Source organism: Rhamphochromis sp. 'chilingali' (assembly GCF_963969265.1).
Source record: "Rhamphochromis sp. 'chilingali' genome assembly, chromosome: 9".
In the NCBI taxonomy this organism is placed as follows: Eukaryota; Metazoa; Chordata; class Actinopteri; order Cichliformes; family Cichlidae; genus Rhamphochromis; species Rhamphochromis sp. 'chilingali'.
In genome coordinates this window covers 34,062,904-34,206,382 of record NC_137936.1, presented here as the reverse complement: position 1 = coordinate 34,206,382, position 143,479 = coordinate 34,062,904, and the positions used below count along the sequence as shown (strand labels likewise).

At 38.3% G+C, this 143,479-nt stretch overlaps 10 protein-coding genes across 12 annotated transcripts in view; 4 read left to right on the top strand and 6 right to left on the bottom strand.

Annotated features, from left to right (window-relative positions):
- The window catches only part of rtf2 (replication termination factor 2), a 23,194-nt gene extending 21,182 nt beyond the window's left edge, over positions 1-2,012 (bottom strand). Inside the window, exons 1-4 of the mRNA XM_080892415.1 lie at positions 1,865-2,012; positions 1,466-1,560; positions 1,171-1,264; positions 841-980 (exon numbers count right to left, since the gene is read on the bottom strand). Coding sequence (XP_080748541.1) covers positions 841-980; positions 1,171-1,264; positions 1,466-1,560; positions 1,865-1,933 — 398 coding nt within the window. The 5' untranslated portion in view covers positions 1,934-2,012. The remainder of the gene's footprint in view (positions 1-840; positions 981-1,170; positions 1,265-1,465; positions 1,561-1,864) is intronic.
- Positions 2,013-31,495: 29,483 nt separating this feature from the next.
- Positions 31,496-55,862, top strand: eya2 (EYA transcriptional coactivator and phosphatase 2). Of its 2 annotated transcripts, XM_080891534.1 has the most exons (16): positions 31,497-31,768; positions 40,603-40,683; positions 40,887-40,927; positions 41,803-41,915; positions 42,746-42,862; positions 46,338-46,414; positions 46,568-46,751; positions 47,011-47,147; positions 47,272-47,355; positions 49,930-50,019; positions 52,127-52,185; positions 52,934-53,094; positions 53,844-53,958; positions 54,114-54,235; positions 54,340-54,440; positions 54,781-55,862. In XM_080891534.1, exons 4-16 carry the CDS (start codon positions 41,813-41,815, stop codon positions 54,859-54,861), a joined length of 1,431 nt encoding a protein of 476 aa, XP_080747660.1. In that variant the 5' UTR covers positions 31,497-31,768; positions 40,603-40,683; positions 40,887-40,927; positions 41,803-41,812; the 3' UTR covers positions 54,862-55,862. The 2 variants fall into 2 exon arrangements, with proteins under 2 accessions (XP_080747661.1, XP_080747660.1); XM_080891535.1 differs by lacking the exon at positions 42,746-42,862 and having other exon boundaries at positions 31,496-31,768.
- Positions 55,667-61,171, bottom strand: tgm5l (transglutaminase 5, like). The gene is made up of 13 exons (XM_080891533.1): positions 60,588-61,171; positions 60,249-60,482; positions 59,827-59,945; positions 59,342-59,470; positions 58,807-58,984; positions 58,470-58,605; positions 58,266-58,369; positions 57,933-58,172; positions 57,730-57,792; positions 57,426-57,638; positions 57,135-57,292; positions 56,586-56,722; positions 55,667-56,431 (listed from the first exon to the last, which is right to left on the bottom strand). Exons 1-13 carry the CDS (start codon positions 60,811-60,813, stop codon positions 56,278-56,280), a joined length of 2,091 nt encoding a protein of 696 aa, XP_080747659.1. The 5' UTR covers positions 60,814-61,171; the 3' UTR covers positions 55,667-56,277.
- Positions 61,172-65,655: 4,484 nt separating this feature from the next.
- Positions 65,656-67,126, bottom strand: pxmp4 (peroxisomal membrane protein 4). The gene is made up of 4 exons (XM_080892342.1): positions 66,966-67,126; positions 66,672-66,734; positions 66,354-66,552; positions 65,656-66,258 (listed from the first exon to the last, which is right to left on the bottom strand). The coding sequence occupies exons 1-4, from the start codon at positions 67,076-67,078 to the stop codon at positions 65,989-65,991; spliced, it is 645 nt and encodes a 214-aa protein (XP_080748468.1). The 5' UTR covers positions 67,079-67,126; the 3' UTR covers positions 65,656-65,988.
- A 2,354-nt stretch (positions 67,127-69,480) lies between these two features.
- Positions 69,481-82,844, bottom strand: itcha (itchy E3 ubiquitin protein ligase a). The gene is made up of 24 exons (XM_080890471.1): positions 82,718-82,844; positions 81,707-81,753; positions 81,292-81,433; positions 80,884-81,008; positions 80,277-80,408; positions 79,839-79,887; positions 79,521-79,699; positions 79,055-79,277; positions 78,868-78,963; positions 78,484-78,658; positions 77,779-77,848; positions 77,606-77,690; positions 76,861-76,989; positions 76,162-76,234; positions 75,929-76,000; positions 75,741-75,829; positions 75,441-75,600; positions 74,426-74,559; positions 73,879-74,019; positions 73,533-73,653; positions 73,258-73,362; positions 72,958-73,054; positions 72,781-72,853; positions 69,481-72,375 (listed from the first exon to the last, which is right to left on the bottom strand). Exons 2-24 carry the CDS (start codon positions 81,729-81,731, stop codon positions 72,276-72,278), a joined length of 2,595 nt encoding a protein of 864 aa, XP_080746597.1. The 5' UTR covers positions 81,732-81,753; positions 82,718-82,844; the 3' UTR covers positions 69,481-72,275.
- Positions 82,845-83,286: 442 nt separating this feature from the next.
- Positions 83,287-88,332, top strand: bloc1s1 (biogenesis of lysosomal organelles complex-1, subunit 1). The gene is made up of 4 exons (XM_080890449.1): positions 83,287-83,527; positions 83,675-83,747; positions 85,577-85,709; positions 87,304-88,332. The coding sequence occupies exons 1-4, from the start codon at positions 83,467-83,469 to the stop codon at positions 87,412-87,414; spliced, it is 378 nt and encodes a 125-aa protein (XP_080746575.1). The 5' UTR covers positions 83,287-83,466; the 3' UTR covers positions 87,415-88,332.
- Positions 88,333-89,288: 956 nt separating this feature from the next.
- rdh5 (retinol dehydrogenase 5 (11-cis/9-cis)) lies at positions 89,289-93,445 on the top strand. 2 transcript variants are annotated; one of them, XM_080892329.1, is made up of 6 exons: positions 89,289-89,425; positions 90,638-90,723; positions 90,859-91,181; positions 91,306-91,564; positions 92,393-92,556; positions 92,914-93,445. In XM_080892329.1, the coding sequence occupies exons 2-6, from the start codon at positions 90,692-90,694 to the stop codon at positions 93,132-93,134; spliced, it is 999 nt and encodes a 332-aa protein (XP_080748455.1). In that variant the 5' UTR covers positions 89,289-89,425; positions 90,638-90,691; the 3' UTR covers positions 93,135-93,445. The 2 variants fall into 2 exon arrangements, with proteins under 2 accessions (XP_080748455.1, XP_080748456.1); XM_080892330.1 differs by having other exon boundaries at positions 89,376-89,425; positions 90,641-90,723.
- Positions 93,446-95,959: 2,514 nt separating this feature from the next.
- gls2b (glutaminase 2b (liver, mitochondrial)) lies at positions 95,960-111,996 on the top strand. The gene is made up of 19 exons (XM_080891824.1): positions 95,960-96,096; positions 96,219-96,393; positions 96,742-96,841; positions 96,961-97,082; positions 99,723-99,852; positions 100,077-100,156; positions 100,688-100,851; positions 102,342-102,400; positions 102,891-102,923; positions 103,037-103,095; positions 103,554-103,620; positions 104,252-104,302; positions 104,393-104,569; positions 104,685-104,816; positions 105,302-105,394; positions 105,483-105,544; positions 107,619-107,695; positions 108,594-108,657; positions 108,865-111,996. Exons 1-19 carry the CDS (start codon positions 96,060-96,062, stop codon positions 109,019-109,021), a joined length of 1,839 nt encoding a protein of 612 aa, XP_080747950.1. The 5' UTR covers positions 95,960-96,059; the 3' UTR covers positions 109,022-111,996.
- Positions 111,997-117,887: 5,891 nt separating this feature from the next.
- LOC308402125 (elastase-1-like) lies at positions 117,888-120,624 on the bottom strand. The gene is made up of 8 exons (XM_080890747.1): positions 120,525-120,624; positions 120,315-120,412; positions 120,116-120,216; positions 119,796-119,921; positions 119,462-119,598; positions 119,140-119,282; positions 118,255-118,404; positions 117,888-118,035 (listed from the first exon to the last, which is right to left on the bottom strand). The coding sequence occupies exons 1-8, from the start codon at positions 120,607-120,609 to the stop codon at positions 118,024-118,026; spliced, it is 852 nt and encodes a 283-aa protein (XP_080746873.1). The 5' UTR covers positions 120,610-120,624; the 3' UTR covers positions 117,888-118,023.
- Positions 120,625-132,044: 11,420 nt separating this feature from the next.
- LOC308402775 (elastase-1-like) lies at positions 132,045-134,740 on the bottom strand (the record flags this gene model as incomplete). Its single annotated transcript, XM_080891871.1, has 7 exons — positions 132,045-132,233; positions 132,335-132,477; positions 132,571-132,707; positions 132,958-133,083; positions 134,152-134,252; positions 134,395-134,480; positions 134,701-134,740. 7 exons carry the CDS (start codon positions 134,738-134,740, stop codon positions 132,045-132,047), a joined length of 822 nt encoding a protein of 273 aa, XP_080747997.1.
- Positions 134,741-143,479: the final 8,739 nt, after the last annotated feature.

The window sequence follows — 143,479 nt, the reverse complement described above, 5'->3', positions numbered from 1 at the left end:
CTGTTTTCTTCACTTGCATCAACATTTCTACCAAATGCATTTTGTTAAACTCCAGAATCAAAGATACAAATCTGTACTTCCATTACATTTTGATTATTTAACTTACGCTGTGTTCCAGACACCTCAGAAGTCAGAACTCAGGAGTGACATCACTCCTGAGTTGAGTATGATTCAGTCAGAGAAGACAGTAAAAACAGGATGTCTTATACCTTGCTTCTTAGTAAGATAGAACTATTCATCCATCATTAACAAAACAGAGCAATACTTGTTTTTCTTTGACTTAAAAACACTGCTGCAGCATGGTCATGGATCGAACCTTGTAAGTGCTGTGTGAATGGATTATTTAACAAATCACAAATACGAAACAATACCAGCACAGGTTAAAAGTTTTACACTTTTAATAACGTTTACGTTCAGTCCTGCCATCTTACAATTGTTAACTTGTGGTTGGCATGTCTACTTTGAATTTCTGAGTTGGAAATTTGAGTTGAGAGGGCGTTCCAGGTGAAAATTTCCACTGGGAACTTGAAAATTCTGATTTCCAACTTAATCGCAAATGCGGTATTAAAGTACGATGTGGTTATGTACAGAGGTAAAATAAAATAAAATAAAAAATAGAGAATTTTAAGAAATACAGAACTGTCCAGAAATTCACAAGTATATCAGAAGCAAGATAGACGAATGCCATCATATGTTTTGCAGTGAATTTCAAACATGTATTTAGTATATTAAAATTAACTTAGATACAGTGGCTTGCTCCTTAAAACAAAGAGAGAACATGAATCGTCAGTCTCATTTTTTCATTCTTAGGTTTAGTACCTCTTCACTCAGGTTGCTTACCGGTGTTTGCCATTCATCTCCAACCCAACTACAGGGCAAATAAACATGCCACAATGAATGTCTTCATATCTGTCTCCCTTTGTATTTCTTCTTTCTCCTTCCCATTCAGGGTTATCAGTCAAGTTCAGCTCCTTTATATCCTTCAGAGAAAGCAAATAGATAGATTTCCTGTTTGAAACCACGAATAAACACACAATCATGTGTCCAGAAACACATGGGCTAAAGACCTCCAACTGTGTAAATGGATAATGTAGCTCTGTATTTTATTAATTACAAAAACAAACAAATAAAAAAAACAAGTTAGATGTTCACACTTCGGTGTTAATATACCTTGATCCCACGGATGTGTGCTACAGCCTCAGCATTAGGTCTCTCAGCCGACTTATCCAGGAGATACTCAATGATAGCATCTTTGTTGTACAGTCTGAAAAATAACATGTGCCAGACCACCAGAACATAATGTGGTGTAATGAAAAGATGAAAAACTGTACTGTCTTAATTCATGTCTGATTTTTGTTATTTGTGAAACGGTGTTTATATCTTCGCGCTGTCACATCATCGAGCGATACCGTGTCCAAACATCAAATAATGCCCGAGTACAAAACAAGACAAAAAAATAACTCACCTTCCCAGTTCACAGGAGACGATGGGTCGTCTAAGTTTCTCTTGACTCAATGCACAGTACTTCCATTTGGCAGCCAATTCTGCATTTTTATCAACCTGTTCATGTAAGAAGACCGTGAGGAAAGAATACGCCATGTAGCTTCGTCTATAACACATCAAGATAATGTTAACTAGCGTTAAATTCTGAAAACTCACAGCAACTACATAACGTACATTAGAAACCACATTTAAAATACCGTAATATGTCTTTTTTATTCTCATGATGAAACCCCGAAACTTAACAATACTTAGTTTAGCCCATTAGCATTAGCAACTTGTTAGCGTTCGAAAAATATCGCCAACAGGGATATTTTCTATTTAAAAACGGAAGGGAAACTGAAGCCAAATAAAGCTAACACACCTTCTCGATTTTCTTGGGCCCTTTCACCAACTCGTGTCTTTTGGGAATCGTGCCACCATCACAACCCATCTTGAAAGCTCACTTCTAACTAGTTAGCTCAAACAGTCACTGTCACACACAAAAAAACCAAAATGCTACTCTCATCAGACAGGAAGTTCTCGGGTTGTAAACAAACAACGAGATCTCACTAAAGCTCGCGGGATGTGCGATGAATTCAAAGTCGCCCTCTAGTGGCTGAATGACTAGAAGTTCAAACGCTGCATGTGTATCTAATAGCTTCGGCCATGGTGTGGCAGCATCGTTCTAAATGTGAGTATATTTATCTAACTTGAAGCTAGAGGAATAGAAAGAAACTACATATATATTTTTATATTGACTTTTTTTTATATTTTGTTAAATGTTTTTGTTTATTTTTTTCACAGCTAGTTTATAATGACTTAATTTAGATCAACTTAAATCACATATTTATACTGTCTAGCATGTAAATACAGAATAAGAAGGTGATATCAGAATAAGCAAATTGTCACAAAACATATACTATGCAAAAATGCACATAACAAAATAATCAAAAACAATCCAAATGTATTTAGCAGTAACATTGATTTAACAACAAAAAGGTTGTATGGTTCCATGGCTTTTGCTAAACTATAGCGCTTTATGACCCCACAGTCAAGCACACAAACATAAAACAACTTCACACAGATACCTCCACTCTTTCATTGTCCATCCATCCATCCACATTTTCAGTCAGCCATTAAACCCAGAACTAGTAAGTGACATTAGTCTGGCTTTCAGGCCTCTTGTCAGAGTGGTCTAAAGATGAAAGTTTCCTTGGAAGATAGTTCAGTGAGTGCTAATGAGATCTGTTTCCTGTGCCTTGCAGGCTTCAGATTAGTTTACTATCGATAGTGCTGTCCAAGAGCGACCATTAGTTTGGGGAATACCTCAGTGGAGACATCTCTGGCGGCATGACTGATAATCATTGTGGAAAAGAAGAAGGAATAAAAACCCAGCACTAGACTTCATTTTGGCCCAGAAAATAGATTTCAACCTCTTTATGCTCACCACACACTGGAAGCCACATACAAAATACAATACATTGCCCAAAATAAGCAAAATTAACAAATACAAACATAAAAACATTTTTCCATTTTCCCTGTTGGTTCGATTGGTTCTTCCTGTAATTTATAAATTGTGTTATGTGTCTTATTGAATTTCCTCCCTTTCTCACACAGAGCTAAATGTTTAGTATGGATTTTCATTAGAGGCAATGGAGTGAAAGCTCTGTTAGCAAACTATCTTTGAGAGAGTACAGTGCCCTGGGCTGAAGCAAATCAACACCTCAATGCACAATGGCCAAAGGACAAAAGGAACCCTGTGTGATCTTCTATCACTTCTATCACAAAAAAGAGGTTGTATGTGTGTGTGTGTGTGTGTGTGTGTATGTGTGTGTGTGTGTGTGTTTGTGTGTGTGTGTGTGTGTGTGTGTGTGTGTGTGTGTGTGTGTGTGTGTGTGTGTGTGTGTGTGTGTGCGTGTGTGTGTGTGTGTGATGTACGTAACTAACCTCACCTCATCAGTGGATACATTGTTGTATTTTGCACCTTTCATTTATATCTTTTTTTACCATATCTTTTATTTATTTCTTCATTTTTTTAAATTATTTTGCATGTTTTTTGCATGCTAACAGAAACTCAAAATACACACATGTAGGAGGATAAGTCACCAGACACTGTAGCTTTAATCTAATTAAAAAGAATGTGAAATTATCACGTATAAAAAGTAAGAATAGGGATAGTGCAAGTCTGAATGTCCATATGTTTTCTAAATCTTAAGAAGTGACTGGATATTGCAGGCGCAAGGTCTATTTTTAATTACTGATTGCTAACTGATAAAATAATGGCATTGCAGTGGCCTAATTGCAAAATAATCAGTCTTTTTACATCTGGTCTGAAAAAGTGCATACAGATCCTCACTGTAATAATCACAGCTTCTGTGCTTTCTAAGAGTTGAATCTGATTAGTTTCCACAGCTGAAATGCCGCTTCCTCTTTTACAAATATCTCCCTCTGATTGACCTCCCTCCCACGCATATCTTGGTGGTGCTACCCAGCACGGCTGACCCAAAGAAAACCCCAACCACTAAGCGCCCATCCAGCCTCATGTTTATACTTCCATGATGAGTCCAACCTGCATAATCAGACTTCCAGTGACTGGCCTTGAACTGAAACTGTATACATCTTAACCATCCCAGTCATCCAAAGCAGCCAGTGGAGACTAAGACTGCATTAATTGCATAGACCAGCCCTGGTATTGCACCGAGTCCAATGCATTTAGCGTTTCTAATTGGGGAGGAATTGCTGTGTTTACATTGGCGCTAGTTGATAGAGCTGGACCCTTAGCCCTGCAGCCAACCAAGCTAACGCTCTCTGAAGGAGAAAAACCAAACTGCCTAGTCCCTGAAATCTCTCTGGACAGAGCTGGAAGGAAATTATTTGGAACAGAGCAGAGGGCTATTTTCTCAGATTTATCATGGGGGATGGTGAGAAGGTAAATCTTTCTTTCTTTTTTTCCTCTGGCAGATTTCATCTTAAAAAAATGTGCAGAGGCAAGAATGTGATTATTTGTAGTAACTAACGAAATGCCATCCTGCAATGGGAATAGCTGCCACAGTTGATTAATATCTGTTTTATGCATTTATAAATAATGACATGACTATTTTCCAAAGCCCAACTCTTTGAAAAAAAGCATGCCAAAAATAAAAGATGTTAAAGTTATAGATTTATGAATGAAAGACAATCTTGTTGTATCTCAGAGACTGCTGGATAAGCAGGAGATTTGCCAGCATTATTCAGTTTTCAGTGAAATATTTATTGTTAATGATTAATTGTAATACATTTTACATTTCAAAACTAATCATGCCTTGACAGCACGCATCCTTTTAATTTCCTGAATCCCATCAATTTTTTTTATTTGTCTGCTGCCCATACAGGAATAATATAATTTAAAGGCTGTTTTGACATCATTTCACACTTTTCTGGAACGACTCCAGTGGACAGTGACGCCCCACCGTGTGCATGAACTTTCAGATTTCAACTGCAAATCTACCTTTACCATAAAATTCTCCCTCAATAAAAATCCTGGCAAATGAAAAAATATTTTGTGAGTTTAGGTTGAGTAGGGAATGCTGCTGTACTCAGTCAACTCTAACAGCACGTATCCAGCCATATACAAGTTCATGTACCTAACATATAATGAGAAATCCAAAACCCTGGAAAAAGAACACCACATCCAACATGAAGACTGAAACCAACGGGTTACCACACACCAGTCGACCACAATTATTTTCTCATTCCTTTTTCTGTTTATGTTGAAACTCACATAGCTAAAATTATGTCAGTTGGAAACACTGGCCATAACTAATTTTTCTATCCTCTTGGTCTGAGCCATGCTAGTGTTATTAACCCTATTGAGTTTTTGCCATATATTGATACAGACTCTTGATAGCTTGTACGGTAAATTATCTCATGTAATTTGGCATCAAGTCCTAACCACACAATTGTCATTGTTTAAATGATCAAAGATCAAATTAGGTTTTGCTTATATTGCTCAACTTTGTGCAGAAATGATAAAGAAAAACATGCCTAATGTTGTCGTAATTCCTCCTGCAGATGATTGCGGGACATTTTTCCCTGTCGCAGCAGCCAGCTGTGTGATAGTTTTGATCGACTGGCTGCACTGAAGTGTACAGCTCAACAATTTATTTACCACAAATTTCATGAAGAACTGGGACCTTTGTGAGCCCAGCCAAGCTGACACACAGACCCATGCAGCAGCACACAAGCGCAGTCCACCTGGATGCATTTTTACCATCACCCAGCCAGTTTATGATTATCTTTTCCACTGTGGCAAACCAGACTGAACACCCACCAACAGATAAATGGATACATGCACGCCCACATGCAAGCACACACGCATTCGCAGTCTCTAAAAGCAGACGTGCTTATGATACAGACACACACACGTTCCAGGGTTCCTCCTTGATGGCTGTGACCTGGTAAGGAAAGTCTCCATACATCAATAGAAGGTATATGAATGGAACAACTCCTTGTGTGCTGGCAGCAAAGACTCAGTCACAACTCGTTAGCCTGACAGGCTAGCAGAAAGGTTCTGACAGCATCCTGGCTGTGATCGGTGTGGCCTGGGGTGATGGGGACATACCTGTGGCTGCTTTGTGTACTCTGTGGGCACGTGGTGAAGACTGAGCACACGTAGCAGCTGAAGCCTGGCAGCAACAGTAGCTAAGGGTCTAGGTGTCCACGCCAGCCGCCGCCTCACCATACACGTCTTCAGCAATAACAAAGTTCACTCTCACTTTTTTCAGTATTTTCTACACCCAATTTCACCTTCTCATGCCCTCTCTCACTTTCTCCTGCCTTCACACACTCACACAGACACACACAGATTATAGCCATAAGGGGAAACAGTGAATCTAAGCACTGCTGTGGTACAGTGAGCTCAGTGCTAAGTTTGGACACTGAGCAAAAATCCATTTGGAGAGCAGTTATTATTTCAGTTGATTAACCAGATTTTGTGGTTTTAAATATATAGATTTGTTGGTCTTTAAAGAAGTAGTTTGACAGTTTGGTTACTTTCTTTCAAAGAGTTAGATGGTAGGAATTGTAGACTAGTCCCCTTGTGCAGTTAGTAGGCCAAATAAATATGGCTACACCTAGAAACCAGTTAGCTTAGATTATTAAGATGATGTAAAAGAAGCCGTTGGCCAGGAAACATACACATTTAATGCTTAAATATATGGATAATCGTCATGATAAAGCATATATTTTGTTAATTCATGCTTAAGAGGATCTTGCAAGTGTGTTTTGTTTCTTTGTAAAGAGCTCATTCCTCTGTTTGTCTTACACTTACTTTGAACTTTTGCATTTTTAAGGTACTTATTATTTATGTATTTTTTTTTTTAAATATTCATGAGTCTTATTTCAGACATTTCCTTCAACAATGTGCTGAAAACGAGATGAGCGAGCCCTCTGCAGAGATTTTATTCAGCCCTTTTCTAGATGTCTCTCTGAGGGGTCTTTGGAAGAACACGTGTTTTTAATAAGGGTCTTTGCGTCTGGCCTTGCATAAATGTTTTGCAGTGTTCCTTCTGTGAGCTGGGGCCTGTCTTTATAGTGGAGGCTAATCAGCTGTAAATTCTGTTTTAAAAAGGAAAAGAGGGGCACGGAAGGAGTTAATCTCCAAGGCCCATTCTGTCTCACCTAATTGTCTCTCTCGCTTTCCCTCTCTCTCTCTCATATGTAGACCTTTATAGGTGATACACACTCCTTAAAGAAAGAGTCAAGAGAAGATGATGACAAAAAAGAAATGTGTGTGGGAGGGGAGAGAAAGGTTCAAGGCTCTGACAAATGATCTAATAAACGAGTTGGAAGATTACAGGCTAGGTGCCCACAGGGAGAGGAAGTGGAGCAGTAAATATTTTTTAAAAGCTGTCAATAAATTTGCAGTGTTGAGTTGAGAGAAGTATCCACAGCGAGAGCCTAAGAGATGGGGCTCCTGTGCTGGGTAGGTGCTTCACTGTCAGGACCCTGGGTAAGGCTAAAAGTAATTTAAGTGCTGAAATGTTGTTTTAAAGGAGCGCTAATATAGAGATTTCTTACATTAGCACCAGAAAGAGCACCTTGTTTGATTAATATGCTACAACGAGCTGTCGAATTAAACTGTATTCTTTCACACTTTTTTAAAGGTTAATATGGATACAGCTGTATAATAGTAGTCAGTAAGCCTTTATAGCAGTACGTCGAGGATTTCTTTTACTCTGCACAAGACAAGGATCACAGTTTACTGATATTTTGTTTTGTGGTTCTTTTCATAAAGGCATAAACAGCTCATTCTGTCGGTGGTCTATAAAGTTCACAGGCACCAGCCTCACTTTCCCACACCTTTCAAACATGCATTTTACTTAGCAGCCTAATTAAAGTTGATTCAAGGGTTCACCTGCATGCCTATTGGCAAATGTTCCCCACAGGGCAGTGCTTCTGTCTGAGTGATGGTTTGATGAGGTAATGTCAGGAGCACACAGGTCTCACCTGCAGATGTCTTTTGGTAGAACTCCAGTACAGGTTGTCTGATTATGTGAATAAGTCACATCATTCAAAAATGATTAAAACTATCTGACAGAAACAGCAAAGGAAGCAGCTGTGATTAAAATGTTAGGTGGCTTCATTTCAAGTTGTACTAACAGACGTTTTGTTACACAAACATTAATTACACATTGACTCATACTGTTATAATTACCTGTATTTACCCTTGATAGGCCCTGTGTGCCTCTACTAGGGTACTGAAAGTTAGGTTGTCATTTTAGATCCAGCAAACTCCATCTTTATTCACCTCAACCGGGTGGAGTAGTTGGATTCCAAGGTGCAATAGTGGAACCTACGCCACCTCATAACTACCATAGGAAATTGAAATTTTTAGACCTCCCAGTCATCAGACATAACAACACTGATTTCATTCTTCTGTACTTCCTCTCCAACCAGCTTGGGTAAACATCAAAATTAGTGGTCAGACAGTAAAAATAAAAACTAGCTCACTTTTTTGCTGGTTATAGTGAGCAGTGTGAAATGTTCAATTAGGGCCAAGAAAGATTTAAAAAAATATCTTTTTGACAGAAACATGGTTTACGGTTGGTGATCTTACTGACATATGTGTGCTTTCTCTATAACACAATAACACAAATATTCATTCCTGTGTGGCCATACAAACCGTAAACACAACAAAGCCCTGAAGACATGGGAAAAGCATCAGGACACTGATACCTTCTATGACACCTTCCTCCTCACTCCTGGAACAAATCCTCTTGAGTTTCTGTTTGGTAAGCAGGGAGAACATCCTCCCATCGCTGCTGTTCTCCACTTCCCAGCTGGTTTCCCCTGCTTTGGATAATGTTTCACTGATCCTTGCATCACACCGCTGCTGCTAAGGTGTGGTGGACAGAGGTTCAAGACCTCCAAGCCAAATAAACACAATACAGAGGAGGCTTGGTGAGGTGTTAAGGTTGCAATAAGAGGGTGTAAATTACAAATAGTAAGTTATAATAATGATCATACTTTTTAAAATAACATGATTCATTTAATCCTAATAGTTAGTGTCAAATAGAAACACATAAACACACAAATATGTCATTTAAAAAGTGCACAGGAATGTGCTCATTTTTGTCATATACAGTAAAAGGAAAAACTTAAAAATAGGTACCTCTGATTTAAAACACCATCACACTCTCATATTTAATGAATTAGCTCTTTTCTACATTATTTGAGACATTCAATACAAAAGATGTAAAGTAGCAATTATTTGGCGCATATGGTCGTAATTATTTATATTTTCATAATATAACCCTGTAAAAAGTGCCACACTAGTACACTAAGTTTTGAACCTTCTCATATTCATTCCCAGTCTTTGCAGTGAATTTGAGATACTGACACTTAGTGACACGCAGAATTTGAAGGTGTTTTTTTCTCCACACAAATTTTGCAATAGGACCCGTTCAGAAGGAAGGCTTACATTGTTGTCCTTAGGATGGCACTGGCTAATAAATGTTACCCCTAATCACTTTCATTTCTGATTCCTTCACACACCTCTTGGTTGTACTTTGTCTAACCGTGCCAAGGTCCAACTGCCTCTGACTTTTATACAGCTATCCTTGAAGCAGAAGCAGCAACTACCAAACAGACATCACTTCCAATCATTGTCACGACCCCAAAGCCCTCTGAAAACAAGCAGCCTACTCCAGGTCTCCAGTTTCTCTTCAAAATCCCACTAGACTCACTAGTATTCTCTTGGATTCATTCTGGCCTGCAGTGTCTTTTTTTTGCAGGCAATGCATGTCATCTTAACAATCACTAAAAATCAGAGGCAAAAGAAAAAATTCTTTAAGCCATTATCTTTCTTTTGATGGGCAATTGACTTCAGGAACGGGAGTTTTTAGGGAGGGAGGGAGCGGGGCTGTGGAGCTCGGTTGTGCTTGCCAGTAAGAGCTCCAGGGCCTCCTGTTCTGTTCTGCTGTGATGCCTGCGCGCTGAGTTTGGCTTGGCTTGAGTCTCTGCACTTGATGGTTTATTCATATTCAGTGGTGCAGGACGCTGTGCCATGAGGTTCCTCTCACACTCAATATGTCTGCAAAAAAGTGACAGCGAAGAATTCTGAATCCCACTTTTGCTGCATAGGTGTTTAAAATGTTTTGTTCTCATCTTAAGATTGAAGCAATCATCGCGCACTGATGCAGCCAATACCACACATCTTTACCGTCTCTCTCCACAAAAGCCGACGTTTTACAACAACATCTTGTCACATGTGTTCTAATCCTGTCTTTTCAAATTTGGCTTTTGTTTTTTCATGTGTTTATTTTATTCTCCTTTTTTAAATTGCTAGTCTTCTGTTGTGACATCTATTTCAGCATCAAAACCATGAATTCCTTCAGTTTTTTGTGCCTCAAACAGACTGGGAAAAGAAGCTTTAGCAAATATATCTCATGCACATCAAAGCATGAAACAGGCAACACTGGAGAAAAGTTTGGCATTCCTGGGGAAATTTATTTTCTGTATATATTACAACCTCCCACACAGCCATACTATTCCCACAAATTCGTACTATACTTGTACATGCAAACTTCACATAAATACACAAATAGGTAAACACCCTAACTTCAATAATGTCTAATCTCGCCCGGGTGATTGTCTCCATGGCTTGTACTCATCAATTAACAAGCCACTTGCTATTCAAAAACAAACAACATCAACTTCCCCTGAAAAGCCCAGTCAAAACAAGCAGCAAAGCCTGGCTTGTCCACACTGCCCCTCTTAATCAAAGCCAGATGTCTCCTCAAAAACTATTTCTCTCTTTTCCTCGCAGCACCCCTTTCTCCAATCTCTCATTCCCCTTCTCTTCCCTCCGCATTCCCTTTCCTGTCAGAGATTGTGTAGACCTCTTTTCCTCAGCAGTCATGATTTGGCACTCTTAGGCTATCTGTCTTTTTCTCTCTCTGTCTCAAGTTTTCCTCCTACTTCCCTCCATTTCCCTTTTTCTGTCCTGAGAATCAGCATCTTGTCAAGCAAGCACAGACCTACAGTGAACCTCCACAGCATTCACAATCACTCAAGGCGAAAAATTAGACCCACATGGAAGATGTCGCCAAAGAATTGCCTCTTGCCGAATACCTTCCAGTAGATCTGCTGGGGCATTTAATGTCATGGCGATTTTGAAATACATGCCACAGCCTGCCTGTCTAAGTAAGAGTTCCAGATTTCTTTCTATTTACTTAAGCGTGAGCCATGTCCCTTAAGTTTCAGCTCTTTGAAGAGAGCAATCTCGTGGCTGTCAACACACCATTCTCAGTTAGTCGGGGCGGGAGCCAAGCCCAGAATGAACGCTAATTTACTTTTCCACCTCAGTGCTGAGAGAAAACACCCTTCCCCAAAGATGCTAAACAGAATCGGCAGTTCTGTTCTGCTAACTGCTCTTTAGGGGGAAACCTCCAGAGCATGTCTTCCTACTACCACTGCTTTCAGCTCTCTTGCAAACTCACCCTCTTTAATCTGAGAGGCAAATAGCCCCCAGTGTTGTTCTTAAAGCTCAGGCACAGCTCTGGACAGCTCAATGGGCCCTTGGAGAGATGCAACAAAAGCACAAGTCTCTGTGTTTGAAGTCTGCCATGTGATTGGCACTAATTTAGTGGCTCTTTAGCCTCTTTCTGCTTTTGCATCGCATTGTGTTGTACTGCCTCATATAATTAGCTGTGATTTCGTGTATTCTGGTAAGGAACTGTTGCTCAGAAACTGCTCTGTCAAATGTTGCCAAATGTTCTGGTCTTAGATAAACTCCTCCAAGTCATTCATTATGCAAATCACAGATGGAATCCAACAAAATCTGAAATTACCTCAGTTGGTCCTTTGCTTTAAGGATGACAACCAAACAGATGTTTGCCAAAACAACTTTTTACAAACAGCTTTTTAAAAATTATTATTAAGTAAAAATGTATGTTGCACATATATTTTGATTGACAGAGGCCATTCAATTTACAATCAAATGGCTTCCTCAACTTAAGTCTCTGTATTCTCCAGATTTCTTAATCCTTGCAAAACACAACATCCAAAACCGTTAAAAAAACAAGAACAAAACCTTTTCTGTAAAGCTTTGTTTTTAAAGTTTAATTTTAATTATTATAATCCTCACGCCTGCATAAACATATTGGTAAACCACTACTTGATTTATTTTTAATATGGAAGAAGAAGAAAAAACAACTCCTTCACACCATCCTGTCCTGGGTCTTATCAGCACGGACTTCATGCCTGACTTGCTGGCTTCATTGCTTCAATGGGTTTGAGAGGATGGAGGAAGGGGCAGCAGATTCTTGAAGGGGACACTTGTGGGAAGGAAAAGGGTCTCATTGCAAGAGATCAGCTTGTGTAAACATTCAGGTTAATGAAGCTCAGTGGGTCTAATCCTCAGTCCTCTTTCTCACTCTCCCTCACCCTGGCCTCAAACTCCCATCACCCCTCCCCAGGACCCACACCCCTATTTTCGACTATAATCCCTTGCAGGAGCAGGCACTGTCAATCAAAAGAACCTAAGAAAAGAAAGACAAGGGGTGTCGTGTGCATGTGCTCGTGTGTGTATATACGCATTTACTTTGCATACAGTACATCTGAATGTGTTCATATGTCAGAGAGGATATCCGCTTGTATACACGAACCACAAACGCCATGTTTGTCAATGTACGGTTACGCCGGGTGCTTTAAGGTAGGGGTTGGATGGGGGATTTCCATAGTTCTTTAAACCATATGAATCGAAACAGTGGAAGCTCTGGGCTGAGACCTGGACTCGGGGGTAATCAGCAACACATGAACAATGCGTGTGTAAGAAGAAAAGGAGATGAAGGAGGAGGAAAAGAACGGAAAGTAAGGTTTCTAGTCTAAGTTCTCCAAACATTGTCACACGTTGTGGTCAGACTATCAGGCAAGCACAGGAGGAAATATTTTTTCTACCCTAAAACAACGTCACATTATCACAGCACATTGGGCTCGCTGAGAAATAAGTGTTACATGCCATGCTGCTCCTCGTTCATGGGAAAAATTCTTGGTTAAAGATTTTGATATACAACAAATGCTGGAAAGGATTTCTGTAGTTAAGACACATATTATTTATTAAATCACACAAAGTTTACTGTTTAACAGAAACTTCCCAGAGCAGGTCTTTGAAGCTTTGATCCAGTGCAAAATGGGTGTGCGTGAGGCTGTAGTAAACACAGTGCTTTGGATGTGAAGCATTTGAAAGCAGGTGGTTTGTTCTGAGTTTATTTTTAGCTGGTTCAAATTCAAAGTTGTCGCATTCCTTAGCACGTCTAAATAAGTTACTTACTAACTAATTACTGAAGTAGTCATGGTTTTAATTCCAAAGAATATGTTACTAACTTCATTTTAGGTTGCTCAGTGGGTAATAAGCACCTGTTCACACCAGAAAGCCTGAGGCTTGGTTAGTTTTGGTTACAGATTGTAGTTACACAAGTGCCCTTAAGAGTATATAGTACCTATATCCTCTTATCATCATATGTTGGATGCAACTCCCTTTACTTTATACCACTGATTTGTAGCCGGTATTTGTCTGACATGTTTTCCATTTAGTGGGTAGATCTCTACTGTCATTTCAATTCATGGAAACAAATGAATGAAAAAAAGGATTTATATTGCTGCTATTTTACACACTTGTACTCTCATCCTTTGAGGGTTTTTTCCCCTTTGTGAAACTGTAGAAACATATTTCAGTAAATTTATGACAGCCTGAATTTTCCCCTTTAAATGGCGAGTGACACAATTTGGAATTAATGCTTAAATAGCTAGCAAGTAACCATGTAGATCGTAGAGCGGGGTCATGTCAGCAGTCCATTATAATTTGCCCCTACCAAGGTCTTCAAGGTCAACTTAATGATTTAGTGTTGGAAAATTGACAAAAAATATGCATAACTTAGAAACTGTGATACTTAAAAGTGTGGTTTCTATTGTCAACATATAGAAATTACCATATAAGGATTTAAAATATCACGTTACATTTTACCTTTGACCTATCTTTCTAGATCAATAGATTGATCAGAAGGTCAAAGGGATAATGCCCATATAGAGTTTTTTACTGCCATTTTTTAAATAGACAACATATAGGTGAATAGGAAATATATATATATATATATATATATATATATATATATATATATATATATATATATATATATATATATATATATATATATATATATATAGTCATTACTTTTTTATACACATTACAGTAACATGTCTTGATGCATGCCGTATCATCCAGGTAAGCAAATCCCAAAAAGTTGATTCTGTCCATCTGGATGTAACATTTTCAGTGGAAGAAACATTTCATGAATCATCCAAATGACTTCCTCAGTCTCAGCTGATTGCAGGTTTCCCCAACCTTAAAAACATTAATTATATTTAATAACATTAACCAGCTCTGGTTACTGTCTCCACAGCAGCTCACATCCCAAAGAAATAGTTTGAGCTAGCACAAGTCCACTGTTGTGACATTGGCTTCAGAGCTTGACCCATCTTATCATGTTACTCTACTTCTGACACTGTTGGGAGCTAACATTCATTCAGATTTTTTTTTAAAGAAAAAAAAAACTAAACAGAAACAAAAAACATTATAGAGCTCTCATAGATAAGAGGCATGGAGGGCACGTGGGTTAATTTGAAAGACTATGGAGGGCATGACTAATCAAAGGAGTATTCGCTTACTGGTCATACTTGGTCTTTGGTCCTTACAATTTTTCTCACAGTGCTCATTTTTCTACCATCTTTACAGATTTCCCTTCCTCTACCAAAGGTTGGTTGCTGTTTTATGATAGCAAAGTTATTTGTGAGGATGAAGATTTATGCTTTAATATGCTTGTCCCATTTCTTTCTGCTCCCTGGGTTCCCATAAATCAGTACTTATATGGAGCCCAGCATTGCTTCTCATGGGACATGCAAGGACTAAAAACAAGGGGGCATGAAAGATAAACAGAGGTGTGGACTCGAGTCACATGACTTGGACTCGAGTCAGACTCGAGTCATTAATTTTATGACTTTAGACTTGACTTGAAAAAATGTTCTAAGACTTGTGACTTGACTTGGACTTTTACACCAATGACTTGGGACTTGAATTGGACTTGAACCGGTTTACTTGAAAAGACTTGATATTTTACCCCAAATGTAAAATTTAACATGCATATTATATAGAGATTGAAAATGTGACGTCATTCAGGGGTAAAACCGCAAAGGATTCTGGGAACTCGTGGCAAGAGGTACTAGCGCACACAGCCTTTCAATTGAAATCAGTCACACAGCGATAAAAAGAAACACAAAAATGTCAAGAAGCTGTTGTATTATTAACTGCAATAGCCGGTCGCATGACAGCCACGGGAAGCCGACGGGTAAAGAGATCGGTTGTTATCGGATTACGTCGTTGAAGAGAAATTGTTCAAGCCATGTTTCCGAAGTAACAAAGACGCGACGGATGGCCTGGATTGCAGCCATTCAAAGACCAAATATAACGTCCCAGAACACTCCAGCTCACAGGTTAGTCTGCTCCAAGCATTTACACAAAGGCAAGTCTTCTGTTGTAGTTAATGCGTCATTTCCATAACATAATTGGTGATATAGGTTACAAGCAAGTCTGGCGCTGAACAGAAATTGTCGCGCTATGCTCCTTTGTTTATTGTGCATAAATAGTGAATTGTCCTGACACAATATTGCGTTTCGCTTCTGTTATTATGGTACATTGACAAAAACATATACTTTTATTCACAGGGTAAAACAGTTGTTTTGTATCACTAATTGTCCAGTGCGATTACAACATACAATATTATTGTCACTGCTGCATTTCTGTGATGCTACCAGAAATTATTTCCACTGCTAATTAATTACCGTTGAGCTCAAAGGTTATATTAATAAACGGTTAACGAATGTGTATTTATGACGACGATTTGTGAGACTGGTAAACTTATGATACGTACGATGGTCTTTCGTTCTACACGGTGCATTTCAAGGTCCTGTACCCATCCGTCGGTAAACTGTACCTGGGCTTGTTGCAGTGACCTGAAGTTACTAAACTTCATGAGTGTATGCACTCACTCCAAGAAGCGTATAATTATAAATATGCATATAAATATGCTACGATGAGATAGCTGACTTCATCTAACTAGCAAATGTTGTCCAGGCTACGTTGGTGATGCAGTTTTTTTTAATGTGTATGATATTTTTGTCATGCGATTTTAAAGCTGGTCCTACAACCGCATCCAAGAATGACATGCAGCTTATCTCAGAACTGTCGGTGAAAATTATTCTTGGAGCTAGGTTTAATTGAGCTGCATTTTAAAGAGGTGCAATTTCACAATTTGTGTATATTTTCTAAGTTCACTATTTTGTCATGTGTTGAGAAAAACACAGATTTAAAAATTACATGGTCTAATATTTACATTTAGCATATAACTGCAACATGCTTTTTTTCGTTTTTTTTTTTAAAGACTCGAAAGGACTTGAAATTCAAAATTTCAGACTTGTGACTTGACTCGGACTTTTACACCAGTGACTTGAGACTCGACTCTGACTTGCCTGACATTACTTGAGACTTGACTTGAGACTTGAGGATAAAGACTTGAGACTTACTTGAGACTTGCAAAACAATGACTTGGTCCCACCTCTGAAGATAAATCAAAGAATTCCTGAATATTATCACCATCCTATTATTTCCTGAACATTTAGTTCATAGTTCAGTGTGAAGTGTCTGTATAATATCAGTTCTTTTGTCCTCTTCTCTTAAAAATTTTTTAATGAAGAAGCAATTGTAAATGATTTATTGTCTACCTCTGATTTACTGGCGAAGCTGTCGGTGAAGTTTTTGCAGTAAGATTTGGTGAAATAAAATGAGCCCCATTAATGCCACCCAGACCATTATGACTGAGCTGTCTGAGCACTTCTGTCAGAGGTCTGTTCACCGAGGCCAGATGGCAGAAAGAGCGAAGGAGGAGAAAGAGACAGATGACAGAAAAGAGTGAGGTAAGAGAAGGACAAGATGAAAAACTGGGTGGTTTGGGCTTTCCCTAGCATTCCACATTAAGCTCTGAACCCAAACCACACATACAGGCACAAATACAGTATATCCACACATAAACACTGGAGTATTCACTCCAGACTCTGAACCCAACCAGTGGCTCTGATCCAACATTAACATGGTACCGTCCATAGCCACGTGTGGCACCATGGAGCAAGACTGGATTGTTCTGCCAATTTCTCTGTGGCAAAGCTGGTGTATGGAACCAAACGATGAAGCCAACAACATCCCATTGTCACTGCCAAACCCCTTCTTTCTTTTTCTGTGGTGGTAAGACTGGTCTCTTGTAGTGACAAGGGCAACCTGAGATACGTGGAGTGCCCCTCATTTGACTGTATTGTCTCATCTCGGGCCTTTTATTAAGAACTCAGCAGGCTTATTATTTTTATTATGAACTGCCTGTGTTTTTGTCCTCAGGATGCCAGGCTTCAGTGCACACAGCTGTTTCTCCTCAACTCCCATGTTTTCTTAACTTAAGAGGTGCTTTTGCAAAATGCCGTTCAGATATTTTTCTTCAGCATCCCCCCAGACTATGCCTATCTATTCACTAGTCTGGCTTCTCTTTTTTTCTCCCTTTCCCCTATCCAGGATTAAGCCAAGCTGAACTGCCATGTCTTGAGGCTGAAGTGACAGACTAGCCATATTATGTCGAGTACAACAAGCCAGATAATCATTAAAGCATGAAATAATAAATCCAAATTTGCCTGGTTTGTCTGAAGCAGGGCACTCCAGTGTGTTTGAACATTCAAGGTGACAATAAGAAAACAAAAATGATCTCAGGAATGTAAACCCTATGTAGACTTTGAAATTATAATAATAAAAAAGCACCACAGGAAAGAATTAGCGGTAATGAACAATATTCAAAATAGACATACTTCCTCTATATCCAGCTGATGAAATTCTACTGGGAAGATTTATGGGATATATTTTTATCTATCATTAATCACACCCCCACTTCTTTTAAGAGAGGGTCATAAAGTGAATGTGGAGACATCAGGCTTCTAGCTAACAACATGGAAGTCTGATCAATAGCACAGATCAGGTTTCCCAGCTACATCGCAGAGAGAAAGTAAAGCAGCAGCTGTTTAGAGTTTCAATTTGGATATTAGGTGCCAAGCTTAGAAAGAGCAGAGAGGCATTCCTTAGTGCAGTTCAACATATGGACAGTTCGTCTGTGTAAAAGATGGCTCAAAGGACAGCTTTCTATTTTTGGTGTTTAGACTTAAATTGGACACAGGGACAAGTTCAACTTGGGTTGCAAACAGACTCTTCATTGCAGTTCATGTTTGGGTTTTTTTGTTTTTTTTAATTTATGGAACTTCTTTTGAAATATGTTCTCCAATGTCTTGGCAATCAGAAGGTAAAAGATAATCAATCAAGATAATCTTGTTTATCCTTTTCTTTCCAAAAGTCCTTTTAATATTCTCTAAAACATGATTGGGGTTAGACACACTGAAACAGAACTTGTTAATGTACCAAAAGCTGTCATTCTTTCTACATACACCATTTGTTTTGGTTTTGCTTAAAGAATTTAAATAATTGATTATGCATTTCACCTGGTGATCACATGCTGGTGTCACTACTATAATGAAATCGTATTTGTTTGTCGCAGATACAAAGGCTAAAGACTAAACCAAAATAGTTCTATTCGATTGCCAGCTGTCACAAAATCAATAAAAACAATGTATGATACAATGTTTGTCTGTAAAATCTAAAGACTATGATGAAGAAAAAGACAAGCAAAAAAAAAAATTCTCACAAATTTAACACATACAGAGGACCTCAAGCTGCGCCCAGAAGCAGAAAACATGATTCACGCTTTGAGACATGCAGAAACTCCTGCAGCCGTCAGTTTTTATGGATCCCCAAAGTCCTATTATCACAACCCTCTAGCATGAAACAAGCACATATTCGCCAATGCTTTGTAAGTGGGCCCAGCAAGTCATTGTTAATGTCAGCTGATTCACTGCGCTTACATTGCTCTAAAAACTGTTCAGACTTGACATAATCTCTATGCAATTTCACCAGAATCTCAGTCTAGAATGATGTAGCGATTAGTATTCACTGTGACCAGCGGTATATCAACATAGTGAAAACAGAGGAGGAAACTCTGCTCTGGATAAGAGAAACAACAAAGGTTAACTTGAAGCAGCACGACTCAGTGACAGTTTTGATGCAAAGTGAGTTTGCTTATGTGTTTGAGATTTATTATAAAGTAAAGTTCAGCAGTCAGCTAACAAAAATGAAACGTATACCGCTTAATTTAGATTTAAAAAAACAACAAGTTACAAACCCTTTCCCAAAACTGTGAGTATTTGTCTTTTTATGGCAAGGATGTGTTGCTGTTAAACCTTACTACTGAGTCATGCTTTTCTTCTCCATCACCACAGTCTAATGGCAGTAAGACTAGACTTGGTAAAGCCAGAAAAGGGGGATGGTAGAATGGATGATCTGTCACCATGTTAAGAAAAACACTCAGCATCCATCAATTATACTCCCAGGACAGTTGACTTTCTTTCTGTCCTGGTGGTTTATCAATAAAGTGATTACCGTAATAGAGAGAAATCTGTCCTTTAAAAGCCTCATTAGTTGGGATATACCGTAATTAAACCAGCAGCGAATTCGTTAAGATGGTCAGATGTGTGAATTATTGATAAGTTAGTTGAGATTTTAGAGGATCTCTGGGGATGATTAATAATTGATACCTTCCATTTAGATTAGTACATGATCATGAAAACAGTCATTGTGTTAACATAAGAGAATTTGAACTGTTCATACATGTATCCATCATGCTGATTCCTTCATGTTCTTGGGCCTCAACTAGTCCAGCAGCAGCAATGAGAAGCAAAGTCCAGCAATCATGTGTGTAAATACTTGCCTGCCTTGGTGGCTGCTTGAAAATTTCCCTCAATTGTCTGCAGAGTTATTAAAATCAGGCCCTGTGTCCTTCTGTACCCAGTCTGAGTAATAACAGGGTAATGCAGTAAGTCAAACAGTCTTGTTCTAATTAGGTGTGGTTGTGTGCAGCGTTCCAGTGCCTGTCGACTGCTCACAGACACGACCATAAACACGTTGGCCTCAGGAGTCATTGGATTCACAGCATAGACTATAGGGCATAGATGGATCCAATAAAGCATTTTCTGTCAATGATCAATGAGAAAAAGAATAATAATCACATGGGAATGCTGTTAAAAAGTAAAAATAGCTGAAGGCAATGGAAAGGGGAGAGAAGCAGTAGGTTGCAGCAGTTTGACATCCACTGGGGAATGTTTGCTGATTTGTTTTGTGCAAGAATTTCCTAGAATAAAATTATTCAAACAATTTTACCAAAAAACAAAAAACCAAACAAAGCAAAATGAAAAAAAAAAAACTATAGAAGAAAATTCCTCAATTTTCCTAACCTCATAGTGGATAGACATTCAAGAAAATACAAAGACTTTTTGCAACTGAAGCTAAATTATGGCTGGTGTCCTTGTACGCTGAATTATCTTACCAAGTAGTGCGGTTTTGTTTTTCATGTGGTTGCAAAATGACAAAATGACACAGTGGACTAGAGCTTTGAAGTGACATGATGACAAACTGCCGCTTTACCAGTGTTTGGTTCATAGCTATAAAACATTTGTTACATCCTCATATTTAAGTGTTTACAGAATGTATCGGGTTTTATAAAACAAAGACATCTCAGTTATGTCTATTGTCATCACAACCATGAGAGCAATTTATAAATTAATAGTCAAAAAGCAAATGTTTATTAGACCAAATGATTTAGGGGTTAAATTGTTTAATGTGAACCTGAAGATCACTCATCAAACAGACCATGAATAACATCTGCACAGACTTTGGACTGGAAAGGAGGTTGTTAATGGCATGTGGTCCACGTGAAGATACAAGATGGCAGATTAAATGCTGAGCAGTAGTTAAGACCAGCTGTGAAGTTAATTGTTAATAAATTGTCAAATTAATGGTTGAATTACATGTTCTATTCATATTTAATGTGTTTACGCAATTTAATTAAAAGAAGTTCACTGAATCACTAAATAATAAAAATAGATTGCAGGAGACAGGCATATACAAACAACACACACACATCCATGCTGCATATACATATACTATCATGATATTCAGAGTATACACAGATAAAAATATACAATTCATTTGAGTATAGCCATGAGCATATCTTTAAAAAGTTGCTTTTAAGTGATTAAAATATTTACAAAGCAAGTCTTCACTGTATCAGTTCAGCTGGTTTTGAAACATTGACCATATTAATTTTTGTTAGAATGTGTTTTATCCTGGAATTCCTCTCTTCTTTTACGTTTTCTGTATATGGATCTTTATAAAAGCTCTTTTTTTTAATCTTTCATAAACTAATCACACAGTTCTTTCCTATTATGCATGATGACTTATCTCTCTACAACCTGAAGTAACTGGATAGCAGTTGGTCCTTGTATGTTCTTTACTTATTTATTGGTCGCCGAGCAGGATTTTGTTTGCCTTACAGTGTGTTAACTTAGACTTCCTTGCTCTCTTTCCCTCGGCCTTCAGCTCGTTGTGGGCGGAGTTTTCACACACTTTGCAGTGACAAGACAATGTGCAACAAGGTGAGGTGAAAATCCACTGCCTGGAGCCACCAAGCAGAGACGAAAGGAAATGAAAACATCACTCCTTTTTTCACACCTTTACCTTTCCCCCAGCCGATCCCCACCTCTCTTCTCCTTCACTCCCTCTCCTCCTTTCTCTCTCATTCACCCCAGGCATTGAGTTGATAATCCAAAAAGGTCACCTGTGGCCTCCTTCTCTCACCCCTCCTTTCTATTTCTCTTCTACAAAGAGACGAGGGAAGAAAAAAAAAAAACGAGCCTGAGGGAGTTTCAATCCTGAAGTAAAACAAGTATCTCTTCTTCTCATTGCAATTTTCTCCCACATAATTTCTTCGTTCAGTGAGAACCCTTCATTTATTCATGAGGGTGAAAAGGTCAAACAGGTATAAAATGCAAGTCACTTCAGGGTTGAAGAGCCTGTTTCATCAAGATTTGGTAAGAAAACAATAATACATGTATGTAGAAATGCATGACACATAACATTGTAAATATGTGTTGGGTTTTTTGTTGATTTGATTGTTTTGCTTGAATGTTTGTTTTTAGGAACGCGGATTAGTGCAAAATGTTATTCAAAATGAAAAAAAAAGATTGATTTTGTCCTGTAAACCAAAAAGAAAACTAGTGCAGCTTTAAACACACCAATAAGCTCTTAAAATCTCTGTATCTATCCATTAGCTGTGTGTCTAGCTATCACTTTTCAAATTATTGATTTGCAGTGATCAATTATATGGCTTTGTGTACATTTTTGGTGGAAGGAATGAAAGGTCAAAGGCCGCGGGTAGGTCCCCCTTCCCACATTCATTTGTAATAAATCAATATTTACACTTTTCAAGCAGACGGGTAAACTGGTGGAGCAATTTGTACCATTTCCATGTTATATCAATAATCACTTTAAAGACAGTGTTACTCATGAGTATCCCACCGCTTTGGGACAAATGAAATCAAGAGGTTATAAAAGTAAACCTCAATTCTGTACAATATCTCTCGTTTTTATATAGTTTTCAAACAGATATACTGTTATACTTATTAAGTCAAAGGAAGGTGAAAGCAAATTAATTTCACAGAATTTTAGAGGTGGGCAAGAAAATGTATCAACCTCCACCTCAAGAATTCGCTATAGTTATATGGGTGTTTTTAAAACATAAGTGTGGTGGTTTATAGGTGCCTAAAACCTTTCTGCTTTCGCCATGCATAACCCATGCATAGTAATGCTGTTCTATATCCACAGTCCTAATAATTTTCAACATGTTTACTTGGTATTCTCATGGTTTGTCATGGTTTTTAATCATGTTCTCTTTTTGTTTGCACCTCACTGTTGTGAATTTTTAATATATTTTATTTTTCTTTAGTTCTTTCTTGGAGGACGTAATATGTCTCAAAATTTATTGTCCATGTGGAGAAATGTCTTTATTCCAGCGTTCACTCCTTAACTCTTTATTTTGCACTTTGCCCCAACATCATTATTCTTTATCCCTCATAACCCACTTTGTTTTTGCTGACAGTGATAAAACATTTTGCTCACTGAAGCCGAAATCACGCAGACATGCGCACACAGGTCATGTAATGAAGACTTCCTTCCCTTAGCCTTCCAGCCATGGGAATTCAGCCCAACACTGACGCAATGACATCATTCAGTCCAATGCAGGTCATGTATAATCACTTATTGAATTAACATAACCAAACAAACAAAAATGTTTGTTTTAGTTCTGTGGACAATTGATCATGAACTTCAAAAAGACCACTTACTTTTAGGAGCAACAAAAATAAATGGAAGACATAATTCATACTTTTTAACGTCGGATGGTTATTTCTATTATAAGTAAATACCGATGCTCTGTTCATGTGTTGTTTGTCATGAGAGCTGTATTATTGGCTGACTGTTAAGCAGGGAAATCCCCTCTGCTGATTGCTTTGTTCTGTTGTGTTACCACAACAGCAGTGAACGGAAAGCAGTGGGTACTGTTTGAAACAGTGGCCAAAGCATTTTTAAAGCAAATACTATGCAATTGTATTTGGCAATATTTTATCTTCGCTTACGATTTAATAATGAGCAAGATGAGCTCAGATTACAAAGTCATCCTGTGTTATGCTCAGATGCCACAGGGTAAACGTATTTAGACGCAATTTTGAGAAGAATAGAAAAGGAAACTGAATATGTGTGAGATCAATCTTTCAGGATATTAACATGCAAGGACTTTGCAGGATGCACTGAAATTCCTGAATATTTACTCACATAACAATGTCAGTGAAGTTTGTTTGTTTTTTACCTTATCCTTCCTCTGGATAACTGGTGCCAGAGTACCACATGCTTCAGTCTAGCTCTGATATGTGTCTTGAAATGCCCAAAAAATTAAACAATTTATACAATGTTCCAATGGTCCCTGTAGGGACAGTGAGTGAAATGTCCCCACAACCATTCTTGATTCTTTATATTTGGCTATGTTATGTTCCTATCAGAATTAACAATAATTGCTTCAGTGCTGTCCATTCAAAACTTTATTTGGATTTGTTCTTAGATATAAGCTCATCTACAAGTTAAGTTCCTGACCTGCATCTATAAGTTACATTTGTCTCATCTCTGAGGCTAGATAGATGTGGAGGCTATCCCAGCTGCCACGGGGCTAACAGAGAGACATATAGCCATTCTCATTCACATTCACACTTGTGGGCAGTTTAGAAGCACCAATTAAGCTAACCCCACTAACTTCATGTCTTTGGATTGCAGTAGGAAGCTGAGGAAGCTAGAGAGACTCCAGGAAGAGATGGGGGGGGGGGGACTTGTCTCTAACGCTGAAATGAAAGCCCCATGTCAGCAAACAGAACAGGAGCTTCAAACAAATCGGGATTTTGCTCAGTGAGTCCAACGTGGATGGTAAGCACATTTGTAATGTCTCCACAAAGGTCAAGTCAGAGTCATGGAGGTGAATACTTTCCTTGTATCACTGTTGTTGATACCAAACATGGCTGTATAGTAACCTTTTGACTTCAGTGATGTCTGTATAGTTGAGACATGGTTCTTCCTTTTTCCTGCTTCAGAAAATGATTACCTGAAAGAAATCCATTCAGCTGCGAATCCCTATCACTCAGGAATGTGAGTTCTTTGTCATCACCAACTACTCAAAAAATCTGAAAAAGGAACTGTACATAACTGTTGATAAGACAATGGGTTGTGTTGTTGCGAAACTATTTCTTTCCTCAAGTCACCTGAACAGAAGAGAAATGCAATATTCTTAACACACCTAGTCCCTATCAAAGGAAGGAGAAAAGGAGAAGGAAAAAAATCGGTCCTGGATCTTAAAGACTGGTGTTTTTCAGAGTTGTGGGAACTTGTGACTCTATGTGAGAACATATCCGTTCTCAAATCTGTGCGTGTGCACAGGAAATGGAGAGGTTGAAAACTTTTTTTTTTTTTTTATGTTTGGGGTGCAGGTAGAGGCCTCAGAAGTGTAGTGTTGAGGAATTCCTTTAGGATATCATCCATCATAGGAGAGTTGGACACTGGCTGAGGTTTTTCTTTATTTGCATCCATAGGGGAATTATAAATCACCAGAAGTGAGAACAAGCGTCAATTGTGTGAGGTGTTATTTGAACACCAGCTGTGTTTTAGGGACATTTGTAGTTTGGGTTTCTTGAGTTTCTTGTTTTAAGGCAGTTGCACTCTTTTTATTTAGGTGTTTTCTGTTAGTAAAGGCTATTAAGACGGAAGTCATGCCTTGTCACGCCCTGTGTTGACTCACAGGCTATGTAATACATAAAGCAAAAACGTAAGCCATTTTCACACAGATTGACACAGCAGCAGTTGTGTTCATACACATGGGAAAACATAGAGCAATCAAGAATTGAATACCTGCCCTGAGGTTGTTGAATTTGACATATCCGCTGAAGACATTCCTTTAAGTTTAATGCTGTGTACTACAGTACTTGGGTTTGGTGAGAAAAGCTTTAGCAAACCAAACAGTTTTCCCACGGTTCAGTTGTTAAACTAAAAGTTGGCAGAGGATGAGTCTTAGTGTACCTGCTGTGTAAATCAACAGAAAATGTTAATGCTCTGAGGACTGAATAACAGTTAGTGTAGAAAGACTGATTCGTCTTTCCTGCTTCTGCAGCTGAAGATCAACTGCCAACAATGCAGAAATATAATAATTATAATCATCATCATCATAACCATAATAATAATTTAATTATTTTTAAAATGGCTCATTTTAAATCTATTAAAGAATTGATTATCATGCCAAAACTTGCACAATTCAAACTCAAAATAGGTATAAATTTAAAATAAACATTATTTTTGAGATTCCGTTAAAAAGAAAATTGTGATTTCTTCTCTGACTCTGAGTTTTAACCCTTTATTTCTCCCTTTGCCTTCATTCAGGAGATGAAACAAAGGATCTACATCTACAAAATCTACAAATTTACAACACAATATGATGAATTTTTTATTTAGTTTTTCCTTTTTGTAACACAAAGGTCATAAAAAGGTCACTATGTGGTATTTGTACAAGCTGAGACACAATGACACAAATACCTTGCAGTATACTATAATACAGTCAAACATTGCAATGTGTCAAGTACTGACACATGATTTGTAATCTCCCAGGCAGGAAGGTCGTATTTATTGCAGGGTTGTTTAAATGGAATGCATTGTTCCCATACATGCTATTTACGTTACAGTCAACTCCCTGCAACTTAATTAAAAATATAAAGTGTTCTCTCTTATGACACCTTAATACTTCTATATTTCTTTATCTAAATAAAAATACAGAGGAAACTTTTCTGAGCTATTAAAAAAGCTGAACTCTAAAGCTGTATTGCTCGCTCAGTGTTGTTACAAGTGCATTTCTAATGTTATTTCTCATGCTGTATAAACATTAGTCATTTAGTACAGTGTATCAGACGAGTGGGCAGCCCCTTTAGGCATGGGGTTTCATCCCGCTGTGGAACCAACTATGTCTGAGGCTTATAGCTCGAAACATCTGTTGTAATTTCTGTCAAATTGAACTTTTATTACCTGGTCATTAAAGCCCCAGCAATGGCAAAACCAGATGGGTTCTTGCTGACCTACAACTGCTTCTTTTTTATGGTGTTGGTGAAAATTGAACCAAAGGAAGCCGTGCGCTTTATAAAATTAAGGCAATCATTCCCACATTCCTGAGACATAGGGGGCATTGAAGAGGGCGAAGAGGGGCTCAGAACAACAAGGCTGTGAGTACGCGCGTGTGTGTGTGTATATGTGTGTGTACGTTGGCGGGAGCTCGAATGCATATATGGTAATGATATAAAGTAAATAATTAAATGTAATCCAGATCACTTTACATAAAACTGTAAAGTAGATCACTGACCTCAGGAGAAAACCACACTCCTCCAGTGCTTTTTCTATTTTTTAACCAATACATTTAGATGATTAAATATTAACATTTTATTTTTCTCTCCAGTCAAAACCCAACAACAACATTCCTTTGCCCTGCACATGCGTGTGTTCCCAAGGGCCTGTGGTTAGAGGCCAGGGTCAGTTAAATAATACGCACATCACATAGCTAGCCTGGGTGAAACTTGTCTCATTGGGAGGGAGGACTGCTCCATCACTGGTCCCAGTGGGGAGGAATGGAGGGATACTGGGTCTGTTCATTAGAGACAGAGAGAAGAGAAAAATGCTTCCAAAAAAGTAGCGAGGAGGTTTTCAGTATTTTTACTCAGTTTTTTCGACCTTGTTTTTGTGATTGATTGGTCTACATTTACTATATTTTTGATTAAATGTGTGATATTTTTCTCAAATAGATAAGTGGAAGAAAAAGGATGGATTCCAATCATTTAATGAATATTATAACTTAACTGAAGAAAGTTAGAAACTGAGCGTTTTGGTGAATATGACAGGGTTAAGAATCATGTGTATAATTTTACACTACTTCTGATTAAGAGAAATATGGACAATGTATCAAACAGCACTTCCTTCATTTCCTACTAAAAAACTAAAGCAAAAATCGAGGCAATATCTTTTCAAAGAATTCTCCCTGTAAGCTTTCTAGACATGGCCCATCAGAGCTGCGTGCGAAAACACAAATGACTGACTCAGTCGTTACCCTCCCCACCCCTACTGCAAAATCTGTGCTCACCAACTGAGCTCATGTGAGAAAAGAATGGCAATTGTCTGATAAATTCACAGGGAGAAGTGGACGTCATGTGTCCCACCTCCTGCATGCCCTACCCAGGTAGCACCCGTACCGAAACCAAACGCTGTGTTTCCTGCAGAGAAAGCACGTCTGAAGTGGACTATTTCCTGCTGTGTGCTACATGTGAGAAGGTACAAATGCGGACAACCTCCTAACTCTTCTGAGATTGCCCGCAGTTTTGTGCGAAAACACCCAAAGAAAACAACTAGCTGACAAAGACAGTAAGGTGCAGGGTGATTTTATGTAATGTATTCAAGAACACTTGACGACGATTTGAGCAGGAAGTGGTATATCATTGTGAAGTTGAACGTAATCCGATGGGGTAGATGTCAGTTTTCAGTCTAGAGTTGACGCTTTGGTGGCTGTATGTGGGGCATTTAAACACAGATGTAGCGGTTATAGGGCTTTTCTTCCTTTCACATGGCATTAAGCCCTGCAAAGTATAAGGTTACATTCATTTTTCCTAATGTTTATATTCTCCCTCTTTCCCTTTTCTGAGTTTTCTCAGTGTCCCTCAGCATGGGAATGATAACGCTTATGTGACATTTGCATGAATATTTCACACAACAAAATGTTTAACTTCACATGAGACTCTTCTTTGACAGGCTCACATTTCAACGCAGGTTTTTTATTATTATTATTATTGCTCAATGATACAGCTTGGACTTCCAGAAAATTCATAAGAAGCCTTCCACTAACTTTGTGGCAGGAATGCCGATGACACACTGTGACAGTAAGTGTATGTCAGCAGATCGAAAGACAGCTGGCTGAGGAATCACAGGAAGACAGAGACAATGGCAGCTTTTATTTCTTCACCACACACTGGAGTTGAAGAAAGCAGTTGGCCTGCCTGCCTCTTGCTTGAACAATTGGCAGACTAGGTCGTCATGTCTGCATCACAGTACTTTCCAGAGCTATTGTCGTTTTGTACCTCTGCTTTGTAATATCACAATGTAGATCTAGGTATTTTTCCTTGACTCCATGGCACTGAAATGATACCATCATAAAGGATTACAAGGAGAACAGTGTCAGCTTCAAGGTGTTTCTAGGGGCCATTAACACAGCACTTAAAACATAGATGTTCACGAGTATTGAAATTTAAAGCGACAAATTAAAAAGTTGCTAATAGTTAAAGATTTCTGTTTTTCTTTGTACAGATGTGATGTTTAAAATGAATTCTGGTACACATCAACATTTCAGAAATGTTTAATATTTTTTTATTTAATTCTGACAATAATTTTACCTAAATGTGTCAAAGCATATGATTTATCATTTCACACAGAAAGTAGAATGCTTTTGAGATCTACAAAGCTCTTTTAAATGTGCATATCCAAAGTTTGTGAAACAAACACTGTGCAGTAGACTGACGCTTTAACATATGGAATGTTTAGCTAACACAAGGGACTTCCTCCTACTAAATACATTCTTGTGCGACTCTAACACACTTTGGGGATAACACGTGTCGGTCCCAGACACGGAAACAAGGGAATAGCCTCCCTGACTTTCTGTACTGCTACATCTCAAATCTTGTTAGTACTGAACATTGTCATAAAATATAAATATTTCAAAAAACAAGATTTAAGTAGTTACTGTGACATTTTCTATAGTCTTTTACTAGCAAAAACCAAGCATTTCCCTATAGACTCATTACTGTCATCACTCATCAGACAAGGCGGAGATACCAGTTTCTCCAGTGACAGAAGCCTCAGTAGGCCAGTATGCGCTGTGAGTGCTTCAAGTCTTGCAGTATGTTTTGCAAAGTTCATAAATCATCTTCACAGCCAATATGTTTTCCTTTATTATTGCTTTCACTATCACTCCTATTCTATAACTGCCAAGTGCAACAGGTTCAGACTCATGCTTTATTTAACGACCCAGAAAAAAACAGCCTGACTGAGGAAATAAAGTACAGATAATATTAAAACAGAAAAACGACACAGTGAGGATGAAAATCCCCTTTTAATTTTGGAAAATAATACATTGGTCTTCAGTTTTTGGTTTTTTTTTTTGTTCTCCATTATTTTACATTGTGTCAGAAAAAATATTTTAAACCAGGCCAGTTTTTTTAATGAAACGTGTATATATGTGGCAAGCTGAATGACCTTTGAGGTTTACATATAAAACTGCACGTTTCTATGAATGTGTTTGGTTAAGCAAAAAGTCAGGATAAAAAACGTGTCTCTGTTACTTTTGAACCACTTCTTCTAAATGTCTTCTGCTTTCTTGCCATTCTCTCCCCTCTATTTTAACAAAAAGTATTACCCTAAAGGTTGTTCCATTCTTTTATTTGGAAAGGTCAGTGATGTCAGTATTAGCCCAGATGTAAAGTAGTACAAATCTCCCCCCAGGAGTCCTTACGTATCCATGTCTGCGGGTTTGGAGATGGTGTCAGTGAGCGCATCCTGTTGTCCATGCTCAGGAGAACCTGTTTCCTCCTGAGTCATGGCTCCCAGCTCCGACCCAGAAGTCCTCATGTTACAGAATATACACAGAGACAATGGCTCACAAGGTGGACACACATAACGTGGGCACAAACACAAATATTCTCATCATATTAAACAAAAGACAAGCTGAGGATGAAACAACTGCACTGTGCTTCCTCAGATTCACGGGAACTCACTGGAAGTGAGGGCTGCAATCAGACCGACAAGACATGTTAGATTCATTTCATTCAGCAGGTGTTGTTAGAACTGCACATCCACATGACCTGTTTGGATAACCTTGAATGATCTTTGACTTTTCAGATACATGACTAGACCCAATACAGTGTGAGCAGTCTAAATGGCTGCATGCAAATGTTAGGGTTATGACTTTTCTTTTTCTTTGATTGTTTATTTTTAAGTGAATGATTGTTTGAGGTTTAAAAAACGGATAGATTACACACATAATAAATGTGTGACAAATGAAGGAGTTATTTGAAAGACATTTTTATTTTCTTGTATCATGTATGATATAATTCATTAATGGAAAGTACAGCTGGCAAAGGTCTGTACTTTTCTTAGGCATTTAGAGGTTGGGGAGAATTTATTCTAATACTGGTATTCTCCGAGTAATGCACATTAAAATTTTGGATTTCAAGTTTCTTTAATGATGTTTTATGTACTTTATCCAGTGTGCACATATAATGAATAATAAAAAGACCCCCGCTTATAAAAGCTGAGTAATATCAAATTAAACCAAAGTAAAAAATCATTTCATCTCAGCTCTATGTTATCTTTAAAGTAAGCTACACACACACACACACACACACACACACACACACACACACACACACACACACACACACACACACACACACACACACACACTAAAGATAACTACTGCTTGATAAGTTTGTCAATGCCCAGGAGTTATTTACCACAAGCTAAGGAAACTCTTCATATCTGGAGTGCAGACGTTGAGTCCTCAGCATCAGCGTGTCTCCCTCAGTAGTTTCAGCGTCGTTGTGTAAACACAGGCGGTGAAGAGCCTTTGACTAAACAAAGATTTAAAGATAGGCGAGAAGTGAGGCACTTCTGCTGAGGGCATAAACGAGGAGTGGCTGAGACATGGGGGGCGCGCACGCACACACACAAACACACGCGTTCAGGCTGTGTGCAGCGCGCACGCACTTCTTCGGTAGTAGTAGGAGGAGGAGGAGGAACCAGGAATCTTCGCTCATTTACTTAACACCGCTTCCCCACCGCCGGGAAAGCAAACACGCTCCTGAAGCTGCAGAGTGCGAGAAGAGAGATCGATGCGAGTCAGTGTCTACAGAAAGCTGTCACCTAGAGACCCTCGATTTAAAGCGTCCGCTTTTTCTTCCTCCGTATCTCAGGAGCTCCGAGTCAACAGGAGCGTGTTGTCACTGATTTCCTGGGACACTTGGGGGAAAGACCTGCGGGCTCTCTCCTGGGCATGGAGAGGCTCTGATCGGTAATCGGATTTTTCCTGCATATGCCTTATTCTGAATTATGGTAAGTTTGATATACCTTGTTTACTGTCTTTTATTTATTTATTTATTTATTTATTTATACAATAAGGCATCATATCATTACATATATCACTTCATGGATTTACTGATTTAAACCAAACAATCCGCAGAGTTTGATGCTCATCTGTTTCGCTGCGAATTTTTATGTATTTCCTGATACTTCCAAGTCTGACTGAGAGCTTTTGAGATAAATATTACAGAAAGCATAATTTGTCCCGTTAAGAGAGTTTTTCTTCCCCCCCCCCCCCCCCCCCCCTTTTTTTTTTTCAAACCGTATCAGTGAAAAGTGTATACTAAAGTAAATTTACGGCATAATATTTCAGCTACACTATTATATTTTTTTTCCTCGTTTGGCTATTTTAAAATTATAATAATTATTATTATGATTACACAATTAGGGTAATATAATGACGGTATTATTGGTATTGTTAAAATGTTTGTTTTTATATATTGTTTTATAATTTGATTTTTAAAAATAAGACAGCCCAAATGTAATGTATAATTATAGGAATCTTCAAAGCCGTGATACAAACAGTACTTGGCACCATTCCTATTTGTGTAGGGACAAATGTTTTCTAAAGCGGAAAAATTCCGCGCCATATACAAGTAAAACTGGTTAGTTTTGTTTTTGTTTGTTTGTTTGTTTCAGGGTATTTTAAAAATCCTATGGGCTGAGAATAGTACATTCTGATTAAGCATTTAACTATAATTCTTAAAAATAATTCCCAGCAGTAGAAAATCACCATCAGCAAAACGGTTATTTTGTGTCTTGTCAAGCCATTAAAAAAACTGGGGCAGAAGTGTGTGAGGTGCCTTCTCTTTAGATTGAGCTCCTTTTGTTTTTCTTGGTGGGCTTTGAGTCCGTGGACTAATTTTTGCTCGGGCCTATAAGTACAGAAGATTACACCCAAATCACTGCCACCCGTGTAGCAGCCACGCAATGACCCTCAATGAGTAAATTAGGGGAGCCTCCCCGTTAGCGTTTTTCAAAGACTGGTATTCATATTTGTCAAGGACTCCTTCATTGCTCCAGACTAGAAAACTCGCTCTACTGTTTTGCCAGTCATTCAAATTACTTTTAAACATTTCTATCGGTTACAGGGTTGGAAGAGTAATGAGTAATGGGGTCCTCTGGTTTTAGCATTTACATAGTAAATGTATTGACATGAAAAAATTCTGACATTGCATTGTCTTGGATTTCTAGTAGACTTTTGCCATGATATATAGATAAAACATATATATATATTAATTAGGAAATATTTTTAAAAATGTACATTTAAACTTTAATAAGTTAAACAATTACATGTTTGTTTGCAGAGATCTTTTTTTAATATAAGTGGGACATGAAAATATGTTCCTTATATACCAGCACTCTGAATTTTATAAAGCCCTAGTTGGCATATCTCTCGCCTGCCACTTACTCTCAGTTGTCTCTGTTCCAAAGCGGGAGTCTTACTTTAGATAGTTGGTGTGTGAAATTCAGATCCCCAACCGTCCATATGTTAGAATCTCCTGCTACCTCTATTTCAATCTCCATAAATATCCAGGGGTCTGATGGAGGCGACAGGGATGCTGGCTCAAACCACCTTCACAACGTTTGTGCTCGAGCATGTTTGATTTAACACTGTGGTGTGTCTCCTAATAACATTAGAATAGAATAGAATAGAATAGAATTCAACTTTATTGTCATTGCACATGCACAGGTACAGGGCAACGAAATGGATTTCTTCTCTATAGCTGACCCGAGCCCCTCACAGTCTTTCTCCCTCTGCCTCTTTCTCTTCTCCCTGTTTCCTCAGACTTCATGGTTCTTATTACTAGCTCTAATAAATTGTGAATAAGCAGGAACCCGAAAAGTCCCGAGTTGTAGAGAATTCCCCATCCTGAACTGAAGGCACCCCCTCTTAAGAAAACACAAATTAATTCCAAACCCCTCTGTAGCCAAACGTTTCTGGAATGATAAATATTTTCATAGGAAGCTCTGCTCTTCCTGACTTTATCGGCACCGATTTTATGATATTTCTTCACAGCTGTGCAGCTCTTGATGTCTTATGGCTTCTGTTTGTCCCTTTCTCCTCAGCCTCTCTCTTCTCTCTCTCACTCTCACTGGGAGTCAAGCAGCTTTAATGACATGAATTTAAGGCTACAGCAGTGTTAGAACCAGACTTCTCTGTGTCATTGCAAAGCTTTCTAATTTGCTGCACTAAAATGAGTGCGTTTGTATTTGGTGCAGAACCAAATATTTTTTTTAGCCGTTTAGTCAGCTTATTATCAAACTCTTAGACACACAACTTGACATCTTCTCGTTGTGCTTCATTAAGTGTGGCGTACAGACCAAATTTGTCCACATAGTGGCATGTTGTCTTTGTCTAAATTCTCTAATATTGCACTTGGTGTTTGTCAAGGTCACAAGTATTTCCTAGGCAGTAGTTTATCCTGTCTTTTTAACAGTCACAGGGACACAATAGTCAAGTGATACAGCCAGTTTAATCCTGACTTACAAACAAGCACACAAGGTCAAAGTCATAACGGCTGCATTTATATGACCAGTGTACGTCAGTGTGATTGCTTGTTTTTGCTCTGTCTTTTTATTTTAAATATACTGTTTTTTTTTTTTTTTTTTAAATGTAGTTTATATTCTTTGCTCATAACCCGAGAAGCCTGCAACCAATCAGGTAAAATGTTAAGGAAATAAGGAAAAGTTTAAATGTCCCAAAACAACTCAACAGCAAGTTTTTTGTTGTTGTTTTTTTGGGGGGAGGGGGATTAATGTTTAGATTTTATATTAGATTTTTTTTACTAGACTTCTTTATTTATAGTCTCACAACATAAAAGCTGACAGTCGAACATCATTTAGATAATAATTTTAAATTATTAAAAACTGCACATTACTGTCAATGTGTTTGGTTTAGCAAAAAGTCAGGGCAGAAAACGTGTTTCTGTTACTTCTTGAACCACTCCAAAGTTATGAGGCCTCCTTCTTAATGCCTCCTGCTTTCCTGCCATTCTCTCCCCCATATTTAATTCCCTTAAGGCCCAGAAAGCTCCCGGCGAGTCCTTGTGGTGATGTGTGTGTAGGTCTGGGTATGTGTAATAAACTCTGGGCTGTCAGCAGACAACAGCTGTCTTTCTGGCTATCTCCTTATCTCATCTTGAATAGTGAAGCCACACACATTGCAACAAAACCTACTGTGACCATTTTTTTCTTGGGGCGGGGGGTTAATGTGTGAGCACTTTCCAAAAGAGAATTTAATATTTCTTGGTTTTCAGTAGAATATTTTTTTTTAGGTGTAGGAATTTCTTTTTTTTTTTCAGCATTACTTTTTCCTCATATAATATAATGTTTTGGGGGTTTGCTTGTTTTTTTTGTTTGTTTGGTTTTTTTTTTTACAATTTTTCCATCTGTTAGTCTAAGTCACCCATCCATCCACCTATTTTCTTCCACTTATTCAATTCAGGCTCGCAAGGGACTGGAGCCTATCCCAGCTGCCACAGTATGAGGTTGCCAGTCTGTCACTGAGTTTGAATTCATATTTGATAATGTCTTATTTTTTCTGGCATTCTTATCTCCATTTTTGTTTCTTGCTTTCTTCGTCTCTCTCAGACACACACTTGCACAGTAAATTTACCAGTAAAGAAGTAATTGGACCTCGGTCTGTCCGTAGCACCTTTGAGATTCAGCTACTGCTGAGTTCTGTCTGGCCAGCTGTTAGCGGCTAAGGCAGCCACTTGCCATCATGTGCTAAGGAGACGATCGAGGGTAAACCTAATGACTAATAAAGCAGCAAGTCTGAGAGTGTGTGTACTTTAGTGTGTGTCTATGAGTTCATTAGAGAAGGCAGGAGCACTCATGCAGTCAGGCGTGTGTCACTTTTAAATTCATGAGCGCATGCACAGCCGCCCTCCCATCACCAGACCAGATGTTTTTTTACCTGGGAGCCAGACCACCATCTGACTGGGGTCAGCCCAGTTCTCCAACCCACACCCACTCCTCTAGGCTGCTGGGAGGTCTGCCAGCTGTCCCCCTCTCTGACCCCTGTCCCGGGGCACTTGTTTTGGCGTAGGTGGTCCTTCTTGGGTTTGGCAATATTACAGGGGGAAATTTTAAGGGATATTATAAGTGTTGTCCCTTGAACACAGGGAGGGAATCGAGTTTGCAAAGAAACAAATGCAAGCTGAAATGAGCAGAAATGTAGAACGGAGGAAAGAGCGCGTGTTTGAGAAATCGGGATAAAGGTGGCAGTAGTGTCGAATAAAAAAGCTTTGATTACCAAGAGACGGAGTGGGCTGCTGACATTCAAGCAGTGCTGTTGTTGGAGTTAGTCAAGTGAAAAAGACAGAACACCAAGTCTTGAAGGTAAAGTTACAGAGTGTACACAGAGTTGACAACAGGTTCACTGCTGCCAGAGGTTAATTGAAGCCGCTTGCAGAATCACTTCTGTTTCCTTCAAAGGAGTTCCCTGTCTATATCAGTTTTAAATGAACATACTTGAATAGCGTCACCATTCAGTTGTATTCGTTTGTGTCTGTTTTGTTATCTCAAGAAAAAAAGGAGACAGAAAAAAGCTGAGCTAATCAATAGAGTCTTTATTTTAATCATTTGTGTTTGTAAGATGAGATAAAACTTTATGTCTTAAAGTGGTTACGGAAGTTAAGGTTTTTTTGTTGATATTGTAAATATTGTAGATAAGTTGGGGTAAGAAGGGAGGGATTGGGGAGTGACAGGACCATTTCTACTGCAACACGTGGAACTATCTTGCGCACGTGTCTTTGTTTTTTGTAGTGTTAGCAAATATCAAACTTTGTATGGAGTCAACAAAAACATTTCTGTATGGTTTTTCCAAGTGTTACAATTAAACCGTTGCTGATGGAGTGTTTTTTGTGAGTAGCCATTGCTTTAATCATGTAGTTATAGCAATAACAGTCAGCGGTAGCAAATCACATATAGAAAATGAGCATAAAAATGGGGTGCTAAAGTAATTTACTAATATTTTAATATCCATGTTTTCTTCCAATGAAACAATAACACTATGTTACAGCTTATCTCTTTTGAAAATTGGAAACTTGGACAAAAAAAACATATGTAAATGTAAATTATGAGACAAAGCAAGCAATTCAAAGATGTGCATATTTTAGAACATTTAGTGCACATGTTTACTTAGGAAAATAATCAGCGGACATAATTGATAAAGAAAATAAGTGCCAGACCAGGCTCAGTCCCTGGATGGAAAGTTGCAGATTTGCATGAAGTTTGCGCTCTGTTTACTGAAAGATTTTCCAGCATTACTGGACAGAGTTTGCAGGCTCTGAAAGGGCTTTTTATCATCATAATACCAAAAGAAAAAAAACATCATGAAAATGTCAGGAAAAACAACAATGTTTTCCCACATGTGTACTAAATCATCTTGTGTTCATTTAGATTTGGAACTGTTGGCTTTGTTTTTACTTGTGGATGGATGTAGGGTTTTTTTTTTTATTATTAAATATACAAAAAAAGTTCTGAACATAAATATCCATATATTTTCCTGTTTTCTGTAGTCTGTTGAACTCTGAGTTGTGTGCCGAAAATGTTTAAACGGGGCAGTGGTTGGCAGATGGCATCAAGTTCCTCCCCAAAACATTGACATAAATCCAAATAGTGGGACCTTGTTCAATGTCTTTTATCAGCAGCTGAGAGAGAGGTTTGTGTGCAACAGCGAAACAGCCCCCCAAATTCCCCCAGGCACTTATGTGGACTGTACAAATTGAGGGCTCCAGGTGGGGTTCCATATGGCATGACCAGAGACCACCAAATTACCTTTTCAAACTTATGATTGAAAACCAATAATAAAGGTCAGACCATCCGTGGGTCACCTCAGGCTGTAACCAGACTCTTACTATAAAGTCATATCAAGACTCAGAGAGCCAGACATATGCAAACATATTTACACTGTCAACACCAGGCAGACACTGGTTACCTAAATGTCTGACAAATGTAAATAAGATAGGGAACACACCCTGCATTGGAAATTGCCACCAGCTACAGCATCTGGTGAGGTCACCTAGTTAAAATACCAAACTTTACTAGTAGGTTTTTTTTTTTTTGCTTGTTTGTTTTTTGTTGATTTTTGTCCAGATGTGATAACATGTCATAGAAACCAGTTTCTTGAACATGACAACACCTTAATAACCGAACCTAGTTTATTATGTACAGGTATAAGTTGGCTTAGTGTGAGTCAAATCTGTGGCTTTACTTAATAAAAGGTAAATCTGCATAAACAGATGTTTTCCTTTTATTTTCCCAAATGACATTCCAACCTAAAGCACAATACACTCCACAAAGGCTAGAATTTGATACCCGTGAAATAAGCCGAGGTCTAGCAGAACTCTGAGACCCAGGTGAAGCTGGTGAGACAGACCTTGTGGCCTCGCAGCCCCCTGTAGCATTGCTGGGTTTGTTTTAGCTTCGGTTTCAGTTCTTGGCCTTCCACATCTCTGTTGAGCGCCGCTCATCTTCCCTCCGGTGTCCTGTGGTTCCCATGGCCTTGGCCGCCCTCATCCCAGGCCTCAACCTGAACCAGGAAGTGCCTTGGCTTTCATACAGTTTTTGTGTTTGCGTGTACATGCATGTGTGTGTCTGTGTGGGTGTATGTATACAGGACTGTTACAACTAAAGTCAAGAGGACTCTGAACAGACGTTGCTTTTTGTTTTACTCCCTGGAAAGTACTAGGAAATGCAAAGCACAACAGAACTTCCCTTATTTTTCTTCTGCACTGCAGTATCAGTGTCATCATACTGAGCTTCACAGTCTGCCTGTGATAAGGGTCAGATTAGGCTGCAAGGACTTAAACAAAGGTTACTGGTTACATCTAAACTGCAAAGCCTGATTTTTAGATTTCAAATTGAGATGAAAATAATTCAGATACAATTTTATGCTTTTAAGCTGTGGTTGTAACATATTTACTTGGAAAAAAAAAGTTTGTAATAGAAGGAAAAGAAATAACCTGCATTCGCATGTATGTATGTTTAAGGTAAGGTCAATACTATAGACCTACAAATGGATCTAGTAAGTCCTTGTGGCTGAGAGTGCGCTATTTGTAAGTAATGCATTTTGCCTGTGATTTTGTGAAGCCACTAACGGTAAATCTTTAACTTCTGCCACTTCAGTCTTCTTTCTCGGTCATATCTCTGCTGCTCTGAAACCTAGTTTCTCTTATAATTCATCACTGTCATCTGTCTCTGTCAATGTGTTGTCAGTGAGGTTGGAGGTCAGGCAGTTAGCTACAGCTTTGCCAGATTGCAATGGCCTAAGGCAAAAAGAGAGAGGGGGAGACAAAAAGAGCATATCATATTAATAAAATGTTCAGGTTATTGCAAATGTAGTCATATATTTACAAAGGAACAAGATTGTGCGGAACAAAGACAGGCAACCATAGCATTTAGTCACGCTTTTCTTCACTGCTCTGACATCTACTTGGCTACTGGGACAATACGCACACATACATCAACATTTTAGCAGAGTTCATTCTTCAGAAATTGTTTTCAGCAACATTTGGGAACATGGCTGCAGGATTTTTTTCCTGTTTGTCCTGATGTCAGGCGATAAGACTTGGCAGGCAGTTTGTCTTTTACTTCTTTACAAAGAAGTAGGATGCACTGTAACTGTACTTCCACAGCAAACTTGTAAAGACATTTCTTAGTGCATCCTCTCAAAACTATTACCACAGAATCAGTATCATTGCACGCTCCAAAATCAAGATTTCCCTTCATTTTGATCTGATATGTGTAACACAGATAGCATTTTGACATTTTCCCAGCATTGTAGTAGGAGTTCTGTTGGGCAGACTGACCTCATTCAACTTCCTCCTTTGACTTATTTATATGTGCAGATTTTGTCTAACCATCAGCCCACTTTACAGAATCCTTTTTTCTTATTTTTATTGCTTTTGTCAATTAGGTAGGACCTATCAATTGTACATCTTCTAATCAACTCTCATATCACATTACTCTGATATATCCAATTATCTGTAAATTGACAGGAAAATCAAAAAGGCCATATCGATCTGGTTGTGGTTAATTGAGTGATTTCAGAATGATTTCACTATCCAATAAAGCAATATGTTATCGTATTTCTCATATTAATTTGCAGCATTCAATTCAGTTTTATTTATACAGCTCCAAATCACAACAACAATCGCCTCAAGGTGCTTTATATTGTGAGGTAGACCCTAAAAAAACCTTCAATTTACTCAAGAGAAGCAAGTAAATTAAAGAGCTACTGTAGCTCAAGGGAAAAATATCTTGCAAAATTTTTCCTCTCCTCATGTCATTATTTTGTCATGCCATCGTGTTTACTCACATCAGCTCTATTGTCCCACCATGTCAGCCAACAGACATGAGAAATTCTGTTTAACAGCTTTCTGTTGAAAACCCTATCCACCCCCACTGGTTTGTGAACTATTCCCTATGTAGCAACACACAATTTGCATGGCACAGGTGTCAGGCAGGAGAGTAAGTCTGAAAGGTTAAAGCAAGCTACTTTGCAAAAAAACCACAACCTTAGAAACAGTTGTACCTGGTTTCTGTAACTCCTCATTTGATTTTCAGATCCCTTATTTGACTGTCTGAAGTCACTGTGACAATGGCTTCACATCAATGCTACATTTAGCTTAATCTCTCTCCCTGAGTCTTTGTTTTCTTTAAACCTGTTCACCTTTTCAACTGTTTGCATGAATAAAATATTTTTTTCTGCTTGTTTTGCTTCAACAGGGCTTGAAGCATGTCAGTAACCTGCATGACTATGTCCTGATGGTATGTATTCACTATTGTTTCCACAGGATAGTTGACGACTGAAAGAAACCTGACAAACACTAGTGTGAGAGGATAAAGAGGTTTAAGCTCTCTCTCTACAGGAGCAGGTAAGAGAGCCAGACTACAAAGGCATGCAGTCTGCCTGAGAAATTACTGAGAGGTTTGTTACATAGTGAATAAACATCTTATCATAACTATTTATATGTTTATAACCATTTCTTTGAGTGACATTGTCTTTTTCTTGGTTGATCTCATGTTTTTTTTTTCTAACTTTTTTCTAAATTGTGTCCACTCTTGCTTCATTTCACAGGGCTTCTTATTATCTAATCCAAGGACATTACACATCCTCAGGTATTCTTTTAATGACATTTGCCACTAAAATTAAAAGTGAACTAAGATTAGAACTTTTTGATAAAGCTTGTAGTTAGGACTGGATCAGGTGACTCTGAACTTTCCCATAGTTATGTTGCATAGGAGTATTTCTCCTTCTCTCCTCTTTTCATTCTACTTGTTTATTCACCACTTTGTAAATAATCATTAGTTATTATTAAACTCTCTTTGAGCCTGGTTCTGGCTGAAGTTTTGTCCTGATAGAATGGAGTTTTTCCTTCACACTGTTACCAAGTGCTTGCTCATGAAGGATCATCCGATTGTTGTGGTTTTCTCTTTCTATTTTTGTGATGTCTTTACCTTATTATATAAAGCGTGCGTATGATCAAATGAACTGTAGACATGGGTTTCAGACTCTTCAAAATACCAGTTCACACAGCTCCGGCTGTGAGCACAGAAGATCAAGCCATCTTATGTTTGCAAGAGGCAGCCAATCAAAAGAAAGCTTGTTTAAAGGGGCCTACACTAAAAGGAAATCGGAGCAAAAATAGCTTGTTTTAGCCCCGTGGATAAACTGAGGATCTGAACTGTTTAAGACAAATAAGGATTATTTTTGTCTATGGGTTAAGCTAAGCTATGCTGGTAAAGTACAAAAATTTAAATTTGCGATTCCGGAAATTGCTATAGCTCACCTTTCCTTTCATTTAACTTTTTTATTTTGATTTGTTTAAGTTTTTAAGCTTTTAATAACAGACGAAGCAAAGAGACCAAAACAAAAAAAACAATGCGTATCTTTCAATTTTATCAAAGATTCCTGGCATCCACCCATTCTTCCCCTTTCTAACATGACAAAAACAGAGAAGTCAAACTCTCTAACAAAAGCTTCCTCTTTCCAGGATCATTGTCATGGCAGCATATGGACAGACTCAGTACAGCCCTGCGCTCCAACCTGCAGGACCATACGCATCGTACACGCACCACACACAGGGCTACAGCATGCCATCTTACAGTAAGTACAAACAAACATGGTTTTATGAATATACAAGGCAATGACATTCTAAAACAGTGACTTGAGGTGGACACTAGGGGAACAAACATTTTGTAATGTACACAACAAACCAGGGCATTGTGCTACGAAGATAAATTGCCATTTTACTTACACCAATAAGCCACAGCATTAAAACAATATTTTGTGGGTCTTTCTCATTCAAGTCAAAACAGCTGCGATTAGTCAGGGCATATACACTAGCTCTCTGGCTGCGTCTTGTGATGTTTGGGGCTGAGTGGAACAGTTTGTTCTAGGCATCCCGCAGATTGGTTGATTTGACTAGGATTTGGAAGGATCAGGGGCCAAATGATTCGTCCGTAGAGCTGTTTCTGTGGAGTTTTTGCAGGTCGTGAGGTGCATTGTTCTAGCCTGCTGCCTTTGAAGGGGTGAACATGTGTCGAAGTGGGTGGCATGTAGCAAACTAACATCCAGGAAGGCCAGAACCACAGGCTTACCAGCAGAACACTGCGTTATAACAAGCTGATCACGTCACTTGTCACTTGTTTTAGCATTATGGTTAATCTAGGCTCTGTTCAGGAAAATGGATTTCAAGAGATGGACCAATCTAGACACTCAAATGTCAAACCTTGATAGTCAACCTCATTGTGTTCTGTAGGTTTAATTATCTCAACTGATTACCATGAATTAGACCAAACCGTTTTCTGATTTCAACATCGAAACTCTAGTAATAGCGTGTTTGGTATAATTGATAATGAAAATAACTTCCAGCATTGTTGGTTAGTCTTGCCCTGAATGCAACATTAATTTTCTGTTTTTTAATGTTATTTTAGATATTAAAACTGAGGATGGCCTAAGTCACTCACCAGGACAGACAGGACTACTGGGCTACTCCAACTTCAGCAGTACTCCATCAAGTCAAAGTCTCTACAGCTACTCTCATACACATGGTTAGTCTGAAACACTGTATGTACTGAAACTAAGGACACGCTACCGCACACAACAAAGCACAGACCTTTTATAAGGCATCTCTGATATTGCGTTACTGGATGGAGCATCCATACTCGCCGTCATCCCTAGCTCCTCTCCTCTCTCTGCCACACCTGTTCTCCATTAGCTGCGGTCTGGACTCCTGGCGTCAAAAGTCTCCCCACCCCTCCTCTTTTTCATGGGGTCAGGCCCCTTTTCTCCACTCAGACCAACAACACAGCATGCAAACGCTTGTGTCAGTTTCTCTGGAGAGGGAGTCAAAAAAACATGTAGATGATAGGAAGAGAAAATGAGAGGATAGAGGAAAAATATGAATTGTAGAGATAACAAAAACTAGGCAGAGGGTCTTGTTGGCAGTCAAATGATTTGACTAAGATGTAGAACTCGTGAGTCTGTTCAGCGCTATGCCCGTGCAGGTCTGTGTGTGTTTGTGCTTGAGTGTGTGTGTCTGTGCTGTACACATTCCTCAGTCGTCCGGCGCCCAAAGCATGACTTGCTCAGTGCGACTTTATGGCTTTGAAACCAGCGTGAAATTGACCTTGTGTGTGAGAGGGGAGAGGTTAAGGGGCATTTTACGGAGGGTTGAATGGGTTTAATATTGCAGACAGAGCATGAGCTTTTTCCACTGAATGAAAGCGACAAGGAGAAGATGAAACAATTTCGGGCAATAAACCGATGAGTGGACGTGCTTTTAAAATGCTGTTATTTTGCATTGAATATTTTTCAGAATAACAACCCAGTACTTTCTGAATCTTACTGCCTTTCTTCTTCTTGTGTCTGTAAGGTTGGATACCAAATGACTACTCACTAGCAAGGATAATTACCTTGTGTTATTCTCACTTCAACAAAATCAGACACCACACAGACTTTGTACAAGGTTAAAAGCCATCTAATGTTGGGAACTTGCATTGTCACAAGCATTTCTAAGTTCATGGCTGCAGTTAAAATGAGCACTAAACTGTCATGTTGTGAATAAGCAGAGTTCATTGTTTGTGAATAACTATAGTTTACTCTATTGCCAAAATAGTCATGGTGATAGATCCTTTTCCTTTCAGTTAGTTAACGGACTAACTCAGCGGTCCCCAACCCCCGGGCCTCGGACCGGTACCGGTCCGTGAGTCGTTTGGTATCGGGCCGCGAGAGTTGAGGCTCAGGTGTGAAATGTATGGTTTTCAGGGTTTTTATCGGTTTTCAGCGTTATTTTGTTATTGTTTTTATCGTTAACTCGGTTTTCCTGGGTCTTTTCACGTGTGTTATGAATAAATCTTCTTTTTTTTCGGTACCGGTACTAGTTTTATTTTGTTGTATTTATCCGCGACACCTTAAAGGCCGGTCCGTGAAAATATTGTCGGGCATAAACCGGTCCGTGGCGCAAAAAAGGTTGGGGACCGCTGGACTAACTGACTGATGACTGAGTAGTTGTTTCCACAGCTTTTTAATTTACCCTAATCTTCCTCTTCGAAGAAGAATCGCTAGTCTTTTACACGGTTAAGTTTGTGCTCTGCTTAAAATCCAATGTTATCCAATATGAATGTCATGCTTTATCTTTCTCCACTCACCCACTGACTCCAGATCAATTGCTTGTCAGCTCTTTACAGACAAGTTAAATCTTTTTTTCCATATAACTTTCTTTTAGGAGAATATTCAGATGTGAGGCATTACACAGGAATGTAAATATTCTTGTAAACACACTTTTGATGAAGCCTCTCAGAAACTGCAAAGCCTTTAGTGACTGTGCTTTGTTAGATCACCCTTGAACCAACAAACAGTTTTTAACATAGTGTACTTAAAGCTTGAAGGACACTGTTTCCAAACAAAATACAGTTGTTTGAATATTTGTATGCATAAATCATTAACTGAAAACTTCAAACGGTAATAAACTGCCACAACAACCAAATGTTTGTAGGATTTCAGAATGTTTCCATGTCATCCATTATACTGCACACAATACGCAAGCTACACACACACACACGCGCGCGCACACACACACACACACACACACACACACACACACACACACACACACACACACACACACACACACACACACACACACACACACCACAAAGAGCCTTCAGAAAAACTTACTGTACACTGTGTGTACAACTCAAACCAAATGGGGGCTATGGGAGCTTTTTGTGTTTACTCCAGAGACGTCCTATATTTTTCCTTTAGTCACTCTAAAGGCTGTTGTGTTATTTGAGACCATTTCATTGTGATTCTTCCACTGAGTCATTATTCTACTGTTTGTCATGCACTGTGTCATGGTGAAGAAGGAGCAATGATCTTATGAAACAATGAAGGGTAAACATAAGGTAATTACATATAGGAAGCTAGGAAGCTAGCAGTGTCTGTTAATTAACTTCCAAACTATCCCATGGAATTACTTATTGCTTAAAACCACCCATTCAATAAACAGTACAGGTGGAAATAAAACAAATAGTAGGCATGTCATTTGATCTGTTTTTCATATGAATGCAGATGGCAATAGACACAATCATCTATAACAAGCTGCATAACAAGAAACGGCTTTTAGTTTCTCTAAAACGGGAACATTAAAAGGTCGAACTGCTTTTAAAAATGTTCTTTCTTTTACTTTACAGTTACTACAACTGTCCTGTAACTCAGCTGGTTTAGCAAAGACTGCAAAATTTGTCAACTGTCATCTTCTTCGGTTCATAACATGCATAACTGTCTGTTTGTAAATTCTGAAAATGTAACTGTTTTACATGAAGTTGTTAGGAAATAGTATCCCCATTTTAAGGAACCACACACAACATACTTTTTTTTTTTCACAGTTAGTAGAAGTTCATTTGATCCTCTTTGGCTAATAGCCAGCATTATTGCATTTTTTTATTGTTTTATTTTTTTTTTTGGGGGGGGGGGGGTTAATTTAATTTGCTTTTTTTTAAAGCTACATCAAGATAATGGTTAAACTAAAGGGATGGAATGAAAATTAGAAATATATCCAGTTCTGTGGGTGAAGGTGATAGAATTACAGGAGAAGTAGTTAATCAGACAAACAAACAGTATGCACATACCTGACAGGAAGATGCGAGGTGAGACGGCATTAATGTGGGGCAAAATCGCTCGGAGGGAGACATTCTTGCCTTGGCTTGATTAGATTAGAAGATTCCCAGAGCAGCAGGAGCAGCAGACTTTCCCACCTGTATTGTCATGTCCATAATAAATCACACTCTAACCTTCTACAGCACTTAGCTGTCAAAGAGGAGTCAAAGTTTACTGCTCAGTACTTCCTCTACTCAGATCACAGATCAGATTGGATCTTGCGAAATTATATATGAAGCGGATTCAACAATACTAGATGGAGCAAAGTCAAATATCCCTCCAGTTTGAAATTGTATCTTTTTTTTTTAATCCTTTATGAGTGATTTATACCTTAAAGCTAACCCTTGTCTGTGCATCATTCCTTAGGTAGTGGAATCTCCTCTGGAATTTTTCAAGGCACCCATGCAATATCAAGTTCAACCCCTTTCAACCCTGCACAACAAGTGAGTATCTAAGTTCTTACTAGCAACACGTGAACAAAATGTTTCTTTGTATATAGTTATTTGCAGAAATAAAAGGGGAACTCTAAAAGTCCTGTAATCGGTTATCAACTGATGTTTGACGTCACTGACTAATATTCTTGTCTGTGTTGGCAGGAGTTTTCAGCGTATTCAAGCTACAGTCAGAGTCAATACTCGCCGTATTATAACTCACATCACTACAACAGCCCCTACCTAACCAGTAGCAACATTAGCCCTGCTGCGATCACTGCTCCATTAGCCTATCAGCACCCAGAACACCCAATTATGTTGCCCAATCACAGCCCAGAGTCACATACAGGTAAAAACTGTATTTTGTTTTATTTCTAAGCTTTTTTTAAGAATATATGAGTCATTTAATCACTTTAATTATACTATGTGTCATTTTTTTAAATCATTGTGACATTAAGAAAAAGAATACAAAAACTGAAATCTTTAAAATTTTACTTGCCTGATGATTCTGAAAACCATGTGGTTGCCCCTTTGAACATACAAATTGTTGTTTGTGACCAGTTTAAAAAAAAAAAAAAAAGTAAGAAAAAAATATTTCTGTCTTTTAGGAGAGTACCACCCACCACCCAGCCCCCCCACACCAGGTAAAGAGGAGGGGGTCCCAACACGAAGGGGTTCAGATGGCAAGTTAAGAGGAAGAAAAAGAGCCAGTGACCCCGCTCCACCTTTGGACTCTGATATTGAGGTAAACCCATGGTCACACATTGTTGGAAATTATCAGCATTTCTCTCCAATATTTATCTTTCTCTCTCACACACACTCACAAACTGTCATGTGGTTAACATTACATATCTGTTATTTCACTGCAGCGAGTGTTTATCTGGGATCTGGATGAAACCATCATTATTTTCCATTCGCTCCTCACGGGAACTTTCTCCACACGATTTGGCAAGGTATGGCGATATGACCATTCTTGTTGTCATTTACCGTAAGGAGTATGTACTGAAGCTATATTCACACCCAATTCCAGCGATAAGGCTGGTGGACACATGATCCTAACAACAAACCCGTAACCCTGTTTTCTCTCAGCAATCAAGTGCTTATTTAACTTAGTGGTCAACAGTTTGGCTGCCTGAGACAAGTGACCTTTGGGTCTCATCCCTGAGCATTTTCACACGCTGGCTGTTTTTCCTTTCTGCCCTCCTGTTTCTTTTCATAATGCAGCAGGGCTGTTTAGCTACCCCGACAACCTGCCGCGTGATTGACAGCCAGCGGGACCTTTACATAACAGACAGGCAGCTGACGAGGGGCGGACAGTGGTGCATTTCTTGTTTTTGGCCGGGGATCTGTGTTTTGAATTCTCACGGTCCCCCTGTGGGTTGACACAAGGCTGATGGGAGTTTGAGAGCAGCGTTTCTGATGGGCCAGGGATCTGTTGTTTCTTTTTCTTTCTCTTCTGCCACGGTGAGGGGGTGAAGAGAGAAAGAGCAGAAGGGCCAAGAAAAGAGAAGGAGCAAGTTAGACTGTGTGGATGTGTTGAAATGTGACTCATGTGCCAGAAATTCCTGATTCCTCCCACCACCCAAACACCCCACTGTTGGATCTAGGGAAACTCGGGACAGATTCTGACATCAAAACTAAGACAAGCAGTAAAGGAACTGAATGAATGACAGTGGAAAAACAAATGAATAGACTAATATTGAGATGGCTCAGAAGCTAGAAATATTTTGTTGTTGTTGTTCCTACTATGGGAGAAATAATATAATCATTTCTGGAGTTAATTAACTCTGTTTGCATCCTGCTTCTCACCATAAGCCTCTTCCAACTGGATCAATGTAATTTGCTCTTATTATTAACAAATGCTTGGGCATTTATAAAGTAAAGGTAAGTCTGGGCCCACTCTGAGGAAGACTAATGGGTCTGTTGAAAGAAACCTGTTTTCACTAGCTTGGTGAGCCAGAGGTGAATAGATGTCCACATGAGGAGCTGACCCTTACTCCCAAAACCTTGCTTCCATTATCTCATTTATCATGCAGCACCTCACTCTATTCTCCAGAGTGTGAATTCTCTTCCCAAACCCTGTCTTTTATATCACAAACAAAAGTCCCCTGCAAAGGTGCAAATTTGGGGACCAATTTTTCTTGCATGTTCTTTCCTTTTCTACCAGTTTTCATCTTCATTCCTCTGCTTTGGGGTTAAAAGAAAGAGGCTTTTATTAGATTTTCTGTGTAGTAGTAACCACAGTCTTCAGAGAAGGGTGATTACAGACAATTATTTCAATTATTGGACAAACAAACCTTTCTCAAGCCTTTAACTCCACCCACTTCACCCTTTCTATTCACCTCTTCCTTAGTCCTCGCCCACTGCATTTTCTCCCAGTCACCTGTGTCCTCCCCGTCGCTCCTATTGAACTTATTTTGGCCTTTGTCCTTAATCACCTTTTTTTTAAGCCCTTTTGTGGAGGGAGGTATTTTGTAATTGCTGTGATTTACCCTACTTGTGTCATCAAGTCCATTTTACCAACCTGAGTGAGAACACAGCCCTGCTTGTCATTTCAAATGAACTAATTAAATGATCACCTTTGGCTGACTTTTCCTGGCTTTGCGTGTCTTGCTGCCAAAGAGGAGTTATCAAAACAATGCACCACTCATATGTACACACCTTTTCTTTTTTTCTTTTTTAAAAAAAAAAAGTTGAACAACATGGATGATTTGTCAGCCAGACTGCTGGCACATTATGATTTATATTTTCTGAATGTGGTAATTCAGAAAATGCTTATTAAAAACTGAATTGAAGTTATTGTAATGCAAAACCTGGTTTTTACTTTGCTTTCTATATGATTGAAAATAACAGAAAATAAAAGGTTTGAGGGAAAAGGTGAAAGACTGACTACATTTCAGCTATTATATCCATTGCATTTAAGGTGCCAGTAGTTAAACGAGTCTACATGTATACGACTGAAAATAAGGGTTTTAATAGTTGCTGACTTCGATTAGTTTGCATTTCTGACCAAAAGCAGCAGCAGAGAACAGTTGGGGAAGCTTGTTGACTGAATTTATGAACGCCAAAACAAATAGCTCAGAATGAAGATGGCAGAGATAACGATAAGCAATAAAGTTTGATTGACAGATAAATATTCACGCCTACCTTCTTCTGGAACCTGTTTATGTAAATCCTTTTACTTAGAGCAGAACAAAGCTTCTATTATGTGTGCATTGACATAATGAAAAGAGCAGTAATGTTAAATAGCTTTAAATGAACAATTTATTCTCTAAATACCAAAGCTTCTAGTCTGAACATAAGCCCAGAATTTTATTTCTATGAACATGCTAACAAAGAGCATAGCCTTTGTTCACATTCACATTCTATTCATGGTGCCAAATCTGTTTATAGTTTTAGTTAAGGATGCCAAAAAGAAAAAATTCTGTTACTGTCCACACTAACTTTTAACAGTTTTCTTCTCTCCATCTTGTGCGAGAATGGCATATACAACATGTGTCAATTTTTCCTGCCTCTGTGTGTATCAGGACTCTTCAAAGGCAGTGTCTCTGGGTTTGTGGATGGAGGAAATGATCTTCAACTTGGCTGACTCAAGGCTTTTCTTCAATGACCTGGAGGTGAGGTTTGAAATTTGTGTGATGAACCGTAACTGTTGAAAAAAGAAACACAATGAAAATTCCAAGACTCAGTGTTGATTAATTAGCGGTGTGCTTTGCTGCACAAAGAAAATTGTGCCAGTGTACTATTTTCATATTTGGCTTACAGTGCACTGGATCTCAATATATTCTAATAATTGTGTGACTTTTTCCAGTAAGCTGGAAAACTGTAGCACTGAAAATTATCCAGCAATGTAAGCTGGCATACAGTTAACCAGAAAACCTTGCCTGCAAGAGCTTAGCGAGCGGTTTGACATTTTGCTGCTTTTTCTTCTTACATAAAGCACGGTGGCACTCATTGAAGAAATCCCTTCACACAATATCTATCTCGTATTTATTCTTTCTGCTGCATTTACAGCATTACCCAAACAATTTACTTTCATGGGGAATTGACAGGACATCAAAAAAAACTCCCAAAGTTAATACACAACGTCTTAAAATGATGACTCCTTAAAAAAAGAAATAAAAGCCTCTGTTGGTCATTAAAATGCATTTTAGTACCTGCTAGTGACTGAACAACGCATGTGTTTTTCATCCTAAATTCCTTAACCTTGTTCTGACAAAGAAGAAAACCTGAAGAGCTGCATAGAAAAAGAGAACAAGTACACTTTGTGCTATAATTATAGGTCTGTGTCTGAGTATCCAAGGGGGAAATTAGTCAAATGGGAGGAGGAACAGTCAAGAAGAGGGAAAGGAGCCAACAAAGCCATTTGCAAACCCAGTTTTTATCCCTCCTTTTGTTGTCAGGACTCAGTAAAGCTCTAAAGCAGTGCCCCATATCAGGCTGACAAAGCCTGTTAAGTCTTAAGGTGCAATTATCTTGTCCTTATCATGTCTGTGGCAACACCAGTGGCTACAACTGCTGCTGTCATGACTCACGTATTGTAAATAGTCGGTGTTACTGTCTGACTAATCAAGTCCATCATTGCCAGTTGAAATTTTAATGGTTTAAAAAAAAAAAAAAGATTTCAGTGTGTTCTAGTTTTCTTTATCTCAATTTAACGATACAACTATTGCAGTCTAATCAAAATCAGACTAACTCAGACTTTTGCTTTTTGAGACTTTTAGCATATGTGCAATTTTTTTTATTTTATTCTGCACTTACATTGACATTTTAGGACTTGCAGAGCTGACAGATGAAGGATCCAGTTTGCTTTTGTCCGTATTAAATAATCAAATGTTTGAAATTAAATTATACAAAGGTAATCCGCATTGTACGGTCAGCAGTTACATTTCAGCATGGGTGGATGTCACCTGAGTGGGAGTGGGTTGCAGCCCCTGGGAATATAGTTATGCAGCAATGTAAGGGAGATGAGGTAGCGTCTCCGTCTGGGAAAGGTGATAGGAGAGCCGGTCTGTACTGGGCCGTTGCGTTACAGTTTGGAGTCATACTAGGACTCCATTTTTAAGCATGTGCGTGCTTAAAAACAGAGTATATCACTGAGTGTGCAGAAACCAGAGTGCAAGTTTTTGCTTGATACCTTTGCATGGTGTGTTTTCACTTAGTCTGTGATGACTGACTTGTCCTACTTTTTTTTTTTTTTTTTTTTTTTTTTTTTTTTTTTTTAAATTTAACATATCAAATCATAATAGCTGTTTTCAAATTTCTTGTTTTACTGCATATTGCTGAAGGTGTTTTGGCTGCAGACACTTGGTTAAGCTACAGTGTGGTTTTGTTCCCTGCAGTCTGGTTGGCTGCATTAACGTCCAACAGAGACAAATATGCAAACCATTGTGCTTGTCGGACAATGAGTGATTCTTAAGAGAATTTCTTTCTTTTTTTAACCAGTGGTTAAATTGTTAGGTGTATTTAAAAAAAAGTGCAGATTTACTTTACTTCACTATGTGGTTGCGCTAGAATTGCACCACTATGTTGACGACTTTTTTTCCGTGGCGCCTTACTGGCCCATTTCCTGACACCTTATTTCCTCCTTCCTTGTATTTTATTTTAACCCTTTTTTTTTCATATCCATTGTGCTATCATTTCTATAGAGCAGAGACCTGCCTGTAAATGGCTTTACTCTGAAAAGGATCTCGTCATATATCTGCTCTCCTTTTCATTTCCCAGGAATGTGACCAAGTCCATATTGATGACGTGGCATCAGATGACAATGGACAGGACCTGAGGTAAAGTTTCTGCTGTGTTACTGTACTCAAAGCTTAGCTGGGAAACTGACAGTTCTGCTATGGCTTGTGAACCAGACTTGCCCTCTGGGTTTTAGTGGGCAGGAAGAGAAAAGCATGAAGATGAGATGGGGGCTGTGTGCATCTGTGTGTGCTCATGCATGCAAGCATGTGCATGTCTTTTATTTTCCCTACTTCCACAGTCATATAATATGTCAGAGGATTATCCAGTGCTTTCATTTCTCATCAAACTATCTCTTTCATTCCCTCTGTCTCCCTCAGTGCTGGCGTTTTATTGCATAAACTTGTTGAAACACTTTAAGATGCTTTTAGGAATGATTTGAGCGAACCAGTCTGTATTAAAGTACATTTTTGACATATTTATTTTATTGAACTTGGACCTTTTCATTTGAGTATGTTTTTATATTTATTCTAGTCACACTACATGTATATAATATTTTTAGTGACAAATGCTCATTCAATTTTACAGGATTTCTTGGCCCGGACAGTTTCATTTGCACTGGCACATTTCCCTACATTTGATGAAAAGCTCGAGCAATGCTTTCTTTTTCAATGGTTGAATTGCTTTAATAAATTCCTGCAACCCTAAAATATATTAGTGAATATAGCCACTGATTCTTGGAGTACCAATGTCAACAATGATGAACTATTACAATAAGATCTTCAGAAGAATTCAGCTCACGCCTTTATGATTTATATCCTGGCTGTTTTCTTTATTGTGACTCTGCAGCACTTATAACTTTGGGTCGGATGGCTTCCAGAGCCCAGCAGGAGCAGGATCTCTGTGCCTGGGGTCAGGGGTCCACGGAGGGGTGGACTGGATGAGGAAACTAGCTTTCCGATACCGCAGAGTCAAGGAGATCTACAACACATACAAAAATAATGTCGGGGGTAAGTTCTAGTCTCATTTTATACAACATTGCTGTCTATGTGTGACGTGAAAGTTTAGAAATTCTTCCTTCCTTCTTTTATGTGGGGTTTTCGTGCACTTATTAAACACCTAACACTTACAGGAAGTTAGATGATGAGATTATTCTACACAAATGCAAATATTTATCAACTGTAGGACTTTCACCAGTGCCCTTAAAGGCAAAAGAGAAACTAACTGTAAGTGTTACACCTAGTCAGGCTTCAGTGGGTAAAGAGTTAAAGAACTAAATCTTAACATCTAAGAATCAAAAGATGATTGATTTGAAGTCATAAAGTAGGACCTTTTCATTTGAGTTCATTCAAATTCAAATTTTATTTGTCACACACACAACCATACACAGTATGACATGGGGGTGAAATGCTTGTAGCTGTACAATGCCCGACTATTAAATGACAGAAAAAAAGTTTTACAATATTTACAATTTACAGGTTACTAGAAAATTTACAAATTAACTTAGGAATTTACAGTAAAGAACGTGCAAATAGCAGAAGAGATTATAAAGATTATGAATATTATTATATTATTATAAATCCTATAATTTATAATTATAGGATTATAGGAAATGTGTGGTGGTGCGTGTGATGATGTGATGTGTTTCATTAGGTTCCTATTTTCTTTCTAGGCATAAACATGCAGTTTGGATATGAAGAAGAGTAAAATACTTGTTTCCAAGATTATCTGTCAAGCTTTTGTTCTTCTTGATGGTCAGGTTTACTGGGCAGCCCCAAGAGAGAAGAGTGGTTACAGTTAAGGAGAGAGATGGAAGTCCTCACTGACCTGTGGCTGACTCAAGCACTCAAAGCTCTGGCTCTCATCAACTCAAGGTCAGTTTATGCTTCCATAGTTTTATTACCACTTAGAGGTGAATTAAATGTTAGCTTTGTTTAATTTGACATTTTCATTTTTTTTCTCAGTTTGTGACAAAATATATTTGTTTGTCATATTTACTGACTTTAGTGCCTGTCTTGCCCTCTTTCAGGCCTAATTGTGTGAATGTGTTGGTGACCACTACTCAGCTCATTCCAGCCCTGTCCAAGGTGTTACTCTATGGTTTAGGTTCAGCCTTCCCCATAGAGAACATATACAGTGCCACCAAGACAGGTGAGAAAACTTCAAGGGAAAGTAGGCAAGGAGATAATATCACAGTTAAGCAAGTGAAAAGGCTGTAATAATAATTTAAACTGTGATTTTTCTCCTTTTCAAAGGCAAAGAAAGTTGTTTTGAGCGTGTCTCTCAGAGGTTTGGTCGGAGAGCAGTCTATGTGGTGATAGGAGATGGAGCTGAAGAGGAGACTGTAGCCAAGAAGGTAAAACTGTCTGGTTTTATTATTACTTTAACAGCTGAAAAATGGGCCACAGCAAATCAGTTAACCTTACACTATGCTTGATTTCTGCAGCTTCTGTGGTATGGGTTTGTTTTTTCATGAAATTGCTGTTTTGAGATTTTCCTAGATTTTTTTTTCTAATGCTTTTCTATAATGTTATCCAGATGTATCTGTGTACTATAGCACCCCTCCAAATGGGACAATACTTCACATATGCTCTTCTTCTGCAGAAACACTGAAAACTTCTGAAAAGATACTATCTTAAGTTTCAATGTTATACTCTATACACGCGTTTGATATGACATTATTTTTGTTTTATCAGAAGAACATGCCATTCTGGAGAGTGTCCTGTAGGGCTGATCTCGAGGCTTTGAGCCACGCACTGGAGCTGGACTACCTCTAGAGGGCGCCATCCATCACATTCTGCTCTTATGCTTGTGTTATGAGAAACTCTGGAGCTTCTGAGTGCACCTTGCAGGTGAAGATTCCCCTGGAGACTGATTAAAAGTCAGTACTGCTATATTGAGCAAGCACTCTGACAGACAATTTTATACCCAAGCCAATGGATTTTGTGGGGATTCTGAAGCAAGGCTGCAGTGTCTGTGATACATAAATATGAAAAAAAGGGCTGGAAACAAAATAAAAGGCCAAAGTGAAATAAGGGACCAAAGCCTCATCGCTAACTCCAGGGAATTATGGTTAATACCGATAATATTAATCATATAAAACAACAAACTTACTTTTTTTTTTTTTTAATTCATCTTGAGTTTATAAATTGTTCCGTTTTCAGGATATTTACATCCTGTTTAGCGATCACAGTGAGTAAAGTTCAGATTGTTGATGACTTTTTCTGCTGTGTCTTTATATTTCTTTTGAGACTTAACACGTTTTTTTACTGGCCATTAATGTTGTAAAGACAAAATTAGAAGCAAGAATTCTGATATTGTGATTTTTAGTAATAAATGTTAAATACCATTCTCTTAAAGGTAGGGGCTATTAAATAGTCTGCATTTCAGCTTTACAGTCTGAGCTATTTACTGGTTCAGTTTTACAATACAGTACGGTAATAGTTTGGGAGCTCTGCATAAAACAATAATCACAGTTAAAGACCAAAAATCTGCTCAAAAAGTTTTGATGAGTTGGCTTGAAGATGCTGTATTATAGGCTGGTGCTTGAATGAATCTTTACCTTTAATCATGGGTTGTATATTGTTTTCTTTACTGTCATTAAGTTCCTAATAACCTGTTTGTAATATAGTTGGACTGGTATGATTGTGCATGTGCCGATTACACTGCCTGTCAGCTTAGCAATGATCTGTATATAATGCTTTGTTGCCAACTTGTTGTGACAGACAGTTGAAGTAGATGAATAAAGATAAATTAATTACACTGAGGGCAAAGGTGAGTTCAGTTTCATCTCATTTTGCACTGTTGCTCAATCTATAGACGCATTCTAATCAATCTACATGACATAAACCTAAAAAGGAATTTTAAAGTTTTCCATGCACAAAATCACTCGAGGGACTTTTCTTTCTTTATGGGGAAAGATCACCATCTTCAGGCCAAGAAAAGTAGTAACATAAAGACACTGATAGACTCATACACTGTGTGGCTTTTAGAAGAAATGAGACAGAATTGAACATTTTAGGATTTTATTTCTCAAATAAAGGTAAAAGTACAACAATAAATTAAAAAATATATATCTTTGGGTATCAATGTTAATTTTTATGGCACATATACACATAAATAAAAACAATAAATAGCTAAATAAATAATATTTACATTCATCATTTACAGCATAGGAAACATGGCTGCAGGTGCTAAACACTGTTGACAGAGACCATCTTAAAGCCTCTGATGGTGACATTCATATTTGTGAGCCACAGGCTGGCTTGCAGCATCTTTTCTCCCACCATGTTGGGCATGAACGGGATTGGCTGATCCGCTCTTCCTCCTGGAGGCAGTGGGGGCATCCTGCAGGAAAATGTAGAAAGCTTATTTTAAAAAAATGTTTGCAAAATGTAGAAATTTATTCCAGTAACTTAGATTGGCTGACTACAATAAACGTCCTGTCACTTTGCATCACGCCTCTAATTATTGCCCATGAGACAAAAAAAATCATTCTTACCTGAACTGAACTTTGCCTTGGAGCAGCCCAGCCCCAGCTACAGTCAGTACTCCACTGACTGGGTGAGAATATGGGTTGATGAAGGTCACTAGGGCAGTCTGTTCGCTGTGTTGCTTGATGGACTTTTCATCTGCAACCTGAAGGACAAACACATTAGTAAACCCAGAACATTTCCTCAAGTTCTCCATTATATAACTTTAAGCTAATAAATATGACATAACATCTGCTGTCTGCAACTCATACTTGTAACTATATGATTACATTTTTATTCAAAAAGGAGAAATATTATAGAAATTTTCAAAACCACCGATGCATTTTTTTCACAGCTGGTGCATCATCAAATCAGATATGAAAATCCTGAATCCCCTTTAAATACTTTCTTATAATATTACATAGCAACCTGTACTTGGTATCAAAGCATTGGAATTTGTGCTCAAAGACATAAAGTTTAATTAATTAATTTGTTTAAAGAAGTTTAAGTTGATGGATGCAATAAGTCTGTATGTGAGAAACTTTAAGGAGGAAATATTGAGAATTTTTGTAAAGTACCTGTATGATGAGCTGTGGGCTGGTGATGTTGAACTCCTCTGAGCTCAGGACTCTCTCCTGACTGGCAGTATCCTCCACAACAACTGCAAGGTTGATCAGGTTATCCCCCACCACGTCTTCATACTGTGCTAGGGGGATCTTCTGCCTCACTACCTTGACTGGATAGAGGAAGTGACACAGAAATTAGGTTGTGTTAAATAAATAGTCAAATCCAAATAGATTAAGTTCTGAAAACAACAACAGTCCTTCAAAGGTGAATATTTTAGTTGTAGATGAGAAAAGTAAATGTACCTTCCATAGGTGCAAGTTGTAAGACACCGTGGTTTTCCCAGAAGGTGTCCGAGGGGCTGTGGTTGTATTCTTTTGCCTGGGCATTGAGGTGAATCTTCAACATCTTGGCTACATTCTGCTTGTTCATGATTTTCACGCTGAAGCTGACAGGCTCCCCAACAATGGGGGATTTGTCCAGGGTCAGGAAGACTAGCACTCCCTGGGATGAACCTGCTGAATAAACATGAAAAAGTCCTCATGAAGAGATATGTTTTTAAAGAAATCGGTATAAACTCTGATGAATACATTCAAAACTACAAATGACCTCTTCTTAGTGTTGAGTCACCTGAACTTGAAGAGCTTCTTGATGAAAGTGTTGAAGTTGGGCCTGTGTTATAAAGACAGAAAGACAAATGTGAGTATGTGAGAGTGCTATTATTTCACTTTATCACTTTAGTTCAATATATCACTTCATTAAATTGCATAATGTGCAAATCAATGAGCAGAATTCTAGTTTTATGGTCATACTTTTGATGTATTTGTAATCTCCTGTGATCTTTTGCAATCTGGGGAACCCAACAGCCTTAGTGCAGATGAGGGAGCCAACTCTCTCAGTGTCTTTGCTGAACCCGAGCACCTGACCCTGGCCCAAGATGATTGTATGGATATCAGCATTCACACTGGCGTAGACAAATGGGACATCATAGAACAGGTCCACACGCTTGTTCTTTATTGCTTTGACTGGTGCGGGGCCACAGTGGTACACTCCTGTGATGATGGCAGAAACAAGACCGTTTTGAAGAAGTTCACAAAGAATTAAAGAGTGGAAGAAAAAGTTTAAGAACTTTTTTTAGCACACACCTCCACTTCTCTGCTGAGGAGTCGGGTCAAGAACTTGCCAGCCATCCATTCCAGATTCAAGATCCCGACGAGTCATCCAGCACTCCACCCAGACATGGAAGTTCCTGTTAAAGTCCAACAAAAGATAAAGTTAAGCATTAAAATGTCATTAAAGTCTTTAAAGTAGTTAAATAATACAGTTTATAAGCAAAATATAAAACTGACCAGATGCTGTCTTTGGTGAGGTTTAACTTCTGCCCTGTTGCGCTGTAGTATTCCTCAATCACCAGGTTGCCATCAGTGTCATGGGCAGAGTTGAAGTTTGTGATCACACGGCAAGGAATGCCAAGAACTCTCATAACTGAAGCACAATTGATTTAAAAAAAACGCTGTTAAAATATTTGAACACTGTCATGGAAAAAATGACTCGGTGTTAAAAAAAAAGGAATGAAAACACTTTATTATGATAGCATCATTTAGAACAACTGATTATTAAAGACCAGAATTACATGATCTAAGTTACTTGCTTTTATAAGGTTTTAAAAGATGAAGATATAAGCACCTGTGCACATGACAGCTGCAAAAACCCAGCACTGTCCATACTTGACTGGGCTGTTACCAGACTGGTTCCACTTTCTCAAAATGTCCCCACTCCCAGTCCACATGGAGGGACTGACACCTTGTTTGAAGTCGCCTGTCCAGTTCCCCTTCAGCACCCCACGGTCATCCTCACTGTTGATCTAAACACAAAGCACAACTTAAGTATAGTTTTTACTGTTTGCACAGCACGTGCCAAAGATGCCAAAACAGGTTTGGGCATCCCATAATTTTCCATGTTGCCTTGGCAGTTTTACAGTAATAATTACAGTGTTGCTGCATGTGACATTTAGTGTTCAGAACATTGAAGGCTGTGTCTCTTCATCGTGTCAATGTGCAGAACATAGTGTCCCAGGTTAAGCCCAAGCTTGTTTAACAAGTAGAAATGATGCTCATGTAATAGATTGTAAACAAAAACCAAAAACTAATGTGATTCATACAATTTGTAAAGCTAGTTAATGTTGAATTTGTGTTGCTAGACAGAATCTGTTGACACTCGCCATGGCAGACACAACCCGGCTGAGGTACACGGGGTTGTTTCGGTTCAGGTAGTCCATCTTTCTGTTCTTTTTGTGCTGAGGGCTGACTTGGAGCAAATTCAAGCATGCCTCCAGAACACCAGACTCATACTTTACAAGCAGAAAAAAGAAAAGAGAAAATTTGAGTACATCCTGTTAAGCAGGTGGTTTGAAGTCAGATTTAAGGTCAAGATTTTACTATGTGCACACATACTTTAAGATGTTTTATCTCATTGATCCTCCAAAATTTGCACATTTATTCATTTTCAAATATTGTTTTGAAGAATTATTAAAGTGAACTGAAAGTGAACACTGGGAATCTTTCAAAACAGTGTTACAGAGAATACGATCTTTATGCACTTTGATAAAACATAATACACTCATACATAATACCTCATTTAAAAGGCACATCTTCTGGTAATACTTTTTTTTTGAGTTGCTTAGTGTTCAGTTTGCGACTTTCTTACCTGATCAAAAGACCACGGTCTTCCAACAATGTTTGTCTCTGATCCCATAAACAGCAACCCAAAGTCACTCTGGATATATTCTTCTCTCTGATCCTCAAATGGGATGTATACTGTATCCTCTGCAAGAAATACATCCTGCATTTAGAACCACACAGTGTACTAACATTTTCAATTCATGTTCAATTCAACATTTTCAAAGAGATTTACAGATCATCCAGTCCACGGACCTATATAGTACTGTAGCAGATACTTAAAAATAAGTAATTAATAATTTATTATGTATTCTACAATAATGTAATTTTCAATATGGTTTGTGTGTTAGGCCACACAAACCATATATGTATTCTGATACATATATGGTTGCTGCAACAAGCTACCAAAATAAATCTGATTCTCCAGCACTGATACTTTGCTTCACTTACCAGAACACCAGGGGTTGCAGAGCAGGATGAAATTGCCATATGCAGAGCTTTTCTTGCCATCCTGAGTAAGCACACACAGCTGAAATCTGTAGGAGCCGACTGAGGCAGAGGCAGGAGAGTAGATGTAGATAGAAGGTTTCAGAGGGTTCCACTCCTCAGGGTCAATATAGGCATTCCAGCTGGACTTGGAAGAGCTCTTGGAGAAGGTTACAGGCATTACTGCATACAGGTTACCTAATGGGAAAATTGAGGAATGTTAGAAACACAAGCAAAAGCCTTAAATTGTGGGTTAGACCACTTGTATACAAAAGCATCCATGCAATATACTCAGGAAAGTACCTAGCATGATTTTCACCCTCAGAGTATTGATCTTAGGGTTGAAGGGTCGCCCTTCCAGCTGAACGCTGACTTTAAATGGGGCTCCTCTCCGCACCACCAGAGATTTGGTGTTCCTGAAGCCATTCGTCCTATGACTCTCAAGGTTTTCTGATTGTTCCAGGTCAACATATTTTATCCTCAAGTCTGCAAGTTGAGAAAAAGAAACATTAAAGACTGTCAACATCATACATTGTCTGTAACAGTAAAAGGCAATCACGCACAGCAGTAATCATGGTAATAATCAAATCATAATCAAAGTCTTTATCAAGAGTGAATTTGCTCTGTATAACAAATGAATAGTAATGAATAGTAAGGAACAGAAAAGAGTGAAAGAGTTTGCATTTCTGAAGATGAAATCTCACCTTCCATCTCTTAGTCTCTCTTTCTCACAGCAACGTTGTATGACTCCACTATCGCCCACTAAAGCTATATAAGCATTTTGCCCAACCCTTCTTAAGCATTTCAGAAGGCGGGGAGAACGCAGTGTGACTTTCTTGAATTGTTACCAAGGCCCGAGGCCTTGGGCAAGAACAGTACCTTTCAGTGTTAACAGATGCTAGCAAACCTGATTTTCAATGATTAATATCTGTCGCATAGACCACAAACTTTGATATTCCACACAATAGAATCTGCATTCAGACGTCATGTTATGACACAGGATTCAACTGAAGGATGATTCTATTACGTAAGTCCTAGATTTTGTTTCACATACATGTCTGTTATCCAAATATTATTGTTTACATTGTGTTCTAAGTTTATTTGCAGAGAGGCTTTTTTCTGACGATTTTGAATGAATGACACTTGTTAACGGCTAGTTTGATGCACCCACTATTTGAATATGTGACTAATACTATATTACAAAGTTCTGCATATACAGTATGAGGTGGTACTAACTATTTATTTTGTTGACTATAAGGTTGAGTTGGATGTTCAAAAACTTGTGTGAAATTATTTCAGTTTTGTGACATGGCACGTTATCCTGCTGGAAGCAGCCAGCTGAAAATGGGCACAATATTGTCATAAAGATAAGGACATGGTTAGCAACAATACTCGGATAGGTCGTGCATTTAAACAATGCTAAACTGGTACTAAGGAGTCTAAAATGTGCCAAGAAAATGTCCCCCAGAGCTGCGACAGCCTGAAACTTTGATACAAGGCAGGATCATTTCTTGCTCTTATTGTGTTTAACCCAAATACTGTCCCTGCCATCCAAATGACCAGGCAACATTTTTCCAGTTGTCTGTTGTCCAGTTTTTGATGAGCTCATGTGAACTGTATATTCAGTTTCCTGATTTAGGTGACAGGGATGGCTGTTGTGGTATTCTGCTGCTGTAGCCCATCTGCATTAACATGTTCAATATACTGTGCAATCAGTGATGTTCTTTTGCATACTTTGGTTGGAACAAGTGTTTAACCTTTCAGTATGAAGCAGTCTGGCCATTTTCCTCTGACTTTTGACATCAACAAGTGATTTTCACCCTGAGAGCTGCAGCTCACTAGATATTTTCTCTTTTTAGATGATTCTCTGTAATCCCAGAGATAGTTGTCCATCAGTTCAAGCATCAGTTTCTGAAAGACCAGTCTATTCACGCCCTCTGGATGACGTATTATCCTTTTCACTATTACCACCTTTATATTTCAAAGTAAAATATCAATATCAATATTAACAGTTTGTTGCAAAACACTTGCTTATTTTGATAATCTCCACAGCTTTAAAATTTCAGGTATCTGGTGGTTTTCATAGTTGTCTTTTACATGGGCAGCCTCCCTGCCTGACATTGGAGATGAGATACTAAACTATGAAAGATTTTATCTTGTTTGAATCCACTGGAAAAAATGTCCATCTATTCTAAAAAATAAATTAGACTCCCACATGCTTTCACGCTTTGATTACATTAAAAAGAGTCACAAAAATATGCATACCAACCCACCTAGTCCACCCTGTTACTGTGGAAAACAGTAACTGGGTGGACAATAAGAAAGAGCATGTTTTATGCTTAAGTCAACTATTATTATTCGTATGATGCACAACAGGGTTGCGTGTGAATAGAAATTCTTTTTTAACATTTTTATAAGCCATATGATCAAATTTACAAAAATACTGGTTTATGTTGTAAATAAATGTAACCTGGTGGACATGTGATGATAAACCATCAGTGAACCACTGTGAAACATGAAAAAATGGCTGATGAAAGAGTATTTTCTCTTTGTCTCGTAGATGATTTTCCTTCAAAAATATATAACGAACTATAAGCAATAAAACTAGAGGACCAATGAAGAGTGTGTTTCTTTTTATACAATTTTAAAAGAAAATGTTAGCAGATAAACTGGAAACAATTTTTTTTCATGTTTCTTGTTTGACTTTATGAATTGTTGGGTTTCTTAGCAGGATAACACATGAGACCAGAGTTGGAGTCTATTTTCAGACAAATAGACCACTTTCACAGACTTCCCTCTGGGTTTTGCTTTATCTCTATGATTGTTTATTCTGTATACCTACTGCTGTAAAAACAACTTTTTCCCAGCAGACATTTTATCACGCACACAGATGACACTGCTTTAGTAAGCCCCTACATGATTTGTTAAGGTAAATCATCATGGTAACAATAACCAATAAGTTGTTAGGAACTGCGTTTCCTATTTTAGAAAGTGGCATCTTCTTTTTTGCCTCCTCTTTTCAACTCTTGCCATCCGCATGGCACTATTGCCCCCACTTGCTCACAAAAGAAAAGATCTTTAGTTCCATATTGGTGTATAGAAATATCATGATTTTCCCAGAGGGACAAATAAATATAGATGAGTGACAAAGGCCTTTTCTTCTTTTCTTTTCTTGTCTACATTTCTTAATGCAAAATGAAGACATTTAAAATGATGTCAAATGCAATGAGGCTACATGAATATTAAAATCACCCTCTGTAATTATTTTATCTGAGCTGAATACTAAAAAAAAGCTGAGCACTTAAAAAAGAGAGATTAGACTTAAGGGGCAGGAGGAAAAATGGACAACAACAAATAACAACAACGCTTTCCAGTTAGGGTGGCTAAGAGTAAGGTTTTCAAATGAAAGACATGTGGTTTTTATTAATTATACATCTCCCTCAACTCTGTAAGGCAAAAGGTTAGAGCAGCTATCCATAAATGAGTAACAAAGCTAAACTATGAAGACAAAATTGGCCATTACATACATTCATACACACTCATGTGCAGCTTTCCCCCCTCTGTCACTTTATCTCTTTACACGAACATTCCTTAGGTTTTGTAATTCATTGATTAATCCACCTCAAATAAGTTGCTGCACAAGGATATGGAGTTTTGCCCCAGAATAGAAGCGTGGGAGGTTAGCTATTTGAAACTCATCATTGTTCACTCTGGTTTGCCTCTTAATGAAACTAGCATCATCATCATCATTGCGCAAATGTTTTTGTAGTGAAGGAGCGCTCACCCACTTATAATTACAAGCACGCACAATATCTTGGGTGGGAAGCATTTTTGGAGAATGAGTACTGACTCGCTCTCATGAATTTTAACTGTTGCTTTCTATGTTTCATATCTGCCTGGATTATACTTTTCTTGCTCAAATCGTAACATAAGCCATTTGTTGAAAAGTGTTAGTGTAAGAGTGAACAGTACTGTGTTGCATTATTTTACATCAACAGTGTTTTTAGTTGAAGTTGTTTGATATTTTATTTTTTAACATTTGACATTTAACAAGTAACACCAGTGCCTTTTAGTCGCAGCACATATATAATCTTTTTTTGTCTACACAGAACTGTTCATGAAGTACGGTGTAAGTGCACTTAGTCTATATTTACTTTTAACAGAGAGTATTATCTAAATTATAGAAATAAGCACATTCGTTCAGAACAGCCCTTTTATGGTGTTATAATAATATGTACAGTATTATTACCACCAATGGGTAAGTAAAATTCTGATGCTCTAAAGCATGGATTGTCGTGGCCAAATTAAAGGTGTTTTTTATTTTTTATTTTATATATCGTTAGTGTTATTTACCAATGGAGAGCATAAAGTAACATTAAATTGAAACATTGAAAGTCATCATCCATGTCACTGTCACTTCTCATTTGAATTTTGCATCAAAAGTGATTCTGTAAGTTTGACACTAGGATGTAATTTCATAAGGAATGCATAAGCACAAGTACTATTATCATCAGTGAGCTGACAGTTCTAGCTGAAATACCTGGCCACCTGGGGGTGTTCTGTGTGGGGTTTGCATGTTCTCCCAGCGCATGCATGTACAACATGCCCAAAAGTCTGCATGTGAATGACTGTCTCTGTGTGATAGGCCTGTTATAGACTGCCCTGGGTGCAGGTCTCTCTCTGTGTAACAGTTGGGTTAGGCTCCAACACCGCTGTGACCCTGAATTGTCCAAGCAGTTAAAAATGGATGGATTCTTCTAGTAAATGTATACATTACCATTAATAGCATTTTTAAAGTAATTAATATTTCAATTCAAATAACAGACTGTAGAACATTTTTAACAAGTATACAGTAGAGAATGCACCTGCTTAATTCAACCAACTAAACTTGTTTTTTCTTGAAACTGGCCACGTTGGACCAATTTTGTGAATAAAACTAGAAAACCTATGCAATCAAAAAGTGATGATTAACCCTTTGAAGATTTCACTCTACATTAAATATTATATAACAATGGCACACCTTGAGTCACTAAGACAACCTAACAAAATCTGCAACATGCAAATCCAGTATTTCTTCTGCATGCATTGCTGGGAGGAGTTCAGGCGTAAGCAGTATGAAGAAATCATTATTTCATAAAAAAAAAAATGCAAAGAAATACGTGTCATTATGCTTCATCATTCAAACTTGCAGAATGCATTGCAGAAAGAACATTAACAGTTCATATATAAGTTAAAAATAACAGCTGCCATTGCTTTGTTACTGAATGAATGTTAAAGAATGTTTTAATTTTTTTTAAATAAATCAGCTGACAACTTGAGGTGACACAAATATGTCAATGTGTAGCTACAGGTTTACAAGAGATAACAGAAATTTAATTTAGTTGTTTATTAATTCTTCAATTATACAGCAACTACATTTAGTGACATAGCTCTGGAAAATCAGAATCTCCAACAATCTGTACAATCAGATAAAATATGAACACAAAATCATAGGAAGTACTGCAACCATTGCCTTTCAGCAATGGTACTTAAATATGATGGTTGAGCACTTTAGCGAGAAACTTGGTTGATACTGACAAACAGAAAAGAATTAGGACATTCAAATACAAACTTCAGTGTCAAACATTTAAAAAGGCAAAATTCAATCATATTTAGAATAGTGATTAAAAAAATATTATTTTACAAAAAATAAAACAATAAACCTTCAGTTTTGGGCAGCAGTCCTTGGCTTATTGTAAACTAGGAAGTCTGAGATGTCATGCCACACGTTGCTGTCATGATAGAGGTAGTTCATGGAGGACTGCAGTGATGGCTGGAGTGTATGTGGGTAATACTCAAACAACCACAAGACGATACCCCAAACTAGCGTGGCAAAGAGTGGGAAAGGGTCATGCTTAGGCTGTGGGATGAATCCTTTCTCTACAGCCAGCCGAGACAGGGCGAACAGGATTCTGGACAGCAGGTACATGTTGATCTAGAGTAGAAAGTAAAGAGTTGTATAATCGGAACACAGACAGATGCAACAGGCAAGTTTGAAGTTTGACACCCACAGGCTGCAGTTTGTCCTACCTGACTGTTAATGTTGTTGTTATCGCCAAACACTAACCATCCACCAACACAGGCAGCCAGAAATGAGTGAGACTGTAAACTCTTTCCTTGAAGTTTCTGCTGCAAAGCTTGCAGTCCTTTGTACGTGAACACAAAGCACGCCAGGTTTCTGGAGTGGGTGTATGTGGCCTTCAAAATGGCTTTGAACTTGTCGTTTAAACTAGAACACAGGAGGAAAACGGGATGTTTTAACACTTCAGAGGCACGCGAAGTGTAGCACAGGGTTTGTTTGGGTTTGTTTTTTTTAATATATATATAAGCTTGAGATTTATGCCTTACCTGCCACTTCTAAATAGAAATGTCATAACCAGGGCATGTGGTGCTCTGATTTTAGCCCCATATCTGAGAAAAAAACAGAGTGTTATATAAGTGCTTCGCTATCGGCTAAAAATCTCCACTTATTGTTATTATCCTCAGCTGCTGCTAAATCCACCGCCAAGTTACCAGTCTGGCTCTCTGCCATGACAGAGAACAACAGCTAAAGGAACAAGTGCAATAGTCCAGCTGATAGCAGTGTAAGTGTAAATAAGTAAATAGCGTAGTTAAGCTCGCAGGGTGCTCCACTGAACTCACACAGCGCCGTTCCTGAATCCCTTCAAAACTGCCAACGCCGCTTTGTATTTCTCCTGCTGTAGAAGATTATTGACGGTATACAGAAGAGTTCTTATCAGATCAGGACCTGCCATGACTTTCAACGGAGCCGAGGGGAAACAGATACAGGTGGGACACAACAGTGCAGAATGCTGTGCCACATTAAAAACGCACCCTGTAGCCGAGTTCTATTAAAGGTTCCTATGCGTGCAGAAGCGCAGCTCAGTGAGATGAAACTAACACTGAAGGGGAAAGCTCTAAAACACCACAAAACAGTACAAGTATTGTGTGGTTACTGAAAGTAAATAAAATCGTACAGGACGTGTCTTTACTCTTAGTTTTTTTTTTTTCAACACAGTCAGGATATCTGCTTAAATCCAACAAAATCTGAAGTAAACTTTAACTCGATGAAAACTACACAAAAAACGAACAAACAAAAAAAATGGAAAAAAGAAAATAAGTAAATAATCAAAAAATACCGAAGTGTAGTAAAACTCTAATGTTATTTGAAACCGCTCCACCTGTTGAAAAACACACTTTAAAAAAGAAAAACAGAAAAATATATTTACAGGTAATTTAGCTGAAAACTCTTCAGTATTTTGCACAATGCCACAAATGACATGAGGAAAAGAGCCTACTGCACCTCATTATTATTGCACTGCAATTTATTGCTGACTGTAAATTAAATGCCTAATTTTTGATACATTACTGCACTAGTTATTCATCTTCTGCTTATTACATAATGCAAATGTGAATATCTCATATGAAAACTGAAGTGTTTTTATGTCAACCTTCACTTTAAATGCAAGCCTAAGACCAAAGACCAGTTTCTGACTTTATCCTGCAAGAACGGTTACAAATTTTAGGATGTTAAAATAACAACAAGGAGAGGGCATAATTTGTTTAGAGGTATCAGCATGTACACATGCAGTATTCTAGCACATTTGCCAAGACACCACCCATGTAATTCAGGCAGACACTTTACTTATGTAATAGATTCATACAGTTCCCCATCATTTCTTGTTCTTATCTTTAGAAATGTCACCTTGATAACTATTAATAACTTATAGTAGATAACTCTAGTAGAAATAAAAAGTACCATATGCTTATAATTCAGAAGTCAAGTTTTAAAGAAACAATAATTAATATTATGTAACAGAACAATTAGCAGACAGCAGTTTCTGAGTCACAATGTTAAGTAATGGCTTATGACATGCACATACAGTGGTGTGGTGAGTACTATTAACGTTGTTCTTTGGGGTGGAAGAAAACCTATTCTAAAAACATGCTCATTTCTTATTTTAGTAGAATTTGTTCTGTCTATTAAACAAAACAACTAAATATGAAACTTTAAGGAAACTGTGTTAGTCGTTTAATTATTGCATATTACATAATGTAAGAGTGGATGCTTCATACAAGTACTAATGTAAAATTATGCAATGAATTCTAATTGTTATTTTTGTGCTCTCCACTGTATATTTTGTGATTCTTATGTTTTTTGAAAGGCATCACCCTTTTAACCAGGATTTCAAGTAATACTTACATCCACACTATAAATGCTGTCTAGAAAATCATTCTGTACAATACAATTATACAACTGTTTATGACTTGTATAGTTCATATTTCATAATTCTGTATAGTTTCATATTTATATCCTGTTCATAGCTTGTACACTCACTACAGCCTGTACATACTTATAGTTATAACATATTCATAACATACCTTCATACCATGTACATTGTAACATACCCATAATAGACCCATGGTTTGTACCCTCTCTACAATAGACCCATTTTTGTAATATATCTATATAACTATATTATTGCTAATATATATATTGCTAAAGCACTTTCTGGGTGGATGCAAACTGCATTTCGTTGCCTTGTACCTGTGACATGTGCAATGACAATAAAGTTGAATTCTAATTCTATTCTACAACATACAGTTGAAAGAAAGCAACACAACATTCTCAAAAGTACAAACAGCATAGTGAAACAGTGCTAGAACTTGGTAGTTCACTCACTGTTTCAGCTGTTACATAATGGAGTAAGCATCCTCCTGTTAAATGATGTTGCCAAGAGCCATCTTACATACCATCTGGTGTATTCTGGTACATTCTCTGTGTCAACACCCATCAACATACCCAGCATATGTAGTTTTGTAACAAAGAGAGTTCTCGTTTTCTTTCATGTATCTTCTGTGTGTTTTCAAAGACAGCAGTTCTTACATAATTTAGGTCACTTTGCTAAAAGTAAATGAAGACAGCACTCTGACAAAACTGTTGGAGACAGAGATAGATTTGTTTGGGAAATTTCAGCTCACAAAGGGCAACAATAAACCCAGCAAGATGAAGAGATCAATTCAAGTGGAAGACAACATAAAAAAAAAATTATTCAATTAGACTCGGAAGAAATATACTTACAAAATGAATGAGTTGTGTGTTGTAAGTTATTGTAATGTACGTGTACAAAATACCCATCACACTTTCAGTGTTTTAATTGTTTTATTGCTCTTTTTTAAATCTACTAAATCCATTGATACAAGAAATTCATCTTCCTAATATTTATCCACAAACTTCCACTTGTGTATAAAAAATGTTAGTCTACTATTCGAATGACTGTGCAATCAGAACAAGTCAAACACCATTTTGCATATTTTTTTTTAAATATATTCATCTGCCCCATGACCTGGACCACAGTGGTGGTTAAACACAGAAGTGGTTAATTCAACCACTCCGAGTGTCAATGTGCTGTAATATTGTTACCTGTTAAATATTCAACAGTCAACATACTTAAAAAAAAAAAAAAAAAAAAAAAAAAAAGTTTTATGCATTTTTTTTACATTAATCTGCACAGGAGTAGCTACACTGCAAGTGTATGGGTGTACAACCAGTAAGGGAATAGAGGTGAAGTCAAGTGAAACATCCTACACAATTAAATGAAGAAAAACTGGTATGTGGCGGTGGAGGTGTGGCCTGAATGAATGTACTCATCAGGGCAACGAGGGATCACTTACATCAGACAAGTCTTTTTTTTTTTTCCTACCTGCAGTGCTGACGACATGAAATGGGAAAAACAGCCACATGGTTCACACATGAGTACATTAAAAATGACAGTATTTTGTCTGTTTACATTTCAATCTGTATCTTAAAGACACCATGTATAAAATCATTTTCTGGGCCACACACTGGAATTACTGCAGATAATTTACACCACGCTGCCAACATACACACTACCACAGGTTGAAGGCTGGACAGTGGGAAGAAAAATAAATAAATTAAAAAAAGAAATCATAATATGAGTTTTGGGTCTGTTTATTCAATCCTGTTTATAAAAAAATATTAAGACCTACTGACCTAATGATCTTTTAAAATGTGCTTACTTTCACTGGCTACGTCTTTGTTTCTGGTGTCATTCACTTGTAGAACTACATTCTAAGTAAAAGGGGGAAAAAGTAAAGTCTTTTTATAATGGCAACAAAATTATTAAAACGTGAATGTGAATATAATTCCTCAGCAAGGTAAATTTGTTTTAAATACAAAATATATTTTTAGTTTTCTTTTCTTTTTAGCAGAACAGAGCAGTTTTAATTTCTATACCTTACCACAAGTAAAACAAATAACAAACTCTTAGTACTGACCATTGATATCACGTGTGTAATTACTTTGGGACTGTTCGGAATTGATTACCTCTGTTAAGGGTTCTTTAATTAATTTAACTCATTTGTTAGACTGGTTCCAAAGATTTTATTTAAGTGATACTTTACCTAAAATAAACTATATCTGTCAGCAGACAACATTTTGAAAAGTCATGAAATACAATACAACTGTACAAATCTGAAAGCCATACGCCCTATAAAACTAGGGGCACTTGCTATCATAATTCAGATCTTATTTCACATCTTGCCAGCAACTTAAGAAGTTCTATTGCTAGAATAAGTCACTTTTCTTTTGATTAAACTTCGGAGTATATTTACATAAACTGCCTTAGCCACAGATAAATTTGTTAAGAATCAGAATAGTCATTAATCCTTTTTGTTGTATTGTGGTATCATAACATCAACACACACACAAAAATATACAATTTTTTAAAAACCTTTTTGTTTCCTAATAAATGTGCCACATTTTATCTATTTTGTGGGAGAGAAAAAAAAAAAGGTGGTTGCCTCAGAAACCCAGCATCAGCACATGTAATACTTTGCTCTGGGCAATTAGCAGAGATCAGTTACCATCTCATGGAAATTGTTCATTGACATTCCACGTCATCAGTAACAAGTTAATTATCAGGAAAAGCCCGTCATGTTCCCTGACTGACAAAAGTGCTGAGCGTCCACACTTAAATCTGATTTCATACAGCACAGTATGGGAAGGTAATCTTTTCTCAAATCACAACCACATTAATTTCACCAAATATGTCACCAACTTCATATTGGAATTGAAATCAACACTAAATGGTAAATATTATCAAAGTGTTATAAAAATGATCAAACAGCTTTGACTCTTATCTGGAAAAATGTTTCCTACAAAACAATTGCACATAAAAATACCACATCTTTCAAGAACAATCAAAGCATCTTACTGCTCACACAACAATGTGCAAAGGTACTCAGCATCTTAACTCATTAAATTTTTAAGAAATAAACCTGTCAAAATAAGATAAAGCTATCATTATGTTTTGCAAAAAGTGTTAAAGAAACTGTATAAGTGCTACGGGAGTCTTTACAGTCTGTCAGTCAGCGATTTGGGGGGGGATCCATTTCATTCATAAAAAATAGGAAAGATTCAAAGCCATGTGTGAACCTCTGATGTTGTTTTTAACATATCAACTTCCATCCTTTAAGACAAAATGCACAAATATGGTTCTTCATGCTCATGCATAGAACCAGAAAGTGTCTCATAAGTTTCTACTGCATATTCACACATGTAGATGTAGAAACTGCAGTCGGTCTTCATACAAGTGCAAACACGACAATGCAAGAAAGGCCCCGCCTCCATCGCCTGACAGTGGATTAGGAATGAACTGATCACCTCTTACTACAGGAAAGAGGTGAAACCAGGTTAAGAGGATTTTTAAGGTCTCGTTTGAAGCAAACTAATTTTTAACAATACAGCTTTTTCTTTATGAATATGCAATTGTGACAAACTATAAGAAGGAATAATAAGTTCTTCCACCAGATCATAAGCAGCTTCTGACTACAAAGACAATCTGCTGGAAAGTGCTCTTGTCTGAAATGGATATGGCTCCTCCAAGTCCACCGCCATCACCACCATCCTATACGTTTGCACTTATAGTTTTACTCCTGCCCGAATCCTTCTGTTTCCTCTATGGCAAACATGAGTTTCTCCTTCAGCTGTTCGTAGCTCTTATAAGGAGGGAGGTCCAGACGATTAAAGCTACATAAAACAAGAAGACAGAAACAGAGGGTGGCCAGAAGTGCTCTATTAGTATTAAGTTAACATTTTCTTTCTAGGTCATTCATAATGATGACAAGTGTGTTGTGTTTGCATTTATAAATGATAACATTTGTTCAGCTGCAGTAATGTCCCACGGTACTGCGCACAGCGAAGACATCTGCTAAATAAACACTTAACGAGCAACAATGTATTCTCACATAGCATTATATAACAACAAACACCAACATCTCAGGCTAAAAATAAAGGAACGCTTGCAACGGTTGAATCAGAAATGACTAATAGGGTTTGGTCATGAAAGTTTAATCCCACATTAAGCCGGATATGACACGAGGTTTAACACATGAACTGAAGAAACCTGTACAAATGTAGAATTACTGGTCTTACCATGTGTGGCTTCGTGGAAGCCAGTTTTCTTTTCCAACTTTCTCAATGCAAAACTTCTGTGGACCATTGCTTCCTATATTGATCAAAAATAAGGATAACGAGATTAAATATGATTTTGATATCACATACTGGTTTATACTACTGTACAAATGTCATGTGTCTGTTCGCTGTTGATACCCATTAGATCAGCGAAGCCGCCCACGGGAAGACGACAGGTTCCTGTGACAAACTGCAGAAGTCTCATCCTTTTTTCGTTGTCCATCTCCTTCACAAACTGTTAACAGACAGTTTTGTGTTAACACCAGTATCAGGCTGATATCCGTACATTACAGTGATACTAATTTTCCATTTGTTGTTTTTTAGTTGGAAAAAGAAATATTCACACTGAATTAAGCAGCTACAGCTGATTCAAAAACATATATATATATATATATATATATATATATATATATATTTTTTTTTTTTTAAAGTACCAACCTGCCAGAACCACATTATCTGCTTGCTAGTTCGGGCATAATGTCTATAGATTGTGTTTCTCTGCCAGTCCACCAAGTCTATCTCCTGCATACCGCACAGCATCACCTACAGACAAGAAGGGGACATTTTATAAATAAGCCCAACATTCATGTTAGTATTTATTTTCTCTAATTTTTTAAATCCATATTGTTACAGAATCCCTGTAGTATTTAAAGGACCAGTGCTACCTCAAACACTTGTAAAAGTTATAGAGAATCATCTATTGACTTCAGTACCTCTAATTCTCTAGCATCAAAGTACTGAAGGTATTGCTGTGGAAGAACTTCATTGAAGCCCTCAAAGAAAGCCTGTGTCTGCTCCTCCACACCTCTGGATAGCCTCCACTCTGCCACTAACCTGCATAGAGATGACATAATGAAAAATTAATAAATTAATATTAACACACTTTAGAGATGTCAAGTGCTTCTTAAAAATGAATGTTTTCAAGGAAAACAGAATTATTTAGTTTAAACATGACATGTCCGAATTCAGTGTATTTAAATGTTACGCTTGTTTACCACATTATGTTATGGAGCATGTAAAAGTAGCAAATGAATATGGACGGTAGGTAAGAAGTTGTACCTGATGTATTCCTCTTTATTTTCTTCAGTTACTAGAATGTTCCCTCCATCTGGTTTAAGCTCATGTGTGGTGACCTCCCCAAGTATCTCCTTGTCAACGGAGAAGAACATTTCCAGACCGCACTCCTCTATATTATTGTCCCTACAAGCAAGACAATGACAGTTACCGTCATTACTGACAATGTTTAAAAAACAAAAGAAGTTAGCTATTATGTCTGCTCTAAAGGTCACTATAGAATCCTATACATTTCCACAGTGAGTGACAAATTACGGGAGCATAAATCATTTACTCAAATAATGCACATGACCCAATTTGTCCTCTCAAACTCTTCATTTGTGTGCATAGGTTATCAAAACCTAGTATCTAACAATATGCAAACATATTTAGGAAATGAAAATATTTTTTTTTAAAGCAGCCAGAAGTCTATGTATATATCCACAAATTTTGGTCCACTTATAACAACCCAACAAATGTAAAATACATCAAAGTCTTCGACACCATCCACCACAAGTATAACTCAATTATCACATGTACATCAGAAACTTACTTGATCCAGATGAGTGAATTATAGAATTCTGGATCTATGGACTCCAGGTCTTTCAGACCCAGAGGTTTGTTCAGAATACGTTTGTAAAAGGGCAGCGAGAAACCTGTGTCGATAAATTTGCCATGGAACAAGGCCTGGAGAGACATAAAATGGAAAGGTTTTGTATGCAAATTAAAAAACAACAACAGATAAACAGAAGACATTTATCTCATATTTGAGATTTGTAATTTTATGGGAGAAAGTCAAACATATTATTCTGTAAGGCACATCTATCTCTTTTTGAAATTTAATTCAATAATTAGATTTGAGATCTAATCATTGTGATTAAATTGCAATAAAAGACAAAAGCATAAAATATTGCATGATTCACATAAAGTAATTAATGTGTTACACAATGTAATAATATACAGGGTGGGCCATTTATATGGATACACCGTAATAACATGGGAATGATTGGTGATATTAAAGTCCTGTTTGTGGCACATTAGTATATGTGAGGGGGCAAACTCCTCAAGATGGGTGGTGACCATGGTAGCCATGTAGAAGTCGGCCATCTTGGATACAACTTTTGCTTTTTCAATAGGAAGAGGGCCAAAACAATGGTGTGCTTGGTTTCAACGTAACTCACGAAATAATAAAGTTACGTTGAAACCAAGCACACCATTGTTTTTCTTGTGACATTACCAATAAGTCTGATGTGTCACATGGCCCTCTTCCTATTGGAAAAACAAAAGTTGTATCCAAGATGACCGACTTCTACATAGCCACCATGGTCACCACCCATCTTGAGGAGTTTGCCCCCTCACATATACTAATGTGCCACAAACAGGACTTTAATATCACCAACCATTCCCATTTTATTACGGCGTATCCATATAAATGGCCCACCCTGTAGTATGGCATAATAATATGGTAGGATATAGCAATGGCAGACCAGATTAATCATGCACATACATTTAGTTTCAAAACTAATGATTTAAACTTATTAGTAACAACTGAGAGATGGTGCGCATACCATGGCAATAAATCGCCCAATGAACTTGAAGTACTTAAGGTGATCCGGGTTGATGTAAGAGGCAGGGTTGATCTGAAGACAGTAGTTGTCCTTGCCAGCATACTCAAACAAACAGTACATTGGATTCAGCACCTCATGAGACAGCAAGAAGAACCATTCCCTGAAAATAAGCACAAGTGGTCAAACTAGTTGAGTGGGGTAGTTCTTTTTAAACTAGATTTTAATGACAAAATCACGAGTTTTTACTGTTTGTGTTGTTATTTTAGCAACAGGGTGGTGCAGCTTTTACTTTGAGATTACCTGGCCACACCTCCATAGTCCAAGCCTTCCTCACCAGGGAAAATTATCCAAAGTCTACGCCTAAGATCTTGTGGGTGGAAACTCATGATCTAAGAATGAATTAATTACACATCTCAAGCACTGAAAAGACAATGTTATTAAATATAGAAATGTGGTGAGAAGACAGTACAACCAATTAAAACAATTACCTGTTGAAATGAATCCTCAAACAAAGTTTTGCGTGAAACTGTAATTTTAATGTGCTGAGGCATCGACAGTTGCTAAGAGGAAACAAAACATGTAAACAATGTAAATAATTGATTTTAAAAACTCTGTCCACTAGCAAAATCATTTACACTTTACTTTGCATTTACGTAATTAAAAACAAGAAGAACATAACAGCATATGTAGTAAAACAGTATGATATGCTGAAAGCACGTACCTGACACCAGAATCTGAAGTATTGCACTTTGGCTTTGAAGTCCCTGACATAAGTTATCTGTGGCCCATTCTCACTACAAAAAAGACCACATTAAATTATTGTCAAATAAAAGTATCAAAATACATTTTGATAACAAGTGCTTATATTCATCTCTGGACATTCTGAGCATCCTGTTTGTTTTCTTTAGCAACACCCAGGCTTTGTGGTCATGATCACTTGAGATTATAAGGCTCATTTGATTTTACACCAATCGCTGATTTAAATATATTCAGGCGTGCACTAATCAATATTCTCGACATTTGCAATTTAGTGTGGAAAGAGTTAGATAAGCAAACATATACAAATTTTGTAAAAATTAATGAGACACACCTGTCCCATTTAAATTGAACTCTGTTCATCCCCCCCCCCCCCCCCCCCTCCCCCCTTTCATGATGCTTGTTCATGCAAATGTAAGCACTGTAACACACCCAGGTACGGACCAGAACACAGAACAGAGACCATTGGAGTAGGTCTCAGTCAAACTCCCGAGTTGTTTGCTTATGTTGAGAATGACCTCAATTATAATTATAAATACATATATAAAAACAACCAAAGACTTTTTTGATTCACAGGCTACAGAAGCTTTTAACGTGCAGTTGTGTCTGTCTCCATTAAATGAATCTGATCCCCCTCGTGTTAGCACAAGATACCAAAACTTACAGTGAGGATTTCCCTGTGCGAGGGTCAATGTAGGTTGTTGTTCGCCTATTGTGATCTACAAAGTAGGGAATACCATCCACAGTGAACCTCATCTCCCAACCCTCAGGCAGAGGCTTGTCATTCAGCAGCCTGGATAAAGTTAAGTAAGCACAGAGAAATGCAACCATTAAAAGAAATCATTTTAAAAGAAACATAAAATGTATATTTTAAGTTAAATGAATAAAAAATAATAAATGGAATCAAAGATTTAAAAACTCATCCTTAAAAGCAGGGTTTCCTCCGTACTACTTAACTGTGATTAGCTGGTTACAAAAAAAGCATTTAGACAGAAACCCTTCCCTTTGTGTATCCATAAACCATAAATTTAAGAGCAGTTAGTGGTCAACAGCAAAGATTTTCTGAAGGAACTATCCAATTCCAAATCTGTCAAAGATGTCAGAATCCAGTCATTATGTTCTACACATTTAATCCAGTTTCACAGTTGCCAGATCATCTGCATGCAATTTCTGTGCCACTGTTGACCTGTTCCAAACTCCAAGCTCCTAAGAGGTTAGGACAGTTTTTCAGGGAGTCCTGCAATGGAAAGAATTAACCTTCTACATCAAATTGATGGCTGAAACACAGACCTAAAATGTGTCACTCAGAAATTTGGGCCTGCCAAAAACAAAGTGACATTCCTTTCACTTGTCACTTTATTCTAGACATATCAGCGCTCCCTACTGTCAAGAACACAAAATACACTCACCCTTGGGTCCTTGGGTCTTCCCACTGTGTCCTGCGAGTTGGGTGATGGACAAAATACACTCTACCATTGGTGTCAGTTCTCTTTTCTTGTGAAGGAGAAAATCAACACATTTCATTTATTTATCATGTCAGTAACATCAGCTAAAACATTTTTGTAATCTCACTGATACTTACCCCATCCGTGAGGCAGAGGTCCTAGTGGGTCAAACTCTTTACTGGCTGTGGCTGCAAACTGGTCTTGCAGCTGAGCCAGAAAGAAAATGTTACAAATGTCAAGTCTGCAAAAACATCTGTAAAAACTATTTTTGTCACGGTCTGTTTAAACACAGTTTAGACTTAAAATCAGAGAAGAAACTGACCCAAGAGCATTTGTATGTTTATTTCCATCGGGTGCTTAAAGCTTTTTAGTCACGAGACTTAAAACATGCTATCTGGACTTTACAAACTCATGCAACCTTACTTGAGCTCCTTTCACACTCGAGAGCTACATCAGACCTCAAAGTCTGCACTGTCACTTCATTTTAAAGAGAAAGATGTTCCAAAATGTTTCCAAGACACAATTATTGCAATATATTGTTCAGCATGAAATATGCAAATTACACAGTAGAAGTGGAAAGCTGAAACCTTAAGTGCTTATTCATTAGACTGCAGGTGTTTAGTACTTAAAAGTTAAAGTTATTTTTTTATTTATAAATTTGAATTTAAGACGTAGAAGGACTGTGCAGTATAATTTTTGTATGTGGTAAAAGTACACCATATACAAATGATTTTATAGATCAAAAACCATGCGTAGATGGGCTCTTTAAGCAAATCAAAAGAAATACATCTTCAAACTGTTCTTCATGTGTAGTCTGAAGCACATTCAGTGACTGCTCTCACCCCATATATGAATCTCTGGTTAAATTGCTGCATGGCTCCCTGAAGCTGGCTACGCTGGTGCTGCCATTCCTCGTAGTTACGCACTGACTCCTGTGTGGGTCTTTGCCATGTAGTAGTTCGGGTTATGTGGTCAACATAATAAACTCTACCCATTGGATCCACTCTGCGCTCCCATCTGCATAAAAGGAGAGCAAAAAAAAAAAAAAAGTTGTTTATTTTGCCAAGGATTTCTTTCTAGATATTAAAAACTCCCACAGAGAACACATTACCACATAGTAAAAGTGATTATAAACAATGTGACATAGATAATTATATGCCACTGAATACACAATATTCAAACTACATATATATCTGTAGTATAAAAAAAATAAAGATGTTTGGCACCCTGAAGGCAAAGGCTCAGGCCTATCCCAGGTTGTTCTTTTCTCAATGTGATCCACATAGTATACCCGTCCATTCTGGTCAACTCTTTGCTCCCACCTGCAGAAAAAATACAAATTAAATAAACAGATTGAAAATAAGCTTAAATGAGGGGCCTATAAAACAAAATGCAGAAAGCATTGCTCTTTACCCTGGGGGCAAGGGACCATTGTTTATGGGAGCCACCCTGGGAATTGTTGCTGAGGCACTGGCCCCTTGTTTAGGAACACTTGCTGTCTGTGAGGAACTTGATGTTGCCGCCCTTGCATTTGATTCATTCTGCTGATCTGAACACCCACTAGCTGATGCCTGAGAGGAACCATCGGAAGCTGGGCCTTCGCTGAGTTCACTAGGAGAAGAACTGCTAGAAGAGGCTATGAAATGAGCAAGAACAAGAGTAGGGAACCTTTAAGTCTGTGAAAAAAAATGTTCTTTCTATTTTCAAAGGTGTATTTGTTTTCAAAAGCGTAGTGACTTTAATACTGACTGAAGTCAGTATTCAGTGCTTTAGCTAGTATATAAAAGAATAATGGTATATTAGACATGAGGGAGATTGAAATCACTCATGTGATGTATATGTAAGCCATTTAATCTTTGATGTCTTATAGTTTTCCTACATGGTGAAGCTGCTGGTTTCTGTCGCATAGGAGGGGGCGGTTGAGTAGGTCCAGAAGGAAGTGATGCAGTGGAGCCCCCTGGAGACCGTGAGGGAGAACTTGTACCATTGACAGCATGCACATTTGGTACAATGACCCATTCATCCAAGTCACTTGAAGGTGATGAGCCTCCGCTTGACCTACAAGTACAAAATACTTAATCTTTGAGTAGTTTTCCAAGACCAAAGATTTAAAATGTTTATTTAATCTTACAAAACCAATGTCCAAATATTTTAATGCAATAGTATCTTAAGATCATTAATTAAAGATTTACTAGACCTGTCACCAGTATCTCCATTTTGCCGCGTATTTCCATTTGGAAGAGCAGCTAGCAAGCCATAAAAACAAAAATAAAAAATAAAAATCAAAGTAAAAGACAAATGTTTAATGTGACATTCAAAAATGTATGTGTAACTCCCAAGTTCTCAAATGCTTGGGTGCAAATGTAGTCACTAATGCAGGTAGATATAAAGGTTACAAGTAATGCCAAGGTCTTGTCAGGGCACAGAACACTGATAAGCATTTACAACCTGGCAGCAGTTTCCACCTTGTTACCTCATTGCTATCAAATTCATTAATAATGACCAACATGGTAACAAGCTAAATTTATTCTGCAATTCTATTCATTTTCAAATTACAGATTATGAGCATTCCTGTTCTAAAATTGCAAATGTGTCCCACATAGTATACTGGGTTTGTGTGAGCGTGGTCTCTCACCTTGTTCTCTCTCTGCCAAGCCAAAGGTTTCTGGGTCTACCTGCATGCCATCCAGACAGACTGACAAGTCACCTACAAGATCCTGGGGGTCTCTGTCAGAGCACAGCTGCAGTGTCTGCACGACCTCACATACTTAAGGGGGACAGAATACATGTCAAGTTTTAAGCAGGCACTGTAATTACAAGACAAGAGAACACATACGATACCATAACACAAAAGAATAAAAGCAATTATTAACGATGTCCTGGTTTAATTAAAAACTGCTCCTACAAGCACATTGTTCTCCTAGTAACATTTATTACTAAAATAAACAAATACTGAAGAACAATTTCCTAAGGGGTCTCTGATTGTTATTAATCACCTGATTTTTAAAGCAACGTTTACTTTTTTAGCCCAAACTGTGACAGTGTGAAAAGAGCAGAGCTGAAAAACTCCAGTCACATGGAATGCCTCAAAAACCATGTGCAACAAGAATCTCATTCAGTGCTTTAAAAATCACAGACAAGTAGCTCTTACAGGGAATGTAGACCAGACTGTAATGTCACTGTAATGCTATGCACACTGACCAGGTCTGAGGTCCAATCACCACTTAGGAAAATGAACTTACATTTCATGTCATTGGCCTTAAGGGTCTTGCTGATTTCCAATGTAGCTAGACCCAATAGAATGTCTGACTTGAGTGTCTGATGGCTCCAAACACGAAATATCAGTTTGCTGAACGGCGTCACAATTCTGTAGAAAGGTGAGAAATTTTCAGCATACAGCACCAACCAATACGATACAACAGCAGAGAAATAATTGAGGTAATCTGTACAGCTTCTTAGCTTTTGTTTGAAACTCATCAAGCATTGATACTTTTTGTTTTGTTTTTCCCGCCTCCAAGTACAGAGGAAATCCAATTAATAAGTCTATGATGATTTTAATCCTCCATTATATCTTACATTACATTTACTGTCTACAATTGCAACATTCTGCTAAAATATGGACCTAAACAAATTTTCACAGTTGTACTCACACTGTGAGAGCCTGCTTCCATTTAGGGCTGTGTGTGTTGTTGCATTTCTCAGTCCTCTTTGACTGGCCATCCACTGCTATTTCAACATATGGACTTGGACCAAACCAGGTCTTTTTGTTTTCCTTCAGCTTAGCTGAAAGCACTGGAAAAATAAAAATTCTAGTCATGGAAAACCAAGATTTTAAAACCACTTCCTGTAGCCCCATGCATCCTGAGCTCAACAGCAGTCAGTTTATTTACAACCAGCTTTAAGGTATTTTTTAAGATCAAGGGATTCATCAAAATCTAGGTTTCCATGACAGATGTTAAGCATATTAATAATGATAAAAGAAAACCCCGTTAAGAATTTATCACAGTCCTCTACTGGTTTTTGTTAAATGATGAGCATACAAATTTTGCAAAAACAATAACTTACCAGTAACTTGCAACTGGGCCTTCATGGTTCATCCATAACATTAGAGCCTAAGTGGCAACAACAAATGAACCTCCAATCAATGTTATCACATATAACTTAATACTTAAAGAGTGAAAAATATAACCTGATTTATAGTCAACTGTGAGTAAGCAATCTAAATAAAACAAAGAGATACTTGAGACAGATTCTGGTATCTGGGATCATTTTTGTTGACTCAAAGATAACATGTTATCTCAATTATCACTCTGGTTAAATATTTAAATTGACTGTGGTTTACAATACACAAATAAACAAATTGAGCTATACCCTCACTAGCTTCTTAGCACACAGGCCCAGGGAAATCATTCATAACTGCTGTCCAAATCTGTCACTCATCTGGTAGAGCTTGTAAATCAGCAAACCGCATTGCTATGTGTGCTAGACAGTCAATTTTAGTAATCGACAGTCAATTTTAGTAATCAAAACAGAGCCTGAACTAAATAATGGTTGGTCAGTAAAAAAAAAAAAATCTATTGGCATACATATTGTTCAATGTTGAGGTTTGAGATATTGGTACTGAGAAACTGAGGTTGTATGGAGTAAAATGATTTCTGCTTGTTAGTTTGTGAGGTTTTATATATATAAACAGAAGGGAAACGAGACGGAGGATATCAGTCAGTAAACTGATATCTGATCTCGTTGCGCATTAGGCTCAATTTTCTCACAGGTTAGCAGTAATGTTAGCCAACAGAAGATTAGTTATTAAGACAGCGTTAAACACTAGACTCTAGTAGAGTTTCCGTTTAAGCTGTCACATCACCATCACTAGCCAGCTTGTAAACTGTTTCATAACTGTAACGAAGGCGGACAAGTTCAAGAACCTGGAACTTTGCACACCGATATCCTGATCAAGGCTTTAGCTAACCATGCATTAAACCCACGCTCGAAATGCTAACACCACTTTCACTCATTCGACTATTTAGAGGAGGAATAATCAAAGCTGTTCCTTGGAAGAACTCTAAGTGACCATACCTGATTAAAGAAGAAGATAAAGAGTGACAAAAACTTTAGTTTCAGCTATGTCTGAATGATGACAGGTAAGATAACAACATCAGCTCAGACCAGTGATCCGCTAGCTTGAACAAGTCCAGGTTTTCCGGTACAAGTTTTTCATAATAAAGCATTGGAGAAAAAGGCTTATTATCTATATCTGATTATCTATATAAGTTATAAGCAACATTAGGCGTCAGACCATGTTAATTTTTATTATAACGTTATACACATTAAAAACAAAAAGACAAAAATAAAACAGCACGATGCACCAGACTATATTTGTCTTGGTATTTTTGTCCCCCAGCTTTCTGCTATTATAAGTCTGGACTAGAGTAGTTTTGTCATTTGATTTCTGTCTGCAGTATTAGTAGATGTAGCCTATAGGCAAGCTTTTATTTTGAAGGGATGTTGAAGCTGCTGACATCGCGATAAAAAAAGATAAAACAATCGTATAATTTAACAAGATACAAGATACGTTTATGTTCCTTTAAATTTTACATTGTTTGGCAGTACATACTAAAATATATGGTTTTATTTATGAAATTATTCAGACATTTACTCGATGGCCAAAGTGTGGACACGCCCACGTGTGACATCCGTCTTTTTAGTCCCGTGACACGGCTGTAATTGTTAGCAGTCAGCAAGAAACGCCGCGGTGTGGTAAATGATATGTTATTTGTTCTATGAGCAGTCACTTTCGCCATTAATATAACGTCTGCTGAAGCACGATGTTATCTCGTCTATTGAAGGAGCACCAGGCGAAGCAAAATGAGCGGAAGGAGCTGCAGGGTGTGTGATAACAAAAATCGATAGTGATAGCCGCCAGTGCTAACCATTGCTAAAAACAAAGCTCTCTTTGACTTAGGATGTCCCAGCACCACACAGTGCTACAGTCCGGTGTTGATTGATTGTAGTAATGTCTTTTTTCTCTCACAGAGAAACGCAGACGTGAAGCAATTGCTGCAGCCACTTGTTTGACAGAAGCCCTGGTAGACCACCTCAACGTTGGGTATGACGGTGATTCCTTTCTTTTTTCTTTTTGCTTATTTCTTGCTGTTCATTTTGGTTTGGTAGTATTTAAGGAATGCTCAGTCATCCAGGTAAGTAAATCTCCAAAAGTTGATTCTGTTGATCTGGACGTAGCGTTTTTAGTGGGAGTAACGTTTCGCCACTCTTCCAAGTGACTTCTTCAGTCTCAGTTTACTGCAGGTTTCCCCAATCGTATAAACAGTACATTTGCATAATGATCGAAACTAACACCACTGAAGGAACAATGCGCTGGGAGGTCAGTTCCATTGATCAACAACCACTGATCAAAGCCCATTGATCAATGGCCATGAGTACCATTCACATAGAGTTGGGGAATGGCTGCAATCACAGCACTGTAAGATGCCAAGAGATGTACCCTTAGACCCCCTTCTCGATTCAGAGATGGTCTTTGCCTTTTCACGTAAATGGCCTCCTTGACTACGCGCTCAAACCAGCGTTCCTCCCTGTCCAGGATGTGTACATCCTCATCATTGACACTACAGGCCACTAGACTGTAGTGTCTAGTAAATAGACTGCGGAGGTAGCTTTTCTGTGTTGTGCCATCCGCTTCGCCTGAGGTTGTTTGGTTTCCCCGATGTATAAGTCCTGGCAATCCTCCTGGCACTTAACAGCGTACACTATGTTACTCTTGTTTGCGTCGGGCGACCTGATCCTTGGGGTGGACCAATTTTTGTCACATCGTGTTTTGGGGTTTAAAAGCCACAGGAGACACGGTGTTTAGCAAAAATGTGTCTTGATACTCCTGAAACATACAGAATCCCTACAGGTTTTTGCTTAGGCCAAAACGCGCTGCGCCAAAAATTGGTCCACCCCCAGGATCGGGTCCAAAACTCATCCAGGTTTCGTCACTTGGATGAGTGACAAAACGTTTCTCCCCCTGAAAATGCTATGTTCAGATGAACAGAATCAACCTTTGGAGGTCCCACAGAAAGGTACATTTCACGCAATCTCTCTGGAATATTGGACATCTGTGTCCTGCACCAATTGTATTATTTACTTTTAAGTGTTGCTCTGAAAGCTGTACTTGTTTCAGCACCAGTAATTATTGATTTTCTTTTTTACATTGCAAATTTAGTCAATGGAAAGTAAGCAAGTTGTGAAAAATCTCTGAGCCCAATATTAACTTTCCACATGTTGTGTTGTTTACAACCAGTATTCAAAATCTAAAGATATTTAATGTAAAATGACAATAAAGTTAGAGAATATGTTACATTAAATATTTTTTTGCTTATTTAAAGTCAAGTGTAAACAATTTTAAAAGTATCTTGATTTTAGTGTGATGTTAATAGCTAGTAATTATTTATTATTTGTATCCCACTAATTAATAATAATTTTTCGACTGATTACTTCGTATATGGTATGTCAGTGCCAGGCTGACAAAAGGCTTTCACACACATCAGATTTTAGTCATACTGTTTCTCCAGGCTTTCACATTACTGACACCTTCTTCGGACCAAATTAATCAAACAGTTTATTCTTAACAGGATGGACATCGCCTAATATTTAACACAGCCAAAAACAGTATGCTGAAATTATTAACAATGTATTGTGAAAGATGTGATGAAACCAGGACAATCAGCTTAAGAGACTCAGAGTGGGATGCAAAGACCATTATTGTTGTGCTGCTCCTGCATGAAAAAGATTAGCCACCAGACCAAAATCCTTCTGGGACAAAGAGAGATTTTTACTATATTGAGTAACAGTGTATGGTTTCAGTGTATTGAAATTGAAGCGGCTATATGTATTATAATGCCCTAAACCTCATTATTTTGTTCTGTTTCATTTTAGAGTTGCACAGGCATATGTAAACCAGCGAAAGCTTGACCATGAGGTTAAGACTCTCCAAGTGCAGGCAAGCCAGTTCTCCAAACAAACTGCTCAGTGGATCAGTATGGTGGAGGGTTTCAATCAAGCATTAAAGGTAGGTTAAAAGGAAATGGCTGTCGTCTGTCATCATCTCAAATCTACCATATCAGTCTTGAACACAGTCATGTTGCAAAGTGATTTTGCAGCAAACATCAGCATTTTTTCAAGGTCAGTTAGGATGAAAATGTTAAAAGAACGTTATGATATTTAATAATATTGTACTTGTAATGATAATTTGTTTGACATGTTTTTTTGTCAGTATAATTTTTATCCAAAAATTCCCTAAAAGACATCCCCTTAAGTGTGTCAGCAGGCTAACTTCTAGCTGCAGTTCTTTGTGCAAGTGTGAGGAGTAAAACACATTAAAACTGTAACACTAGACGCTGGAGCAAATAAAGTACTATTGTAACCTTGTGTTAAATAACGTCAGGAGTACATACAAACAAAACTGTTTATGCCCAGAAGACAGTGGAGATTATTGTGGACTTCAGGAAGCACACAGCCCCACTCCCCCCCATCATCCTGACTGACACCCCCATCACCTCTGTGGACTCATTCCGCTTCCTGGGTACCACCATCACCCAGGACCTGAAGTGGGAGCCCACCATCACCTCCGTCATCAAGAAAGCCCAGCAGAGGATGTACTTCCTGAGGCAGCTGAAGAAATTCAACCTGCCAACACGGACAATGATGCAGTTCTACACTGCAATCATCGAGTCCATCCTCACCTCCTCCATCACCGTGTGGTACGCTGGAGCCACTATCAGGGACAAACAGAGACTGCAGCGTGTTGTGCGCTCTGCTGAGAAGGTGATTGGCTGCAGACTCCCATCTCTGCAGGACCTGTACACCTCCAGGACACTGCGGCGTGCAGCTCGGATCTCAGCTGACCCTTCTCACCCTGGACACAGTCTGTTTGACCTGCTCCCCTCAGGCAGGAGGCTCCGGTCCATTCGCACCAGAACCTCTCGCCATAAGAACAGTTTCTTCCCCTCTGCTGTTGGACACATGAACAATAACCATATGACTGTTCCCACCACTAACACATGACCCTACGCTGTGTTCACTGCATCATTCCATGTTTGGCACTGATCACCACCTGCACTCATGTATATATCTTTCAACGTAGCACTCTTAATTCTTATTCTCATGCATATATCTCATGTATAGCTCATGCACATATCTTTCTACGTAGCACTTTTAATTCTTATCCCTACTTTTATTTTTTCATGTCTATTTAAGTGCTATTTATGACACTATGTTTGCACTGAAGCACCGCAGCAATTTCCTAATGTTGTAAACCTGCTCAACATTTGGCAATAAACCCCTTTCTGATTCTGATTCTGATTCTGATCTTCCAAAGATCTGCGCTCTCTGTTGTGCACTGGCAGTTCCAGGTCAACACATCGCACTTGTGTAAAATACAAACTGGATCATGATTGGCTTAGGAGTTATTTGTGACATCACCAAGGAATTGCTTGTACAAACACATTTTAATTAGGGACTTAATCTGAGCTCAACACACTTTTCCCCTTTTGAAAAAGAATCCAAAAAACACATTTTGGGAATTAAAGACGGCTGATAGTGGGTTATATTTGTACATTAACAAGGTTGTGAATACTAATTTTTTCATGCTCTCATTTAAACAGGAAATTGGAGATGTAGAAAACTGGGCACGCAGTATTGAGATGGACATGAGGACAATAGCAACAGCGCTGGAGTATGTACACAAGGGTCAGCTTCAGTCTGCTTGCTCATAAACCATGAACATGTACGTGCTGGACATTTGCAAGTGAAACTGAATACACTGGAATAACATTTAAATCTACTTGAGTTGACCCCTATCAGCGAATATGTGTTTTGCCTTTGTCGGCAGTTTATTTGCTTGTCTGCACTCCCCTCTAAGTTTGCCAGGGCAGCTCAGATGAACATCAGAATTCTGCTGCTTTAACAATTAAATGCACATGTGCAGAAATTGTTATGTTGTTGTGTTAGCAGCAGTGTTGGAGGTGCTTACAGATCAAGGTTGCAACAACCTAAATAACAGTAGATAAATATTTAGAATAGAATAGTTCATGTACAAATGGGGAGGGGGAGGGGGGGTGCAAAGAGTCACCTGTGGCCCTACTTTTTCTGAAACAGGAGAATCTGGCGATGGCCTCCAGGGGTGGAAGAGGAATCATTTTTGGGGCAGTGTTAATTACCCTTTGCATACCCTTCCTATTCTCAGTTGTGGTCCTTGCGTACCTGATGAGTGGTAGAAGGCCAGCAGCAGCTCCCGGTCCTGGTTATTCTTCCTCAGGACATAGTCGTGTGCACACGGCATACATACAGTAGGGGGCTAAGAACACAGCCCTGCAGGGATCCTGTCACTCCATGTGGTGAGTGACAGTAGGCGATAGAGGTGGGGGCCGAGTCAGACAAATTGGTTCACTACATTGCCTGATTTGTTGAATAAAAGAGGAAAAAGTAACATTGTTGTAAAGATTCAGTTTACCCCTTTGCAATAGGTTAAAGAAGCCACAGACATAATAAACACCGGTTACCTTTATTTAGTATATCCAAAAAAAGCATTTTGTTTTATGGCTTTCTTTTCTGTGGCTGATACCTGAACGATGGATGGATTTCAGATGTTGTTAATGATGGAAAAATATTTTAATAAAGTTTAAAAATCTTCACTTGTGTTTTCTTCTTATAAAAAATGTGTTAATTGAACAGTTGTTACATATAAAGAAATTGGGAACAAGGAAATGTGAATATTTGTATAAAGTACCTCATTTAAGAAAGAAAAGCCTGTAGGCTGCTTTTTAAGGCGATTCGTTGTCAGGAGGTTCATATGCACAGCAGATGTCAGTGTTGGGTAAGCACAGATTAAATCTTTACAACACAACTGGAGAACAAGTGAGAGTTAAAGGCTGTGAGGGTTGCAAGAGGGCAGTTTCCTTCAAAATTACTTCAGGATCAAGAATTGTTTTTTTTTTTGTTTTTTTGGCTTCCCAAAGAGACCTTAGCATTTATGGACTTGCAACTATTGCAACAAGTTTTGATATAAATATAGTAAGTGGATAAATACCTGCCTGGCTAAGGTGCTTGGACAGTTTGTGGAATGTGTGACGTGTCAGTGAGTGTGGCTTGTGAGTTCACTAATCGTATTACAGGCAAGAAATTTACCACACGAGACTGCTCTTAATCTAATTTTAATGTAAAAAAAAAAAAAAGGTTGGATGTATTTGTTCTTTTTCCACCGGCCCAAAAATTACGCAGGTCATAGAGACTGTTAAAAGAGTACTGTATGAGCTTTATTACTGATATAACTGTCAGGTGAACTGAGGCAGTCACAGATTGTACTCATGCTTGGTCCTACAGGATTATCACAATTTGTATAAATACTCTTAAAACACAAAGTATTCATGCCGCTATAAACTAGGAACCTTCAGGCTTTGAAAATATATACTGTATACACTTTGTGGTGCACCATTTGAAAGGACCTGACGTAACATGTTAAAATGTCTTTAAGAAGATCTTGAAATCCAAGTGCACGTCACAGAAAAGGGTTTTTGTTTGTTTCGTTCCCACCACCTTTTTTTTAAACACACCAACCAAATGGTTACGCGTTGCTGGATTACCAGTAGCGGGCTAGTCTAAAGGGATAAACAACAGGGATAAAGCTTCTGTCCAACCAGCTGAACTAAGACAGGAGAATAACCAGAAAGGGAACGGGAAGAGGAGCGACAACGTGTGGAGCGCCATCACTTCCCAAAAGATAAAAAGGTAGGACAACACAGTTTTGTGTTTTACTCACCACTTCAGTTTAATCAAAGAAAGTAATTAGTTTAAATGTGAATATTAAAAACTCAAGATATGCAGAAATGGACTTTTGAGTTTTATCTGATTATAAATTTACACTGATTGAGATTTAAACAGTTATTAGCAAATTTAGTAAACCACATGTCATAAAAAACAAGAAAACATTTTAGAAATCTGTCAAAAACCAGTTAAAAACAAAAAAGATATGTTGTCATTTGCTATTAGGCTAATAGCAAACTGATTTCATGGTTTTGTACCCAAATTTGAAATGGAACACTAGAGAAGTCCCTGAGAAGTCACAAAATTAATCAAGCATTTAGCATTCAGTTGGAAAATTACTGTAATTTGGCATCAAAAATAATAATGTGGTTTATTATTTTTTTCTGCTTTTTTTGTAAAACAGCAAATTTGAACATTTGTGGTTAACCAAAATAATTATATTCTAGCATTAAAAATATCATTACGGTGAAAGAGCTTGTACACACTGGTGGAATAACGATTACAGAAACATAAGAAATCAATTTGGTAATTACCAATATTGTTAATTTAGGGCAGCTGTAGCATAAACCTTGCACTGACATCTCTCTCTTTCTGAGAGAGTGTTCTGGTTCAGAAAATGTAATTATAACTCTACTTGCTAACTTAATTTATCCCAAATGTAACAAGATTTTAACAAGTATTAGTTTTTCCACACAATAAATATTTTGGATACCTTAAGCCACAGAAGTTTTTTTGTTACAATAATAAGCCTGCAGACTAATTAGTTTTCAGCAATCCCAAGCAGATCCGTTACGGGTATTAAAATTATGCTTCAAAAACATGTCTTCGTCCCCCCCACTCACTGGGTTTTACTCCATCACAAATGCCTTTTCTTTCTTCCTTAAGAGTATTATCCAAAGATTTATCACATGCCCAGAGCAGCCAAAGCAGTTTTGCATTAGGGGCACCCTTCAATTATGGCTCTCACTGAACAAATTCATTGTGTCAAATAGCTGTCAAAAAGATGAAATAAAACAATATAAAGCTTCAATAAAAACCTAATTATTGTGGAATTGAGACAAAATCGGTTTTGCAACATTCCTGAAACGTATCAATGTATTTCTGATTTACATTCTCTTCTCTGAAAACTGTATTTGAGAGCTTCCCATGTCAGTACATACTAACATGTTATTTCAGCAGGCATCAAGTTCTCACAGTGACTGAAAAACTACTTCTAGTCCTGAAGACATCATGGATACACAGTTTGTGTATGACCTTTTAGGGTAAGAAATACCAAAACTAAACTTTGACTTCTTGATTTCTTTGCTACCTGTAGTCATACCTTACCATACTCACGGATGCAGATGTGACAGTCAAATACTTAACATTCTTATTACATATTATTTGATCTCTTTTAGGGAAAATGCTTGGTTATACATTTCTGCTACCTTCATTGTGTTGTGGATTGTCGGGTGGCTCTACAGAGACAGCTTGGAGATTGAGGATTTCAAAAATAAGTATGTCTTTGTTACTGGCTGTGACACGGGGTTTGGAAACCTGCTGTGTAAGAAACTGGATCGTAAAGGTTTCCGTGTACTAGCTGGCTGTCTCACAGAAAAGGGAGCTGATGATCTGAAAAGAGTGGCAGGGCCTTATCTGAAGACTGTCCTGCTGGATGTGACCAGTCAGGATAGCATTGAAAAAGCAATGGAGTGGACCAAGCAAGAGGTTGGCGATAAGGGTGAGAGATGATTTCCTACAGTTACATATACGATTGTAGGACATTATTAGATCACACAAGGCAAGCCTGTAAACAAAACACAGCATCATGTTTTCCTTGTTTTGTCTTTTTATTTGCTTTGTAGGACTTTGGGGTCTTGTGAACAATGCTGGACGTTCATTACCCATGGGTCCATCCGAGTGGATGAAAGTGGAGGATTTCCACAGCACACTGAAAGTAAACATGAATGGAGTGATTGCCATGACAATGACCTTCCTGCCCCTCATCAAACAGGCTCGTGGTCGTATTGTAAATGTAGCATCAGTGCTTGGTAGAGTGGCAGCAAATGGTGGTGGATACTGCATTTCCAAGTTTGCAGTAGAATCTTTCTCTGACTGCCTCAGGTAAGACTCATTTAAAGGGCTGCTGCAACCATATATATTAGCTTAAGGACCCAGTTGGTACTCGTTTCTTATTTAGAAAGACAGACAGTGTATCATAATTAGAAAGTTAGCATGGGTGATACAGTTTTATTACATTTTCAGTGATAAAAAAGACCATCAGTAAATTACAGAGTGCACTAAAAATGCACACCATCTAACCAATTGTACAAATAGACCTAATTTGGCCACAGCGTGCCTCAGAGAAGGATTTTTGGTTCTGAGGCCAAACGGGGGGAAATGTTTGTTGCCCTCACTGACTCACATAGCTACATTAACTCTCTTTTTCTGCCAGGTAGTTGATTATGTTTTCATTAATGACAATGAAAAGCTTGCAGCCTGTGTTATAGAGCTAGCACTGAAACCATCTAAATCTATAAACCTGAATATTAGTTGGTAAGTGGAAACTCAAGACTTTACTAATGTTCAGTAGGTCATTCAACAGTATTTGATAGTAATAGAATACAATGTATCAGTTATAAACAATTGATAAGAACTCATTTGCACTCTCAGAAAATCAAGAAAGCCCGCACTGTAAGGGAATACTAATGACAAGTAGAGATTTTTAGACTCATTTTTTGGCTTAAATGCAGATGGCCAATCCATTTGGCCATTTGATTGGCCTTTCTACCAATCCAAATATTTTTATTAATATCTCACAAATAAATTGTAAAGCAGATATAAAGCAGGACATGTGTGAATGGTGACCTGTTAGAAAGTGGTGCTCAAAATTAGATGAGGTTTTGTTATTGCTATGAAAAAGCAACACACAGAGCATATCTGTGTTTCCAGGAGAGACATCCACTACTTTGGAATTAAGGTATGTATCGTTGAGCCCGGGTTTTTCAAGACTGCAGTAACGAGCCTCGAACCCATTGAGAGGGAGCTCCATCGCCTGTGGAACCAACTCAGCCCTGAAGTAAAGGCCAGCTATGGAGACAAATACCTTGATAAATGTAAGTACAATGGGCCGTGGACCATCTGAAGCATTTTATTGATGCAGAATAGGTCAATTGTGTCACATTCTTACTGATTTTTGTTTGTTTGTTTGTTTTTTGCTTTGATACACTAGGAATGAAATGTAACTGTTAATTTTAGATATAAAAAGTCACCTATTGAGAAGTGACTTCCAAGATTCATACATAACATGTTAATCCAAAAATATCTTTGCGTGCTTTTAAAAAAAATGAAGTATAAAAATAAATCATTGAACATCAGATAAGAATGAAGGATTCTTGGAAATTGCAAGTTTACTGTGGCTTAAAAAAATCACAAATTACTCTCTGGTCACAATACATAATTCTCTTTTTAAGATGTCAATATACAGCGTTTGATCATGAATGCCGTCTGCGACTCTGACCTCACTAAAGTGACCAACTGCATGGAGCACGCTCTCTCTGCTGCCTACCCTCGCACCAGATACAGTGCTGGCTGGGATGCCAAGCTTGTCTGGATCCCCCTCTCTTACATGCCTTCCTTTGTAGTTGATATTGCACTGAAGCTCGTGCTTCCACGTCCTTCAAAGAGCGTCTGATTTGGGATGACCTACTTTATGTCATTTTGACGCAATAAGGAGGCTGACATTAAAAAAGTTTTTTTTTCTTGATCTATTTTCCTTATCAGAGTTGGCCATGCGATGATAATACGACAACTTTAGAAATTACTGTTATTATATTTATAAGTGTATACCATAGAAAAGTCTTTTTCCTCTGTAATGTCTCTTTGACACTTCTAGACAACACAAAAATACTCATACAGTTTACCGTATGCATATTATTCTGTTTGTTGGGTGTTTTAACGCTATTATTTAATGTGCTTGTTATGGATGTTGTTCACCATGGAAGCCTAAATAAAGAACATTTTAATATTAAGAAACTGTGTTTGTCAGAATGCAAGGATGGGCATGCTGCTGAAACGGGAGTGAGAACGGGCTGCATACAGAAAGAAAATAAATAAAGCTTTGCTCTGAAACAATGTCTACAGGCTGAGCTACAGTTATGGGCAACATGAACACGGCAGTTAAATGAGAAGAAATATGCATATATGAAGACTCATGCACTGTACAGTGGGGCAAAAAAGTATTTAGTCAGCCACCGATTGTGCAAGTTCCCCCACCTAAAATGATGACAGAGGTCAGTAATTTGCACCAGAGGTACACTTCAACTGTGAGAGACAGAATGTGAAAAAAAAATCCATGAATTCACATGGTAGGATTTGTAAAGAATTTATTCGTAAATTAGGGTGGAAAATAAGTATTTGGTCACCTCAAACAAGGAAAATCTCTGGCTCTCACAGACCTGTAACGTCTTCTGTAAGAAGCTTTTCTGTCCCCCACTCGTTACCTGTATGAATGGCACCTGTTTGAACTCATCATCTGTATAAAAGACACCTGTCCACAGCCTCAAACAGTCAGACTCCAAACTCCGCCATGGCCAAGACCAAAGAGCTTTCGAAGGACACCAGGAAAAGTATTGTAGACCTGCACCAGACTGGGAAGAGTGAATCTACAATAGGCAAGCAGCTTGGTGTGAAAAACCAACTGTGGGAGCAATCATCAGAAAATGGAAGACATACAAGACCACTGATAATCTCCCTCGATCTGGGGCTCCACGCAAGATCTCATCCCGTGGGGTCAAAATGATCATGAGAACGGTGAGCAAAGATCCCAGAACCACACGGGGGGACCTGGTGAATGACCTGCAGAGAGCTGGGACCAAAGTAACAAAGGTCACCATCAGTAACACACTACAACGGCAGGGAATCAAATCCCGCAGTGCCAGACGTGTTCCGCTGCTGAAGCCAGTGCATGTCCAGGCCCATCTGAAGTTTGCCAGAGAGCACATGGATGATACAGCAGAGGATTGGGAGAATGTCATGTGGTCAGACGAAACCAAAGTAGAACTTTTTGGTATAAACTCAACTCGTCGTGTTTGGAGGAAGAAGAATACTGAGTTGCATCCCAAGAACACCATACCTACTGTGAAGCATGGGGGTGGAAACATCATGCTATGGGGCTGTTTTTCTGCCAAGGGGACAGGACGACTGATCCGTGTTAAGGACAGAATGAATGGGGCCATGTATCGTGAGATTTTGAGCCAAAACCTCCTTCCATCAGTGAGAACTTTGAAGATGAAACGAGGCTGGGTCTTCCAACATGACAATGATCCAAAACACACCGCCCGGGCAACAAAGGAGTGGCTCCGTAAGAAGCATTTGAAAGTCCTGGAGTGGCCTAGCCAGTCTCCAGACCTCAACCCCATAGAAAATCTGTGGCGGGAGTTGAAAGTCCGTGTTGCTCGGCGACAGCCCCAAAACATCACTGCTCTCGAGAAGATCTGCATGGAGGAATGGGCCAAAATACCAGCTACTGTGTGTGCAAACCTGGTAAAGACCTATAGTAAACGTTTGACCTCTGTTATTGCCAACAAAGGTTATGTTACAAAGTATTGAGTTGTATTTTTGTTATTGACCAAATACTTATTTTCCACCCTAATTTACGAATAAATTCTTTACAAATCCTACTATGTGGATTCATGGATTTTTTTTTTTTCACATTCTGTCTCTCACAGTTGAAGTGTACCTCTGGTGCAAATTACTGACCTCTGTCATCATTTTAGGTGGGGGAACTTGCACAATCGGTTGCTGACTAAATACTTTTTTGCCCCACTGTATGTGTGTGATTGTCGTGTTTTTAAGTTGTGTATGACTGTATTATTGTTGGCTCTTTAAACATTATTTTATATTATTTTGTATACTTTCTAAATGCAGTTCAGTAGCTCCGGGACATTTTCAACTGACAGAGATGGAATTAATTACCATGATGGAGGGACATTATTACTGTTTTATGTTTTTTAATGCAAAGAAGCAGAGTGAGTCATCTGAACCACTAGAAGAAACAAGAAAAAAAAAATGTTTCGTCAGAACTGGGTTCAGTATTCTGGCACATTGCTAGCCAACTATAAATGTACACCACATTACATTCAAACCTACTGACTGGAAAATCCACCAGGTGGTGCTAAAACATCGCATGAAAGTTTCAGAACTAAAGTGCTTAAAATTGCCGTACTATAAAGATTAGATTTTTTTCCCCATAATGTTGCAAAAGCAGTTAAGTAATGCGTAAAATATTAATATTTCTTTCTTATGCGCGTTTTAATACTCCAACAGCTTTGGAGTTTCAGATTGGGAAATTTATTTCTAGCTTCTGACCGGCTCCTGTGCAGACTCTGCTGCTTTCAAATGCTCCTTGTAAAACTTTAACCACGCTTCAAACGAGTATTTGTGGAGTTGTGGGTTGTGACACATTCTAGGCTGTTTTAATAATATAAACCTGTTTCTTGTTGTGCTGTTTAAGTAGTCGAGATCTCTATATATTTTAAGTTAAATGTTTTTTTCCAAGTAAATGAACTGTACTTGTAAAGGGCTTGTAAAAAAAACAGTCCCACCTTTCCGATGACACATGAAGGTAACAAAACTTCAACTTCAGCCTAAAGCTGGTGAGTCAACGACCTCGCACGATCAGCTGGCGTCCAGCTCAGAAAATAACAGCAAGGTTATCTGTGTTGATTTCATCCTGAACGAACTATCGCGAAGGCTTTATTTGTGCCGTTTGTCGCAGCCATGCATTTCCTGAACGCGCTGCGCCTGTCAAACTCTGCTCAACTGGTGGTCAAAAGTACAGATGTAGCGAAGAAGGTTTTCATCGTGCAACCAGCATGCTGTTTGGGCACGAAATCAATAACTCAGTTTCAGAGACGATCCCCTGCACTACGAGATCGTTTGCATCTGAAAATGTAAGTATGTGTGTGCTAAACTGGTGAGAATCAGCACCTTCTTACTGGTGTGAATTCGTTTAAACAGAACGCCTCCACACTAACTATTATCTGCCATATGCTGGTATATAATTATTTGTGCATAAGCAGTTGTTTTCTGTGTTATGGGCACAGAGAAACTATAGGAGGAAGAGAACAGTCACCATATGGACCTCCATATAGGTGGTTATGTCTGTGTGTGCAGCATGTGTAGGCTATAAAAGCAATCTTGTCTTTTATTTGTTGTTGTTGTTGTGTTTTTTTTAAGGGAATCCAACACTTCTTTTGATTGTTTTCCTCTTTTCAAGAGTGTGCTCTTCACTTCACCAGGAATATGCATTCAAAGCCATCTGGTTCCGGAGTGGAAAACATGCTTTTCTACACCATCACAGAGGGAAAAGAGCAAGTGCCCATCTCATACTTTACAGCAGTAAGCAGACATCATCTGTACATTACTTTATATGCACTGTTGCTACTGAATATATACTATCCTATTAATTGTACATACTGTGTGCAATGACATTAATGCTGACAACTTCTTATTTGCAGGCACTGAAAAAAAATGGCCTTCACCCATCCGATCCTCGCCTTAAAGACTGCATGGAGAAGCTCCGAGAGGCCGTGAAGGAATCTGTTGGTGAGGTGATGATGGACAAAGACCTTTTCCACAGGTGACAAGCGGTTTCTCAAGGCTAAGAAAATTTATGTCAATAGCACCTCTAAAGCACACAGGCAGTTCAAAATGATTGGGAAATGAGTCAGTTAATCATTCTTTAATTAAACTAAAAAGAATCCAGTCTGACCAAAACTTAATTTAATTAAAGAATTTCTTTTGTATTTTCCTGCAATTTGGTTCTGGAGCAATTTGGGGGCCATGGTCTTGTATATACAGGTTTACTGCCAGGGCGTTATGAATATAACTATATACTGTGATTAGAAAGCCTGTGCCTTTCCCACTGACAAGAGAACAGTCAACTCCACTGTAGTAGACCATGATAACCCCCATATCTTGTAAATTTTACAAATGCAAACTGTTTAAAAGACAACCTCTATCTTCTACTGAAGTCCAACCAGTAGAAGATAGAGGAAAGTCTGGATAATTATTTTATATCACTTTGATTTTAAGTAGGCCTAACCATTGAAATTCTCTTTTCTAACAATGTAAAAAAAAAGTTTAACTACACATTTAATCTCTGAGAATAATGTCAGAAAAAAGTGGAATTACACAGTAAGTCCTAGATTTTCCACATGACATAGTAATGGTGGTGTAGTAGATGAAATAATTGAAAGAAATCTTTCAGAAGACAGGAAACAAGAATTTCTGGTAGCTAATTGCTCAGACTGTCCTGCAATAACAAAACAGAAAGTTTCTCTTAATTCACAGAGAATGCTCTTTTCTTGTGGATTCAATGTAAAGTCAGTATTAAAAAACAGGAACTTTTCTCTTATTTAAATATTCATATATTTTTTAATTACTGTGGTGTAATATAAATTGTGACGGGGGAGGTCTTTAAAAGCATAAAATGCTGCAAAACCTATTAAAATACAGTTAAAAATACAAACATTTATAACCCCTTCACGTTTTCCAAAGCTGTCCATTATGCCGATTCTGGCCCCTGGGCCTTAAGTTGTATACCCATGGTCTAGCTGGAAATGTGTGCACTTTTTAACTTAATAAACAAAGCATTTTACAATTAGGACACAGAGATCAGATCAGTAACCCTGTGGTTATTGGACAGAGAGCCTGAGCCACAGCTGCCTCTGTCTACAGAGTGTGATTCAATTTGGAAAAATGGTTTACATTGCTGGTAAACGCTTTATGTCTTTGATCACTACAAATCAAATGAGGCTAAGTTTCATTGCATTAGGGTTATTTACACTCAGTACGTCGACCCTCGCGGTGAACTGCCTGTAAGTGCTGACATTTAACTGTTAGTCCTGCGGCTGCTGGAGATATAGTTTTGCTCCCTTTTTTTAGTTTTTTTTGTTGTTTTGGTTATTTCATTGTGTTTTGTTTTTTATTATTAATATTATTTCTTATGCCACTCTGTGAAACCAATGCAGTCTGTGGATAAGCCCATGATTTGTCATTTGTGTGTCAGTTTAGCAAGTCAGAAATCAAGTTAAGAAAATGGCACACAGAATAACTTTTAGCAAACTCTAAAGGGCAACAGTGGCCAAGAAAAATGGATCTAATGCGGCAGTTGACAGGAAATTTAACTTTACATTTCTCCCACAATTATTGTTGTTTTTTTGTGGGACTTAATCTTCGTTACACTATCCCTCAGAGAGGGCTATCTTAGCTGTGACAGTCCATGGTGTTTTGTTTTCCATGCATGAGGAAGCAGGTGCAGGCATGAGACCAAACTATTTTTAGCCTGACCTTCCACTAACAATCCATTTTAGTACAGGATTTGTTGTATGTGATGTTATGCGTAATTGTTTCTCTCTTCTTTTGTCTTCCACGTACTTTATGTTCAGTCATTCAGACAGGTTTAAGAATGATAAGGCGGAACTATAGAATGTAGAAGAAGTCGGAACTAAATGGACAACATTTTATGCAATTTTTAAGGCTTCTGGTGTCACAAATTGTGCGCATACAGATTTTTTCTTTATAAATAATAAATTGAAAAACTGATACACTGTATAATGTAATGCAAATACGTACAGGTATAGCTTAAGAATGTTAGATTTATCATACAGTAATAAATTCACACACATTGTAATGTCATAATTAAATACATGCATTTCATCAAGATCCATCCCAAACATGGATGTGTGAAAGTCGGTGTCAGGACATGACAGTTTTATTTACTGTCGTTTTGATCAAAGGAACAGCTTCTCACACTTAATGAAAACTGACAGCTGCTGGCTTCCACTTACTCTAGAGGCTACACACACACACACACTCGTGTGTGTACTCCTATCCTTGTGGGGACATCTACTTGACATAATGCTTTTCTTTCCCTAGCCCCGTACCCTAACACTAGCCATCAAAAATAAATGCCTAACCCTAACCCTTAACCGGACCGTGCACCAGAGCTTTATGAAAAGAAAACTAAACAAAACTCTCTTAATACCTAACCATAACCCAATTGTATCTCTTTAACTAAAACCGCATTTTGAATCTGAAATGCCTTCAGACTTGTGGGGACCGGGCTATTGGTCCCCACAAGTATAGTAAACTTCCATTCTTTGGTCCCCACAAAGATGTCTAAACAGGTACACAAACAACACACACACGCAATGAAAGTATTTTCTTTTTATTTAGGGCTCTTGAGTAATTCTGCATTATGCTGTTTTTGTCTTAGATGTGTAGGAGGAAACATTGTTCTGCTAATCCAGGCCTTCAGGAAGAAGTTTATCATCCCTGAGTTTGACCTGTTTGTACAGAAAATAAATGAAATCTACGAAAAAGTGCAGAAGCAAAGTGATGGGAAGGTAAACTTTTCCTAATTTAGTTTTCCATGCTATGATGGTTTATTTGCTGCGTAAAGCTTTCTCCTAATTCATCCTGCTGCCCCAATATCTGCACACATTAAACATAATACTTGATGAGTAAATAAGGAATCTCTTCTACTACATTAACATTAGTTCTAACAATTACTTCTGAATGAGCATTACTTCTGTCTTAACTTTAACTGTGTTTCTCATTGTGACTGCAGGTTGCAGACTACATTCCCCAACTGGCTAAATTCAGCCCAGAGCTATGGGGTGTGTCTTTGTGTACAGTTGACGGACAGAGGTAGGAACTAAACATTTGAATAAATGAAATGAGAGTCTTTTATGAGATTTGTAGAGATTTATAGAGCTATTTTATTCATATATTATGAGATTCCTCATTAGATTGTGATTTCCCAGCTATCACTGAATGACAGCTGGAAACAAAGATTCTTCTTGTCTAGTGTGTAACTAGATTTATTTGATTTGACATATTCTTTGTAAGACAATTTCATGTGAAAAGATTTTGCAGAACATCAGCCTAATGTTTTGCTGTACCTTTGTTTTATTTTTGTCCAATTTTGAGTCACAGACTTACTGATACACATTTCTGTAATCAAAATATAATTTTTAGTTCCAGTCTTATAATCTTCATACACAGTGCATTTGCTACAGATTTCAGAAGGTGAATCAAATATAAATGAGCGTTCTCTCAGTCTCTACTTAAACATAGTTCATACTTTTTTTTAAAGTGATACTGCACATTCAGTATGACTGTCACTTTATTTTCAAGATTGTGTAGGCTCTAAAGGTCTATTCTGTTTTCTTTTTGCAGGCACTCAGTAGGCCACACCAAACAGCCGTTTTGCCTGCAGTCCTGCGTGAAGCCCCTGCAGTATGCCATTGCCGTACATGAGTCAGAAACTGAGAAGGTTCACCGCTATGTTGGCATGGAGCCCAGTGGACTCAAGTTCAATGTGCTTTCACTTGATGATGAAGGTATGTAAAGCCTCATTACCTCCTATTGGATTATAAAAATCTATCAATGCAATCAGTGCGCGGAAATGACACCTGAAGTTCAAAGAAATCTAGTTATGAGGCATCTAGCACAGCACATAACATGTATCTTAGTTTCCTTTTACTCCTGCATAAGTGCTAAACTGACTGGATGAACAATGTCTTCGTCCAGATGAAACCCGAATTTATATTCTCATAATAATTTTATCATAATGTTTCTTTATTCTTCTGCTTAATATCAAGGAAGAAATCTAGCTGTGTTACTCTGACACAGAATTTAGGTCCTTCACAACTGTCACTGACACTGGTTTCCTTCTCTGAGAAATACTGTGAAATTCAGGCCATTTCCGTTCCACCGAGTCAAATTTTACACCAGTAATAATTAATGAAATGTAATAAACTGATTAGTTGCTATTTTGGTAACAAGGTAGTGTTTGTAATTGTTTTTCAGTTAAAAAAAAAGAACAAATATTTATTGGTTGCCCTTTTCAAAAAAAAAAAATTGGTAACACAATATACATTTAAAGACATTTTGTAAATTTGTTTTTGCAGTACTTTTTTGGTACAAATATTATTCTGTTATTCAGATTATATTTCATGCACATTAGGAATTTTGTCAGGACCCTTTTTTTAAAATATGCACTCGTGGTCAGAAATTTACATATACCCATCATGAGCATGTATGTTTGGTGGTAATTTCAGGAATTTTAACGATTTCTTTGACCTCTTCTTTTGGAAGAGGTGGAATGATTGTACAGCTTTATTTTGGAAAATATGAAAATATTTTATTAAAAAAAGAATTCGGTGCACAAATTTGAATATACTTTGTAATTTCTCTAATCTAAAAAGGTTAAAAAGTATACATACAGGCCCAAATTAAATTTTTTAAATAACTGTTGTTGAAGCTTCTACAGTGCCTTTTAACCTGACAACGCCAAGCCCTATTAGCTTTGTTAGTAAGCTACAAGTGGTATTGTAGTCTCTTTTTGCCAGCATAAAAAGAATTTGTTTGACACTCATTGGGTTGAACATTAGCATTGAACTCTGCTAAGAATAGTGGTCAAAAATCCAGTCCTCCCAGTAGCATGTTGATGGTGACCAAAAGCATCTGGTTGAGGTGCAATTTGTTAAGAGTGGGGGCAGCATGCATGTTTGAACCTGCATATATATTTTTGATGTTGTTTGAATTAGAGAAAATCCACAATAATTGCAATCTTGTGTACCCAATTCTTGTTTTTTTTTACATAATTGAAGATGTTTGCTGTACAATCATTCTACCCTGGAAAAACAGCAGTGCAAAGAAATCATTAAAATCCCCAAATTACTATAACAAGTGTATATAAACTTCAGACCACAACTCTTATGTTGATTCACATATTATAGAGATTGATTTCAGTCCTTTGTACAAAATCATTATTTCATAAAGAATTTGTCTTCAACCCTGTGTCTTATCTTACTGTCCCGTCTCATAGATAAGCCCCATAATCCCATGGTGAATGCTGGAGCCATTTTGATCAGCTCTCTTATCAAGGTAGACAGATAAACACTTATCACTCTCTTTTTAGTGAAAGACTGTGGCAGCAAAAGGTTAGTTGCAGATTTTATATATTTTTGAAGCTCAAATCTCTTAAATAAAGAAATTAATATTAAAATATGCACTAACTAACTGTGTTTACCCTGCTGTTGAGTAAGACTCTTGCAGCAATGGTACTTTGCAGTAGAAAGTTATGCACTCAATTTAAAAACAACTTAATGCATCAGATGTTTTACTGCATGAAAATTTGTGATGTTCTATAGCATATTTAATGTTTGCCTTAAAGTTGGACCACTTGGTTTATGATCATTACCTGCTCTTCTCTTACTGCTGATAATAAGATACTAAATCATGCAATCAGTAACACATTCGTGTTTTTATACTGTGCAATTGGTACCAGCTTCTGAATGCAGGAGCTGAGTGAATGTGGCAATTATACTCAGTACTGTTTGTTTTTACACAAGCAAGCGACTCTCCTTGTTTTCAGCCTCACTCAAATAAGGCAGAAAAGTTTGACTATGTAAGTAATGTACCTCCAGTTTTCTACTCTGTTTAGACCATGAATATAAAAATGTAGGCTTATTATTTTGGTGCTCAGAGGTATGCTGAAAAAGCACAGATGTTTTTTTCCAGGTTATGGAGTTTGTGAAAAAGATGGCTGGCCAAGAATATGTAGGATTCAGCAATGCCACGTGAGTGCATTTCAAAATAGAGTTGGAGTATTTTGTATTTATTTGCCTCCATTTAGCACAAGCATGAGTGAAAACCCATATAGAAAAGATATATATATATAAATCTTATAAAGTTTGTATCTGTCTTGTGTGAAACTTGTATGAAAAGCATACAAGAGTGAAAACACATATAAGATCCCTTGGAAAATTATATAATGAAACTTGTATGTTTTGTATACTTACTAAAAAAATATATGAAAGTAATGAGAAAGTGGCCACTTTCATGAGTAAATCATGTAAGCCTTATATGATTTATATATGATTTACTCATGAAAGTGGCCACTTTCATGAGTAAATCATATATGTTTTTACTATTTCTTTTCCATATGGAAAGACTTACTGTGTTATGGGTTTAGTCCACTACCTATTGCATTATTGATGTTTTTTTTATATTGATTTCTGCTCTTTCTTTGTCTCAGGTTCCAGTCAGAAAAAGAAACAGGTGACAGGAATTTTGCCATTGGATACTACATGAAAGAGAAGAAGGTCAGTTTCAGAAAAAACATTTCCTAAAGCTCACATATATGAATTTAAAAGTTTCAACTTGATAGTACTTATCTTTTAGTAATTAAAAACAATCAAAATTAATCATCCATGATTTAATTATGAAAGTAATGACTAATTGATCAACTGAGTGTCTCATTGAGGTTTGCAGACAAGTTAGCACTAACCAAATGACATTAACTTGTTTGCCATTTTATGATGTGTGACAATCATGGTGACAATGAAGGATCAAATGAATAAGGCCTGTAGGACACAAATCAGAAGCCAGCCAGAAACCTCCAAGAACTACTGATTTTTCCTTAGCAATGGTCGTATTACTTTTAATATGTTGGACAACTCAAGCAATGTCCGCATGAGGTCATGTTAGAAACTCAATAGATGACACACATGACAAGGAAAAGCTAACATTTAAAACCTAAATACTGTATTTTTATCCATTTTAACCTATTATAAAATGTATATTTTGATCAGGTACTCAGCAGTCATATTCCACATTTATAATAAGGTTTTTATATTATTTAATTTTCATGAAACCAAATTGCCAAGTTTCAGATAAATATTCTGCTTACTTTGGTCAATCAGATACTCATGATGATAATATTTCACTCACCAGTGTTTTCCTCTGGGAGCAGATATGATCGATGCCCTTGACTTCTACTTCCAGGTAAAATGTCAATAAAAAGAGTCTTTTGCAGCCTTTTATTTATGAAAAATGATTCAGTAGTTTCAATAATAAACTGACTATTCCTCTCAGCTTTGCTCCATTGAGGTAACCTGTGAGTCAGGAAGCATCATGGCTGCCACTCTGGCCAATGGGGGAATTTGCCCAATTACAGGCGAGCGTGTCCTGAGTACTGAGGCTGTGCGAAACACCCTGAGCCTCATGCACTCCTGTGGCATGTATGACTTCTCCGGCCAGATGGCTTTTCATGTGAGTAACAGCAGGATGTGATGGAAAAAGCACTTCACTGTGTCACAACAAAAATAGGAATAATCTCATTACCTAGAACAAATGGCACATTCAGCCTCTCGTTCTCATCTCACAGGTGGGCTTGCCTGCAAAATCAGGAGTATCCGGTGCAATTCTGTTGGTGATCCCCAATGTGATGGGAGTGATGTGCTGGTCTCCTCCACTGGACAGGGTTGGAAACAGTGTCCGAGGAATACACTTCTGTCAGGCAAGAAAATAGTTTCTGTTTTATTATATTTAGACCACTTATGTTTTGTTTTTTCACGTTAATGTTTTAATTTGAATTTTTAATGCAAGTAGAACATCCTGGCCTTTCTAATATTTTTCTCGTGTTTAAATTGGCTCTGAAGTCGTCAATACTTCAGGCCTTACGGTAGAAGCTTTAATTTTTTAAAAGATGATGATGATTACAGTAATAACCAGTTTAGTTTGATAAATAATTTGCAGTCATTACACTATCGACATCGTCTTAAAGCCAGAAGCCTGGCTTCGACTAATACCATAAATATTCCCCCAGAATGTGTCTGTAGTTGCTTTACAGAGTGCAAAATGTCTAATAAACCTGACTTATTCTGTGGCTGTTATATTCTGTTTTTTAATATTTAATTTTTTTTTTTGACAGAACAAAACAGAATAAATAATTTTTTTGTTCCCCCCCCTAAAGATTAAATCATACTGTTTTTGTTTTCTTAGGAACTTGTGTCAGTGTTCAATTTTCACAATTACGACAACTTGAGGCACTTTGTAAAGAAACAGGACCCTCGCAGACAGGATGGAGATGACAGGGTGAGTTGCTCGTATTTTGTTTGGTACTGTATGTAATATGCGCTGTGCTCTAAGCCTCCATGTTTATGGCTCTGTGGTGTTTTTGCAGAACAAGTCTGTTTTCAACTTGTTGTTTGCTGCCTACAGTGGAGATGTATCGGCACTGAGAAGGTAGATAATCGAGACTCCTGATTTTGTCTGTCCTCTATAAAACATTTCCCTCACAATGTCTAAAACAGGCCCTGGATCAAATTACCTCAACAATGTTTATTACTAGCAGAGGTGGGACCAAGTCATTGTTTTGCAAGTCTCAAGTAAGTCTCAAGTCTTTATCCTCAAGTCTCAAGTCAAGTCTCAAGTAATGTCAGGCAAGTCAGAGTCGAGTCTCAAGTCACTGGTGTAAAAGTCCGAGTCAAGTCACAAGTCTGAAACTTTGAATTTCAAGTCCTTTCGAGTCTTTAAAAAAAAAAAAAGAAAAAATAATGTTGCAGTTATGCTAAATGTAAATATTAGACCATGTAATTTTAAAATCTGTGTTTTTCTCAACACATGACAAAATAGTGAACTTAGAAAATATACACAAATTGTGAAATTGCACCTCTTTAAAATGCAGCTCAATTAAACCTAGCTCCTAGAATAATTTTCACCGACAGTTCTGAGATAAGCTGCATGTTATTCTTGGATGCGGTTGTAGGACCAGCTTTAAAATCGCATGACAAAAATATCATACACATTAAAAAAAACTGTATCACCAACGTAGCCTGGACAACATTTGCTAGTTAGATGAAGTCAGCTATCTCATCTTAGCATATTTATATGCATATTTATAATTACACGATTCTTGGAGTGAGTGCATACACTCATGAAGTTTAGTAACTTCAGGTCACTGCAACAAGCCCAGGTACAGTTTACCTACGGATGGGTACAGGACCTTGAAATGCACCGTGTAGAACGAAAGACCATCGTACGTATCATAAGTTTACCAGTCTCACAAATTGTCGTCATAAATACACATTCCTTAACAGTTTATTAATAGGACCTTTGAGCTCAACGGTAATTAATTAGTAGTGGAAATAATTTCTGGTACCCATCACAGAAATGTAGCAGTGACAATAATATTGTATGCTGTAATCGTACTGGGCAATTAGTGATACAAAAAACCTGTTTTATCCTGTGAATAAAAGTATATGTTTTTGTCAATGTACCATAATAACAGAGGCGAAACGCAATATTGTGTCAGGACAATTCACTATTTATGCACAATAAATAAAGGAGCATAGCGCGACAATTTCTGTTCAGCGCCAGACTTGCTTGTAACCTATATCACCAATTATGTTAAGAAAAATGACGTATTAACTACTAAAAAACACTGACCTTCGTGTAAATGCTTGGAGCAGACTAACCTGTGAGCTGGAGTGTTCTGGGACGTTATATTTTATCTTTGAATGGCTGCAATCCAGGCCATCCGTCGCATCTTTGTTACTTCGGAAACATGGCTCGAACAATTTCTCTTCAACGACGTAATCCGATAACAACCGATCTCTTTACCCGTCGGCTTCCCGTGGCTGTCATGCGACCGGCTATTGCAGTTAATAATACAACAGCTTCTTGACATTTTTGTGTTTCTTTTTATCGCTGTGTGACTGATTTTAATTGAAAGCCTGCGTGCGCTAGTACCGCTTGCCACGAGTTCCCAGAATCCTTTGCGGTTCTACCCGTGAATGACGTCACATTTTCAATCTCTATATAATATGCATGTTAAATTTTATATTTGGGGTAAAATATCAAGTCTTTTCAAGTAAACCGGTTCAAGTCCAATTCAAGTCCCAAGTCATTGGTGTAAAAGTCCAAGTCAAGTCACAAGTCTTAGAACATTTTTTCAAGTCAAGTCTAAAGTCATAAAATTAATGACTCGAGTCTGACTCGAGTCCAAGTCATGTGACTCGAGTCCACACCTCTGATTACTAGTAAGGTGTAGTGAACAAAATGACCTTTTATACCTAGTACAGAATCAGAGCATAGAGTATAAGACCAATAAGAGTTCTCTTTTTCTTTTTCTTTTTTAATAAGACAAGTGTGGAATCCACAATTTGTTTCAGGGAGGAGATACAAATCTCTTTGGGGTTGCATCAGTAAAGGCAGCTAGTGAAAAAATCTGCCAAATCAAACATGCAGGGCTACCCGCTGCGGCGACCCCTTGTGAATAATGGAGCACTTGAAAGTAGCTGACTGATTTGTTTTGCAGATTTGCACTTTCTTCCATGGACATGGACCTCAAAGACTATGATTTTCGAACAGCGCTTCATGTTGCTGCAGCTGAGGGTAAGCGTCATAAGTTCAGGCTAATTTTACACTTATTCGGTCATTTTTTTATTTACTTATTTATTTTTAAATTAATGACTTCAAAACAAGTGCAGTTAGCTTAAGTCATCATCTGAGATCAAACTAATCATGACTTTGATCCAAACAACATACATTTAAAGTTTTGCTACAACACAAAAGTTTGTCATAGATGTTTAAGAAAACTTGGTGTAATTGTAAGATAACAGATGCAGAAAGTTGCAGATTTCAGTTTTAATGATGATTGGTTGGTATAGCAGATAAAAACAACCTTTATTACCTATCCACTGTCTTCTCTCAGTTAAAAGAATGGTGTCTGTTCACTCTGTCATTTCTTTTCATTGCTGACTGATACAAAAATACTTAAACTTGTTAAATCGTTTGTTTTGATGCTCACAGCAGTAATTAGCGCAAAGTTTTCACTTTGTTTATTCTCATGATTAACAGTAGAGGTTCAGTACCTCTGGCTCACATTATATAAGCCACTAATGAACCAGCTCATAAACCCTTACAGAGCACCATATGGTAGATTATTTGTCTTCTGTTGCAATGTTAGTTTATTCACAGCACAGATTTAATACTCCGCTGCCACGACTACAGCAGTAACGTTTTTCTTGAAAAGAGCCTCGTAAGCAAACTATTTGTTTCGAGGATTAACATGGAAGTAACAGCAGTTTTCTTCCAAAAGGGAAAAGGCAAAGATTCCTAAATGCCATTCTGAGCTGGATTCCAATAGAAGGAATTAGTAATTACATATTTATTGTTTTTTGTTTTTACTTTAGCAGATTTTCTTCTCCATTTCTAATTCTGTGGTGCTACTAGATTAATTTGTCAATGGTGACAATTTGGTTTTTTTGCTTTTTAAAAATTATATTCTTAGGTCACATGGATGTAGTAAAATTCCTCACTGAAACCTGCAAAGTTGATCCATTTGTAGAAGACAGGTGAGATAAATACCTTGTATATAATTCTAATTATAATCAATTGATTACATTAACCCTGTACTGTCATACTACTTCATTGTAAAGAGCCTTTTTCCATCAACTAAACTTTTCCAATTATTTATCAGCACACGATGTTAATACCACAGTTTGTATACTCTTGGATTTTGTCATCCATAGTTTTATGAATTGCCTCTCCATCACTTGCAGGTGGGGGAATCTACCGGTCGATGATGCCATGCAATTTGGGCATGACGAGCTAGTGATGGTGCTCAAAGATTACCAGCAAGAGTGCAAGCAGCAGGAAAAGAAGCAGAGTGAAGCTGTGCATCCCCAGAAGCTTGACACCATTGACGGCATGGTGTGATAGCTAAAATGAAGTTCTGAAATTGTAATACATCAGGGCATTTGTGCAATTTTCCAAGTTTAGAAATATGGGTGTCCATTTGTAGCACGAAACATGAGTGACGCACAAACAACAGAATATAACTGTCATGGAGCTTTATGAAAGATTTTCTTCAAATTCGAGTCAGGTGAAAATTTTATTGTTTAGCATTTCCTTTTTGTGATTTTGAGTCTTTTTGTTAGAAACACTAGGTAAGTAGGTTGGTGCCACCCATGTAATTTTGAGCTTGTTTTGAGTTGAGGTTTAGGGTCTTTCCCTCTTGTTTTTGCTTTTCTAGGATAATAGCTCAGCTAAGTTTTGGTTTTGTCTTTTTGGTGGGTTTTTTTTGGCACAACCTAACTGTCCCTTTCTCCCCCACATTTGTTGTTTGAGTCTGGGTTATTTATTTTGTGAGAGCGCTGCCATTAAACCTTTTTCATAACACCTGTACCGAGTTTCCGGAGTTGTTGTGTTATCCCCTCCTGCCCTCGAGGAGACGCAACAATTGCATTTTTAGAACACTACAGTCCGTATAGCATTTCTATTCTATAATGTATATATGTGTGAGGTTCACTTGATTGATATCTCTGTCAAAGTGCAACCGAGTACAATGTAGTGCCACACAAAGGGAAATTGATGCTACCTGACTCAAAGTTACATGGATTTCAGCAGCAGGTGACAGGGTGTAAAAGATTTTTGATGACAGGAAGGTGCTTGTTGTTTTTGTTCTATAAAGGATTTTCCCTCCTTTGCCTTGTCTGAATGTTGTGTGACACTCGTCTTTTTTACTCCCAGTCAAACCAACTATCAAACTCAGCGTATTTAAATTATTTGAAATCCATACCATAAACACAATGACATAATATCACAGTTATAACACATAGTGGCCAACTTAATGTTAATTTATTATGTATATGTTTATACCTTGACTTGGGAAAACTGCATGTTTTTTACTGTAAAAAAAAGAGACAATGAGTGTCTCAGTGTGGTACTTTATGATCTCCAGCCTCATAATAAATTAGGTTCCAAAAACTAAATGATGTGAAAGGTTTGGCATTAAAGCCATGTATGCCACCCATAGCTTGATTTTATTTTGATTTTATTAAGCTAGTCAGTGCTTCATAGTGTGACAAATTTGATATTAAATATTTTGCAGCACCGAGTAAATCAACTGAATACATGATGAAAAAGCAGCAGGAGTGTGTGTTTTGCATAATCAAGATATTTCAATGAAAACAAATGGAACAAGTAATGTAATAAGAACTATTTAGCGAGATATAACAAATGTGCACCACATTATTTTAACCATATAAAGACTGTACCATGAAATAATTGCCAAAAAAATCACATTTTCTGAAACAGGATTGTGTATTTAACCTTCTGAAAAATGTAATAAATAAATAAATATAAATGTGCATATATGAGCTTATATTGCATATATGAGCTTTAATTTACACTATTTTTGTTAAATCCAGTATTTTTGTGCAATTTCTTGCTTAGAAGTCACACTTTTAAGTCTTTAAGAGTCTTTAAGACTCACAAAAACTCATAACAAATATGATACCCTTGACATTACAGGGTTGACTTCCCTCTCCTTACCAATGCTTTATTTATAAATGTAGAGTTAATAATTTTTGACAGATTGTACCTTTAATTTCATGCATATGATACAATAGACTGTAGCCACAGAGCACAAATGCTTCATTTTTTCTTTAATCCATCAGATGGCACTATGTGCCTGTCCAACATGTGTCCGTGTTGTCTGCAAACTGGTCAACCTACAGTATCAGTTGTTATCAGGTGGAACAGTGTGCCTTAGATTTGTGGAGAGAACGAGCACTGCTGAGCAATAAAGAGCTTATATAAGATTAAGCTGACGTTCAGAGAGACTAGTGCCGCCTGAAGAGACTATGGTGGTCCTGACAGGATCTTGAACCCATTCCACTAAAGAAATAAACAGAAACAGACATTTAGACAACAAATATGCAGTGCAATATTTTCTACACATTTTACTTGCTCTTTAAATGGATTTATTTTAGTCTCTTAGACCAATATTTCTCTTTTTTATTTTGGAAAGTGAGCAAATATGTCACAACTGTATCCAGCACTTTGAATGATTTACAAAGAAAATCTACACCACCCAGTCGATTAGGTGCAGCTCTTGATTTGAACGCTTTACTGTGTGTAGACTGGTGCTCTTCATTTTCTCAAAAGCATTCAATAAAATCGATTGTTGGCAATTGCTACCTTGTCGAAGCCTGTGGTTTTTTCTACCTTAAGAAGACAACTGGTGAGGTATCAATGTGTGTCTTCTGAAAAGACAAACACATTTGTATTGCTTTCCACAATGATTAAAATTTTGGACTCTGGACAGTTCGTGACTCAGATAAATTGGACCTGCTTATTAATGTCGTAGACAAGTGTTCATTTTTTTAATGATTTGAACTTTTTGGCATGAAGGAGGTTTAATGAAGCCAGAAATATAAAAGCTGACTTTAATGAGTTGGCACAGGGATGTGTGTGAATCCCACAAGGATGTTAGGATTTTCTCAAGTTGACAAGGTTGTTCTGCCATTCAGCCATTGCCTTCTGGAGATTAGGTTTCAGAGAATGCATTTGCAGCAGTGAGATTAAGGGTGGTAATAGCAAAATACCTGAATCAGATCAGTTGCTATTAAATTTAATTTTAATACTTATAGTTCCAGTAGAATGATTCCTACTAGCATTCGTGTTTGACTTAATTTTCTTCTATTGTAACTTCAAGTTGTAATTTACATTCCCTTTTTGGTTTCTAATAAAATCATAGTGAATCTATCAATATTTCAGCATCCGTAGCATATATATAAATATATATATAAGTTTCTGTAGCATATGAGTGGGTCACACATGTGGGTCAAACAGACTTTACCAACAACTGTGTTTGTACTGTCATGGTTCATCAGTGGCTGCCCTGGCATGCTGTTCTTACTATGTTCACCAGGGAGGCGTCTGTTCTTCTGATTCTCACACCTGCGCACACACACCTGCGGCTCATCATTGCTGATGGATCCTGACAGTATTTAAGGCCGTGTTGGAGTAGTGTTCCTCACTGGATTGTTGTACTTACTTCTGTTAGTGTAGCCTGGCTCGCGTTTGTACTTCCCTGTGGTCCCTGGTGCTTCTTCTGACCTCTGTGTCCATCTACCTGTATAGATTGCCCTGGACCTGACCAGAATGAGAGTGGGTCACGGTGTTGGATTGGACGGTGTGTGTATCATGTTCTGGACTCTACGAAGAGGTGCTTGACGTGTGTTTCCCTGACCCTCTCTTGGAATCCCCGGAACACTGTCGCTCTGTATATGTAAATATTTCACTGGTGTTGTATATAAATCCCCTTTTGACTGCACAGTTCAGAGTCCTGCCATTGAGCCCTGCTTCAGTAACAGTGACATGTAGCAACAGTCAGTGAGATGACTCATGAGAACATAACACAAAGTTTGTATTCACAGTAGCTTACCCCTGACAGTGTGTTAAATTGAGAGGTGAACATTCTTCATCACAAGAATGTGATTAATCAAGCGCAAAAAATGATGAATATGTGTAATTAGCGAACTGTTTTTCATTAACATGAGGAACGTAACCCTCTTGCAGAGATATTACAGATACGCTGACCTTTGGAATTAGTTCTACCAACTGAGAAAATGGTTAAAAAATGTTATGCATTAATTCTGTGTTGATTAACTTGTGTATTAATTTCTAATATGTTTGCTAATCTTGTCCACATATCACAAAGAGATGTGCACAGATTTTTAAATATTCACAGAGGCATGAAAGCATTTCTGTTAAAGAATTGGGGATTTATGAAACATTAGACAACACAAATCTAAATAGACTTTAAAAAGTGCATTAAGCTAAAACTTAATCACCAATTTACCTTTAGTATTATATATAATATAATGCAATTATAGAAAGAAACCCATACAAAAACCACAGGATAACCTTTTGAGCTTGTAACAACAGAAACAGACAGTCTTGTTCTGGTCTTCTGAAGTTTTCAACCACATCACACAGGCAGCACATTAAAATCATCCATGTGTCAGCTCACGTCACTCGTTCAGTTCGGGCTTGCACACCAGCAGTTCTTCCACAGTTGCACAACTATTAGGTTCATGGTTGGTGATACATCTGGATTGTCAAACTCTTCTACTGGGACATCTGGACATCTACACTTTTAGTGGTAGTTGTCATGAAGCCATTGCCATTATGATGCAATACTTACAGCTTATAGCTTTTCACATTTAAGCTGCAGTTTGCTGCAGTCTCCCTCACTCATTCTTTCTCCACAGACAAGTTGATATATTCTGTACACAAGCAGTGTTTACTGAATCCATGAGCGGTCAAAGATGAAAAAATTACATTTTAAATGAAATCACGACACAGGGTGTCCTTTTGCCATGATTGCTGTGTAGTAAAGATTGTAGGTCTTTTGATTTCAGTATGTGTGTTAACAAACTTTAAAATATCAGAAAACAGTAGTCTGCTATAGTAAAATCAATACCCAACTTCTCCACGTCTCCATTCCAACTTACATGTTAGATGGAGTGCATACTGTACATGATGAGGTTGTCAGGGTCCTGGGTCTGAGCGACCCAGGGTCCCTGCGCAATTATGGACATGTGTGTTTTTGGTGTGCTGTCCCTCATTCTCCCTGCTTGCAGATTTATGTGTGTGTGTGTGTGTGTGTGTGTGTGTGTGTGTGTGTGTGTGTGTGTGTGTGTGTGTGTGTGTGTGTGTGTGGATGCCGGTGTTTCTGAGAGCACCTGTTTATAGGCACCTTCAGGCCTGGTGGGTGTGGCCCTGCCAGGCGGTTGGCCACACCTGAAGACCATCACACAGCTGATCAAGCTTTGTAGGAGGAGCTACTTAAGAATGCGTTGGAGATCTCTCCGACGGATCATTGTGTGGTAAATAGTGAATAACTATAAGTGAGCTGAAGAAAGGAATAAACAGCTGGAACAGGAAAACAAAGTCATGACAGTAGTTTGAAGTAGAAAGAAAAATGAAGGACTGCAAAAAAAAAAAAGCAACTGGAGGAGAAATTTAAAGCCTTGGAGCAGAAGTATAAATTACTGGAGGAAAACCAAAAAATGGTAGAGGAGAAAGAGAGAAAAAAGAGAAACACAAAGAGTTGAAGATGAGAAATGTATTATGAATTGATGCAGATGTCAGGAGGACAGAAACACAAAAATACTGCATGAGAGGATAATCAGCTGACCTTTCAACTGCAAGTTAGGTTTGTTGACTGACATGGATTTTTAATTTTTCACATTAAAGAATAGAGTTGCGAACACACTCTGTACATGCTAGACGAAAAAGAGTTTGTCTTTATCTCAGTGAGTCTGTCTATACAAATAATCTTCTTTTCCTTGTAATTAACTGAGTATCATAGAGATGGAGGTGAAGCTCTTTGGATTTAAATCTGTTGAAGCTGCATTTGGAACATGAAGAACACTTATCGTTTGCAGTATGTCAGAAAGGGACAACTTGATTATCCAAATGCAGAGCTCAAAGAAGGATTGTCAGTTAGACAAAAATTGTATTATTTTAAAAGGAAGTTTAAAGAGGGTGCTCATGAGGCTTTGGCACATTGGATGAGCTGAGCTGAGCTGATTGCTGGAGTATGGAGATAAGAATGTAGCTCCAGGCTGAACAGGTTTAACTGAAGTACAGTATAGCATGTAGTGTGTAGCTGATAATGCTGGCACAGTGCCATAAGAATACTCTGAGACACATAAAGAAAAGACTGTGAAGTAAAAAGTAAAAAATATTCAAGAAGTGAATGATGGTTTTATTTAAATTATAACTGGAGCTTGAATCTTAATCAAGCAGTCATTCAATTTATTTATAAGCACATTTTAAAAAAACACACAGGTTGACCAAAGTGCTGTACATAGTAAAAAAAAAAAAAATAGAGAGTAAAAATGTGTTTTCAGATGGGTTTTAAAAATGTCAAGTGTTGGAGAGATCCTCAGGCATGTAAATGGATTGCCCACAGATGCATAATCAGAGCACCAAGTCAATACACACCTATAACAGAAATAAACCAAATAAGGCCAGTGTTGGGAAGGTTACTTTTAAAATGTATTCCACTACAGATTACAGAATACATGCCCCAAAATGTATTTTGTAACGTATTCCGTTACGTTACTTAGTGAGAGTAACGTATTCTGAATACTTTGGATTACTTAATATATTATCATGCTTTTTACAACTACATGAATGTACTATTGCTGTGTGATTTATTAGTATTACTGAAGGTTATTGGCCATAGCAATACTGACTACATTTTTAAATCTTAATATAAAATGTGTAACAGTAGGGTGGACATTACGTAAGGCTGCACTTTTGCAGCGATCTCTTATAGAAAACTATTCCGCGTGTATATAAAACAGGTCCACAGCTCCGAACCGTAAAGGCGTGAAACCGTAAAGGGTCCTCTGGCTACATCACTGTCAGAGGCCATAGGTATTTCTGTATTCTGTATTCTGATGAGCTATGAAACCTGACTGAAACCTCTCAAGTCTTGCAGACTCCCATCTCTGCAGGACCTGTACACCTCCAGGACACTGGGGCGTGCAGCTCGGATCTCAGCTGACCCTTCTCACCCTGGACACAGTCTGTTTGACCTGCTCCCCTCAGGCAGGAGGCTCCGGTCCATTCGCACCAGAACCTCTCGCCATAAGAACAGTTTCTTCCCCTCTGCTGTTGGACACATGAACAATAACCGTATGACTGTTCCCACCACTAACACATGACCCTACGCTGTGTTCACTGCATCATTCCATGTTTGGCACTGATCACCACCTGCACTCATGTATATATCTATCTACTTAGCACTTTTAACTCTTATTCTTATTTTTATTTTCATGTCTATTTAAGCATAATTTATGACAGTATGTTTGCACTGAAGCACCGCAGCAATTTCCTAATGTTCTAAACCTGCTCAACATTTGGCAATAAAACCGATTCTGATTGTGATTCAGATTCTTAGCTGTTTCACAATTACTCTTTCAAAAAAAGAAAACCAAATCTCTAAAGAAATCTCTAGACAGTAGATTTTCCACTTTCATCATATACCTGCTCAACAGAACAATATGACAGCTATTTACTGTAAGACTTGGAGCTATCATCACCACCATATGGCCACACCACTGAAAAGACAAAGCTTTTTTTCACAAGCAGACATAATGATATAAAGGCAATATGGCAGTGTTTTTCTTAGAATATACTTCCCGAGGATCATAATACAGACTTCTTGACATACCTTGTAAGCTATGTAATATCTGGCAAAAGCGAGTGTTACCATTTGAAACTGTGAATACACTCGCTAGCCTTTAAATATATATATCAATATTATTTACAATTTAACATTTAAATGTTACATAGCAAAAGTACCACTTGAAAAATTGGTATACATTAACACGTGTGTTTTCCTTAGAAAAGGAGAGTCCTTTAAGAAGGACTTAAATGTCATGGTGTATTATTTTGTCCTTATAAATGTATCGTTATGACAAATATTTTTAAGAGGCTGTCAGAACTGGTATCAAAATCTATTTTGATATTCAAGTCTGCATATCCTTCTCTTCTAGGCATGAAGAGACACATCATATTAGTCATATTCAAAACTTCAACTAACCCTGAAAATATCTGACTGCAGGTTGAGTTTTCCAACATCTCCTTATTCTATTCTGCTTCTATATAACCCATCTGACCCTGCCAAGCAAAACCTGTAGGTACACTAATGAGGAATGACATTTTCTTTCTTCCTCAAAGATAGAAGAGCTACCAGCATTCAACAGCAAGTTTTGTAGATTGTTTTTTCAGTTTTGGTCTGATTGTTGAACACATTTAGTTTATATCACAAAAGCATTCTGCATGTCCCCTGAGTGGTTGTGTGGGTTCACTGAAGGACTCTAATCTGCTTGTGAGTGGATGACAGAAGAATGAGTTCAGCCCTGGATCTGAATTGAAGCACTGAAGGTAATAGAGCCTAAAAGAAAGAATGATTAAAAATAAACTTTGAAAGAGAGACTAATTGTATATGAATGTGTATCACTGCATTAGTGTCACTTAGAGATGCATCTGTTTAGTTTATTGCACATCAAGCTCTGGGTCACAGGTGGGCTCGAGATTATCCCAGCATATCCCAGAGAGGTGATATAGCCTGAACACCCTAGTAAGCAATATAAGGCTAGCACTGAGACATGCATCCACACCAATGGGCAATTTAAAATCACAATCAGTTAATCTAACAAAAATATGAAGGGAAAGTGAAACACCCAGGAGATACAGATAAATGCACACAAATCATTCATGCGGAAAACCCTAGGTGACCAGGAGGTTCAAAAATCAGAGCTGTATCTTTGCTCCGATTGGAATAACATCTATGGTATGCCGCAGGTGAAGCCTATCTTTAAAATATATTACTGTGTTTCTTCGTCATATGATGACAAAGACACACAATAAAAACAATAAACATAATAATAGACAAAGAGAATTTGGGCAGCCATTAGCAGTTTTCTTCCTAAAACAAATTTGTTTTATTTTTCCAAATATTTGAATCGCTAATGTTATACTACTTCCTCACTAACAGTAACGATCCCTGCTGGTGGTGATAGTGTAATTGTTGAAGTGTTGTTAAAATCAGTTTAGCAGAAGCAGCAAATGGCCATGACACAAAAGAAAAACTTGTGTGAATTTTCTTAGAACTGCTGCCTCAATAGTCAATAGATTATGTGTTTCAGATATTTTACTTTACCTCAAATTACTAATGCTTTTAAATACTTTAATGGCCAAATCTTTTATATGCAACACTAAAAAAAAAAGCACAAAAAAGCAAAAACAAAAAACATAGTGAGGCACATGTGCATTGAAGGACATTTTATTCTGATGGAGTAAGAAACTGAGGTGAATCCAGAGTGTTTCCATGGAGATGATCACTCTTCTCAACCCATGATCTGGCAAAGCAAGGACAAATGAATCATTACATGATTACCACAACAATCAACCTGCACAAAATGCTGCAAAAATATTTGTAAGAATTGAATGGATTAAATTAACTATGAAATCTTCTATTTACTGCATTAGTAAGACTAATAAAACATTACCACACACAGTAACTCAAACACAGTGTTTTAAAATGCTGTGATCTATATTAATGGTTATAAAATACTAACACTGTTCATCCAGCTGATGTAAGCAGAGACGCGGGTGAAGACAGTAGGCTTCTGGTAGGCATTGCAGCCCGAGGAGGACACAAAGCTGGTCACACCATGGACAACATACTGGCCACCAACACTGCAGTTCAGGGGGCCACCAGAGTCACCCTGCATTCGAAAGGTTACATCACAGACAAGCAAAAAAAAATCATTTATGCATTTTGGGTAAAGTCAAGAGCAAATTTGCCAGTGCACTTAACTACTTCCCAACTTCCAATGTCCAGCTAACATCTCAGTCAGCCTAAAGCAAGTTTGTGCAGAACACAAGTTTACAACATGCACTTTGTGCAGCTTAAGCACTTGCTTGAATTATTGTAAGTGACTTATGCCCTGCTGAAGCAGCAAGTAATCCCACATGTGCCCCCCAAAATATCTTCCTTGACAGGAAGGGGTCAGCTTCCAACTCAGTGGGAGACATTAAATGTCACTCTGTTACAGTGACATGGGACTGAAATAGAACAACTTCTTTCCAGCGTTTCTTCCTGTCTGTTTATACCCAAACATTTTTTAGGGCTGACACACCTGTTTGCTAAAGAGCTTAAAAAAACAAGGTTCAACGTTTGTTAAATATTACAATGAATGAAGACAGTGTTCATCTTTGTTTGTAGCTAATAATGAAGTTCTAGATTTTAACTCATCTCAACCCTAAAAGGTTATTAACCACATAGCAAACCTATTTTTCTTGCTGATGGTTTATTACGGATTCAAAAGACTTAATAAATTATTTACGCATTACCAACTTAACACTCCTGGATATTACACTTTAAACAACAAAGCGTTGCTAAGTAAAAAGCATGAAACAATCGCTCTGGCCTAAAATACTTCATAATGCTCTTGGCTCACCTGACAGCCAGAATTGCTGCCGCCACCAGCACAAACCATGGTGGTCTTCACTGTGCTCCCCCACCATCCGCTGCTGGAGCAGGTATTGTGGTCAACAACAGGCAGAGAGGCCTGCTTCAGCTGGGCAGAGATCTGACCTCCAGCTGTGTACAGCAGTACAGAAAAAAGACTCACAATACAACTGTGTCTTGAAAAAAATCTGGGTGAAAAAACCCTCTCTTGACTTTATGGTTCTTACAGATTGCTTTCCCATGTATGCTAGCACTGCACCGAATAATTTACTGTATAGTGTAAATGCATGATATCCTTATGTCAGACTCACTCTGGGTGCGACCCCATCCACTGATATAGCAGGGGTTGTTGTTAGGCAAAACCTGGTTAGCAGGAGGCAGAGCGGCGAGCTGGACGTAGTTATTGAGAGTAGCATCAGATGTCAGACGCAGGAGGGCAATGTCATACCTGAGAGACCAGCACACAGTCACTTCAATGAATAACACGTTTTGTTCATCTTCTAAAATATCATTAAGTCTTTAAGGATACAGAATAAATATGCCCCAATTTGCCAATTTTAAAGATTTTACTTGAAAAATATATGCACACCATATATATATAAAATTTGTGCATGCAAATGTGTGTCAGATCATGATATCACTAACCCGCCTGCAACATTGTTGGAGTTCCAACTGGGGTGGACGTAGACCTGACTCACGGTCATGTACTGCTCTGTGCCCTCATGGGTATAGATGTCGTGATCCCCAAGAACAACACGCCAGGTTCTGGGGCTGTGGGAAGATGAAATTTACATCTCTTTAATTATATTATAATAAATCAATAATAATAATAAATCAGTTCACAAAAAAACTATGTAGTTTTTTTGCTAGTTTATTAAATAGAAGACTGATATGCAATAAGAAAAATGTAAAGCCAAGATTTTTTGATGAAGTTAAGTCATAAGAATATCCTGTGTAACACGCACGTGTCCACACAGTGAGCAGCAGTCATGACCCATCCTCTCCTGATCAGGGTCCCTCCACAGGTGTGGTAGTAGGAGCCTCCAGATAGGTACTGAAGACCTATCTGGAATAAAATATGGGTTTACGAAATCTGAAAATCCCTGCATTCTGTTTTGATTTGCATTTTTGGACTTTTTAAAGCATTTGTAAAGTATCAAGTACCTGCCAGGGCCAGGAGTGGGGTCTGGCCACCTCACCACCCACCACTCTCTCCTGTGTACGATCATCCTCCAGAAACCTGGGCTGGGGCTCAGCCAGCACTAGACAAGGTAGAGACATGGAAAGTACAACAGTATGCCATCAAGCGTTCAAGTGATCGAAAAGATTTTTGTCTTTTGCAATAATGTCAAAGGAGAAGAAGACAGTTCTTACCAAGGGCTGCAAGAGAGGTCAGCACAAGAAACCTAAACATGTCTGCAGTTTCCTGAAATCTTCTGCAATGAAGGCTTCCGTCCATGACTCTTTTATACCCTCTAGGCCGTGTGTGTGTGTGTGTGTGTGTGTGTGTGTGTGTGTGTGTGTGTGTGTGTGTGTGTGTGTGAGAGAGAGAGAGCGAGAGAGAGATTGTGTGTAGTGCTCAGCACCAGCCCTTGTCCACCTGTGTCTGTCTCACAGTTATCACTGAAGTGAAGGCCTGCGGATTCATTCATGGAATAGCTGACTCAGCCGCTGAATTCATTATGTTTTTCCATTTACATTAGCAGTTGCTGCTCAGGATTATTTAGTTGGATTCTCTGTGTAAACTAAACTTTAACATTAATGAAATAGTCAGGGAATTTTGGGGTTCTTTGTCTGTGCTGAGGTGTAAACTTGTATAAATTTTAATAGATTGTATGCTTCTCCAGAAGTCAACTAACAGTATGCTCTGTTGAGCTGAGTTCAAGTGATTGCATTGGTGATTGAAGAATATCCCATTTTATTCCCTGAAAAAAAGGTTGGGTTGCTTTTGGAGAATGCTATAGGCTATTGTTCAAAACCTGTCAGATCAATTTTAGAGTGTTTAAATGAATCTGAACAGATTATAATCCTGTACACTTCAGAAGTCATCCTGTTTCTTTTATCACCAGACATAGGATCAATAAACATTAGCGGTCCCGTCCCACTGGCAGCCATACATGCCCATAATATTACTTCATCATGTTTGACAGATAATGTGGTGTGCTTTGGTGTGCTCATGAAGTACTCATTTGCTTCTCAGTTTTCTCTTCCCATTATTCGGTAGAAGTAAATTTGGATTTCATCTGCCCAAATAATATTTTCCAGAATTGGGCAGACCCTTTAAGTTATTTTGTGGCTAAATCTAATTTGATATTCCCTTTTTTTGTGTGTGTAAAACAGTGGCTTGCACCTTATTGTAAATCCTCTGCAGAAAGTGATGTAACAATGATTTTGTGGTGGTCCAATGACCCAGTGTTTTGAGTTTTGTGGGTTCATGATTTATTTGTTTTTTAAAAGTGATGTTCTAGTTCTTTACTGTTTCATCCTTTGAGTACAGTTTTGTTTCCTAGCACTTCTGAGTTTTTTGCTATATGTTTCTGGTTCTATTGTCACAGTTCACACTGGCCAACTGTGGGTGTGTGGGGAAGGAAGACCCAAAATGCAGGACTCTGTGCGATGAATGCAGTGCGTTTATTTGCAGTGAAGTAAATAGTACACAACAATAAATCCAACTCCCGTGCTGTGTTTCTTTCTAAGTGCTCGTGCTCCGTGTCCCCGCTCCCGTGAAACATTTGCTTGCTGCTCTCCTGTTCCCGCACTCCTGCTGGAAAATCCACAGAGGCAGCTGTTAACATACAACTAAACAGCAACAGACTAGCACTCACTGATTTTGCTGGAATCACTGACGGGTAGTCACTCAACGATCCAGCGTTGGAGAGAGCTCCACCACACTTTAAAGCGGCTCCTCCAACGAAGCTTGATCAGCTGTGTGATGGTCTTCAGGCGTGGCCAACCACCTGGCAGGGCCACACCCACCAGGCCTGAAGGTGCTCTCAGAAACACCGGCATCCACACACACCTGCCTATACACACGCACACCCACAAGCATGGAACACGAGAACACAGCACAGTGCAGCAAACAAACACCATATACTATAATAATAATAATGAGGATAATAATGGTCCACACTGCTCATGGACCCCGAGTCCCTATAGAACCGGGTCCGTGACAGTTATTCCTTGTTTGATGTTAGTTCCCTTTGGTGTTACTTGCCTGTTCCCCCAGTCATGTCCACACGTCTGTCTGATCTCTTTGAATTCGATCTTTGTGGTTGACTGGTCTGATCGTTTAGTTGTTTCAAGTTTCTTACCTTCTTTGTGGATAAGGTTGCCAGTTTGAAACCTTCTACATTATCTCCCGTTGATCCATTTGTGCATGTTTCCTGTTCAAGTTTGCTTATTTCTTTCCAACCAATTGCTCTACCTGAACTAGGGAAACTCGTGTTAAATGCTAAACTGTGTGGTTCTCCAAATGATATCACTCCTCCCTGTTTTTACTTCTACTGTTGGACCACATATTCTGAACATAATCAATACCATCAATACCAGGCTCTTGTCAGGTCAATCACCAAGTGAGTTTAAGCATGCAGTTATCCATCCCTTACTTAAGAAACCAAGCTCAGACATTTCAGTTATGTTTTATTTATACTTATACTTATACTTATTTATACTTATATATACATATATATATAAGTATATATATATATATATATGTATATATAAGTGAGAGAGAGAGAGAGAGAGAGAGCTCAGCAGGTCCATATGTATGTAAGTCATATGTCCTAAACAGTTAATGCAATACTACTACTGCAAAGCTACTGTCCAAATACTTTGGTCCTAACTGTAACTCCTGAAAATGCATACATCTCATATTTAGATCATACTTAGTCCCTGCTGTTAAAACAGTCTCTATGTAGGTCTTTGTTCCTGTTATTAGTAAGAATGTTTTTGTCACGGTCTGGCTGGCAGACCGTGGGTATGTAGGGAATGAGGACCCAGGCGCGGAGCTCTGAATAACAACAGTGCGTTTATTTACAGTGTGGTAAATATTGATGCACAATTGATCCCCGTGCTCCCCAAGACTCCTGTGTGTGTCTTCCAGTGGCGTCCGTGTTCGTGCTCCCCGCTGTCGTGACTCTGCACACCCTGTGCGTGCTGTCCTTCCTCTCCACGTTCCTCCTGTAGGAAAACAATAGAGGCAGCCGTTAAACACTGACCCCCGCGGGCACACACGATCTGCACCTCCTAAACGCACACTGACATGGGAGACTAACGCAATGATCCCGCGTCGGTGGGAGCTCCAAGACTCTCCTAAGTAGCTCCCCCGATGAGCCCTGATCAGCAGCAGGTGTGTGGCTTCGGGTGTGGCCAGTCCCCTAGCAGGGCCACACCCACCAGGCCTGAAGGTGCCTGTAAACAAGAGTTCAGACACACCTGCACCCATACACACACTCATATCTACAAACATGGAGAAGAGGGGCAGCAACACCAAAAATACATATAATATAACAAGTCCATAACTGCTCAGGGATCGGACCCTGACAGTTTTCTTTTTTTCAACATTAAGATTTAGCACTTGACTTACTGAGTCATTTAATATCTTTACGTTTAGACATTAATATGTTTACATATTTTCTCACTTAACCTAGAAACAATCAGTCACTCTTACTAAATATTATGGATACATGAATGTCAGATTTTTGTAAATGTGTCATTTTAAATAAGTAGAAAAACTGAGTTGTTGCAATTTATCTTTACATAAATTGTAGTTCACTGTTGATGACTGTGGTGAAAATGCAGTCAGCTTTTAATCTATTGTTGTTTTGACAGGTTCACAGACCTGTGAGCCATTAGGAAAGACAGCTGAGCTCAAGCTACGACAATGCAGGTGAACATCTAGAGAAAAGGGAACAGAAAAGGGATCCTGTACGTCGCAGGTTACAGGATATTTATTGCTATAGATGAGGATCACTGTTAAAAGCTACAATATCAACCCCGAAGCCACACACCAGAATTATACATTAACCCTTTGATAAATATTCATGACGCCCTGCAGAGGTGCTATTACAACTCTCTATCTTTAGTGCAGGTATTGCACGTTAAGTGTTGCCTCAGAAAAGGATGTGGTTTAATGGAGATGAACGATAGTGTGGGGTACGATTTTTAAGGCATCAAAATAAATTCCACTTGTCATGTTGATTTTAACACTACAACACAACATATGTTTATTTTACTTTTGGGATTCTCACAGTCTTACCTTTAGCCAGAAATAAACTACAGAACTTCATTCAGCTGCTGTGTTTGAGTATTGTGCCTGTTATCTACAGCACCACTTTTGCGTTCCATATACTAACTTCACATGCTGGACATGCTGAGCTCGATTATTTACTTTTCTCAAAGAGAACACTGCAGGTCTGATATGAGCTTGTTCTGCACACGTGGCTCACAGACAGCATTCACACAGTGAACAATATCTCCATTTAATATACCAGTAATTAAAATGTAAATTCTGTAAACCTATATTCAAAGCTTGTACTTGAAGTGAGGCAAGTTACATTTTTTATGAGATTTATTGTGTGAGATTTTTGTTTATAAACAAAATAAATGTCTTTACTTTAAATGAATTTAACAAAAAGTAAAACACGAGATGAATAAAACACTTTTCATTTAGTGTGTGCAAGAAATTCCTTTTAACTTTAAAGATCACTGCTGGAATCATACACAGCAGCTATCCTGTAATAATAAAAGCATAGCTAGGAGCATATAACTAATATCCAAGTAAATCCAGGTTCATTTAGGTTCATTTAACCTCCCCACAGGCCCTGCTTTAAAATATATTCATGGACAGTACTTTGGTGTTTCAAGGTTGAGTTAAAGATACAGTAAAAAAAAAAAAAGCTGTAACATTTCTCAGATTTTACATAAAAAGGCATAACAAAAAGGTTCAGCTGTACTTCTAAAAATATGATACAGATAATGTGAAAACATTTAAGACATATGAAATGTAATCAATATCTCCTGTTACTGTCACTTTGACTCTTAAGTGCTATTTGAATTTTGACTACACCCTAGCTGCAACAGGTGTGCTGTTCCCACTATAGGCACACAGTTATCGTGCATCTACTGTGCAAGTTTGTTAAGCCCCAGCCTTTTACTTCTAAAATGTCACTGAACCACCAGAGAGACAACAGAAAAGGGCAACACAATATTTATGTTTATTAAACAGAACAATTTTGGCAACCAAGGAAAAACAAAAGAAACAAAGACAAGAGAAACTGAACTGGCTGCCAGAATCAGAACATTATGCTTTATATTTAAAAAATAAAATAAAATAAAATAAAATGAATGAATGAATAATAACACATAAATAAAATAACATAAAAATGCCTTTTGGTGTGCTTGGTAAAGCCCCTCTGTTTCTGCATTTGCTCTATCATAAAGCTTTTGGATGTGAAGTTTTAGGAGGTCTAATAAAACCTTTAGGTATCAGGAATTTTATTAGAAATGTGGATGTTCATTCATCAGAAATATAAATGTTGCAAGATCCACAAAATCCAACTATACATCTGTGTTATAAAAGACATCATTCAGATGCCACGTTGGTTTTTATCAATTATTGGTTGAAGATTTGACCAGGGAAATTGCAACAAGAGAAACTTATCAAGCTTAGCTCTGAGAAAATTCTGTTCACGAAAGAAGAAAACACTTTAGTATATCAATCAATCAATCAAAGCAGAGATAGATTAGATAGATTATTATATTCTATTCAAATCCAATCTGGCAGCTGAATCAGCACTAACATCAGGACTTAAAAAAAACTCCACCATCATATAAAAAAAACAACAAAAACGAAGAGACATACACTGTAATATGAAGAAACTTATATGTATATGTAAGTTAATTTATATAGTTAATATATTTAAGCTGAGCAGTGGCTCCAACTGCTCAATGTATCTTTCTCACTTAAACCCCTCTTACAAATTCTGGTGCAGACTCTGGGCCTACCTACATGTCTGTGTCCTGAAAACCTCCGGTGGGTTTTGTTTTTATCTAGCAATAAATATTTGTATGTTCTGTATCTCTTTTGTTTCGTCTGTGTCATTCTTCTGTTGTGAAGCTAACTGAGACCTGTTTGAGTCTTTAGGTCCTACCATATTTATTTATAAATGTTTTATAAGGCAAAAGTAGTCCTCACTTTAGATGAGGTCAAACCGAATAATTAACTAACAACTAGTAACTGTCTGAATTAACCATGAATTACAGTATGAAATGAGTATATATAAATTCTCCAGTAACACACTCACAAACAATGAGCTCATATCTTAATCATTATGTATATATAACTGTGTATCTCAATACTTAATTACTTATTTCATATATTGAATTACACTCTTTAATGCTTAATGCCTTACTAATGTTTAATGGTGCAACATTATAAAGTGTTACGCAATATAATAATAATATTAGAAAAGATTCTATTTTATTGAATGTGCTGTCAAAAAACAAAGTGAAGCTGTTTAACAGCCTTTATTAGTTTCTCTTTATTTTTCATTACATTTCCATTAGTTACCCAGTTCATTCATGTCATGTAGTAGGCAGAAAATTCTTCTGAGGCATACTAAATCCCATAAAAGACACAAAGCTGTCTATCCCATTGGCATGCCAAATGCTTTTAGCTCTGCAGCTTGGAGGCCCACCAGTCTCCTTGTGATGAAATGAACGGAACTTTTTGATCAATACCATAGACCATACATATGTATGAGTACGCGCAGAGGAGCAACCTATAAAAGCACATACCATCATTTCTCAAAGTGTTAGTACTGTTGGCAGCAAATAAACAATTCAATTCAAATTTATTTATATAGCGCCAAATCACAACAATAGTCACCTCAAGGCACTTTATATTGTAAGCTAGATCCTATAATAACACATACAGAGAAAAACCCAACAATCAAATGACCCTATGAGCAAGCACTTTGGTGACAGTGGGAAGGAAAAACTCCCTTTTAATAGGAAGAGACCTTCAGGGGAACCAGGCTCAGGGAGGGGCGGGGCCATCTGTTGCAACCGGTTGGGGTGAGAGAAGGAAAACAGGATAGAAGACGTGTTGTGGAAGAAAGACAGAGATTAATAACAAGTATGATTCAATGCAGAGAGGTCTATTAACACATGGTGAGTGAAAAAGGTGACTGAAAAGGAAAAACTCAATGCATCATGGGAATCCCCCAGCAGCCTACGTGTATTGCAGCATAACTAAGGGAGGATTCAGGGTCACCTGATCCAGCCCTTAGCAAAAAGGAAAGTTTGTGTCATGATCCTGGGTCTTATGACCCAGCGTTTTGAGTTTTAGTTCATTTTGATGTTTATAGTGTATGTTTAAGCTCATTAGATTTTCTATGTTCATTTGCTTATTATATTCCCCTTGTGTTTTCAACCCTTGTGTTAAGTCTCCCTTATCCTTCATGTGTTTTATGTCTGTTTCTTGTCAAGGTCATGTAGTCATGTCAGTGTTTCATTGTTTCCTATTTTATTTTTAAAGAGGTCCTGTGCTTCTGTGTTCTGTTTTGCTCTTTCCCTGTGGGCGTTGTTATGTTCATGTTGTGTCTACTTTGCCTTTCTGTCCCATGTTTCAGGTCCCTATGTTCTGTCTCAGTTGCTGTTAAGTTTACATGTTTTGAGTTCAGTCAGTGTGTTTCCTGTTTTACTTTCACAGTCTGTCCTATGTTAATGTTTCTAGTTTTGCTTCCCTTGTCTCGTCCTGCGTTATTACTCTCCTCCTGTGGCTCATTCCCCCTCGTTATCCCTCTGTGTATTTAAGCCCCGTGTTTCTCTTTGTCAGCGTTGTGTCCTCCCTCATAGCTGTGTGATTTTCCCTGTGGCTCCTTGTGCTTTAGTTTTCCCAGTTTAGTTTTGTATTGTTTGTATTGTCCTCCTACACCAGCAATAAAGCTGTGTTTTTTGAGTTTACCTTTGTCTCTGTGAGTTTGCGTTTGGGTCCTTCCCTTGCCTGCACACAGCCGTACTGTGACAGTTTGAAGCCTAAGTAGAGATAGTGTCTGTCTCCCGAATCCAAACTGAAAGCTGGTTCCACAGAAGAGGGGCATGAAAACTGAAGGCTCTGCCTCCCATTCTACTTTTAAACACTAGGAACAACAAGTAAGCCTGCAGTGCGAGAGCGAAGTGTTCTAATGGGGTGATATGGTACTACAAGGTCCTTAAGATAAGATGGGGCCTGATTATTTAAGACATTAATACATTAAATTAATTATTTAATTAATTGAATTACAGCATTTGTTTGCTTACCAAGAGTTAGTATGCAAGTATAAGTGTACACTAGCCTCTTTAAAAAAAATTATGACAGTGGGTTCATATACATATATATATATATATATATATATATATATATATATATATATATATATATATATAAAAACACCCAGCACGCCCCTGCGGGCGGTTTATCCTTCAAGCTCGGATCCTCTACCAGAGGCCTGGGAGCTTGAGGGTCCTGCGCAGTATCTTAGCTGTTCCCAGGACTGCGCTCTTCTGGACAGAGATCTCCGATGTTGTTCCCGGGATCTGCTGGAGCCACTCGCCTATCTTGGGAGTCACCGCACCTAGTGCTCCGATTACCACGGGGACCACCGTTACCTTCACCCTCCACATCCTCTCGAGCTCTTCTCTGAGCCCTTGGTATTTCTCCAGCTTCTCGTGTTCCTTCTTCCTGATATTGCTGTCATTCGGAACCGCTACATCGATCACTACGGCCGTCTTCTTCTGTTTGTCTACCACCACTATGTCCGGTTGGTTAGCCACCACCATTTTGTCCGTCTGTATCTGGAAGTCCCACAGGATCTTAGCTCGGTCATTCTCCACCACCCTTGGGGGCGTCTCCCATTTTGACCTCGGGACTTCCAGGTTATACTCGGCACAGATGTTCCTGTACACTATGCCGGCCACTTGGTTATGGCGTTCCATGTATGCCTTGCCTGCTAGCATCTTGCACCCTGCTGTTATGTGCTGGATTGTCTCTGGGGCATCTTTACACAGCCTGCACCTGGGGTCTTGCCTGGTGTGATAGACCCCAGCCTCTATGGATCTTGTGCTCAGAGCTTGTTCTTGTGCTGCCATGATTAGTGCCTCTGTGCTGTCTTTCAGTCCAGCTTTGTCCAGCCACTGGTAGGATTTCTGGATATCAGCCACCCCCTCTATCTGCCGGTGGTACATACCGTGCAGGGGCCTGTCCTTCCATGATGGTTCCTCGTCTCCCTCCTCTTTCTTGGGTTTCTGCTGCCTGAGGTATTCACTGAGCACTCGGTCAGTTGGGGCCATCTTCCCAATGTATTCTTGGATGTTCGTTGTCTCATCCTGGACTGTGGTGCTGACACTCACCAGTCCCCGGCCCCCTTCCTTCCGCTTAGCGTACAGCCTCAGGGTGCTGGACTTGGGGTGAAACCCTCCATGCATGGTAAGGAGCTTTCTTGTCTTTATGTCAGTGGCTTCCATCTCCTCCTTTGGCCAGCCTATTACCCCAGCAGGGTACCTGATCACGGGCAGGGCGTACGTGTTGATGGCCCGGATCTTGTTCTTACCATTCAGCTGACTCCTCAGGACTTGCCTGACCCTCTGCAGGTACTTGGTGGTTGGAGCTTTTCTAGCGGCCTCTTCATGGTTCCCATTCGCCTGCGGGATCCCCAAGTACTTGTAACTGTCCTCTATGTCTGCAATGTTGCCTTCTGGTAGTTCAATCCCCTCAGTTCTGACTACCTTCCCTGTCTTTGTTACCATCCGACTACACTTCTCCAGTCCGAACGACATTCCAATGTCATTGCTGTATAGCCTGGTAGTGTGGATCAGTGAATCGATGTCTCGTTCACTCTTGGCATACAGCTTGATGTCATCCATGTACAGGAGGTGGCTGACAACTGCTCCGTTCCGTAGTCGGTATCCGTAGCCAGTCTTGTTAATGATCTCACTGAGGGGGTTCAGGCCTATGCAGAACAGCAGTGGGGACAGAGCATCTCCTTGGTAGATCCCGCACTTGATGGTGACTTGTGCTATGGGCTTGGAGTTGGCCTCTAGTGTTGTACGCCACATCCCCATTGAGTTCCTGATGAAGGCTCTTAGGGTCCCATTGATCTTGTACAATTCTAGGCATTCCAGTATCCAGCTGTGGGGCATTGAGTCATAGGCCTTCTTGTAATCAATCCAGGCAGTGCACAGGTTGGTCAGTCTGGTCTTGCAGTCTCGTTAATGCAGCACTACGGGCAATACCTACAACCACGATTACCGACACTAACAAGCTGATCTACAATATATATGTATATATATATATATATATATATATATATATATATATATATATATATATATATATATATATATATATATATATATATATATATATATATATATATATATATATATATATACACCTTAGCTCTAGAACCTTCTAACATTTGGAAAGCAGTGAAAGCAGCTATCTCAAATTCCTGATGGTAAAACAAATGTGTACACGAACGCAAAGAATGTGTGTCATAGAAATACAAAGCAATACAGGCTGAGAGTTGTGTAAGTATCATAAAACAGATTTAAGACAAGCATCTTAGATTCTTTCCACCTGTAGATTCATCTGCAACCAATACTGAAGGGCAAAACTAGCACTGCATTTACACAACCTTTCACAGTCCCGATTCAGCTAGTGTGTGAAACTTAACTTGCCAAGGCCATTAGGCAACATAAGCCACTACTTCCGCACCCACAGCTCCTCTTGCGATACTACTTTCTGTATAGACAGTTCAGCCAGCACTGAAGTCTAAAGGACATGCATCAGTTATAATATTAAATATATCTTAAATATCACCATGTCATTTGTTACATGTTGCAGACTGGACTCTCTGTTTAAAGGGAGGGTCCAAATTCCCTGCTAGCGACTCATTTTTAAAAAATGTTTGTAGAGGCAGTCCATATTGATTTTTTTTCTGTTTTTTTTTTTGTTTTTTTTACACCTGTGGCAATTTAAGCATTTTAGGTGTGCAATGTAAAAAAAAAAAAAATCAAATACCAAGAATAACTTAATCAAATCACCTGATTTTTATCCTAATCTAACTAATAAACTTGAAATGAATAGATGAAAAGAGCTACATCCAGGCCTTGTCCCGTGCCTGATAATGTCCAGCAGTGACTCAGTATGTCCTCCAATCCCTTTGAAACCTTAATCCAACTTGGCAAAAAAAAAAAAATGAGTAAAGACAAAGCTAAAAATTATAATTACAATTTGTAATTCCTGTGGCATCTCAGAATTTCTAAATCTCTAAATCTCTTTTTTTTCTTTTTCATAGTAAAAGATGACCTTTGTCCTCCTCCGCTGTGCTTGGCAGAGGTTAGACATACACCTGTTGTCTAGCTCAGACTTTTTTGCTGTTTCAAATAGTTTTTGCAATCACAGAGGTGACAAAAAAAGTGCCTCTATACTTTCCATCAGTACCCAAGTGTTCAGCATTTACTGTCAACACTATAATTTACGTACTTTCATAAATGATAGTTAATTCTTTTCCCCCCCAATGTCCTTGATTCACATCTTGTTGCAGGGTAGAATAGACTGATGTCTAAGCCTAAGTAAATTACCTTTTTAATGGCATTTCCATTGCATAAACTTTCTGATGATAAATGAGTCATCACACAAAGTTAATTACATTTATTTTTGCAGAATTGCACCAGACAAGTGAGTCTGTACAGATGAAAATATGATGGAATGCGGTCTCTGCAGCGTCAACGATTCTTGTGCTTACTAGACGATCTATAAAACATAAAACATTCAAATTGGTTAAGCATTGCAACCTTAGAGATATAACGATAAATGAATTCTATAAAACATTTTTAGTTGTAATAATTTCATGAATATCTCTGATAATAAAATCCTTTTATACTAACAGTGTTTATCCAGTTAATGAAAGCGGAGACACGGGTGAAGACAGTAGGCTTCTGATAAGTATTGCATCCCAGACCAGACACGAAGCTGGCAATACCGTGCACGTAGTATTTTCCACCATTCAAGCAGTTAAGAGGGCCACCAGAGTCACCCTGGGAAAAAAAAAAAGATTTATTATTTTAATTATGTAAAATGATCCTGTATTTCTTTCTGGCAGCAAAGTTTTCTTCTTTTTTTGTAGGATGAAACTCACATTGCATCCAGCCTCTTTTCCATCACCACCGCACACCATGTTGTTATTCACAGTGCTGCCCCACCAGCTAGGGCTGGAGCAGGTCTGATAGTCCACCACAGGAAGGTAGGCCTGCTTAAGCACAGGAGACAGGCTACCACCGGCTGGACAAAATAAAATGGTAAGGTACATTAGTCTTTACAGAAGACACCCAGTTATGACAGTGATATTGATAGGAGATCATACAAACAACTCACTGGCAATGCGCCCCCATCCTGTGATGTAGCAGGGGTTGTTGTTGGGCAGAATCTGGCCAGAGGGAGGCAGAGAGCCCAGCTGGACATAAGTGTTCAGGGTGGCGTCTGAGGCCAGTTTCAGCAGAGCGATATCATTCCTAAGGTAGAGAGTTAACAAAATCTGTTTTGTAAAGCCTCTAAAATTGTCTAAATTGTCTAACTCTAACCAAAATAGTTCTGGGAGGCGAATTATGTTCATATCCTTGACCCACCACATCCATAATGTAACATTCAGACCCCAAATCAACACATTTGCCAAACATAATATTACTTAAAAAGGTTATAAATAGCTACAAACAAACAATTTAAAAAATGCTTAGGAATACAAGACATAAAGGTACTTCTCACCCCTGAGACAGTTTGTTAGCATCCCATTGGGGGTGGACATAAATGGCACTGACAGCTATGATCTGCTCTCTGTCACTGATGCTGTTGAGGTCATGTGCACCAAGAATGACACGAAAGGTCCGGGGGCTGCAATGTTTCAGAAACATCCAAAAACAAACACAACATTGTTAGCAATCAATAAGTTGGATTTCACTGCATTATACTCTTGTTTATGTTTGATTCATGTTGTTTGTTTTTCTTTTAAATCAATAAGCAAATTTTCTTTCAATGTGGCAGTTACAAATGAGGTTGTAAGATTTTTCCTCATGCTGGTGGCTTTATGAAACACGGAAATAAATCATAACTAAGTATTCGGTTAGAAGTAACCCATTAACTTTCAAGTCAGGGGTTGAATTTCATTTTACCCTCTACTGTAGAGGAGTTTATATTGGTTTTGAGGACCCTTGTTGGTTTTCCTTAGTTTTACTATGTCCATTGTTAAACCAGTTTTTTATGTTTGTTTGTTTAAATTTTCTGCCTTAATATTCTGTGAATTTTTTTTTCTGTTTTTGTATTTAGGGTGTGGATACTGTTTTTATTTCTACAATCTAGTCTGACCCTGCTTCTTTTTAGGTCGCTGGTTTCTGTTTCCTTTACGCTTTCGTAGGGATTAGTTTAGTTCTTTGTGTTTCCAGACTTCTAAGATTTCTGTCATCATCCTCTCTCTCTTGAGTTTATATGTCAGTCTCTTTTTATTTTCCTATCCTGTAGTTGTTGTCAGGTCTTTGCATTTAGGTTAGGATTAGTCCCCTTTGGTTATGTCTTGTTTTATCCTTTGTAGGTTTATTTTCTTTCCTATTTCAGTTTTACTTCCTGTCTGTATCCCTTTAACCCCCTTAATTGTGTTCAGTTTTTATCGTGTTCAACTGCCTCCCATTCCCCCCAATGTGTCTTTTCACCAGTCACCCCTCTGTATACTTATAGCCTATCATCCCTACTCATTCCTACCAGCTGCTGGATTTATGATTGTTCTCTTTTCTGGAGTTCATCAGCCAAAATAAACCCCTTGCCTTTTGTTTTTCAAGCCTACCTCCAGCGCCTTGCATTTGGGTCCTCTTCAGCACTTCATGATAAATGACATAATAAGCCCAAATAAAACTAAAACTCCTACAGCCAAAGAATACTGCGTGAGCCTGTAGTTCATCATTTTGTTACCTGTCCACACAGTGAGCAGCAGTCATAACCCAGCCTCTCTGGATCAGAGTTCCTCCACATGTGTGGTAGTAGGAGCCGCCAGATAGGTACTGAAGAGAGATCTAAGGGAGAAACAGAAATCTCTGTGTAAAAACATTCAAGCTTAATTAAAGTTTAATTTAACAATCTGATATTTTGGCTCTGAACGACCACATGCTTTCATTTTTATTGTGAAAATCAATTGAATGTGTCATACTGGGTTACCTGCCAGGGCCAGGAGTTGGGTGCAGCCACCTCACCTCCTACAACCCTTTGATCAATGTTCATCAGATACTTGGGCTCGGCCAGCACTAGTTAAAAAAATAATGATCAGTTTATACACATTAACAGAAATCTGAAAATGTTATTTGCTTTCATCTTTCGGGAAAAGGAAAAATGATCGTCGCTAAAAGAGTGACTGAGTGAATGTACGGACGGTACAGGGCACGACAGAGAGTATGAGAATAAAACGAGACAGACGGATCAATAATGAATGGTTATATAGCACAATGTCTGCTGTCATTTTCTTACCCAAGGCTGCAAGACTTGTCAACACCAAAAACCTGAGCATGTTTGCAGTCTCAAAACGTCTGTGCAGGAACCAGTGCTGCTTTCCTTCTTTTATACCTGAACTTGACCTTCAGCTGATGTGGAAAAATGTGACTGGTCTTTCCCCTGTGACAAAACCCAGGTGTGTACCTGTGGTCTGTGTCACACAGCGCTATCACAGCCAGTTAAAAAAAACATCCCCTGCTTTGGTCTGTTGAATGTGGTCCAAAATGAACAATGTCACATGGATTGACAGTTTTATTGCTGGATAAAATGAGTCACAGTGGTTCAGAGCAGTTAAAAGGAATACATTTATAAATGTATTCTTGCTAATAGTGCGCACCACACTTATTTTGGGCAACAGCTTACAGAAAAGATATTTTCTCAAAATACTTTTGTCAGAAAAGGAGTGTAAGAATGATTCATTCTGTAAATAATGACAATAAATCATATCATAATGTCATCATATCAGATATGTATGACAGATACGTATGAAAACCTACACTGTTACCTCTCACCCAATGTCCTCAATGATTTATTAAATACAGATCATTCCCATTACAGTGCAGCATGAAATCTTAAAATAAAGTGCCTGATGTAAGAGAGGGCAAGATCTTGTGAAGACTTACATCACAGCATAATCACATGTCCATTTGAACCAGCATGAATTATCAAGTGAGCATGGGAAAGCAAACGGCTGTGGCATCAATGGTGTAATGGCATATTCCAAAAGTACACATTAAAATGGAAAACAGGTTCACTTTTTATCTTCTAGTGTCTAGAATCACCTAGACAGTATGACTGACCATGTTAGTCTCTGGAAAGTAAATCTTTTGTTATATTTTACAATATGTTTTACAACTGTCCCATCTGGTCTGTATATTAATTAAAGAGAATATTTCTAAAGTTAGAAATATAAAGAAATGAAGGATAAAGAAGACAATAATTCGTATTGTTGTTATTCATGCCTAATTTAGTTTTTTGGGGGGTTTTTTTTGTTGAAGCTGTTTCAAAAAAACTGAACTGAAACGAAGCTAAAGGAATACTTGAGTGTGATGTCTAGATGGTACCAATTATTTACTAATGTCAAACTAAATGTAATATTAAAAAGGTAATTTAATTTTGTTTGTAGTATAAAGAGTCATTCATGATTCAGAGCAAGGTAAGCGTATACATTATTTTATAGATACAGTAGAAATATGAACTGTAAAGCTAATTGAAAACAGGACAATATTATGGGCTAACACTAGAGGGGACTAAAGACTAACAAACACTTGGCATCTCTACAAAGGGACACACACATTCCTGGTCATACAGACAGATGACAGATGTGGTCCTGACTTTGCTTTGAAAACCTCAAATATTCATGCAGGTCGATTTTAAATTCAGTCTGTAGTGTAGTGCTAATGCTACTACTGAGATTCTTTAAGAGTTCTCTCCATTCCTAACTCTGTGTTTAAATCCAGTGTGAGAACTGAGGTAAAAGTGATTTCTCTCCCTCAGTTCATCATAACCCCTCTGACATTGAACATTAGAATCACAGATGGATTACTTGATGATTTATGCACAGTAAGTCTCTAAGTAAAATACATATAATTATACTTTTTAAAAGCCTTTTACTTGTTCTGAACTAGTCACGCTGATAGCACCAACAGTAGCTTACTGAACAATAGGAAGGCCTCTGATGTGTCCATATTTTATAAAACAGTCCTTAATTAGACAGAAAGTCATTAAAACTGTATGGATTTTGGATTATTGTCTTATCAGGCTATTAAAGAGATAGCTGTGCTGCCTAGTAATTGAGCTGCCCCCCTGACACACAGGGGAAAGGTCCTAATGCTGTAGGACTTCCTGACCAACAGAGGCTCCACAGTTTCATTATTTTCTCCTCGTCCTTTTCAAACTTCTTGTGTACTCCTCCACCACCCCAACCTTTTCTTGCAGAGGCATAAATCAAACGAGGAGATCAAAGACAGGAAGTACTGGGGATGTGTTAATTAAAGATGTTTGTTCTTGATACAGCTTCCCTCATTAATGAACAGTCGATTTGGTTCCCATAAAGATGTCTCACATACACGAGCAGGAAATTGAGGTTTGGAAAAAAAGATGGATGAGATGCACTGATTGTGCGTTGGGTGTGTGATAGAAAGTTGGGGAGGGCTATCACGCAGTGTAAATGTTGATTATGCCAATGTGACACTATTTAAAAAACTCTTGCCAGACTGGAGCCGACAGATTTAAACATCATTTAAATAGGAAACCACTAGCGTTACTACAACCAAATACAGTTACTCATTCCATGATATTCTGATATTCGGTTATTACTTACCATTGGATAATGAATTTCTGTGAGGAAAGTGAGGCAATACAGTGTGTGACACAGACAACTCAGACATTTTAAGAGCTATATAAAGTAGTTTAAGGTAAATCCAAATAAGCATGAGTACAAAAGTTGCCATTAAAGGCACTTATGACAGTCTGGTGCTCAAATATTTGATTTGTATTCCATCTTTTTGTTTCCTACGGTCCATCATTTTCCTGTGAATTTAAAGCTGTATTTTTGTTTCTTTTTTTATTTAATCAATTTGCACTAGTAGAGCACATGGCAAACACAGCACTGAACATATAAAAAAAGAATAAAACAAAAAAATGTGAATTTCTTGTAAATGAAGTTCTTGAAAGTACAATTACAAAAAAAAAACCCCAAAACTTATGAAGACTGGCTTGTAAGGGGTGAAAACCTTTCTCTCTAAAAAGAACACGGCAGCCTGGCTTAGGTTTGCATGTCCTTTCAGTATAGTGGAGACTGAGAATAAGAATAAAAATAAAAATAAGAGTAAGACTAGAGTGTGGATGTTTGCCCATCATGCACAACACCACTTCTGACAAAAACAAAGCATGTTCATACAAACACCTCTTACCAACTGTCAAGCACGATGGTGGCGAGATGATGATGATTTGGGCTTGTTTTTCAGTAACAGTATAACAAAGTATCCTAGAGCCAGGAGTGAGGCTGTAATCCAACAGCTAAAGCTTTACCAATATTGTATTATGTAACAAAACAGCAATCCCAAGCAGCAACAAATGTATAGCTGAATGACTGAAAAACAATCAAGATGCTGCAAAGACCCCATCAGTAAATACCTTAAAATGGTCCTGAAGAGAGCTGTGGATTAATGCCCGCAAACCTTAATGAAGTGAAACAACATTGTGAAGAAGACTGGGCCTAAATTCATATTCGTAATCATGGGGAAAAAGATTATTTCAAGTTATTGCTGCTAAAGATGGTTTTACAAGTTACTGATTCATTAGGTGTGTGTAGTGGTTTTTTTTTTTACAGAACTGTACACAATCCTGTGAAAACTGCAGGAGCAGACAGACAGAGCAGACATTTTTGCATCATTGCTTCTTGCACGTGAGCATAGCATTAACTTGCTCTACTAATATTAAATATATTCCCTGAAGTCTTATTGGACAAAGTTTAACAGAGTTATAGTTTCCATTGTTATTTAGTCACTGGCAATGCAGTCCTGTCTTTTATTTTTGTTTTCCTGATGGGCACAAGATTCCTGGGTTGTCTAAGATAACACTGAATTCCTTGAAACACAAAGATTTTACAGAAGGCTCTCTGTGATTACCTACATAACACTCTTGCACTTGATGAACATCTGTCAAGCCCACAAATAAAAACAGAACAGCACCATTTGCACCATCTCACAGCACCTAAGAGTATTAACACTGGTTTGTCTTTCAACTCTTTGTTGTAGTGGTGTAACTTGTTTATATGTAAGGTTTAAGGAGTTGCAGCACTAGATTACTGCAAGGCATAGCACTAATCTATACAGTCTACTAGAGCTGACAGTGTATTAGCACTTCTCCCTGCTGGCCAGGGAAATGTGGAGGGATGCATCAATGCTTCCATGTGTCCTGCTGGGTGACAGCAGTGAAACTGATCCACTGGGCTGTTTGCAACCTTTAATTGCAATTACACCAAAGTGAAAACAATCAATACAGCCTCCCACTACCCCATGCACCCCCCCCCCCCCCCCCCCCCCCCCCTCTCTCTCAGTCGAGCTTCCTCAGGAGCTCATTTTTCTTCTCATGTTTCCGTCCTCATTCTTCTCAGTCTGCTCATTTCTATAGATCTGGCAAAAAAATGTGCCTCATAGGCGGTGGAGTAATGCGGTTTATGGGGGCAGGGACAAAGTGGTGCAGCAGTAATGCTGCTTAAGAAAGATGATCTGCTGTGGTTACGAGTACTTGATTGATCCTTTGGAGTATTGTTCATCTATCTCTGTCCTACAGCGGCTGCTGCTACTTTAACCTTTAGCTTCCTGTTCCCTCTTCCGTCTGCTTTGGCCTCAGGTGCTGCCAGAGCGCCAGGTCCCAGGCCTTGGTTGAAGCAGTGATGGGGTCTACTGGAGTGGAAAAGGAGGCTGCTGCTCCAAGCTTCCTTCACAGAGTGATAGAGGGGAAAGGAGATTAAAAACTGACCTACCATATTGCTTCACACTGTGTGTTCTAACAGTAGGGTCATTACACAGCCTTCAAAAGCTGAAACTAAAAACCATTAACTGAAGAATAAAGGTTCAACAATATCAAAATTAGAAGACACAGAGGATATCTCACGAAGAAATTACCAAACGCAGTTAGCATTAGCACACAAACTGATTAGCATATTTAAAAAGTGATGCAGTAAGTAAAAAACATTTATGGTTATTTATAGCCGTCAACTGTTTTTTTTTATTATTATTATTTTTAACAAGGAAATCTAATTATAATAACAAACAGTGAACAGGGCTTGTAAAGCTCTTTTGTAATGCATAGTTTTATTGCACTGCATGTTTATACCTGACACTGGTTGATGATATAATTACTCCCAGAGGGAAAGGAGAGGAAAAATATGTCAATTAGTGCATTTTCTAGACTGTCAGCTAGCTTGAATAAGTGTGCTGTGATAAGAGTAACTTTCGTTCGTTTCCAGACTAACATGTCACTACACAAATTGTCAAATTCTTTTGTGTCATTACCATTTTCTTTTGTTCTGTGTTTTGCTTTTAACAATACAAAGGAAGAGATATTTATTTGAATACCTGCTTAATTCGTAAGTTTAGTTACTTACAAAGAAACAAACAGTCTCTAATTTGTATAATAGTTTTGTTTTAAATAGAGAGTGCACGTGGCACCAGGACGCTCTAGGCCGTAGGTCGATGATCGATTTTGTAATCGTATCAGCAGACCTGCGACCATATGTTCTGGACACTCGGGTAAAGAGAGGGGCTGAGCTGTCAACTGATCACCACCTGGTGGTGAGTTGGATCAGGTGGCGGGGGAGGACGCTGGACAGACCTGGTGCACCTAAACGCGTAGTGAGGGTGTGCTGGGAACGTCTAGCAGAGGCCCCAGTCCGCGAGATCTTCAACGCACACCTCCGGCAGAGCTTCGACAGCATTCCGAGGGAGACTGGGGACATTGAGTCCGAATGGACCATGTTCAGAGTCTCCATTGCCGAAGCTGCTGCATTGAGCTGCGGCCGCAAGGTGGTGGGTGCCTGCCGTGATGGTAATCCCCGAACCAAATGGTGGACACCAGAGGTGAAGGGAGCCACCAGGCTGAAGAAGGAGTCCTATCGGGCTTGGTTAGCCTGTGGGACTCCGGGGCAGCGGGAATGAGGATCAGCACCTCCAAATCTGAGGCCATGGTTCTCAGCCGGAAAAGGGTGGAGTGCCCACTCCGGGTCGGGGATGAGTTCCTGCCACAAGTGGAGGAGTTCAAGTATCTCGGGGTCTTGTTCGCGAGTGATGGGAGAAGGGAGCCGGAGATCGACAGACGGATTGGGGCTGCAGCTGCAGTAATGCGGACGCTGCACCGGTCCGTCGTGGTGAAGAGGGAGCTGAGTGTAAAAGCGAAGCTCTCAATTTACCGGTCGATCTACGTCCCTACCCTCATCTATGGCCACGAGCTGTGGGTAGTGACCGAAAGAACGAGATCGCGGATACAAGCGGCAGAAATGAGCTTCCTCCGAAGGGTGGCTGGCCTCTCCCTTAGAGATAGGGTGAGAAGTTCGGCCATCCGGGAGGGGCTCAGAGTAGAGCAGCTGCTGCTCCACATCGAAAGGAGCCAGCTGAGGTGGTTCGGGCATCTGACAAGGATGCCCCCTGGGCGCCTCCTGGGTGGGGTGTTCCAGGCATGTCCCACCGAGAGGAGGCCCCGGGGCAGACCCAGGACACGCTGGAGAGATTATATCTCTCGGCTGGCCTGGGAACACCTTGGTATTCCCCCGGACAAGCTGGAGGAGGTGGCTGGGGAGAGGGAGGTCTGGGCCTCTTTGCTTAGGCTGCTGCCCCCGCGACCCGGCCCCGGACAAAGCGGATGAAGATGGATGGATGGATGGATAAATAGAGAGACGGAATACCAATAAAAAAATCCAGGGAAAAAGCCACATTACAAAGGTTATAAATTGATTGATCCCATATAATTCTGGCTCCCACAGATTGGCTGTGTGCCCATGTGTGCCCACAGATTATAATAAGTCAATTACAGATACTCTTGATCTCAACTTGTAATGCATACAAAGCGCGCTTGTCCATAGAATTCTTCCACTCTAACATCTCCACCATTATGGGTAAAAGCTGTCAAAGGACATCAGGGACCTGTAGACCTATAGACCTGCACAAGGCTGGAATTGAGTGTAAGACGACTAGCAAGAAGCTTGGTGAGAAGGTGACAACTGTTGTAATTATTTGGAAATAGGTGAAAATGACCATCAGTCTAGAGCACCATGCAAAGCTTGCCTCAGGGGGTGTGGATAAAGGTACTTGGGACCACAGTTACCAACAATACTATTGGTAATGCACTACACCATAATAGATCGAAATGTTGCAGTGCCTGTAAGGTCTCTCTGATCAAGAAGCCAAATATACAGGCCCATATTATGTTTTCCAGGGAGGAGCCAATTCATTGGGTAAAATATTGGATGAGCATCTCCTTCCCTCCCTAGGACAGTAAGGATGGATCATGAATGGATCTTCTGGCATGACAATGACCCAAACCATAAAATCAAGGCAACAAAGAAATGGCTATAGAAGAAGCACATTAGGGTAACTGAATGCCTAGCAAGACTCCAGATCTCAATCTGATAGAAAATCCGTAGACCCAGCTGAAACTTCAAGACACCAAGAGACAGCCAAGAAACCTAAAGAATTTAGAGAGCCGTTGGTAACACATTTTATCATAATGAATTGAAAGAGGAGTGGACCAGAATCCCTCCAGAGATTAGTGCAAACCTATTGTCCAACTACAAGAAACCTCTTACAGCTGTGCGTGCCAACACGTTTCCACACCAAGTACTCGTCTTTTGCTGGAGGCTCAAATACTTTTTTCACTTAATGACATGCAAATCAGTTTACATTTATGTAATGTGATTTTTGCTTTTTGTTTTTTTTTCTTATCGGTTGTTCAGTTGAACAGTAGTTTCTGTCCATGACAATGAAACTACTGTACAAATTAGAGGCTGTTTGTTTCTTTGTAAGTGAGCAGACTTATAAATTCAGCAGGGAATCAAATAATTATTTCCCCCACTGTGATAAACCATCAGTGGTAACACAAATCAGATATGTTACAACAGGGAATAAAAGTGCTGAAATTGGGTTGTTTGATGTCTGAGGATGATGCTAGTTGAACAACACAGCTCTGACATTAAGCAAACCTCAGATTTCCAAATCTATTGTGTATTCTGTCAATCACTTTTTACCACTGACAATTAAGTACAGAGAGACAGGATGCAATCTCGAGGCTTCATTGGTCTGTGCAATATTACTTTCATGCATGACTACTGTCTACATTATGAGAGGAGGCTGGAGAGGAGAAAATTAACTTGGACCTTAGCAATTTCGTCAAAGGAAATGAAGTTTGGATGGCGAGTGCATTAATGATAACACTGTGTTCGAGTTACAGAATGTACAAAATCCAAGGCAAAAAAACTTTGAATTGTAATATGACATAAAGCTTCCTGGTACCATAAAGAAGAAAATAACAAGATATGATTTGATAGAGAGGATATTTTATGTAATGCTACAAACCCATGCCCTAGCCCATGGTAAATAGTGCATATTTACTAATACAGCGCATATATAAGTTGGCTTTCCTTGACTGACACACTCACACACTGTGCTTGATTTTACTGAAAACAGACACTGATCCATTCATAGAAGTAGCTCCTATTTCAGCCTTTCATTTTGCCCTGTAGGGATAACATTATGGGTTAAAATTAATTGAGGCCAATGTGGCTCATAAAAAGAACTCTTCATATATCTATATAAACAGTATTCACTGTGTGTCTCTCAGAACCGAGTTTAACAAAACAGCAGGTTATAATTTAAATACAGAACCTGAAAAGTCTGCCATTAAATGTTTAATCATCAATTGGAACTTATTAAGAATACTCTAAACACCACTAGAGGTATGCTTTGTGGTCAGCAATGAAAAAGCAATTGCTGGCAATTTAATTTTCAATTATTGCTTCAATAAAACGCATTCTTTTTATGTCATATCATAGGCTAGCTGCCAATTTTTTAAACCCATATCTTGTGCATGCAGTAATACAATATTTTCTTTTCTTCAGTTCCACTGCAGCAGAATACTGCACAGAGGACCACCAATGAAATAGGAGACATAGCCAGAGAGGTGTGTGGGGTGTTGGATGAGGCCTGGATGTGAATATTTAATTAGCTGTTAATGAAAAGAAGTCATTAGGCTTAAT

Bases quoted from the DNA above. Each gene is read 5' to 3' on its own strand.
- LOC308402125 (XM_080890747.1), bottom strand. From the start codon at position 120,609: ATGGACGGAAGCCTTCATTGCAGAAGATTTCAGGAAACTGCAGACATG. The intron at 120,413-120,524 runs GTAAGAACTGTC...TACCTTGTCTAG, and splicing joins GACCTCTCTTGCAGCCCTTG to TGCTGGCTGAGCCCCAGCCC. The intron at 118,405-119,139 runs GTGAGCCAAGAG...TTTCGAATGCAG, and splicing joins GCAGCAATTCTGGCTGTCAG to GGTGACTCTGGTGGCCCCCT.
- pxmp4 (XM_080892342.1), bottom strand. From the start codon at position 67,078: ATGGCAGGTCCTGATCTGATAAGAACTCTTCTGTATACCGTCAATAAT. The intron at 66,735-66,965 runs GTGAGTTCAGTG...TTTTTTTCTCAG, and splicing joins GGATTCAGGAACGGCGCTGT to ATATGGGGCTAAAATCAGAG. The intron at 66,259-66,353 runs GTAGGACAAACT...TTTCTACTCTAG, and splicing joins ACAACAACATTAACAGTCAG to ATCAACATGTACCTGCTGTC.
- rdh5 (XM_080892329.1), top strand. From the start codon at position 90,692: ATGGATACACAGTTTGTGTATGACCTTTTAGG. The intron at 90,724-90,858 runs GTAAGAAATACC...GATCTCTTTTAG, and splicing joins TTTGTGTATGACCTTTTAGG to GGAAAATGCTTGGTTATACA. The intron at 91,565-92,392 runs GTAAGACTCATT...CTGTGTTTCCAG, and splicing joins TCTTTCTCTGACTGCCTCAG to GAGAGACATCCACTACTTTG.
- bloc1s1 (XM_080890449.1), top strand. From the start codon at position 83,467: ATGTTATCTCGTCTATTGAAGGAGCACCAGGCGAAGCAAAATGAGCGG. The intron at 83,748-85,576 runs GTATGACGGTGA...GTTTCATTTTAG, and splicing joins GTAGACCACCTCAACGTTGG to AGTTGCACAGGCATATGTAA. The intron at 85,710-87,303 runs GTAGGTTAAAAG...TCATTTAAACAG, and splicing joins GTTTCAATCAAGCATTAAAG to GAAATTGGAGATGTAGAAAA.
- gls2b (XM_080891824.1), top strand. From the start codon at position 96,060: ATGAAGGTAACAAAACTTCAACTTCAGCCTAAAGCTG. The intron at 97,083-99,722 runs GTGACAAGCGGT...TTTTTGTCTTAG, and splicing joins GACAAAGACCTTTTCCACAG to ATGTGTAGGAGGAAACATTG. The intron at 99,853-100,076 runs GTAAACTTTTCC...TTGTGACTGCAG, and splicing joins AGAAGCAAAGTGATGGGAAG to GTTGCAGACTACATTCCCCA.
- tgm5l (XM_080891533.1), bottom strand. From the start codon at position 60,813: ATGATGTTGACAGTCTTTAATGTTTCTTTTTCTCAACTTGCAGACTTG. The intron at 58,606-58,806 runs GTGCTTATATCT...ATTGTGCTTCAG, and splicing joins TGCAGCTGTCATGTGCACAG to TTATGAGAGTTCTTGGCATT. The intron at 56,723-57,134 runs GTACTTTACAAA...TTTGTCCTTCAG, and splicing joins GCCCACAGCTCATCATACAG to GTTGCAGATGAAAAGTCCAT.
- eya2 (XM_080891534.1), top strand. From the start codon at position 41,813: ATGGCAGCATATGGACAGACTCAGTACAGCCCTGCGCTCCAACCTGCA. The intron at 41,916-42,745 runs GTAAGTACAAAC...ATGTTATTTTAG, and splicing joins CTACAGCATGCCATCTTACA to ATATTAAAACTGAGGATGGC. The intron at 47,148-47,271 runs GTAAACCCATGG...ATTTCACTGCAG, and splicing joins CTTTGGACTCTGATATTGAG to CGAGTGTTTATCTGGGATCT.
- itcha (XM_080890471.1), bottom strand. From the start codon at position 81,731: ATGAAGGCCCAGTTGCAAGTTACTG. The intron at 80,409-80,883 runs GTAAGTTCATTT...GTCCCCCTTAAG, and splicing joins TAAGGCCAATGACATGAAAT to TATGTGAGGTCGTGCAGACA. The intron at 79,888-80,276 runs GTGAGAGACCAC...ATGGCTTGCTAG, and splicing joins CTTGGCAGAGAGAGAACAAG to CTGCTCTTCCAAATGGAAAT.